Genomic DNA, 144,179 nt, shown 5'->3' with positions numbered 1-144,179 from the left:
GCAAAAAAGATAAAAACACTCAATAATATCGATGTCAGTGTTGTGTTCTCTTAACACCTCACAGACAGACTTTAATCACATGTGACTGTGACAATTGTGTCCAAAGTAGTCATGGAAAGATGACGCTCCACTCTGTTAGAACACCACTTAGGTACCGTTTCCACAACATTTCCACACCGTGTTTTGGGTTCACCGTTTCAGAAAAGCTGAAAACAATGTAATTAGCATGAATGGCCACAATTTATTTTTGTAGTCAAGCCGCATGCACTTGCATGCAGAGAACAACACACTAACAACACACAGGCTGAAATGGACAGACGATCAAGTTGGATTGTCGTTAATGGTAACTTCTAACTCTGCATTGTCATTCGCCACGTTTACATGGGCCCAAAAATCCTCCGTATAATGAGATTGTAAGAAGAAACAGATTGTGTATTTGTCATACAAACGCCTGAGTGGATCTGCTACACCTGGAGCAGATTGTATTTTGGAAAATTGATCATGGATCGCTTTGTATGCCGTCCAAGTATACACGTGTTTGATACGATTCTTTTCAGTCGGATTGAAAAAAAACACACTGTTGTCATGTAGACACTCAAAGCATAACGCAAGTTTTGATGTTTTAACGTGGAAGCACTGTGTAATCGAGGCCTTAGTTTCGAGGTAACAGCTGGAGTGACAGCAGCTGCTTCAAAAGGCTGCACCTCATTTGGTCTCCACCAAATATCCTGCTTGGTCCACAGTAACCAGTGTGAAAGCAGCACATGGTTAACTAAGGTCTGCTTCAGCAGTCTGTGAATTGTTTAAAATGTTATAGAAGGTGGATGGATGGGTTTTGGACTTCATCTCCATGTCGCCAAGTTACTAATCTGTAACTGTTTCCAACTGGATCCAGATGAAGTGTCTTCAAGAACTGTACTTCCACACCTGACTCCAAGGCAGAGTACATCCCTGGAAAGCTCCCTGTTTGAACAGACACAAACACACGCTCCACCTGCAGAAAATACCAACACACAGTCTAATCCAGGACGCCGTCTGCGGACTGAAGGCGACATGAAAGCTCCTCTCCTCGGCTTGAGCGACAGCAGAGTACAAGTCTGATTTGCATTCCTATATAAATTGCACCGAGTGCCCCTCTTCTCCCCTCCTTCATCTCTCTCCACCATCCACTCGCGTCGCTGAGACGGAACGTACGAGAAATACCATCATAGCCCCCCCACCCCCACCCTCTCCATCAACAGGTGCCGGGCGCCAGTGTGAGATTGCTGGCATTGTGAGCTCTCTGGCCTTTCATGCTCAGTTACTTAGTTGCTTGAAGGGAGGAGAGCGGGGGTGGGGAAGGGGGTGGGGGGGGGTAGAGGGCTCGGGCAATTAGTGTGTGAAATGGATATCCTCTGCTCCTCCAGCAGCCGGGCCGCTCTGCTCAAGGGTAACACAGCGTCAGTCTGTCAGCGGGGCCTCGGCGGGAGGAGACTGCCGGCCGTTGTTGGTGCTTCCCTGGCAACCATCTTGTCTGATTACATGGTGACAGGAGGAGGTGGGGGTGGAGGGGTGGGTGATGGTGATGGTGGTGGGGGTCTTTGAGGTGTCATTTCTCTCCAGTGACTCAGCACGCAGTATTTCATTCCCTGCGCTGCATTTTGAGCTTTAACTTTTCTTTAATACGGAATTAATGCAGCATTGAGGACATAAACTGGCAGCAGTGGTTATTCCAGAGATTTCTTTGAACAATATTAGTCTTTATTATGACAACTGAACTGTACACTTTCATTCAATAATATTCTTTTAGAAGTTTAGCAAACATAGTTTAAACATTCATGATTTGTTCTGGTGGAGGAACTATAAAACGTCATGTCTGTAAAATACAATTTCGTGACAATAAATACTTTTAATTGCTTTAACAAACTGTCTTTCGAAGCTGTGTCTGCGTAACAAGGATTATTTATAGGGATGCACCGATAATGATACAAGTATTGGATCCAATGCAGCACGAACTATTAAAATTCCCACAAGTATTACGTGATGTCGTGTGTCAGCAACACGACTTGCCGGTATGCAAGAGCGCACGTTTTGAGATTCTTCAATACCAATGAGAAGGAAAAAACTGCAGCAGACTGTAAACTGCAGTGACAGAGACAGAGTGGAAGTGGTTCACGGCACTGCACAGTCTCTGCATGTTGCTTGTCTGCATGAATTAGGTTCTATGACATTTAATAAGGTCTCGTATCGAGAATCCGAATGAGCAAGAGGCTGAAGGTCAGTACTCGTACTTTAAGAAAGTGGCATCGGTGCATCCCTGATTATTTACAATACTTACATCAGCAAATATCCTCATAGCGAAGTCAGCAGATCTGTTTCAGGTGAAATTATAACAAATCAAATATCTCAGCCAGCAAAACAACGATCATGAATTAAAAAAAAGTGTTGCTTTACTGCTGAACATTAAAAATAGAAAAACAAAAACAATGTTTTTGAGATTCAGAGATAGCATAAGGATGATTGATTGAATTTGTAGAATATATCTAATAATGGCTTTAAACAGGCACAGTTCATTATCAAAATTACCGATCAGGCAGTTTGTTTTAATATAAAACATTGCAAACAGATTTAAGTGCGTACAAAGAAAAGCAGCTTCAAATATAATCTTAGAAAAAGCAGAAAACATACGATCCTCCTCACAGAAAGGCATTTCGACAGACTTTGCCTGGAATGGCTTGGAAGACAATGTTGTACTTGATATTAGAAAATGTTATCGTGCAATGAAAAATCACTTTGTCTCATAGCAACAGTTCATTTTAGTCTCCAATCATGAGTAAAACATCTGTCGGCCTTTTACAAGAAAAACACTCTGCGTGCATCATGAGTTATTTGTACACAAAAGCCTAAAACAGATGGTGATCATGAGCTTCATAATCAGGTGACACAGTGTGGTCGTGGTTATAACAGTGTCATTATTCAAGATTCAAACCTGGACAAAGACTTGAGCTTGTCTTATTGATGTGCATGTGCAGATTTTTTTTTTCCTTGTTTTTCTGGTTTCTCTGCATTCCTCCGACAATCCAAAATATGTGCTTGAAGTTAATTGTTAACTCAAAATTGCCTGAAGGAGTGAAAGTGACTGTGGCGAACTGGTGATCTGCACAGAGCGCACTCTTCCCCTGACTTAAAGCTGAATATGCTGCATAATATATGTATTGATGGAAGCAAGCCGCCTGTATCCATCACTTCAGAGAGGGTGGAGGGTACAAACCCAGGGAAGGAAACTAGAAACACCCAGACTAAGAGTGATGGAACTCCCGTTCAGCCCAATGTCAACATGTGCTAACAAGTTAGACGACTCTTACAACTACAAGAAGTTAATCCCTGTTCAAAACCACCTTATTTTAGGGGATAGGATGCAAGCTAACATAAAATGTGTACGATATTAAATACATTTTCACCAATCATCCATTCACTCATTCATTGCTGAAGTGCTATTTTTCAGAAGAGTTTGTAAAAAGTGAGCATGGACGAGTGTAATGTCCGTCATTTTCCTGGGTTTAATTTTGAAGGGAGAACCTTTGAATTTTTGTATCTATGATTTATGGGCAACGCAAAAGCAGTGAACCCTGATATATATAAAAAAAATAACAATAGGCTGAATGTTATAGTTGATGTTTGATCAGTGGCGTCAGGGTTTAAATAACTTAGCAGCACACGTAACACACTGAGTGAATATGAGGATATTGTGAATACTGTAAAAGCACCTCTGCGCCTCTTTTACGTCAGACTGAGACTAAAATGTGAAGAAGACAGGTGAGAGGCCTGCAGGACACTCTGCTGTCGACCGGAGAATGGACTGGCTGCTTCAAACGTCTGTGTCCAGAGGGGGAGGGAATTCGAGACACGGTGACAGCGAGTCCTGGCTGTGTGTGGAGCTGATCCCAGTGTCTGAGTCTGTGTCTGTGACGTCCAGAGGGGACAGGCTGTGCTTGAGTTTCACCGCCTGGGAGACACTGCACTGACTGTCACTTTTCAGAGGGACGGGTACGACGTTCGTGTCCTCGGCGCTGTCCGTGATCTGCATGGAGCTCAGCTGAGCAGCCAGCTGCCAGCACTCCTGGTCTTTGGAAACCAGCGTACAGTCAAAGTACTTCAGCTGCTTGTCTATTTCTGCAGCCTGGTTGTGGAGGGACACGCCGGCGAAGAGACTGTGTTTCAGTTCGTTGCGTAGCCTCTCGAGTTCGGCGGAGTAAAATGACTCGTCGTCGTCGTCGGAGGGGGTCCAGGAGGCAGCCGCTGCTCCGTTGGGCTCTCTGCAGTCGTCTTCACCCGGAGAGAGGTCGGCCCTCCTCAGCTCAGCATCGATGTCTTGGGAGAGCTGAAGGATGAGCTCTTGGTGTCTCTGGACCTGAATCTCCAGCTGTTCCACCCCATCACTGGTGTACAGATACTCCTGGAGCTGCTGCTCTGTGTTCGCGTCCACGTCTGAGCCACACGCCTGAGCCAGAAAACTCTCGCGCTCGGCTTCCCTCTGCAGCTGCACCTCAAACCGTTCGATCTCCAAGTCCAGGTCCCTCATGCGTTGGATCTGCTCCCGGATCGCGTGGTCCTGGTTGAGGATAAGCTGCACCATGCGGTCGATCTCGTCAGAGCCAGGGAGGCTCTTGCTCTCCTTGTGAAGTTTCTCCAGCTTCCTGAAGGCCTTTTTAACCATGCGCTTCTGCTTCTCCACCGGCAGCGATTGGGGATACTGCCCTCGACCGTGCTCCCACCGCTTCGGCCTGGCCGCCTTGGCCTTCCCGGCCTTCTTGGGAGGCTGTGGCACAAAATCACTTGTTTTGACCAGAATGAATTGGATGAAGGGTCTCTGGTCGCCCCAGGCGTACCAGAGTCTCAGGATTCTGGTGAGAGGAGGCAGCGCCCTTTCAAAACCCTTCCACCGCTCAACCAGACAGAAGTCTTTGGGCTCGCCGTGCAGGAGCCGCTTGCTCTCCGGGACCGACTTGTGATCCTCCAGCAACGCCTGAATCATATCTGCACATGTTGTGTGTTTTGTGACTCCACAGACAACCTTCTCTTCTTTGCAGACGGTGACTTGAATCTCCTTTCCCACCACAGGCTCGGCATCCTTTGGCCTACAGGCAAGAAACAAAAACAAGCATTCAAATTGGGGACATGAATCAAGCATTAAAACTTTTACATCCAACACGACCTTAAGAAACTTAAAAAAAAACATTGATTTTTTTTTATATCAGACATTGGTATAGGTTTTAAAAATCAACATTTTTGGTAGTTGGAAAAGAATGACTCTCTACTTGACAGCAGTTTCTGGAAAAGAGTAAACATGTGAGCAGGACATTAAGAAAATCACAGTAAGAATTCATAAAATACTAAGATATTGCATCATACATTAGAATATTGTACAATGAATCAATGAATCAATGAATGAATAAATCAATCAACCAACCAACCTACTAAAGAAAGACAACACATATAGTATGAGGAACCACAACAAATAAAACTTATCAGAGCTTTGTGTCCATTTCATAAAATTATCTTTACTCTTCAGACTTTCACGGTTCTCAGACAGCATATGCTAAAATTTCATTGCTCCTGTTGTGTCACTGTAAGTTCGAGGTTTGGCATTAGTTTTTCTTTCAAGAACAATTTAATAAATGTTGTTGTTCTTTAACTGTCTCTGACTTTTAATATTGCGTCATGATCGAGTTGATATTTTCACGAATATAATGCCAGCCTTCCCCTTTAATCCATGAAGCCTTCATGCAGAGTGACAGAGGTGAGCAGAATGTATTGCCGCCTTCATGTGGCCCTTAAATTGGTCTTTTATTTCTCAGATGTAAACTTACTGTAACTTGAAATATGTAATCAACATGGATTCACAGGTCTGCCTAAAAGGTTTCCAGCTCCGTAAGTAGCTTGTACTTTTCATAAATGAGTCATAGAGATGTATGATTCGTCAAATGTTTAAAGTCACCTTCCATTAGTCAGCATATATGATGATAGCAGCTGAGTAACTTCCATAACATGTTCTGCTGACTCTCTTCATTGTTTTCCAACTTCATTCTTCCAGTGAATCATCTCTGACAGAAACCCGTTTATGTTATAAATCCAACACGACACAAATACACAATTGGGTTTGGTTATTTCACAGACAAGCGAGCTGACGGCATGAGTCATGAACCCAGAGGCCACCGCAAAAAAGCCTCGAATTTTCAAAGTCAAATGATTTGTTTAACATTGTTACAGTTCCAGTTCCAAAAGCTCAAACATCTGACGTCTGAAGTCCTTCCAACGTTCTTGGTAGTAAGTTTGCACGGATGAATCCCACTCTGATGGCTTCCCATTAGCTCAATGAGCAGAAAACTACATTCGCTCATTTCGTGCTCCACGGCTTGATTCTATTAGACTGTTACTCATCGTCTTACTCATCAGAGATGATCACTTAATGGTTTGGTTCTGTGCTATTTAACCCCAAGGCCCTCATTACCTTTTCGTCTGGACCGTAAAACTTGTTCAAAAATTGACCCCTGATGGGCCGACGTTCTCCATTTTTTACTTGCCTAATGGACCACCGGTAATATCCAGGACCTAATATCCAGTCATTAAATGACAGGCACCGGCAATGCAGACTGATGCAAATAAATCAGATCAAAAGATAACATTGCCAGACGTTTCAATTTGACTTCAAGATTAAGAATGATAGATTGTGATATGTTTTATCCGAAAGATAACATGTTTGCTGTGGCGTTCTGCAATTCATATGATTTATTTGGCCGATGTTTGTGCTGGAGCACAGACTGCCAACTTCTGTCTCAGCAAATCGCTCAAACTTAACCCTTTATTAGGAAAGTAACCATAGTTAGAAAACTTCGGTCAGGGGTTCTTCATATAGTTGTAACAGTTCAAGATTTTACTTCTGATCAGAAAAAGTTTCATGACATAAGAATAAATCATTTTGGCCAGAGTTACACTTCTCAAAAGGCTTTGGTCATGAAAAATGGAAAAGAAGTTTTTTAATGTCTTTACAAAGTAATCCCATGAGGTTGAAATTTCCAAGTATTTCACATGTTCCCTCCTCTGAAGACAAACAAAAGCTGATATGTAATGCTACTCCAAATGCAGATGGTGAAAAAAAAAAAAAAAAATCCTGAAACCAGAGTGTTATCCATTTATTATTGCTCCTTCAAGACTGAAGCGATGTTTTTGTGTTGAAGGTATTTTGGTCTGTGGCTTTTCAACCCAACAAGGAATGCTTTATTAATCTGTTGACAGTAGCACAGCTGAATTATGCAAGTAGAACCCTGGATAACATCAGGATCTACTGAGGGAGGTGAAGATAAAACCACTTCTGCAAAACAAAAAAAAAAAAAAAAAAAAAAAGCAAAACAAAACCCTGAATCTCTGTTTTGTAAGCATTCCACTTTAAAAACTGTATTTACAGGACAGCAAAACAAACTTAGAAATTAAAATCAGATATTTCACGTGTTAAGTCCTGCTATGGTACCGGCCAGGGATTCAAATCTGCTATCTGTTGGGTTAATCTCTCCTGCATGCAGCCTACGATCACTGATGGTCTCTGAAGGAAGGGCACCAAAGTACACATCTTAAAAAAGAAGACACAAACACCACCCCCGCGCCCTTCCCAGCCCCACGCTGACACCTGAAAATGAGATACAGCTCATACTATCCAGAGGGGAGAGCTCTCGTCTGCATTATCTCCTGGGGTTTGCAGATGTTACGCGGCGATACTGCCGTGTTTTGGTTCCCGCGCACCATGAAAACACACAAACTGCGGCATTGTATAAACTGCCGGTGAATAACGTCTCTGGAATGTGACGTGCACAATGCGAGAGGGGCTGGTTAATGGTTATTGAGACCCTTGGAAAAACGCGGGGCAGAGCAAATACCTGAGCTATGCGGAGGCCAAACAAATCCAGCACTGCCTTTAGGCATTCAAATACGACGACCAAGACGACTTTGACCTTAGTATTCCCAACAAGAACCTCTTTTCTCTCTTTCTACTGCGGCACGGGAAGTGAGACCACACACTCACACACTCTCCCAGCCACAGGGCCAACACTGTGTGTTTGTGCGGCTTTAAACAGGCAATATTTGCTAAAGCAGAATCAAGAAACCATTAACAGTGAATTTCTGAAGGTTTCCTGTGGTGTAAATGGACTTTACTGACATCGCCCATTTTTACTGCTCCAGCGGTTTCAATTAACCTTACAGGATGAGTCACATTCACATATTCACACTGACATGGCGACGGCTGCTACGAAGGGTGTTAAGACAACATGGAGGGATAAGCAAGGTTCAGGGTCTTCACGAATACAAGAATCGAACCAGAAACCTTTGACCGTGAGAAGTCACTGAGCATATTCAATGGAACTAAATGCATTCAGGGTGAGTTGTTCAAAAAAATAGTTACTATTTATAATTTAACTTACGACCAAGAAGTATCTAATGAATGAAGAGTAGGGATGCACTGATACTGACGTTTCTGAAATGCTGTTTAAGTGCACACACACTCCAACCGTAGTGAATAGTGCTTTTGCATGGACAGTAACCTCCAGGGTGTCATGACTCCCAGTCCATATTCTCCTGGAACTTGGTAGTTTATAGTAGAGTCATCCATAATAGCAATCTAACTTCATCTTTCTCGGTGAAAGTCTTTGTACTCCCATTGTTGATGTTTAGAACATCTTGTTTCCAACAAAAAATAACACAAACCCATGGCTTGGTATCCTAACTGCATTGTGTTCAGTGTAAACATGAAGTTTTTCTGAGACAAAAACATGAAAAGCGGCACTTTTTCATTTGAAACATCATGTAAAAGTTCCCTTAATATGAGTCAGTCACTTCCATCAATTTATTTCATTTATTTGATGCTGCTTTAAAGTAACTGATCATGACTTGTGATTACTAAAACCAACTGAAGATCTTTGATTCAGCCAGTTCATCCATTTGTTATATGAGTTATTTAGTGGCCAAACATGCTGAATTACATCCTTTTCAAAACATTGTGGTGTAAATGTGAAATATGTTTGAAATAAAAATGCACAGATGATGTGCTTTTTTCACTCCTACAGTTGTGTAAATGAGGCCCCAATTCACTTAAATTGTGCAAACAAAAGACAAAAAAAAAAAAAAAGTTAATCAATTAAAAGTTCTAATGATTTCACACCTGGAAGAAATGCAGATTAGGAGTCAACAGAAAGAGCATGTTTAAAAAACCAAAGACGTCAATAACTCGTGTTGTCGTTATTGCAACACTCTGCAACATCCTGGCATGTTTACAGAGTTTCTGTCATCCCACCCTGGCTACACTCACATTCTGGGCCCACATCACGTAAAGGTCTGATGATCCCAGCATGCCGTCATCACCGGGGGAAGAAATCTGAAATGGAAGCGATGTGGTGCACCTCTGTTTGACACCACATTTAAAACCTGCTTTCACGGTGGTGACTAAGCAGCTGTAAAGTCGCTCCGGCACTCGCAACTTATGAAGAGGGAGCAGGAGAACAAGTGGCTTCATTGTCGGCTTCGCAATCTGCTACAGCGCTTTGCGATGCATGGCTGGAGAGATAGCTGAAACACTAGAGTGGGGTTGAGTGTTGAGAGAAGCGCGGGATGAAATGGAAACTCTGGATTATTACAGCGTCTTTCGATCACCCTGCTGGGTAAAGACGTCCACAGCGCGAAACGCTGGAAACGCAGGTGAACAAACACACTGTAACAGACAACTGGGTATTTTGGAGCTGGTGACCGAAGCCCTCAGCTGTGCAGGAAGAGGGTAAAGCCGAGCGGGGAAACACCTGTATTTGTCCTGAGACACAATCACCATCGCTCAGGCAACATCCTGCCTGCAGAGCTCCGCAGACAGAGGGAGGAAGGGGGGGGGGGGGGGGGAAATGGATGCAACACTGGTCACTGCGGTCTGTTTTCAGCTCCACGCTAATTTCAGGAGAGTGTTAACAAATGTATGTTTCTGGAATTTCCTCTTTGGACAGTAAACAGTGATCTGGAAACTAAACTGGGAGAAAAGACATAAATATTTTGTCCATTTGGGATCATCACTCATGATAATGGGAATAAAAATAGCATCATTTGAAGGAGATTTCCACGATCCTGAAGAGGTTATCTGCATTTCCTGGTCATTGAAACGCAGCAGACGGACTCAAACTTGTGGAAATTTTCAAGTTGAGAAAAATTCTTGATGTCATGAATATAGATTTTTCAAATTATACATAATATAATCATCTAACTAAATTAATTCAAATGTAATATTTTACAAACAAGATGAAAAATATTTCATTACAAAATATGTAAATATTTTTGACAAACTGTTTTTGTGAATTATAAGCTAAAACAGAAATGTAAGTTTTACCGTTTGAATTAAATTTTTCGAAAAAACACCAAAAACACCGTAACAATAACTCCATAATATTTTCATTGTCGAGATGCAGCTGTATGTCTGAATTGTCATAAGAAGAGCCACAACACTGAAAATAGAGCACAAGTAAACACTACTAAGTCAAAGGGTCACAAATGGAAAAAAAATTGCTTTATAATTTTTCCACAAAACCAAAGAATCTCTTCCACAAATGGCTAAAATCTCAACATGACGTGAACCCTGATAAAACCTTCTGGTGAAACGTTCAAACACCTCCTCCTCCAGCTGCTGCATTACGGCTGCAGGAGAAACGCAGGTGAAAGAGGGTGGCAGCAGACGACCTCAACACTGCACGCTTGGGTGAACCCAAGAAACCGGAGCAGAGCCGCAGTGACCTCGGCTTGAACTGGGAAGCCGAGAGCGCCACTCTCATCACGTTTAAACGGCAGGAATTCTGGAGCAAGTTTGTGCCTGGGACGTTTCAGCTCAGCTGTGGTGGCACGGCTCCCTGCACTTCAAATGCTCATAATGACAGCCTTCTGGATGCAAACAGTTCCCTCTCTAGTCATAAATTTTAAAGCTACATGTTACCACAGAGGACGGCGGGCTGGCGGCATGAGCGAGTCATGGCGAGATGACGGAGGCGCGCTCCTCCATTGTCTCAACACGTTTTCTTAGATCGATGGCGATGAGATCAAACAGATTTCCAACAAGAACGAGGCTTTTAATGACATATGGCCACATATATCCTGTAGCCACTTCTGTCAACGGACAGTTCCTTCCTAAGGCATGAACACTGGGATTACTTTGGGATTAGGTGACAGAAATACAGGCGTGCTGTCATGAACCTACCAACGACATTCTGTACGAGGTATTATTACACTAGTGGTAGTTTGCATGTTCCGCTGCTCTTTCCCACTCCAGATGGAATTGGATCGTATGAGGCTCCTGAGCTAAAATGAATCTGACACCCCTGATTTAGTCGATAAAGAGGTAAAATAAAGACGATGATGACGGCCCATTTCACCTGCCCCTAGCTTTCAGTATTTCGCAATAACACTTTGAATACTGCTTCACTGAAATATTCCCAGAAAAACAAGCTGATGGTAGATCTGACCCACATCCACAGCTTTTTTTCATCTTCTGATTTCTCCATGCGATGCAAAGACTCCGATCACCATCTTTTATCTGGCAGATTGCATCAGCTGGACATCAAAGAGTCCTTACTATCTACTAAGTCATAGCTACTGATGCAGAGCGGTGGTATTACTTTGGGATCCAACATCTAAGATACTCAACTGCAACGTCTCTCTTACATAGGTGACACCACGTAGTTTAAACATGGTGGAAGAACTTGGTTGGTTTGGTTAGTGGGAGCCTATTCAAGTATTTTTTCCAGGAATCAAAGTTAGCCAGAAAGGCCTTGACGTCAGGAGGAACTGTTCATCCCGCTGCGCTCCAGTCCGCAGCTCTGAGGGATCATCCAGATGTCAACTGCAGACCTTTTTTCCACAAACACAAATGTCAGTCCTGATGTGGCACCTGAGGAAGAGTGAGAGGTCTTCCTCCTCTAAATGGATATCTATATCAAAGTTCATGGTGAGCAATCCGATCACTCAAACGGTATTTTGAAGCTGATGGATGACGTGACATTTCCGTAAAGAAAGGCTAGCTGGTAACCCAACTGAAAATGTACTTACTGACAGTCTCCAGAGACTCCCTGAAACTACTCTCTACTGGAAACAAACATGTTTTAACACATTTTCATGTGTTCATCTGTCTACTGTACTCATGTTAGCCAAATCAGGATGACTAAGGTTGAAACTTTTTCCCAGCAAACATTTGATAAATGGCAGGATTCATCCTGGACAGGTTGCCAGTCCATCACATGAAAGGAGACCATTTTCACTTAATCAGGTAAGCCAGGCCTCCAATCCGACACGACACACCGCATTACAGACTCCTGACCTTTACAATGCTGTTCCTATAGTAAATGTTAATACCAGACGATCCAATAAGCGAAATGAAGAAGCTCACATTGCCCTTTCCAGAACCGATCAAATCAGCAGTTTTCAGTCGGACCGTCACTGAACTCTAATTTATCCAATTATGTCTACAAACTCTGACCTGCTGCGTGAGCTCTTAAACATATCAAAGTTAAAATTCCCCCCAAAAAAACCGGAGTGTTTTTTTCCCCCATGAAGCCCAGAGACCGTGGAAGAAACACTCCGCCGTCCTGGACAGGAGACGCTTCCTCTCTTATCTCCGGGAGGATGAGGGATTGTCGAGGAAATAACAACACTTCGGTATCTGGATATGTTGATCTCTGATAGGCATCTGTGAGCAGAGACACAACACGCCCCTTCCCTTCGCTTCCCGTCCTCCATAAAATCACCCGCCCCCTATTACCCCCCCCGGTGCTCGGCAGGCCTGTGAATCACCGCATAAACGCAACAAAAACAAATGGCTTCTCTTGTTTCTGTCGACACAAATAGTGTCTTTTTCATTGTCCGCCGAGGCCTGCTAATTTGTATTAAGAAAGTAATTTCAGCAGGTCATTAGCCGAGCGGACCGCGCAGTAATGGTGCAATTACAGCAAAGTGCAGGAGGTCACTACAACGCTGCGGCCGCATGTGTCACTGACTCAGACATTTAATTTCCAACTCTCTGCGGCCTTCATGTTGTGTTTCTGGACAGTTTGATACAGAGGACTCCCCCTGATGGAAGAGAGTATCCAGTCGAATACTGCCCGTTGTCAAAGTTTTGACGTTGGGCTTGCGGCTCCACTTCTCGTCATCCGTTTGGCGAACGTCCAGCTCGGCGTTTCACTGCGAGTAGCAGCCAGTCTCCCTCAAATCGAGCACTTGGCATATCTGCAGATCTAAACACTTGAGATAATTATAGGTGCCGCGATGGTAATTACTACGCCAGATAGAAAAAGTGAGCCGACCACTGGGAGGAAACTTCAGTCAGACTGTTTGAAGTTATCAAAGACAATCCATCTGCGCTCCGTGTGATGTGAAAATACATCCATTCTGCTTCTGGAGACGCTGTCAAAGACGCTTCCTTTACTGTAATTTTCTATAAAAGCCTTGTTTTATATCTGAACTCAATCCAAACACATTTTCCCTAAGTGGGTGGTGAATCAGGGCTTTAATGAAGAGATTCAACCAGTGCTGGGTAAGTAATATATTACTGCTAATGGCCAGTTCAACACAAAGTAATATATTACTGCAAATAATATATTACAGTCAATGGCTGAACAACACCGGCCAATACATTACTGTCCCAACATTGGGTTTAACAATAAATAAAACTCCTACACAGACACACAATCAGTGCAAAGTTTGATAATGTTTGTTTTATTGTCCATTTTATTGTCCAATTTTTTGAGTATTTTTGTTACTGCTGTTGTCATCAACTTATTTTGGGAACTGGTGGGTATCTACAATTAATCCGGCACCATCAGACGTTATATCACTCTGCTTTGATATTTTCTTGCAGGGAAAGCCGTTCACTAAGAAATAAAGCTTATTCAACAAGACCTTTGATGCTGAGTTAAATATAATAAGTTGAGCCGAGCTGAATCAAATAAACTTAATAGGTAAACAGTTAGAAACTTAAATTTGGTAACACACATCATGAGACTGGCTGAGGGTGTTCCAGCTGGATTTTCACTGATCCTGGACTTATTTCTGCAAAGGATCGGATCATGACCCAGATACAGCAACTCTGTTTACCAAGAACAAGCATCTGCAGTCAACAAGCCGCTCCAGAAACACTGGATCGCTTGTGGAAAGGGGGAATCTAATTTCTCACCTTTTCCAAGCTGTGATTGGATCCCAGCTGCCGCCAGAGCAGCATCAAAAGGCCCCGCTCGGCACTTAGGAAAATTGCTAAAGCTAATTATGCAAGTGTTGATGACAGGGTCTCTGTCCACCTGGAGCAAGAACGCTTTCTGACTCCTGTGCCCCGAATGAGTCGTTAACACAAATGAAATCTTTTTGCAGTAAACACAGAGCTGGAGATGGTCCAGGCTGCTCCGGGCCGGGGTGTCGGGACCAGGGATGCACCCATCACACTGGTTCAAAGCACAAGCGCTAACCTCGAGCTGCATGCAGATATTGAGTACCGACTCAACTGCTCCACACTTCCTCAGCCTTCCACAGCCTCTCCGTCATAATCCTTGCCAGGTTCTATCGAGGTTAAGAGTACAAGTACTCTGTGCAGTACTGGACCTGGCAAACTATACCGGTACTGGTACCAGTGAATACCTTGGTAAGTACAGTGTGGTTTACTGGTAATGTCTACAAAGAATCTCTACATTGAGGAAAAAGTCAAGCTTTTAAAGTTAAATCCACTCTAACTCCAATAATCTTTAGTTTTCATGTCTGATTATACAGAAAACCTGTAGAACTAATAAAGCTTCTGATTCACTTGTTAGGATTCGGAATTTAAGGGAAAAGTTCAGTTATTTGTAGCCTAGATTAGAGCTGAAGTCAGTGTTAAGAGTTTAAAATGAAGCCTTGATACTGCTCCAAATCCAGATTGTTTTCATTCTAGTAGAAATGTAGAACATTTTTTCCACATTAAATCAAGTTCATATCAGGGACTAAAGAGAGAGAGAGAAAAAAACTTGAACGAATACAGGCCAGAACAGAATGCAGCTTTAAAATTCCTCTTCATGCAATACACTTTAGATAGATAGATAGATAGATAGATATGTCGAATTAAACCAAAACAAAACTGTCATCTCTCAATACACTGATAGCAAAATGTACATCATCTAAGCTTGCTGTGAGCGACCAAGCAGGAACATGAAAATTATGAATAAAATGTCTATTCTGTGGAATTGAAAATAATTGCAGAATATCCATTAAATATATAATGTATAAGTCTGAGTTTATCAGCCAGTCAATGCTTCAAAAAACAATTTAAAATGGTCGAACAAAGGTAGAAGTTCCTTCATATTGTTGGAGAAACTGGATCATTTTTTCACCACTAGATCACTATGAGGGCTTCCTGCTGGACATTTCAACCAAATGTGCAATTTGTATCCATATTATTGGAACATTACATTATAGCTATGAGCTGTTTCTCTAAAAGAGAAGGACCCAGGCCTGTTAGTGAGTCCTGTGATTTACTTTCTCAAGGATGTAATGAGTTTGAGAGAGTTTTCATGAAACTTTCATGTGAAAAATGTTTTTGCTTGAACCTCATAAACAGCTGCCTCTTCGAACTTCTGAATGTTTTTCACAATGAAAATGAGGGAAATATGTGCCATTGTTTTGTTTTAATGGGTGTGAAAATGGAGAATCTGACGCTTCTGAGGAGGGAAACACATTCAGTCCCAACTTTCCTGTGAACTATCGAACCAGGAGAAAAGATCAATGGAAATCCAAAGTGAATTTAAAATGAGGAAACATATAGACATTGAATAACCACGTTCCTGATGTAGCAGGAAAGTGACGACAACACAAAACTGCATTAAGAGATTTACGCATTTGGATAATTTGATGCGCACTGCGTTGCGCGTAATGCCCTCCCTTCCCTCTGCCACAGATCACCGCCGAGAACACACACACGCACGCACACACACACCAAAGGCTTCAAGCCATCCACTTTACCTGTTCTTCAGCCGAGCTTTCAGGAAGTTTCTTCCAAACGGAGCCATGACTCTCAGAAACTGGAGGAAAAGTGAAAAAAGACGCGGCGCACGATCCGAGACGCGTTGCGCTCCAGCGCATGGCACGACGCGGGACACCGAGAGGAGTGTTTGGAAAAGTTAAAGGGTGTCCCGGTTGAGACTTCTGTCCGCCCCCATCCAATAAATGGAGGGGAAGGGAGGGGAGGTGTTTCCCAGGAGTGCACAGGCCTTTTCTGGTGAGACTCTGCCCCCTTCTACCTGCAGGATCCTCAGAGAGAACCTCCATCAGCCAGCCTGTCTCTTGACACCTGAAATAACACTTCCAACTGTGGGCACAATTTCATACTCTTTGACCTCAAATTAGTTTTGTGTGACCAAGAAATACTAAAATGTGGCTACAAAATATTAATATGAGTCCACAAAAATTAATTTCTGTCCACATAATGTTATTCAGAGGCCACTAAATATTGATATGTGGCTGCAAATCACTAATTTGAGGCAACAAAATACTAATTTGAGGCCACAGAATATCATCTTGTGGCCAGAAGTTTGTCATTTGAGGCCACAAAGTATTAATTTGTGGCCACAGATCACTAATTTCAGTACTCAAAACTTTCACTTGTGGCCATAAATTACCAAATTATTCTAATATTTCAGATGAGGCAGAGCTGAAGTGCATTGATTCTCACACTGTGGTTCGTAGGTGAGCTCCCTCTAGTGGCAGCGGGGCATTAAGGAGCAAAGTATGCTTCATTTCCACAGTGGTCAGTGCTCTCAGCTGTGTCTCTCTGTGAGGAGTCTGCATTTCGCCCAGGTTCTCTGGTTTCCTCCCAGCTCTCAGGTTACGGCTACAGACGTGTTGGAGGCAGCTGACAATGACTGAACTGCTGTAATCCTCTCAGAGCGAACTGGCTGGATTCAGGTTCTGGATCATGGAGCAGCAGCGAAGTTAGCGTTATAGTGTAAATCCAAACCAGGACAACACTTTAATACTTTTTCAACCGATACTTTCTACAGTTTGCATTACTCGCAAGTAAATTTGGTTGATTTTATTGTCATGTTTGTTGGAAAATCCATATTTAAATGCACGTTTGATGAGAAATGGCGGTTATTCTCCATGCTCTGTAAAGAGATTCTGCAGCAACTTACTGAATAATCTTGTTTGAAAGCTGCTGCTCTGCGCACTGAGACTGTGGCCGGCAAAAACAAAAGATCAATAAATAATGATCACATTAATAGTCAACATGTCCTCAGATAACCACCAGGCATCATGTCTCATACTGTATGTTCAGGCTGGTCCTCGTGCTGGGAGGGTTTCTCGGGTGGTACACACTGTGAAGAGATTGAGATCGTACCCTGTTCCTGCACACGGGTGTCTTCTACTCTACCAGCAAAGAAGGAAAAGTTGGAGCTGAAATGTGTTTATTGTCCCAGAGAAGCTGCACTGAACAGAAACTAGATTTTTGGATTCAAATGACAAAGACGAGATTCAGATATGGGAGGAATGCGGCCTGCTTTGACTCAGCCGAAGCGCCGTTGCTTGAAGTATCTCTGCTGTCGGTTTTTACATCGTTCCGTTTAGTTTTACCCTTGAAGGAGATGAATCTCCGCTGTGGGAAAGTGAACATGACAGGGTGGCTTCATGCTTTCTTCTCTTTACTGTGAGGTTTGTTTGTCGGGAGCAGGTAGTAGTTTGTGTTTTTACTGAAAGTCAAAATGTTTCCACCTTCCAGGTTCTCCAGAATGTACCTTTATCTACCAAACCGTTGATCCAACAATACGATGGAATAAAACAGGCTGAAGGCAGTTACTCCGACTTCTGGACCCACGTTGACGCTGTTGGTTTGACAAATGTTAATTTGTTTTGCGTAAAGCAGCCAGATCTGCCCTTTCACCTCCTTTTCCCCGGAATGCCATTAAAATAAATGTTAATACGACTGAAACACTGGAATTGTTACTGAGTAAACAGATACCCAGTCAAACACTGATGGTAAAGTATCGGCTGGTAAAACATTCTTCTCAGCAACGGAAGACTTCTCCGAGGAATAAACCATCAGATTCTGAGCAAACTTCAACAAATGTTTTTTGGAAAAAACAGATATCAGAGAGTTCTGCAGAAGGTTTTACAACGACCGACTCTAAAGGAGTGAATCTGGTGGATCTTCAGCTCCTCTCTGTCAGCTCCAGGATACTTTCGGAAAGTTACTAAATATCTGAAGATAATATTGCTGCAAACCGCCGCGGACCACAGCCTCCAGCATACAGCGCTGCGCTCGCTGGTAATGAGTGTATCAGTCAGACTTTAATCATGTTTAGCCTGGTGTGTGAGCCCTGAAAGTGTCAGCAGCTCACAGTTCTGTACCAAACTGATGAGAAACATCGAGAAAACTCTGCTGGTGAAATGTCTCTGCAGCTGCTGTGTTGTACGAACATAGTTTTCCCTCCACTTGATATCTGGTACGAATGTAATTTACAGTCGAACTTTTCTCATTCTCTTTAATATTACAGGATCTCTAAACCATATACCTCCTGAGTTTGTGTCAGTTTGTACGAGTACGAGTATCCATATCGTTGCTTTCGTAATGTTCAGTCTTTTATTTTTCGTTTATTGACATAGTGCATGTGAAAGTCACCTGACCACTCTCATACCATCGCAAATGACTTAACCCTGAGCGGTCCTGAACTCACATTAGGCAGAGGGAAGATGCTCTATGGTGTGGAGGAGCTGATCCATTGCAGGTGCAGTGAATTTCTCCACCTGTAGAATGAAAAGAGGACATTTAGAGGAGAAAAATACCAGCGAGACACAAAGAGTGATTCGTGCGTCCTCCCACATCACCCGAGACAGGTCGAAAAACCTCTGATGGCGCCGCTCGAGGGTGGAAATAACCAAATCTCTCAAATCGTGACGCAAAGAAAGAAGAAGAAAAAAAAAAGAGAGATCCAGTTGTGGAGCCGGAGTGACGATGATGAGACGATGACAGAGTGACAGGAGGGAAGAGATGATGAGGATGAGGCAGACTGGGTGGATGGAGGGATGGATGGGAGCAGTGGGTGGAGATGAGGAGAGGAAGGAGGGTGGAGGGAGGAAGGAGGAGGGAGGAGGGGGAGATTCTGATTCCTCTGACATCACAGTGGCTCTTATATACCGAGGGAATGGAGCCCGCTGCTCTGCACATCCACAAGTGGGAAAAGAGGTCTGGCTGGGGTCTGCGAGAAAAAAGCAGCAGCACAGAAGAAGAAGAAGAAGACGACGACCTTTCCATCTTCCACCTGCGTCTGACCCTCAACCTTATGGACTAGACTCCTCTTCAGGCCACCTCTCCAGCCTTCCTCTTTTGTTGTTGGATTTTTTTAAAGTAGTTTCTCCTGCTCACGATGCAGCCGCAGCTGGCGTGTGTGCTTCTCCTCTGTCTCACGTACGGCGCCCTCTGCACAGGTGAGCTCCGTCCATCACTCTGATCACTCTGAAAAGCAGAAGAAGAAGAAGAAGAAAAAACTGAGCTTGATTCCAGCAACAGGTGCAGCAGTTTGTGCAGAGCTGTTTAAAAAACAAGCACTGCTTTTGATACTGGGAGTAAAAATGACGTTTTTAATTTAAAAAAAAAAATCCTTAAATTTAACAACATTGAAGGACTAAATCTGGAAACTTTCACACAGTTAAGACTATATAATTAATAATGACACTTTTCTTAAAGTTAAGACAAGCGCGTCTAACTTTAACTAGTCAACTTTTTACTTAACTCATGTTGGTTCCCTATATTACACTTATTAAGCTCTATTTAATAACTGTGGCTTTTTAAACATTTGAAAGAAAAGTAATAGTTTTTTCGTTACGCTGTTTCTAAACCATGCTGCAGAAAACTCCTTGAAAAATGAAAGTTTGTGCTAATTCAGCCTCACCTTTCTCACCTTTATTGTTAATGTGACATGATTTGCCTCACTGATGTACCGGCTCAGGACGCAGCTTTGTGTTCTAATTGTTGATACACTGAAATAATCAATAATGTCATTCGGCCAGTTTGGACCCACTGTTGACCCATTTTTGGCCCACGTGCCATATGTTTGACACATTTTATTAAAGGATTTTAAATATTTTTATTAAAAGCTGAGTTACTCTGTCCCTTTTACCGGCTGTTAAAAACACTTTTTTTCCTCAACTGACTGATGTAAAGAAGCCTGATTTTCAAACTCAGGAGTTTTTCTAATTGGAAGAAGTAAATTCAGCTTGATTTAATATCTTCCACCAATACTGTTTCTCACCACTTCCATTAAGATTCAGGTTTCCAAAATAAGTTTGTCATGCAGACATATTAATTGTCTATTTTCAATGAGATTCTGAAAATGTAATTGGCCTGATTTTGTGTTGATTTACACTGTGAAGACTTTGAAGGTGAAATTTAAGCAGATGCGTTTGACACAACATTAAAATAAGATCCATAAGTACCAATGAGACTTTTGAAGGATTGCTTGGTTCACATTAAATGATCTAATACACATTTATACATGAAAACAATGAAAAACAGCCATGACATGCTGGGAAACCTTAACCATGGATTCATTAAATACAGTTTTACATGCAAATAAATAAAAATGAGACATTAACACACCATGTTTTCCGTATTGTCTCTGCAGAGTGAGATGTAAAACGGATGAAAAGTCTCTCTAAGTCGAGCACGAAGCACATTGATTTTTTTCTTTCATTGTGCATTCAATCAGCCTCCAAACAGGCTTTAAAAATCCCGATCTTTGTGGAATTAAGTGGGCTTCAGGGTCAGTTTTACATCTGACGACTGAACTAATGAGTAAAGAGGCTGAATCATGAAGTATTGAAGACGTGCGTAGTGGGGATGGAGTGTGAGGTCTGGAATGAGTGAAGGGTTGTAGAATCGGACCGAGCGGGGATTCGCTGCCTTCAGCAGGATCGGTGAGCCACTGAATAATAGAAACCTGTGAACTCACTCGTCTGTGAGGAGGGATTTCATCGTTATTGATGATTATAAAGAGGCACTGATGTTACTGGATCACTTTGTATGACTTTAAAGGTTGATAAGTTTCCCTCCCTCCCAGCTGTGGGGGGGGTTGCTGCTTCATGTGGTATTTTCTCTGAGGATGAAGGTGCTAATGCTGCTTCCTCCTGACAGATGTTGACCAGGAGCAGCGAGCGCTGGAAGAGGAGCTACTCAGCAGCCTCTTCACCTCCAAGGTAGGCCGGGTCTGTTTGCACCTGGACCATCAGAGGTTCCTGCGACCCCGGGCAGTCAGCTCGTGACCCCCGTCCAGGTGGTCTTCCATCACACCCAAATCTCGAGCCTCCCCACTCTATCACACACTCAGTAGATTAATTCAGCTCTGAAAGCCATCCGTCAGAGGCAGAGCGTCCGGTCGAAGCCTTTTTTACATTTTTATCACATTTGACTCGACTCCGCCGAAGCTGGGAAAGTGGAAAAACCACCAGGCAGACACCTAATGGGATTCAGATGGACCTGACAGCGTCTTCCCACCTCGCTCTCACCCCGTTTCTCCCTCCTTGCCCGCCCCGATAAATAACCGCGGGAGACGTGACGGTGACAAATCAGCCATGTGATTCATGGCTGCGCTGCTCAGAGGTTGCTCAGGGGTGATGATTGTAATAATAACTTAGCGGATGACTGATAGATAGAGTGCTCCAGAGGCTGGAAAAGTGCAGCGTTGTAGGAGACACTCTATCTGAACAATGCACACAAGCTTTTTTTCCCCCCCGTCTTTTCTGTTTGGTGACAACTAAATTGACTGACCGACTGGGTTCTCTTTATCTGATTAGATGGAGGACGTAGATCTCCCGCCCCCGTGGCTCTCCTTTCTCCGCTCAGCGTGATTACATTACAGCGCTGGCAGGGTTCATCTGTTAGTCTGGACACTTTGGCACAACATCAGCCGCCTGCATGTAGAATACACACAATCAAAACACTCTGGAACGACTGTCACACCAGGTACAGGGAGCTTCTGTGGCGAAATGTTTGTTGGTGCAGAGCTTTAGAATGAGGTGGAATTATATCTAAACTCTGTAATTTATCTTCACACCACGAATGTAATGATTTAAACATTGTTGCTGTTATTTACATTTAACATTAGTGTGAAAACAAAACAAGCAAAGTTTGCATAATTTGCTTAAGAAAAATCTGATAATAACCCATTCATTGGATTTAAGTGTGTAGGAGCAGTTACATAAAAAAAGCTAATTGAACACACACACACACACAAACACACACACACACACACACACACACACACACACACACACACACACACACACCAAATGCATGAAATGACATTCAATCACATAAGGTTTCATTTTTGAATCATAGTGTTTTAAAAACTTTGCCCCATATTAATATTATGGTTTGTGCTTCATTGAATATCGGAAATCAAATTTGTGAAAGTTTTATTGTTATTACTAATAACTGACTTTATACACACGTAAGCACATAATGCTCAGTCTGGAGGTCGAAATGTAGGTTTTTGGACTGTGGGGACTCTAGAGGACCCAAATGACGCACAGGAAGAACATGCAAATGCCTCATTTCCATGTTCACAAAAATCACTGAAATCTTCTGAGACAAGAAAGATGAATCCAAATGAACTGCCATGTACCTGCAAACACAACAAAAAATATTTAGATAAAAATAAATAACCTCAACTTTTAGGATGATAGCTAGAAACGATTTCAATACCAGTTATTGATGCAATGCAAATTTACAGGGTCTTGAACGAAAGTTCTCTATTGGAGTTGTGATCCACTGGCAACAAAGAGCAAAAGTCTTTTTTCTGCAAATTACGTGCTATAAATGAAGTCGATCGTAATATTAAATCAGTAAATTAAACCAACCCAAAAAAACCCCAAAAGGGTAGGCTACCTTCCACCAATTTACATGTATCAGTGATTTTTGACAAAAAAATGAAAGGCAGAAGAAATGCTGGGAGGAGGCCTTCTGTAAAGATCTACGCTTAAAGTATATTATTTTCACAACACCATCACCTTCCTTTACTGTCACTCATCTCATGATCCAGTCTAATCTGCTTCAACTACGTCCAGTTTGGTTCAAAATTATTCCAGATTTTAATTGAATACTTCATCTGGATTCTTGCAGAGCTAAAATGCCTAAATCCAAAGATGAGATGAGATGAGAAACGTTTGTTGACCATGTAGATGTCCACACTGAGACTGGCTGCACCACATCTGAAGCTTTTCAGAGTAATAAATAATATAGACTCAGTGTCACCTCAGGGTGTTTCAGCACTAGAGGCAACGATTTCTCAAACTTTCTGGAATAAAAACTTTCCATCTCCTTCCATGACCACAGTAAATAGTTGTTCTGCACATGCTCAGTAGATGGACAGTACCAAGAATGTTTCCCTCCAGAGAGACATGACTCGCAGTCCAGATTCTCCTGAGCTTGGTAGCTTTAGAGAGGAACCTTTAATAACAATTCAACTTCCTCGTCTGTCCATACAAATGTCTCACCTACTCGCCATTGTTAATGTTTATAGTGTGTTCTCTGCACACTGGTGTGTGTGGTTTCATTACATAAAGTAAACAACAGCACCAACTCCAGGCCTGGCATGTTAATTACAGCGTTTTCAATGTTTCAGTTTCTGCTGTTGCCTGTTCAACTTTGTTGAAAAGAAAATGTAAAAAAACGCGTTTTCATTTGAAACATCATGTACAGAGAACAACAGAGTTTGTGTAAAATGCCCTTATTTGTCGTTTTATAACATAAATGACAGCCTTTGTGTGTGTGGAAGGTATTGCTCTTCGATTTGGGTTGTTATTGCAGTGAATATGGGGCAGTTTTTCTTCTGGAATGCTGAATGTTTTTTTTTTTTTTTTCACAGTGTGGAAGATTCTAATGAATCTCCTCCATGTTGGTAATTAAACCCACACCTGTCCGCCTCTCGCTCCGTTCATTTCAAAGTGAATTAAAACCCATAACGTCTCCGACGTGCCATCGATTTCCAAATGTCGTGTCTGATCCCCAGAGTGCTGTTGTTCTCCACGTCGCCATAACTTTTATTAGGCGTTTCTCTCTCTGCAAACAAACAGGAAACCGGCTTTGCTTTCAGTCTTCTTTTCTTTTTACGGCATTAGAGGCGAGCGCGCTCCTCGGCCGCTCGTAAACGGCGGCGGCTGAAGCGAGCCTCGCCGGGGCCTCGGGGCTGTTTGCAATAACCTCACAGGTGAGGATTTACTCCCCGCTCCCCCGCCATGTGACGGTCCTCATCATTCTCGGTGACACCCAGAGGTCTTTGCGGGAAAGGTGCGAAACATCGGCGGCTCCCGCCCCTCCCCCCACCCAGCCCCTGCAGGGGCACTTCGCCAACTCCAGGCACTCAAACTAGATTACAGCGCATGGCTGTGGCGGTAGATGAGGTTAGAAGTGGCTGGACGGCTCTTCGGGTGTCTGAATGCTCATATGCAGAGAGAAAGCACATTGCTTACCTGCTGTCAGGAACAGAGCGTCTTCTCCACACTGAACCGTTCAGGTCACATGTACGGCTTATTCAGTACCTCCTCGTGGTAGGGTTTCCCCGTTAAGATAACTGAAAGTTATTTCAGCGGTCGAAACAACCAGTGATTTGATAATGAGCTGCACGGTTCTATCTCTACATCTTTGTGTTTTCATTCCTGTTTGTGTTCACATTTACGTTACGGTGACTTGAGATTCCTGTGGGGAAAAAGATCAAGTCCCCATGCAACAGCTTCACTTAAAGCAACTCTGCATCAAATGAATGTAAAGAGGAAGAAAATGCAACCTAGCGCTATTTTTTTTTTTTTTTTTTTTTTTGGTTCAAAAATGAAAGGTCAGTTATAATTGTCAGAACAGGACGGCCATGCTGGGAATTTTATTTGACTGATATTGTAGGAATACACCAACATCAGGTATTGGATCCGGTAGTGTGTAGAGCTCTTGTTCTTAGAAAAAGCTCCCTGATACCCAGTGAGTATCTCAGGCGTCAGTAACTCAGGAAAGAGAGGAGCGACATGCGGTTTAGAGGTTCTTCGACATTAGTGACAAAAGTTGGACAGACAGTAAATTATGTTCTGATAAATCATGTAAGGATTGAGAGAGACCATTTTGCACGACATCAGTAATGCGATTAGCAGAGATATTTGGACCAGCAGAGTTAGCCTGATGTTGTTCATTAGCTCAACGCCTGGATCAGGAAGATGCTACATGCTACAAGCTACACAGTTTCAGGGCTCACGCACCAGTGATTTAACATGCTAGAACCAACACTCTCTCTCCAATTAATAGCAGTTTGACAGAATTATAAACCAGTCTTTCTGGTTTTATTTGACCTGTGCAAATGTAATTGCAAATTTTCAAAACCGGCAAAAATTGTGGCCCTCACCAGGATCTCTGGGGTCCTTTTCTAAGAAGCTCCACTGTCACGGTGCGAGGAGGAAGGACTCACGTGCAATCAGCCAGGCAGAGTTGAGCTTGTTTATTAGCAGGTACGCAGGGAAACAGGAACGCAGGGCAAGCTGAGCTGAGATGCAGGCAGGGACAGAAGCACGCGGACAAACCAACAACGCACCGACAAAGACAAGTGAGGGAAGCAGACTTAGATAGGGTAGACACAGGTGAGGCACATTAGGACACTAACGAGGTAGGAGACCAGGCAGAAGAACATGAGGGACAGACAAGCAGGTGAGACAGGGTATGCAAAAAAAAAAAAGGAAAACAGTACCAAAACCGGCCCAGAGTGCCTCCATATCGCTGGAGGGGCACAGGGCGTGACATCCACAGCTTCAACAGATAAATCAACCCCAAAAGTCTATATGTGAGGAATCATTTGTTTCCTCTAAGCTCCACATCAAACAGAACATTCAATCCATGTGTGTGTCTCTTTCTCTCATTCCTGTCCTTGCAGATGAAGCACAATAAGCAGAGTGCCCCCTACTGGCGTGTGTCGCTGGCCAACCTGTGCAGGATGGTGAGCGGCCTGAGGCAGGAGGTGTGGAATGGCGAGGAGGAGGCGGAGGAGGAGGCGGAGGGCGAGCTGACGGAGGGAGGCCTCCAGCTGCTGGGGGAGCTGTACAGCCTGCAACACATCTGCAGAGCGCTGCAGAGCAGGGAGGAGAGGGTGAGCACTCACTCACACACACACACACACACACACACACAAAGGTCATGACTTGCACTCATCCTTTAAAAATATATTATCGGTGCATCCTCAGAAATCAGAAATCAAATCCTAAAAACATCTGGGCTGATGTGAAGCACTCATCCCACTCCGCCTCCTCTCTCCTGCTGACAGCTACTCCAAGACTCTCTAGAATATTCGGAGGAGAGCAACGACTCGCCGCTGAAACGGAAATCGCCGTACATCCTGAAGAGGCAGGCGGGCCACAGCACCAAGTCCCGGAGGCCGTACATCCTGAAGAGGAGCGCAGTGTACTGACGGCCCGGCGGGGGGCGCTGTCAGGGGCTCGCACCGTGTACTTCCTGTGATGACGTGATCGTGTCTCTCCTCTGTCTCCTCGTGGCTACACATGGTTTCTCCTTCTCTCCTCACCCTGTTGATTTTATTTTGATTTATTTTGATTGTACGTCCGGCATCGAGTCCTGTGGTTATTCCTCTCCTGGAAAGAAAATCCCGAGCATCAAGCGAGCGGCGCATCCCTGAAAAATACAAAAAACAACAATCTGTGTTTATTTACTCGATTTTCCTCATTGCACAATAACTATTTGATTTCAGGGTGTGATTAAAAGATTCACGATACAAAACTGGTGAGATGTCATGATTTTTTTTTTAGGCCAACTCATATAGTACAGAGAACCAAGTTGCAGGTCATCACAATCACAAAGACGTAAAACACAGATTCACAGTGTTGGTGGATTTAAATCACACAACAGACTTCGCACAACAATTTCACCAAGGAAAAATGTAAAACTTTTGTTTGGGCGTCCGTTTTCATGACAACACTGCTCAGAGAAACCGAAGACAAAGAAGACATCCCTTTTCGAAAGAGATCCATGGAGGCGGATGGACACAAGTTTTTGGAAATGTTCCAACTATGTCTTCGTGTCATCAGGTGAAGACACAACTTTATGGAAACAGAGTATTTGTTCATATATGCTCATTTTGAAGGAGCCCTTGTCTACTGCAATGAAATAAAAAGAAAACAGAACAATGACCCACTTTTAATAAATCATGTCTTATTACCAAGACTAAAATGTTTTTTTTTTTTTTTTCCACTTTGTAAATGAGGTGCATGTGTGGATGTTTCCGCAGGGCGCTGAGGCCCGTCAAGCCCTCGCAGATAAAACAGACCTTTAATGCAGCAAATGAGCGTCTTGGCCTTAATAAATGGCACTTTCATCTCCGAATCAAAGAGCCGGGCCTGCTTTGAAACTGGGTTCTTAACCCCGACAGGCGAGGAGTGCGGATGAAGAGCAGCTTTTAAACGTCATTTTGCTTCGCTCATTCGCCACTCAGTGCTGCGGTCAGTTTTTCCGTTTTGATGAAAAAAATGAAAGCATTTCCCTCGGTGCACACTGGAACGTGTCTAATTAAAACAATACATCCTCTCTGATTGTATGATTGTGTGTTCATGGCCCCCTGAAGCTCGCTCGTCTGATGAGCCGATCGGCGCCGAAGGATTAGCCACAAATAACCTCCTTTGTTCTCCTCATAAAGCTTCAGTTACGCTCGAGAACAAAATGTGAAAAGTGCAATTTCAGGCATGAAAAGTGCATTTGGAGTCATTCTGAATTCACTGTGATTACAACCAATAATCCTGAGAGCCACTGGCTTTAATGCTATTTCATAACGACAGAGAGGCTGAAAACTGATCCAGAACTAAAATACCAACACAGCTACCGCTAAGAAAACCTACATCTTCTGTTTTTACACAAACTGGTGATAATAAAGTAATAAAACATGCAGTTTTTAGTTCATATTTCAGAACTGGAATTTTTATTGCTCTGTTTCATTGTTTTAAGTATTTCAAATGTTTTCACGGCTCCTCGATCATGTTTTGGGTCCTCGACATTGTGCCAAGTAAAATGAACTGGAAATGCCTCCTGAAAACCTTTAAAATCATTTTAAGTAAAAGGAGTCAGTGCAGTGGTTAGCACTCTAACCTCACAGTGAGAATGTTGTGGGTTCAACACCTGCAGGGGCCTTTCTGTGTGGAATGTCAGCTAATATAAATGGTGTCAATTGTACAGGTTTTAGGAGAGATCTTTCAATAACAAAGGTAGCAACGAGGGCCTAAGGAGGATCCTCTAAACTCTCAGGCAAACGCTCCGTGACGCCTCACCTACAAATGCATCAAACCGTCCCCGTGTTGCAGAGAAGGTCAAACTTTACATTCATAAAGGTCGGGAAAAATATCATATAGGCAGCGGACATTATTATTCCTGTCATGCCGGTGCACGTGCCCGTCACCAGCAGCGGATGGCGGTGTTGTTTCAGAAGTCCTGATTTACAGTGTGAGGGACTGTAAAGCGTCACAGGCGGAGGAACAGGTCAATGTCCGCAGGAATCAATCCACAGGATGTTTCCACTGGTACAGACTTTCACCAGTGTGTTTGTTTTTAAGAGAGTTTGTACACGCTTTACACACGCTGTGACAATCATGAAAATACTTTACTTCATATGTTTTTGTTCATAATTCATCCAAACTGCACATGTGATGGGATTTATGTACCTTTCCAAGAGATGTTTAACAGCATTTTTCCTTAATGAGGATCTCTCCTCTACACAAACCTGAGAGTCACAAATCAGACTCACATGCTTGTTTTTGGAATGTTTCTTGAGAAATTCAGTGAGGCCTCCAAATTGAGATGGGGAACGTCATGTGGTGAGACGTGACTGTTTTCCATCATCCTTTCATTTGGATTCAAGTTTCCTCTCTTCGTATCGTGACTAATGTTATGAAATCTTTTTGTTGATATTGTTTCTTTGTACTCAATAATAGGGAAGGAATGGGGCTGTAATTGTTTATGGATTACTTATGGATTATGATGCTGCACATGGTGCGCATTCAGACTCAGCACCAGCAGGTGGCAGTATATAACAGATGTAATCCAGACGAGAGGAAGGAGGCAGCAAAATAACAGCACGTCCTCCAAGAACAACCTTTCTTCATCGCTCACAACTCTCTCATAACAGTTTGTCTTTATCGGATTCAATCAGAGCGTAGACTGAGTAAATTATTAGTCTGAATAGAGCGACTCCACGGTTTTCTGCAGGTTCAGTTGAATCTCATTCTTTAGTGCACTCACACTGTAACACAGGCTGTTTGAGATTACTCACCGTGTCAATGAGAACTCCAGCCGCTTTGTTTTTAGACCGGTCCCAGTGCGTTGAGCTGCGTGAGAGTGGCAGCAGGCACAGGGACACGAGGAAGGATCACCTGAACACAGCTAGTTGACTGAATGAATCATACTGGAGGACTCGGATGAAGCGAACACTGACTGTTGTCATGCAACACAAACAGCTCGGTGTGGCGAAGTGCAGGAGGATGGCTGCTTTGAGCCGATGCTAGAAAAGGTGTCACTTGATTAACTGTTTTTCGTGCTGTACGTGGAATACCAATGACTTGGCTGATTTAAATTCTCAACAAATCGCTGAATTTACCCATAAATCATTGGTTAATAGCTCCAGCACGTTAAAGCGTGCCGGCCAAACACAGTTCTGGATTCACAACAAGCAATTTATCATTATCTCAACATCTGAACGAATCTGTCAGTTTTTGCAGATTTCCAGGCCGCCTCAGCAGATGTCTATCAGCGCAACAACTCCCGCGACCCTGAAAAAGTTCAGGCTTAGCACGCCTCCCACATCCACGGGACAAATTACACACTGCGTGAATTAATTCAACTCCATTAAAAAGCTCCATCGACATCTGCCGCCGCAGCGCGGCTCGGGCCCCGCTTGTCTTGGCCTTTCTCCAGCCGGACGCCTCTTCAATTTAACTCCAATTTGGAGTCGGTGGATGTTGGCTGACAGTTTGAAGCTTTCTCAGTGGGATGCTGATGAGCGTCTTCGCTCCCGCTAAAGAAAAGGAAAGTCATTCTCTCATCTGGACAGCATTGCAAATTGCGTGAAAAGCTGCCCCGATCAAGATAATGGTTTGTGAAGGAATGAGATTAGCTCCCTTTGTGAGGAATCAGATTGTGTGGATGGGACAGTGGCATAACAAGCGCGACCTTGTTGCAGGGGCCAGCTGAGAAAGTAATTAGACCTCACATATGGGCGGCATTACTGAAGCGTTTCAGCGGCGGCAGAGCAGGGAAAGCCACGTCGGAGCGGTTTATTGTCACAGGTGGGACTGTCAATGTCATTTAAAAAAAAAAGAAAAGAAAGAAAGAAGAATTACTGCTTGCTGTTAAGGTGCAAAAATAAATTGAATATTTTCAGTTGTTGCATGACACGCATGACTAAAAACTTTCATTTCATTCAAGCTTTGCTGTAGCGACTGGCTGTTTCTATAACCAGGGAAGCAAAACAGCCAATTGGGCAACAGCTGGCCATCATATCATAAAGCAGCCAATCAGCCACTGTTTACTCTGAAACCACAGATTCTGGCTGAGCTCTCCAGGTGGATGCATCGGTGCACAGGGAATGAAATCATCCTATTGAAATAGTTTCCTACAGGCGCGACATACAGAAGGTGAACATGTTCTGAAAACCCAAGACGAAGACATCCGACACCTGCGAAAACACACAGAGAACACTTGGAGATGACAAAGTAGCTTCACAAACCAAACATTTGTTCAATACATTCTTTTTCTGTGTGAAGTCAACATTTTCTTTGATGTAAACATGAAAGATTTTGACGTATGCTTGGAATCGGCGTCAAGGTCTTGAATTTGCAATTGAAACCATTTTTCAGTTTTTCTGTATTTAATTAAGGGGAAAGAAGCACTTTATAATATTGCTTCAAAAAACCGATCATACTTGGTTTTGGTGGTTTGCAAAAATGCCTTTCAGGAGTATCAAACATGTTTTACTTCAGGGGCCACTAAAAGGCCAATTCCATCTTGAATGAGCCAGACTGGTCAAACAGTGTCATGATCACCTTTATCTTTAAACTTCAAAGTTTGCTTATGTATGTATATATACTTATGTTCTGTATATATTGTCATGTTTTTTTTTTTTTTGTTCTTAATTTTATTTTTTTTGTAATTGATTTCTGAGGATAAGGGGCAGATATAATAAGACTTGTCTTCTTTCTGCTCCCTTTCATTCTTGGTTGGCGACTGTATTTCATATGGAACCTTTTTATTTTACAACTGAATGAAATAAAAACAAACAAACAAACAAACAAACAAAGCTTTTATTTGTCATGGCACAAAGTACAAATGACGAAAATGTTATTTTCACAAAACCCTCAAAAATTATGACAGTAAAATACTTCAGAAAAACACTACAATTCCAACATCAAGCGAAATTTAACAATACTGCCTGGTGTAAAATACAGTGAAATGTCCATAAAACCTCTCCTGTAGTTGTTGGATTACACACTTTGATTAGATTTTTACAAACTCAGCCTCACAGCATGACTTTGCTAGCTTTCATCGCAGCATCACTGATGTCCTATTCAATGAAATGTTTTTTGGGGAAATTTTTTTACAGTTTTCTTGGTGGTTGGTTCACTGTGAACATCGGCTTAAACATCACTAGAAATGAATAAATGAGGAAAAACAGTAATCATGCCAGGTAGCACAGGACACCAGAAAGCGACTGGTTTGGAACCCAAAGCTCTCTGATAAGTATGGATCCGACTGCAGAGGGTCAGACGTGTCAGGAAGACCGGTCGGAGGAAACAGCCAGATGAACCGGACGGGCTGGCACTGACAGCCGGGACGGTGTCCGGGACGACAGCTTCTCCCCTGCGTCTGTCTTGGCTCTTCCCCGTGAGTACGTGACCCCTCGCTCCCTCTCGGCATGCTGACTGCTGTTTTCTTCACCCTGATTGTGTCCAACCGTATCTTCTTTCCTTCCTTCACGTCTATAGGCGCTGCGATCCATATTGTTTGTACAGATCTGCTCGTTCAGCAAGTTTTCTAAATTTACATCTGTGGTGCTTCAGACCGCGATGAGCCTGCCCATATCTGGAACTGAGAATTATACTGTTTTACTGTCTATCTGCTACCATGGCCTGCATGTGGGGGACTATTCCCCACCATTCTGAGTTTTATGCAGAATCCAAAGTTAAGAATGTAAACTTTCAAGCAGTAAGTTATCAGTATGTTTTTTACATCCAGTTTCTATTTATAAGCAGAGATGCTCCAATACCATGTTTTTAAAGGGCAAGCACAAGTATGAGTGCAAACAAGTACAGACACAAAGCTTAATGAATTGTACGGACTTCCACCAAGAAATCATTCCTATTTAGAAATGTTTTAAGCTGAAGAAAAATGTGATTTTTGCCTCTTCTGCACGGTGAAAAATGTAAACTTTTGTTAAATTAAGTCTTAATGAATGGTACTTTACACACGTATGTAGGGAAGATCCAATAAAAATCCCTCTTCTCACTCAGACTGCATTAACACATTTCAGAAAAGTTTAGTGTTTATATGACGTTCTGTCTGTTCCAACAGCAACAGCACAGGCGCCAACCTCCGCTCATAAATCATGAAGATAATGCGGAAGTGCAAAAAAGCTGTAATTCCAGAGAAATTCCAGCAGGGGGCGATGATGCTGGTTTCAAAAAGAGCCTCGGTCTCATTGGAACCCATTCAAAAATGCTGATTTTCAGAGTGCAAATAAACATATAAAGCGCCCGGTTTCAGAACATATTTTGGTCTGTATCACTAGTTTCTATAACCGTGTTGACTTCACCAGACTCTGATTTTCACATAAATCATCTGTTGATTTTATATTATGAGTTAAAGTTTTGCATAAATCGCCCTATCACAGCGCCTCCTCTGTCCACGTGATGCAGTCACGTGATGGGCTGGACCAATCACATTTACATCCAGTTTCAAATATTCAATGTGGAGACGTCCTGCTGGACTCGCTTGCAGTCTTCAGAACGGCGGTTGAGAACTCTATGGGTGACGTCACGAAAGGCCTGTCCATTTATTTACTGTCTATGCAACAGCAGAAACATCGCTGGTGCTGTTGGTTGTTGCGCACTAGCAGCTCACCAGGCATTTCCACAAAAAAAATCTAGTTTTTGGTAGTCTACACAACGAGCGTTTTCAGAAAGCTCCATCTTGGAAGCTGTTTTCAAAAAGTCGCATTTTCAGTGACTCCGATCACCGCTGTCGTATAAACGTACACCTAAAACACAGCCAAAGTTTAGCATTTTCATTTGAAATCATTTAGATGTAAATGGGCCTTCAGTTTATTAAAAAAAACAGGGATTGTTTTAGATGTTTTGAAAAGTGTGATAACTAGAGAATGCAAATGAGCTGCAGAGATGATGCAAAAGTGCCTCAAACACCGTAACACTTAAAACAACAATCTAAACTGTTACTGGTAACAGCTGCACAATCAGAGGAAATCCTGTCTGAGCAGCAGCGACCTGATTTAGAGGATCAGGCTGCAAAAAGACAGTCTCAATACTTTCTTCTCAATACTTTCACCACGTTTCCATCTTCATCAAGAAAACTCAACCCTGCTGACTTGGGTCAGAAACTGCTGGTACGGCTTTACAAGCCGTTTCAACAGAGCAGATTTAGTTGGAATACACTCTTTAAGCATTCAGGCATTTAGTCATTAGAGCTTAATTGCAAGTAATTACACAATATATGCGATAAACAAATACTCCTACAATTCAGCATCATTTTTATTTCAGCTAAACTCGCTTCAATATTTTGTTAATCAATTTAAGAACAGCATAATGAAAATAATGGAAGAATCTCAACAGTCAGCAGGACACAGAAAGAAAGATAAACTGAAACCTTGTTTACGCAATGTTTCAAATGGAATCGGATCGTTTTTCAGAAAACGTTGGTGTTTACATGGCAACATTCTGAAAATGATGAAATGGCAGAAACAGTTAAAAGAATGTGGTTACACCATACCAATAGACATTGGGAGTACAAAGACGTCTGTATGGACAGATGATGAATTAGATACTATAAGGGTGCCTCTTAACCAAAAGACTACCAGTTTGGATGGAGAGTCATGACAGCCTGGAGGACGCCATATTGTCCTTCTCCATATGCAGAAGAACCACTCACCTTGGGCCTGGCGTGCGTGCGTCGCAGCAGTGCTTTCACCGATTCACTTTGTTCCTTCTTGGTTGCAGATGTGACGGCTTGCGAGACAATTCCTCGACCTTTAGTCAGGCGAGGTCCTTTCAACACGGACGCAACAGACACAGCTAATGGAAGCGATGATGAAACAGATGAGAGCAGATTGCTTGAGTTCAGTTTAAACAAAAAGAAAAAATGACTGAAGTGTGGATATGAGCAAAAGGTCCAAGGAAGGATTTACATATCATCGAAGGAAATTCAAGTCTTTGTCATCCCCTCACTGCTAAACATAAAGCAAACACATGAGCTAACATTAAGGTTATTTCTAGTAATATAATTAGACAGACATTTGTCCACATTGGAAGTTTAAAGTATGGGTAAGTATGTCTAGAAATTCATTTATCTCCCAAATGTGGTGAAATGATAACTTTGCACTTTCTTTTTTCAGAGATTTAACAACTGGTAGAATGTGATTTAAATCAGATTAATTGGCCTGATTGATTTCAAAGAAACAAATAAGGTGTATGTTTTGTTTTTTTTCAGTTAAGTCTAATCACTAATAAAAACCAGTGGATCAGATAGTCTCAGTGTTTGAAAACATTCACATTTCATAATCCGGTAAATTCTAGAGCATACAGATTACACTCTAGAGTGTTTTATAGATTACAGTAAAACCTCACAAAAAAACAAAACAAAACAAAACACAGCATATTTAATGAAACACTTCAATATTACGAGTACAAATTAATGTCTGCTGTGTAGTGGCCGGGACAGCAGAGGAGTTAAAGTGTTCCTGTTTATCTCTGAGTGAGGCTCTTCTGGACTGCCGATCGTCACAGAGGCAGTGAACAGAACGCACCATATTTCCCATCACACCTCCACAAGACGTTCTCCTCGCCAGGCTTATTGTATTGATTGTAAACATGGGAGCTGATGTGTTTGCGTGTCGCTCTCCGCGGATCTCGTCTTAATTGTCAGAGAAACTGGAAGCAGCCTCCAGATGACAGACAGGATTCGTTATTAGGTGTCAGTGAAACCGAACAAAGCTCCGCCGTGGCGCTTCTGGCAGCGCTCGGTCACGTCACATCCACATCCGTCTGGAATTGTTGAAGCACGCGTTTACACGAACGCCCGTGCACACACACGATTGAGCTCCCCTGCTTGTACACACACAAGCCATGGCTTTTGCGGTGAGGACTATAATGAAAGATGGGTCCGACTCTGTGGCAGGCCCCAACATTACATGCGGGCATCATGAGATGAGCGTCAGTAATTGTTCAGAGTGCTGGAGGGACGGCCGCTCGCTGCAGACTGTGTCACTTTGCTCGCCTGTGATAATTAAAATGACTCAAACCCCCCCCCCCCCGCTTCCAGTCGTACTGGTGGCATGGCGGCGACGGCGGCAGAGCTGTTATTGCTTGTCCTTCAGCTGAAAGGGATCGTGTTGGCCGGCGAGTTGAGGGCTTTTGTTCTTCAAGCTGAAAAATCTGGTGTCCAGCCCGGGCATTTTTCAGCAATGCGCCCTGGGAAATGAGTTATCTTAGTGGCGCATGCGACAAACCCTGACATTAATCTTTAATTAAGGCCTTTACAATTTGGGGCGACAGGCCTGAGAGTACGAGCTTTACTGTAGGGGATAGATATGAGCGGTGGGCAGTCGGGAGGGCCGGGCAGCGTATTATATCCTTGTGCTGAGCTCGTTTTGTCTCATCAAAGTCAAGCCTCTGTTGATCTGCCAAGACACTGCCTGGCTTTTTTTCAGCTGTTTGGCTCAACACAGGGCAAGCTGTCAGGTGAGCTTAGCATTGAGAAAGTTCTGCTTTTGTCTTTTGGAGAAAATTAAAAAGTAGTTTTGAATGGAATCGCTGTGAAATGTGCTGTGTGGGAGATTCACTTTCTCTGTGATTTTCTGTAAAGAAATGTGGAAATCAGTGGCTTGTATGACTTGTAGGACTAAAGGTAATGCTTAAGGTTTTCTTTCTGTGTAAATAAAAAGGATAAAGTTTCCATCCAAACACAAATCCACATGAAGAAATGTGTTTTTCTCCACAGCAACCCACCAAAAACACTGTTTTGTTTAATCAGGCCTGTGGTGGTACTGTAAACAGTTAATGAGACAGGAAGAGGAAGTTCACACTTTCTAATCTTGGATGCCTAAATAAATAAGGCACAAGTTGTCAATGTGTTTTTCTTCATCATATTTAACCTTTAAAATGAGGCAAACAATGCTTCTAAAGTTTCATGTATACAGTGGTTTTGAATAACGCATAAAACTGTATCTCTTGACATGAAATTTCAATTACAATTCAGAAAGGTAAACATTTCATTGCATTTTTAGCTGTTTTTGTATCTGATTTTAGTGGTTTCATTCTTCTTTTCAAATATTTTTCAGACAATTTTAACGTTCTAGAATAGAATAGAAAAGATGTATTAATTTCAGAGGAAGATTTCTTGAAGCATTGCTTCACACGGAATGAACAGAAAGTAAGTTGAATGTGAAATAAGACAGGATAAAAATTAATGTACAACGACTAACATAACTTATAGATTAACATAAAAACAGAAAGAATGGATTTAATGAAAACGCAGCAAAGAGGAAGGAGGGGCATTTTAGAAATTTTAACATTTTAGTTTTATTTCAAAACAGGCTTTGCCTGTTTTATTTCCCCCCCTTTCTTAAATTCTAGTCATTTTTATTTATTTTCTTTTTCATATTTCTTTTGATCTAAGCCATTTTCCCATTTTAGTAATTGTGCCTTTTTTCAGTCTTCCTTATTCGAGTCATTTTGGTGTATGAATAAAATAAAAGCAGGATACAGTGTTTATTTTGGTATAATTTTGTGAAAGCTTCAGGGAGCCACAGAGAAATTCCAAAGAGCCACAGGTGGCTCCAGAGCTGCAGACTGTAGACTTAATGTACACATCCGTCTAGCTTGATTTATGTGTTTGATTATATTTGTGTGGTTGTGCAGCAGCTGCTTTTTGGTTGTTTGGGATGAGCCTGGATCTGTGTGGTGACTAACTGTGTGTGCCTGATGTGTTGATATGATGGATCATGCAAAAGCACACTGAGGCTGTTCCAGCAAGTCCGTTTCCACTTCCCTCATGTGAAAAATCTGAGGATTGTTTAAAGTGTGTTTGTTGTTTGTGTGTTTACAACAAAAACGAGTGAAAAACGAAAAATTTTGTTGCATTTTGAGTCCATGCTGCTACTACTACTCTCTACTCTACTCCACCTCACCAAGTCCTTTCTGCTGCCTGCACAGGGCACGGCAATGTCCAGTTAAGACAATCAATTAAGCATCATCATTTAGCCAAATTTGTTCAAAAAAAGTTGAACTTTGTGGGATGTGTTCACACCTCTGGCTCAAATTCAAACATAAAATTTTGGCAGAACCTCCTCCTTCCAGAAGCTTCTTCCTGTTTGGGAGGCCTCACAGTTCAAGTTTCAGGTCTGTATCTGCTGTAGAGGTCAAATGAGAGCTAAAGAGCAACAGAGGTCAGAGGTCACAACAGGCTTTATGTCTCAGCCAGGCCTTAGATGGTTAATTGACCCTTTGGAGCTCAACTCAAGGACTGTGTGGCACTAGGGCTGTGTTCGAAACCGCATACTGTCTACTACATCCTTGCATACTCATACTATCCATCCTGCATCCTGCTTACTCAGTCCATCAAACAGTATGCAAAGCGTTTACACTACAGCATACTACATAATAACCCACAATGCATTGCACTTCTTCCATGAGCAGAAATCGATCTGCTAAAGCTGATTTCACTTTAGCTCTAAACTCGTCAAATGTACAACTTCATCGAGATTTTTTTTAAATTAGGCGACAAAGTGGTGGTTTAGAGCACGAGTGTGTCGTTTATTTGTCCGAATATCAGCCGTTTATGATTTTGTTCGGACGAATTCGGCGAAATTCAAGCCAGCCGCAGTGAGCAATGCACTTCCGGTTATTTTCACCAAAATAAACCACCCCTTTCCCTTTCTCATGCAAAAAACCTCAGTGATAAATCTGTGCTTTTACTTTGAAAACAAGAAGGCAACCTTTCAGCAATATATGTCGCTTAACATCGCCGTTTGGACCGGTGTCCCGTTAACGGACCACTTATTATGCCAATTATGACGCTTTACCGACGGAGAGTTTTTTCGACTCTTCAACAAAGATCGGCTCGCCGTCTTTGGTACATCATGGTCGCTTTCAGCATGGACTTGTTCTCAGATGTAAGGTTTTTGTTTTTTTTTTTTTTTACTATTTTTAATCATTGTCAATCCAATCAGAAATCTCGTAACATAACATACCTACGAGCACAAACAATGGAGGGAAGATTATATCTAGAACCATACTCAGCTTGCTAAATGTACATCATGAAGAAACAGTCATTGTGAACTGAATAAAGTTTATTCAAATGTCTGTCGCGTTGCATCTTGGGCAATTTCAGTATGAGTAGTGAACACACGATGTATACTCAACATTTCTGGCGAATGCAGTATGCATCCGGGAACTTCTCGCATACTCAAAATCGCATACTGCCAGTGTAAACACACTGCATACTCAATAAGTTAGTATGAGTAGTAGGTAAGTATGCGGTTTCGAACACAGCCTATGTCTTCTTCCAAGCCTCAGTACAACAGAACCACAGACAGACCCACAAGGAACCGACAGGGACAAGTGAGGGAAGCAGGCTTAAATAGGGTAGACACAGGTGTGGCACATTAGGGCGATAACGAGGCAGGAGACCAGGCAGGAGAGCATGAGGAGCAGACAGAAACAGGTGGGACAGGGCATGCACAACCACAAAATGGCCCCGAGCGCCCCCATCTGGCCGCAGAGGTCCAGGGTATGACAAAGAAGAGTATTTTTGTCTCTGGAGAAGCACTGTACAGAGTTTTTTCCATTCTGTAGATTCTTGGTTTTTGTTTTGTTTTTGTGGTTCATATCGTGGCTTCTGATCTGTTTCAGAAACTGTTTCAAAGACTTGGTTCTGTTTTGAAAATCAAACTGAAGTCACTCAATGCAGAGAATTGTATTTGTGGTTAAATGTAACTATTAAGAGGCACTCCCTCCGCTAAAAAAACAAACAAAAAAAAAAAAAAATTCTGTCAATGTGTGACATGATCTACATGGTCAATAGGGGGCACTTAATTTTAAAACGTACCCCATGATCATAATTTGAGGCATGAATTAACAACCACTGTGTCTTTTGACTTGTGTCGGACTTGTTGGTGATTGTTTCCACTGAAAATGCAACTTTTTGAAAACAGTGGTACGCTGCTGCTATAGTTGAAATTCACCCAGAATTCATCCAATTCATCCTCTGTCCATTTTAATGCCAGATTGTTAAGGTTTGACCAAAGAATTTCTCTGTGGTCTGGTTTTTTCACGTGAAGGTTTTTCTTCCTCTGTCTGCTGAAACAGCCCTGTGATAAACCGGCTGGTGAAGCCAGCACGCCACCGGAGCTTTTCTTGTATTGTGACAGCTGCCGCCTGTGTGATGTTCCACAAAAAGTCCCCCAGACACAACCTGTTTCATTTCTGGCAAGAAGACTCACATGAAAAAAGACAAGTCTCCCATGAAACGAAATGGGACTTGCGTAATTGTTTTGATTACTTCTTTCCCCTCGCTCCCAGTTGGACGCGAGCTTTACCAAGCCGAAAGTGAAGGGTTTTAGAGGGAAGAGGAGACTGAGGAGAAGTAGCAGCACATCTCCCTGCGGCAAGATTTATTTGCTGGCAACAATGAGAGACAGATGGGAGGGTGGTGGTGGTGGAGGGAGCTGGAGAGGGAGGTGGGGACGGGGGAAGTGGGGGTCACACCTTTGTGAGGCAAAGCAATTGGGAGCGATTAAACTCTCGTTCGCCGTAGGGACTATCCACTCGGCGGCAGAAGCTGGCTCCAGCGGCGCTTCCAGCACGGCGCCTTTTATCTCCACTCCTCAAGAAGACCCTGTAAATGCCATGGGAGTTGTTAAAGGGAGGCACACAGTGTTCTGCTGGGCTGGTTCATGCTTAATGTTCAACATCATGACGGCAAATGAAAAGAATTTCTAAGGTTGTCTGCACCGCTGCAATGGATCATCTGCGCAGTCGGAGTAAGGCTTAACCCGTGTAATTAAACTGGTGACCTGCACAGTTACACCTCGTTCCCTTTCTTCTATTTTTTTAATCATGCGCCGCTGCTAAAGCCTCAGTTCTACCAAAACGACCTTCAAAGACTATGTTGGCGTTACTTCAACTCTCGATGTTTGACATCAAACATCTCACATATTGGATTCTGTTATAGCAGCTAGCTTAACGGGGTACCATGCTAACATTGTGGCATGCTAGCTCATCAGCAGGTTCAATCTAAAAGACCATTGTTTGGGTTCAAATCATTAATTTTCAAAACATTTCACCATACTGTGTTAGATACTTTATTGTAAATTATTCTTTTGCCTACTCCAGACTTTATTGAATGAATGAAACCACAAACAGCATGCTATGAACATTACCAAAGGACAAAGACATTCATATGAAGTTGAATTGTTGTTTCAAGTGACTCTCAACTCTAAAACCAAGTCCAGCCGAATCTGGACTGGATGTTAATATTGTCCATCTACTCACACATTTTGAAAAGAAGAATTATACATAAATGTTCTTTAGCTTTAGTTTCACATCAAGTTGACCGATGAATACTATAAAGATACGTATTCCACTTGACAGAACACAGTCCCGTCAAACCATTCACAGGATTTGAATTTCTGTTTTCAGACAAAAAAACCCGAAGGTCAGTATTTGAAGCTGGTGAACTTTAATGGGCACTGCAATGGAAAAAAAAATCTTTAAAATGCTGGAATGGAGTTTAAACGAAGCCTCACGTCAAATGGTTTAAAGTCATGTTGACCCACGCCACCTGTTTACTTGTTTAGATGTTTACTGTGCTGCTCCGTCACGCCTGGAGCTCCACCCCTGTTGTTTATTGCTGATAGTTTTGTGAGGCTGTGCTTTGTTTTCTTCTTCTTTCTACTGGAGAATGAGCTCATTTTGGCCCCGTGTGGACTCCACTTCACAAAGCTCCGCTTTGCCACCATCTGCTAACAAACCATGATTGAGTGCTTGATGTGCTTTCATCTTCGCCCCCGGCCATTCTCATCAGGGTTTTTTGGCAGATAGGGATACATCCCCGTTTTCCTTTCCCATCATGAAGTTGCTTCGACGCCTGTGCTGGCTCAGGCTTGCTGGTATCCGGTGTAACTGGCTCCTCATCAACCCGAGAGCACCTGAACACCGAGCGTCCCCTTCCATCACCGGCAGGCAGACAATCGCATGGTCGCTCGCCAGGCTGTCACGACCCATTCATCATGCACGCCGGGCTTCATGTTTACCTGCCCTCAGCTATGCCTCAACTCCGACACTTTCACATCCTCGTGCTTCCTCCGCTTGCTTGTTTGTCAGTCTTTACAGCTTCCTCAACATGTCTTTCATGTCTCCACCAGTATTTCAGTCGAACTGCTCCTCCTCCTCACCCTTGTGCACCTTTCCCGTGTGGGCCTGCGATCGCTCGCAACACACAAAATGGACTCAATCAGAAGCTATTGACAATCTTTGATGTTGCACCAGTGTGTGCTTGACAACATATTGCTCCTGCACCTTGAGAGAAGAAGCAGCCAAGAAGGAGAAGAGGAAGAAGAAGAAAAAAAATGATACAGGCCGTGTCCTTTGTTCTCTTGATTTGCTGCACAAGCTGCTGCAGCTTAATAGGCGGGCAGCAGATGTGGGATGGAATTAAAAAATCTTTCCACAGAGGCGGATTCCCAGAGACACAGGAGCAAGGCAGATCAAAAGGCAAATGTTGAAATCCTCTCAGCTATATCAGCCTGCTATCACGTGGTCTTTCTTTCTCTCTTTTTTTTACCCCCTCCTCTCGTGCAGGTACGTGCCGGCAGCGCCATAGCAACCGAGGCAATTGATTGGCCGACTTCCCCCGCTGTGCACAGCGCGGGCCTTGTTATGTGGGATATTGGTTTTTTTACCTGCCTCTCTGGTCCCCTTCACGGTGAGCGTCAGCTGTGGTCTCTCAGGTGTCGGGATCGTCGTATGCGCTCACCCAGCGTTTGGTTCTGGATGACTTTGAAGGAGCTGACTCACGTTTTCATCGGTACTACGAAGGTCGCACTCTCACAAACACATGCCATCATTTAATAACTGACAGATCCCTAATGTCCGTAATTTAATTTAGTGACTCAACATTGTTCCTCTGCACCTTCGCTGACACCCAGATTTCACTTTCTGAGGAGACGCTTGCATAACATCACACTTGGAATTATTCGTCATTACTTAAACATCAAATTGTCAGTGGAAATTAGCATAACACTGTGAATTCCCACTCTGCTCAATTAACAGATTATGCGCTTCTCTATGGGTTGAAAGAATTCCCAAACTCGCTCAGCTTCACAAAACCTTTGAAACCAAGGAGGCATGTTACAGCTTAAAAGGCATCGTTCATTATTCCTTTTATTCAAAGTCTATATTTCTGTCAGTCCATCTCCTGTTTGAGGATCTTGCCATTGTATTCCCACTGAATTATCGAGAGGATAAAACTGATAAAACACACATTCCAGCTTAGGTTGATTTGTTTTTGATAATTTTCCATCTTTTTCAAGGGCCTCTGGTGGAATCAGTGTATGTGCAGGTATATGAAGCTGTTTTATCCGTTAAATGAGGATCGCTGGGACTAACATAAGCATAGTTCATATTGCCCAACGTGATCCCAAGTGAGTGAGAAAAGTAAAAGAAGAGCACAACAAGGCATAAAAACTACCACAGAGTTTCTATGATAGAACCAAAACCAAGAAAAACCAAAGCATACAGGTCAGATAACTTCACCACAAACAGAAGATGCATATGAGTGTGTGTGTTTGTGTTTGTCCCTCTGTGTGTGTCCTTTGATTTATCCTCACCATATTATGCTGGGATTGGTTTCAGCATTTCACAACCCTGAACTGGATTCAGAGCTACAGATGGAACAAAGTCTAGTGTGAACCAGCTCAACTTTCTCTCACACAAGAGGCAAATCTGAAGTAATCTGGTACAGTGACTCTGTATGGTTAGTGCTGGCAGAGGCATGGCGTGTTTTTACCGACTCAGAGTATCAGTGATTCAGTATTGCTTGCAATCAGCTTCGACTGCGGGGCCTTGCCTGTTTTGACTTGAGTGGACAAATTGGGATCAACGCTTACTATATCTGGAAAATTACAGTTCTGGCCTTTGAAAATTTTGCCACACCATCCCGACTTGATTTGACTCTCCGATGAGCTGGTTTTTGGACCACAGGCCTCTAAACTGACTCTCCTGACACACAGTATTCTGATTTGAAATGCAAAAAACATTTCAGTCCTGGCACATGGAAGATGTAGGTCTTTGCACTGGTTTTGTCAAACCCTAACACTCCCCGTATGTCCACATGCACTGGCCTTCAGAATGAACCAACACACCACATGAATGTGCATGAACTGCTGTATCAATGCTGCTGTCTCCTCTGAAACCGTTTTTTTTTTTTGCTCTCGAGGAAAACGTGTGACCCCTCCTGACAAACACACACAAAGAGCAAGAAGCTTTAAACAGTACAGTATCCCCCCCAAGCATAATTCCCACACCTTCATTAATCATGCAGTTTGCAAAAAGAGCAGAAAGCATATGAATATTGGAATGAATAATGTATGCTTTTTGCTGTTGGCTACTGTGAGATCTGAGTCAAACAGGCTTGCTCTAGCTGCAAGTTTAAAAGAGCTTAAAATGTCAGTTAGTTATCCACCACCATTTTTTTTTAATTTATGTTTCCATGTGCATTATTATATGGTAATACAATATGGTTTTAAGTAATAAAATGTCATACACTTTTATTTGATTTCAGTTTTATGCAATATGCGATATTTATTCTAGCATATTGCAATAAATTGTGGCATATTGCAGTGGTTAAACTATGGCCCCCAGGATCATTTATAATTTGCATATAATGACAAAGGTCTCACAAAAAAAAAACTGGATTGTATAAAACTTGGATTTGTGAGTCTTAACAGTAAATTACACTCAACAAGATGAGACTGATTATGGAAGAGCTTTGCTGCTGAGCAGAAATAGCAGAATTAAAGAAATGCAGATAACTTCAGTGATACTCTCAGTGGTGAGTGGCATTTTAATGCTTTATGTATGTGTCAACCACTGGAAAGATTTGAATCTAAATGTTCATTCTTGGTGTTGTTGAGCTCTACAGTATAGTACATATCTGAAGATACAATACAAAGCTGTTGAGAGAATGAAGAATTAAGCTATCTGGATTCATTTTTCAATAAAAATAACACATTCATAATTGTGTGTGTGTGTGTGTGTGTGTGTGTGTGTGTGTGTGTGTGTGTGTGTGTGTGCATTGATGCCAATCCCAGTACCTGGTGCTGGGGCCAATGCATCACAGAGGATGAAGATAAAGGAAATGTTGTAACAACACAAAAATGTTATATTTTATTGCTAAATATGGATTAAGGCGATATGAAAATGGAATACACTCAGACTCGGAATCTCTGGTTACACCATGTTCTGATTGAAAATGCATCTTCAAGCTGCATTATTTCCCATTTCTTTCCCAGGTGGAGGGTTTTCCAAAAGTTCCACATTGGAAGCCGTTTTTAAGCAGTGTTAAATCAGTCACACTGAGCTCCATTTTTGGGTAAACAGACAATGTGAAATGTGAAAACGGTCCAGAAAATATGATACATTTCTTTACTAATAAAACTAATCAATTTTTTTTTTTTTATAAACACCAAAACGTGTACATGTATATGTGTTCATGCATGGACAGGACCATATTATTGAGTCTGCAAGGCCAAAAAAATGAATCAAGGCTGGACACAGAGAAAGACCAAAGATCTGGCATTCATTCCTTTAATCTAATCCCATTTCCAATACATTATATACATTACAACATTTGAAATGATACGTGTAAAAAAATATATGTCATCTTACAATACAGTACCAATTGGAGAACGATGGAAAGTAAAAGAGACACAGGAACGACATCTCGACACACACTCGCTCCACTGGACGATATACACGACTCCGAACCCGTTGTAAGGTAGTATCGGTAAGGGCTTCTACGTACAAACTTGGTATCGTTTTATTAGCCGAAGCTGGACAATAATTCAAGAGATCCCTACGTACAAAAAGCTGAGTTGTTTCATCCATCAGAAATTTTTATTTATTTTTTTGGCGTTTTTATCATGTTTTATTTTTCATGCACTTTGTACATGCTCCACTTGGAAGACGGCTCACATTTCAAATGGCCCACACATCATATTCACATTCAACACTTTGCTCGGGGCGTGGGGGGATTTGGCCCTTTCACACTCAATATATTTGAACTGACTTGGGATCGGTACCTGCCTCCACTCCCTCCCTTCTTGCAGGGGCTTGTCGATGCAGTTAGTGTTTGATTCTTGACAGCTACAAGTACTCGACGAGAGGAAACAACGGTTTTTCTAAGGTACTAAATGTATTACAGATCCCGCGTACACTTTTCACCCAAGGCCGTGTATGGATTGAGGTTTCCAAACATGCTCGCCAACAGCAGGAGAATGCTGCGCGCAGCAGATTGCCGACATCCAGTTGAGGAATTTATGCAGCTTTTGTTGTTATCCCCAAGATGTAAATCTGTCCATAAATCTGCAGTGTGCAGCTAGTTTTGGCTGTAATCTTACCTCAATTAAAGATCAGACGGCTATTTCTCCTCCGGAAATATCAACCTTTCACGAAACGCTTTGCTGGACTTGGACGCGAGGCTTATCAAAGCTGTGCATTATGCTTACTCAACATTTAATTGCCCCGCGGTGACTTTGTGTGCTGAACGCTCGTAAGCAGGTAACGCTGGGCTGAATCGGCGCCAGAGAAGACCACAAGCCGCGCCATTGTACATTGTGTTTTCCGAGCGTCATCCATTCTGACGACGCCCCCCTCTCCGAGGAGCTGATCCGTGCAGGTCATGGAATCATTCACTGCAATGAATAGTGGCATTCTGGGGGAAATGCTGAGGAAAAACAATAAGCCACACAGCGAGGCGGTGGGCATTCTAATTTGATTTCAGAAAGCACGTGGGGGATTTGCTGTGGAAGGATTTCGAGGCGCTGGAACGAGCCAATCTGCGAAAGGTCTCGATCTGTAACACTGAACAAGACCTGGAGGGAAAACAGGAGAACAGGTGGCTGTATTGCAGAAGAACGCTTCGCCAAACTGTCGCCGCATGCTCAATGTCAGTCTACTTCCACCAAAGTCAGTAGTATGTAAACATTTACCTCTTTATTGCATTGTTGAGTCCGTCTTTGACGACTATTTTGGCGTCGTTACCAATCAGATATTGAATATTGCTAGCTCATGGACGCTGATTGATCTAGGTGTGTAAGACGTCAATAAAACAAAATGCATTGAAGCTTTTAAACGTTGAAACTAACAGTTTGACAATGTTTCCAACTTGATGCCAGCAACAATTATTAAAACTCTGGGATAAATGCAACGAAAGACCATTGGATGTGAACCAGTTTAATGGATAGCTGAAAGGACAATTTCTGCCTTTCTGAAGTAAAAACAGAGACAGGGTTCAACAATCCTTGGACTCTGCCTGCAAACAGTTCAAAAACAAAACAAAAACAACAAACATAAAACCTACCAATTCACCTATTTCATAGGATATTAGAATATTATTACGTGATGTGGAGACTTGAAGAAGGGAAAGATGCCAAGGTCCAATCGATGAAATGCTTTTGCAAATCTTGGATGCAGACGTCTGTGGTATGTGTGGCCTGCGCAGCTGTCAGTAATGCTCCCTGAATGCTCTCACGATATCTGTTCAGGATGCTTTGTTTCAACTGAGAGAAGTAATGACAACCACATTCTGTTGAAACAACCTGAACCAGCCATCCCTGCGTTTGGTTCAGGACGCTTTTGGAAGGCGAAAGAAGTAAAAGCTTCACCTACTGTGGTTATTCAAAGCACAATTGTCAAAAAAAGAAGAAAAAAAACACACACACATAGAGCAGGCCTGGAAACTGCTCGTTCTTTTATTCTGAAGGCTTCTGCGTCAGTGTGTCGATGGGAGTGGATATTACATATCAGAGATCAGAAGGTTGGTCCGCAGTGTTTCCTAGAGGCAACAACGGGAGCTGCAGGGACGACAGGGAGAGAAGGTCGCACAGAAACGTGAACCAGCATTGTTTTCTCTGTTTGTTGAAGTGTTTTTACCAAGTGAAACATCCAGTTTTCGCAGACGCCGAATTCTTCCCGGGGCTTGTTAAAGGAGAAATGAGGCACCGCAGTGCTCAGATCCCATCTCAACATTCTTGAGGGCATCAAGTCTGGTTTTATATGTTGAAACTGTAATATTTTCATTCATTTGTGCGAGCTGAGTCAACCGCACAGCATTACATTTTGCTCTTGGTTACATTTTACACACATTTTCTTCATACGGCGTGGTAGATGAAAGCGGAAAAAGCTCCAAATTGCGCAGCGTGTCACGATCATGATGAGTCAACGAATCGGATCCTAATTCCTACAAATGTTGGATCTTTAACAACGCAGAGCAAGGTGGGGAATGTGAAAAACACCTTCAGAGGCAAAAGCCGAGCAGATTCCAACCCCCGAAGCAGTGACAGACACGTCGGAGGCGAGACGAGCAAAAGATCAGAGAGAGGCAGCCATGTAAGGAGCAGAAACACTGAGGCTGTGAGCGCGCAACATCGGGGTGGGGAAAGAACGAATTGAGATCCTATAGCTCCGGGGAAGATGTTGTTTTGCTGGTGTAGAGAGTGAGGCAAACACAGACCAATTTACTGGGAGTAAAATTGTGCCGGGGAAAAAAAAAAAAAAAAAAACCAAGGAGAGAGAGGGAGAGACGTAAGAGCAGACCTGGCCCATTCTTCACTGTGCAATCTAATCTGGGCTCTTGGAGAAGATGGGCGAAAACAAACATTGTTCTCCTAGCAGCAGCCCTGACAGAACATACAGTGCTGGTTAAAGGACTCGGTCCGGCTGCACGGAACCCAGCACCCCGTTAAACCCAGGAGGGGGAACAAAAAACAGGTCAAAATTTCCCACGTGGCATGAGGAATATTCAAGGCAGCAATGATAACAGGTTCTATGTAAAACTCAGGCTCCGATAACACGACGTTTTAGTTCTCAACACTGAACCCTGGATCTGTTGGTTCAGATCCTGAAGTACTGAGGTACTCGTGTCCAAAGTGGAGAATAAATGAGGCCTTTGTAGGGTTTTAAGGAAAAAATAATGAAGTTCCATGTGAGAAACCCTCGGGGCTGTAACATGTGCAGGTCATGAAAAATTACTGAGTGTCTTCAATTGGGCTGCATTTTCAAGGAGGACATTCAAAAATTACATCATACTGGAAAACGGGTAACCTTCTGGCTCATCCATAAATTACTAGTTGGAACAAAACTGCAGTTAATCAGCAGTCCTTTGTTACCAAACTGAGATTCAGGTTCATTATTCACTCGGAGCACCTTGCTGAGAAGCTTTCAAAAACATTCAGGGGTATTTATGACTTTCATCATCCGCTGATGACTTGTGCGGTCACTGCTGAGCCGGAAATGAAGGTCAGTGAAGGTCTTCTCATGTCATGGATCAGTGAAATGAAGGCAGAATAATGCTTCAATGAGCTTGATATTCAAGAAAGCATTGGGTGATTTTCATTTCCATACGATTTAATACCACAATTAAGAGTGTGAAGCAGAAGCCTTGACCTTCTTATTTGTGAATCTCATTGTTAATTGCTTTGTTAATGCGGATGAATCCTGTCATAGCAGTGTTTAGTCGGACTGAACACTGAAAGATTCTGGATGCCACAATACTAGTTGACATCATTCCACCTGAACCCCAAGAGTAACTGTTGTTTTCTGTTTTCTATTAAATATTCAGCAGCATCACCAGAGGTGGATTTGGGTAGAATAACAGTAATGTTTTAGGAGTCTGATGTAGTTCAATATAAAAAAAAATAGTTATAGATTAGTTTTTGCTTGCTTGAAAATGTGTAAACATTAGGATTACTACTGTAACATCACATCACCAGAAGGTTTAAATGTCTCAGTTCCATATCAGTCTGGTTCTCACATTTCCTTGGCCTAAACTCTGGAAGTCTATGAACAAATCATTTAAATTGCTTTGCTCTCCTCTTTGGCCCCTTTTACGGATAAATTACTGAACTATCCCACTGATTCTGCATCGATATGTTTTGACTATTTTCATCATTATTGATGAGAAGAATTTCATATAATCTTATCAGGATCTTTTTCTCTCCTGCACATTCAGGTTTTATTTCTTGTTATTCAGTATTATATTTTCATTTTGTTAAAATAAGGAAAAAGAAATCAACTTTTGGCTAATTTCTATTTTTTGGTTGTGACTTGGGGTTTCTGTAAAGAAAATATGCTAGTTAAGAGTGGCCTTTATTTACACAAAAAATAAATTCTTGACCAGTTAAATTGCTTTCATAGCTGAAAAAGAATGCTGTAATGCTAAGGTGTAAAAATCTAAGATGCGTTAACATCAAACTACAACACAAACACCTGAACTCACCTCAACATGGCATCAAAAGCATGGTAAACTCCTAAATCTTCAAAAATACTGCGAAAGTACTTGTTGACTTGAGTTTGTGTGTTGCCATTAAAACTCCTGAACTGCAGCTGTGATGGGAATGTTGGACTAACATCAAACTACAGAACTGAAGTCTGAACTCATGTTAGCAGAGAAATGAATACAAAGTAATGAGGAGAGTGACCGAAGGCCTGAAGTGAGATTGTCAGGGTTGAAATCTTTGTTTCCTTTGTGATACAATCCAAGCATCCAACCAGAAACCAATAAAGACTGTGGTTTGATGAAGGACAAAAATACTTAGGCTCCATTTACACAACGTATGAAGTGAAAATGGATCAATTTTGCGTTTTCGCTTCAGTTCTGAGAACAATGTTTGCTTACATGGCAATGGCAGAAACGCTTAAAACGATGTAGTTATCATATTTGAGCAAAAGATGACGCTCTAAAGATTAACAATGTCGAGTAAATGGACATTATTATGTTTTGTGTTTCACTTGAAATCGTTGCAGTGTAAGCAGGCCCTTTTATTTGGGTTTTAAGGAGTCGTTACAGCGGCACTCCATGGGAACATGAAATAATCCTGACTTAAAATAGCTTAAAAAAAACAAAGACTGAATGATCACCCAGCCACATGTTATCTGTAACTATCTGAGGATGGATGGGAAAACTCTTGCTGGCGAATGTTGATGGCTACTCTGAGGTCCGTTAAACAGTCCTGGAGAATGACTGTGGAGATGCAACACCAAAGTTACAACTTGCAGGTATAAAAAACTATAGATCAATTTGGCAATCAAAATGAGTATCAACAAATACATACAAAATGAATAAATAAACCTGGAAATACATACATTACTAAACAATATTAAAAAGATTTGCCTCTACGACGTACTAAGAGTCTGTCTGTGAGTGTGTGTGTGTGTGTGTGTGTGTGTGTGTGTGTGTGTGTGTGTGTGTGTGTGTGTGTGTAGTCCTCATTGGCTTGGTGGTTGTGTAGTCCATAAACTTATACTTCGAATAATAATCCATTCCTTCTGGCTGGCTGTCACCACAATACGTACACACTCAATGTCAAAGGCAATCTTGTGGTCGACGTCTTGAACCTCAATGTTGCCATTTTTAAACTCCCCCAGTGTGATATAGGAGGAGCACTGCTTCCCCTTCTTAGTGCCGACTAACTTTTCACCGACTTCCAGGGCTCCGTGATGCAGGATGTCATTCTGCCGGTCATCAGAGCCAGTAGCAATCTTAATTTTACTAATTTTGGTGGATTTGTTAAAGACTATGACAAAAAAGTCTCCGGTTGAAGGAGGTTTGCCCCAGAAGTATTCGTCCACTGAGCTATAGGCCTTGGTGGCGTCATAGTTTTCAAAGACGTTGATGTTGGTGTAAAGACTGGCAGGAGGGTTGTCGGGAATGTCTATGGAGTCTTCCTCAAAGTCGTCGTCCTTCAGCTTGTTCTCCGCTCCTTTGTAGGAAGAGTAGTAGCCCATGTGCTGGAACAGCGAGGGCTTGAAGCGGATCACGTCCTTCTGGGCCAGCAAGCCCCTGAAGTGGATGAGGAGCCAGTCGCAGGGCATTTCCTGGTAGAACATGAGCAGGAAATGAGCAAGGCGCGGCAGGTCTCTGGAGTGGTACAGCTTCCCGATGTACCCCAGCTTGGAGAACTCCAGCATCACCCAGTAGGAGCCTTCCCTGGAGGTGATCACCTTCTTCAGCGCCGTCAGAAAGTTCCTGGAGCAGCGCACGTCGTCCTCCAGCATCATGTAGAAGTGGGACAGGTTCGTGCAGAAGTTGAGCAGGAAAGCGTAGTCCACGTTCTGCTTGGAGCGGAATCGGACGCGGTCCTCCGGGTCGTTGTAGTTTCTCTTCAGTCCGTCCAGAGAGGGGTAGTACTCCTCCGGGGCCTGGATGACCAGGAGGCGTCCGGCTATGATGTGATGAGCAAACTTCCGGGTGATGTCCTGAACTAGATTCTCACACCAGACCAGGTCAAAGTCTGCCAGGTGGACCACAACCACGATCTCCTTCAACTCCTCATAGCTGGACTGATCGAAGATGGACTTGATCGTTTCCAGAAGGTAGTTTCCTCTTTTCCTTTTGACTGATGACAGTCCGATGGTGAGATACTCTGTGGAAAACACAGAAGATTCAACTTTTGAGAAAGAACAGTTTTAGTTCAGAATGAAAGATTTTATGAGTTCCACAAGGAGAAGTGGAACAACATGTGAACACTGAATTGTACTTTTCATTTTTTTGACTGAGAAAAGACCTCAAGCACCTGTGACACCTACCATGTTTTTACAGGAACTGTCAATTGCCTGTTGCACGCAGGGCCATTTTTTCTTTCCACTGTAAACGCCGCTTTGAGTTATAACTATTTCTTTGTGCCAACAATAACCTCTCAGATACAATACCAACAACAACAATCGCAAAATCTAAGAAGAAAGAGAAGGAGCAGTGGGTTTTGGTTCAAGTGTTTGGCTTTGTTGTTGGACATACAGGTAAAGAACTGTGAGTCATATTTAAGTCACAGTGTGTGTCTCAAATAAAGTGTTTTCTTGACCAATTTCTTAACTTTCCTGTCAAGTCATTCTATCAACCACTTCTGGTTTTTTATATTTATTCATGCTGTTTCTATTCATTGTGGCCTTGGAATTTTTCTTTTTGTAAATGGATTTTACTTTTGCAGCTCTTGAGCAATCCCTAGAGCTTTTTACACTGTTGATCACATTCACCCTTTCACAAGCGCAATTACACACCAACAGCTGCCATGCAAGGTCAGTTCATCCATTAAGAACAGAATGGGGGCTCAGTGTCTTGCTCAAGGACACCTCAGCATGTCGACAGGGGGAAATGAAGTAGAATCAAACCTGCAATCTTCTAAATGAGGAGATTGCCAACCTTTTCCGTGTGTGTTGCTGTTTTTATATTTATGTTGTTGCTTTTGTATATGTGTTATGGATTTTTGGTTTTAGCAATTGTATTGTTGACTTCTGATTTTTTTTTAAGTATTTGTGTTGTTATCTTTGTATTTTTGTTGTTTTTGTGTCCGACTTTTACATTGGTGTTGTTGCTTTGACAACTGTTGACCCATTCAGTGCTTTTATATTTCTTTTATGGTTTTTGTAGTTGTGTTACATTATTTTGATATAGTAACTTCTGCATGTGTTTTTTCCTCTGTATTTATCTCATACATTTTGCAATGTTGTGACTTTTGTATTTGTGTTTCCTTTATTATAATTAGGGGATGCTGAGATTCACAGGGAGATCTTCTTGAGTTTAAGGAAAGGGTGTCAAACACAAGACATGGTTTTGTGAAAATAACACATTTTCATCATGTCTACTCTGCACCACAACAAATAAAAACTTTAAAGTTTAAATTTTAAGGTTTTTATGGCTCTATATTACTGATCTGGCCCACTCTAGTTGAAGTCAGTCTCTGAACTAAAATGTGTATAACTCCACTGGTATAAGCGGCATTAGGTTTTATTCAATTCTAAAAATAAGTGAGTCTGCATTTCTCTATTTTATATCATAAAGATTGAGTGTTTGTGAGCAGACAGGTTACCACTGTGTCTTCCCGGGCGCAGCAGCTTGCTATACCATCGCTTCCAGTACGTGTTGTTAAGGTTAAGAACAAATAGGCTGGGTTAAATGCATAGGAGCAATTTCCCTAAGGAGATCAATAAAACATGCTTCCTGTTCTTGTTCTTTCTAATATTTGTACAAAACACTTTATGGCTGTGGGCTCTTTGATCATACACTATTCCTCTGATCTTGATGCAGAGTTGCTGTGAAATCATCAACACAAAGCAGCTGTTTGATCAGTGGCTAAATATAGATGAAACTGATACTTATGGCAAAAAAAGAGAAATTCATTTCAGATCAAACTATACCAAAGACTGCTTTCATGCTGCAAAGTCCTCTTTACAGTAAAAACAAAACAAAAAAAAAAAAAACTAATCTTTGAAATGTTATGTTTCCTACAGTTACAGTTTAATTTAGGAGAACTGTGTGAGTCAGAATTGTATTGATCTCTCTGTCTTAAATAAACGTCGTCATGTAAACGGGGCCTACAGATGGTATTTCAGCAAATGTTGAGGTAGTTTAAAAGATATTTATTGGAAATGTTTAAGATGAAGAACTTTTTTGAAGGTTTGTGGCTTGGAAAATACTTCCGTTTCTTGTGCTGAAAAAGTCTTTTCAGGGGAAATGGAAAAAAAAGCTTTAGTGAACAGGTTGTAAAATATGGGAGAGGAGTCGTGCACAGTGTTTTATGTTGAGGTAAAGAAGATCTGTGGAGCAGTTTGACTTTATTGCTGTGCTCTAAATCTCCACGTCACAGACTTTAACTTCTTATTCTCAGCTCACGTTCACGAAAGTAATTCACTGCAAAATGGCTCAAGCTGAAGGAAAAATACTCAAGGCAAACGTCTGAAAGACGAAGAGTGAACTCACTCTTGCGGTTCAGCGGGGTTCCGGCCAGATAGCGGTACGTGACGTTGATGGTTCCCGAGAAATTGCTGAGATCCCTGAAGGTGTGAACGTATCGTTCTGAGCTCGGAGGGTGGACAGACGTTTCCCTCAGCTGCCTTTTATCCCCTTCCTGTAACATGTAAATCACATCATGAAAAACAGGAGAACAACTCACTGGAAAATAATAGAGAACAGATGAGAAATTTGTCTGCAAAACGCTTGTTTTCCACTGTGAAAACTCCATTCTGAGGCAAGCCGTGCTTTTGTTTTTGAACTTGTCTTCACCATCCTGTACAAACTTGACTCAGTATGTGTTCTGATGTGAACCCTTGATGTTTGGAAGACGAAAGGAATCCTAAAACCTCTCCAGGCGGTTTGCACAGCTGAGCAGATGGACTTATGAAGAGCGGCAATGAGCTGAAAACGCGAGCTGCCTCTTAATAATTTAAATAACAAACACAGATAATGTACTGTGATCGCCAGGTTTTGATGGCATCATGAATAAAGAATAAATCATCTGGAAGAATTCAGCACGGGTCCATAATATAAAAAATTTAAACAAATTCCCTTTAAAAACAAGTAATTTTAAAAACGAACAATAGGGAAGGAGTGAACAATACTTTTAGATCAAGTTGCTATTTTATTTAATGGAACATTTGTTAATTAGACTTCAAGAGTAATCACAAATATTAAGTGTGTGCTAATTTAGGCATCACTTTGGAGAAAAAAAAAAAAACTTAAAAGAATGATTTACTAACCAGCACATAGCCATCTTCGATGTAGAGGTTCAGGAAGAGGAGGAAGGTGATGAGGAAGCCGAGGAAGGGGATGGTGGAGCGTTTCCTCAGACACCTCATCTTGTCCAGGGATTTCCACACCAGCCTCATGCTGCACTCGCTCTGGCCGGAATCTGCACCAGACAAAGCAGAAAAGGAGAAACCTGTGATATTCCGCTCCTTCTGTAAACGGTTTTCCTTCAGATCTATCATGAACAATTTGTTGTAGCCCAAGGGCTTCTTGAGGGGCTTAATAGATCCAACATAGTGTGTAAATGTGTTTTACACCAACAAAAAGTATCTCCTGAGGCTCAATTCAAGGGCAACAATACGACTTTACGCTGATGACACCATCATTTATTCACCTGTTTCCCTAGAAAATCGGTCAGTGGAAAAGCTTCAACTCCACTGCTAAATTTTAAACTGAATTTAAGTCCTGAAAAATAATCATGATCATTTCAAAAGCTTAAAAAAAGAAGGCTGATGAGATTAAAAGAAGACGAATTGCAAGTGTAAAAAGTTGAAATTGTGACAGAAAATGGACAAATACAAATTTAAACATGATCAACATGAGACAAAAATAAAGGCAAAATAAAAGCAAGATGTAACAAAAATGAATATACAATATGGAATACACAAGACAGGAACTGAAGATGTGAGGAAAAAATAAAGAAGATGGAAAACAGCCATAATGAGACAAAAAAAAAAAAGCCAGAAAAACATCGTCAAAGGGATCTAAAATGAATGAAACAGAGAAACATTGTGCAAGTTTGTTTCGTGTCTGGCTGTCTTTCACTCATAAGATAATTTTACATATCTGTGCCCCTGGGGCCCCTTCTCTTTTTTGTTCCTTTCCCTCTGTTGTTCATTAAGTGTTCATTCTTGCATCACAATTTACTAAAAAAGACTCCTAATGTGGAGAAAAAGAGACCATATGTGAGGGAAAAAAAACTGAACTGAACATGAAGGACGATGAACAAAATGACGTGGAAAAATGTGAATTTATTTACTGCTTGAGATGATTGCGGAGCCCAGGACCGCCAATGGGTTCAAGAATCTACGTTTCAATCTGTTCTCACACGGTCCTGGTCAGAGAAGTGGTGCTATGGCTCGCTCTTATCCTCACTGTTTGAGAAAAGGTGACTATTTCTTCTTTGGAGATTACAGGCCAGCAGCCACTCGAGAGGAGAAGTCAATTCAATTTTCATTTCAGCTCACTTTATTTCAGAATCGTGGTTGATAAAAGAAAAAAATGATCGAAGAGACAAAAAGGCAAAAAAGATGAGAAAGTTTGAAAAAAAAAATAGACACAGCCGAGCATAAAATGGATTTTTCACACGTGGTGCCAATATACTCTGCTGCGACCGGCGTGGTGAATAATGCAGCACCAAGAGAACTGTTACTGTAGTGCCACTTCTTTTGCCAGGAACATGTCACCAGTTAATTACTCTTATGGAACCCAGAATCATTCAGCGTTATCCACCGCTGAAGCTTTTCACTGCATCGCTTAACTTCTGTTTACCAGAAAAGGTCTCTTTGTGTTTTTCAGTTGTTAGTTAAGTTCATCTCAGTTGTTCTATTTCTTGTCATTATCCAAATAACATCCAGAATATGATTTGCTTTTTTGAAATGCTATTATTGTGCAATAAATAGTTCTTCTGCTCTGTATGAACAGATGCAAAAATACAACAATACGGGCCTCCTAAGTGTCCAGACTGATTTTAATTCTTTTAAATCATATTTAAAAACAAAAAAAAGACGAGATGATGTTTGTACAGGAAACCTGCAGCAGCTCTTCTGAATTACCTAGGTTTAAATGAAACAGGTAACTTCAGGCCAAAGTTCGAGATCCAACATTGCAAAAATTGTTGTTACAATATAAACCAATGGGGCAATGGAGATCTTACTAACCCCTTAAAATATATCTGACCAGATCGTTCCTTTTCTGTCTAAAACAGGAAAACAGGATAAAATGATGTAAAGAACACTACAGAAAAGCACCAACAGAAACATGAAGGCACTGTTAACAAGAAAAACATTTATTCTTATGAAAACACACATTTCTCCTGCAGTTCTTGCAAAAACTAATTTTGTTCAATTATAAGTTGAGATATTTAGTTAAGTCACTTGAGTATTTTAAATACACAACAGGACTAAATTATGCTGAAAATATTAATTTTTTTATTAAAACACTGCGTTTATTGAGACAAAATAAAAAAATACAAACCAGAAGGTCAACAAAAGTTATATAAAGGCACACCAGAAGCAAATACAAAACCTCTAAAGCCACTCAATCTCAAATATAATGTGAAAAATGGAAGGAAACTCCGTCATTCAATTATAAAAAACTTCAAACCACGTATCACAGGTCGGCGGGACAATGTCTTCATTGTGGGTGTGCTCACAATCCCAGTCTGGTGGGAGGTTTCACCTACAGTCCATTACTGGAAGATCAGCCGAGCATGTGTCTGTCTGAGTATCGTGCGGGGAAGCTGTGGCATCTGGGGCTACGACTGACCTATAGATCGCAGCTACACCTGCCTCTAGTGACTGGAAGAGCAGTGAACAGTGATGGAAAGGCAGGAGCGACTGCGCTTGTAAAAGCTATTGACTTTTCGAGGAGATGCATGAGCGCCATGAACACTATGGAGGAATCAGCCACTTATACGGGGTGTAAAGTGTAAATTATATGCATACTGACCCATCCAGCTGAAGACGCAACCGCTGAAGAAAATAATAGAAAAGTCTGAGGTCTGCTCAGAGAGACGATCAATGTGTGTCTAGATCCTCAGATTAAATCTTTTGTTTGCACTATGGACAGACGCTTTTTTGAGAATTTGCTTATTGTTGGAGTGTTTTTGGTTGATTTTGATGACTGTACCATGAAAATGGAAACAACTACTCCATCTGATATTGTTCTCATTTGGTGGATATGAGTCCACCTCAGGAGGCATCCTATTGTCAACTGACCTGCACTGCTTAGATCAAGGCAGGGAAAGTAAATCTAATTATGTATCATTCAAAAAAGAAAAAAAAAAAGTCAGAAAACTGATCCTGAATTAGTGATCATCATTTGTGATCATTAGTCATCACTGTAAGTTCAATATATCTATAACTCACATGTCATACTCCTCATAAAAAAAGAAATATTCAAGAAGTCAAGAGTCTATTGCAGCTCTGTTTAGAATGTTTCATCTATTAATACCTGACAGACATCATTAAAAATAAATAAACAAAACCTTCCTGACACACTTCACAACCTAACAAGGAAACCAGAAAACTTCCATCTCTGACTTTATCGTAGCTCCGAACATCAGCTTTCTATCTAATTCTCTGTGCCCAGACTTTAGGACTCTTGACAAATCAGCTGAATTACTTCCCTCTTTAAGGCTCAGTTCTCTCCAGTTCAAACAGTTTCCCACTGATTCTCTGTTGACATGTTGTGACTGTTTTTATTAACCTCTTTGTCAGTTTTCTCTGCTTGTTGGTTCTTTCATCCTTTGTTATTTTTTCATTTCCATTATGGCAATATCTATTAATGAGGAGGAATTCATATAAGCATCATTTATTTCCTTTATTTCCCACAGTTTGGTTTCATCTCAGCGAAATTATGCATTATGTTCCATTATTGTGCAAATAAATAAAGAAAAGGTGACGACACACCATTATTCGTACACAGTCATAATCTAACTCCATCCATATTCTTGGAGAATATCGCCTGGGAGGGTGCCTGTGATCAGTTTTTATCGACGGCCTCTCGCTGATGTGATGTTGTGAGATTCTGAATAAATCGTTGGATTTAGATCTGTTGAATAGTTGCAGTTCCTCCATCCCCAGCAGAGATAAAACAGAAAAAAAAAAAGGCAAATCAAACTGCGACTGACAGCTAAACTCGCATGTAAGAGGAGACGCTTATGAGCAGTAAAAGTTCCAAAACACACAACACACACAAACACACACACACACACACACACAGTTTGAAGGTAAAACGGAAAGTAGACAAAACATTGCCGCTGACCGAGGAGAGGAGGACAGAAAAGCAGTAACAGCTTACAGTGGTGAAAATGGTGTTGATCTTTTCTTTGCCAGCAATTAGGCATCAGCATGTGCTTTTGTTCCAGTGCTGCAAAACCCCCCGAGACGGCTAATAGAATACAAACTACCTCTAAGCTCAGTTCAATGACCGCACACGCATCGATCACTCGCACCGAGAGTCAAATTCTCCGGGGTATTCAGCCAGTCAATACCTCTTTGTGCACACTTGAAAACCGAATTTAACATATCCATCCGCTGCAATGTGTTTTGTGCAATTTTTCAACTCGGCTTGGCAGAATCTAGATAGCAATTAGAGGCAATTATGATGTTTAGGGCCATTTTTCTGCTCGCATAATATCATAAAACAAATAAGCAGATATAGCTGCAGTGTAAGAACAAATGTTGTGAAACAGCAAATAGAGTTTAATAAAGATGAAAAACAATTCCACTAAGGGAGAAATACTCCTATAGTTGTTTTCAACCTGTTTTCTTCATACCTTCATATGACGACGAGCCATACCTGAATGGATTAATATGATTTAAATAAAAAAAAATAAACGAATCAAATTAGTCAACACAATGAACAAAATTAGGACCATGAAGAACAGTGTGGTTTTATGCTTGATCAACTAAGCAAGCAATGTGCAACAATCTCATTATTATATGAGCAACATGATTTATGATAAATACAAACACTTACACAGATGACATTGTTATATTAGGGCATGAAATTTTGGTGCTCTTTGATGCTCTTGAAGTTTTTCCTCCCTCGGGAGAAGCAGCTTAGGGTGGTGGCTTTCATTGGACATGCAGCATAATCTTCTGCAGTTCAGTCCATCTTATTTATATGTGACACAGGCACCCTAGCGACCCTCAAAATGCTGCTGAAGTTTTTGCGTTCTCACTTGGAATGGCCCCTCATGACCTGAGGGGTAATGTTGTTCCTTTCACCCTCGATGCATGATAGTTGGTAAAGTGACTCAAAACACCCTGAGAGAGAAAATAGATTTCATGTCAGGAACCCAGGTCGAAGACTCAGAGGTGGTTTATTCTCACTGTACAGATAAACATGGTTCAGTACCTGGAAGGTCACTGCAGCGGGCAGAGGAAGGAACAAGGGCGATCCAGGCTGTACTCAAAAGACAGCAAAGGGCTGAAGCCCAGATGGGGTGAACTAAGGGACATATCAAAGGCAAAATAATGGTGGAAGGGGCAGCCTCGTTGATGCAGGCATTATAGATGACCTGTGAGAGATATTTTCCATATTCTTGAGATTGAACTCAAAGTTCATACCTTGAACTCTCTGTCTGGAACAGTGGTTGATGAAAAACTAACACTGTGAACATCTGTACTCGAACAGAGTAAATACATCTGTATGGGCGGACGATGGCGGAGGGTGGGAGGCCATGTTGGAACAGTGACTCACTCCTTTTCGAAATTCTGTATTCATCTGTGTGATGCTGAAGCCTGATGTGGTGGAGAGAGGACGACACCCTATCTGGTCCGATCCCTGACATGGTTTACATCTGGTTTAATTCTAAAGTTAATGACAAGATGTTGTGCAAACATGTTAGTCGACTTGGTATCGATTTAAATGGAAAGAAATTACTTTTTATATCTAATACTGGAATGGAATTAGATTACACACTACACAGAATACTGTGCCTAGACAGTTTCTCCTTCCTGCGATTTAAACGGTTCGATAGAAGAGGTGATATGTTGATCAGAACAAGGCCAGATCACTTCCATCATTTGTGGAAAATGTATCCAAAAAGCAACCTGAAAATGTAATAGGTTTCCATCAGCTCTGTCGCTATAATAGAAGAATCAATACTGGTGAAGCAAACATTTATGGTTCCTTGCATTTTCAGGTTGAAGACTCAAAGCGAGTGTTTCTCTCACGATATCTGTTCTTTTGAACCATCTTCTCAGGCTGCTTGCCAGCTTCTGCAGTCGGGACAGAATGTCAGAGCCGCTGTGATTATCATGTGCCGATAAGCGCTAAGGAGGTCTGACACACACTCTCATCTGCTCTCCGCTGTGCATGGCTCTAACTGGAACAGAATGCATTGCGTCGTCTGCGCCGCATGTGATTCACGTCTCGGGTGAATTTGCAGAGGCGAGGAATCAGTCGGACCGCTGAGGAGGAAACCTGAGTCCTCCTGACACCGGGGCGCAGGTACGACGCCCTCTGTGCCGCCACTTCTTCTTTGGTGGGAGCTCAGCAGTCGGCTCCTTCTCTTCTCTCCGAGACGCCGGAAAAGAACAATCAAACTAAATGAAATTCTTCGCGTGCTCTCGGGAGAGCGCTCCAATTAGACAACGTGTGCGTTTCGTGTTGGGGAAGAGTTGATCCCTCAGATTGGAGACTTGAGCGTCTATCTCGACAATGCAAGACAAAGTGAGGCGCCTCTCCCATTTCAATAATTCAGTACGAGCTCAGAGCAGGAAGAGGAGGATGAGATGCTCGCTCTGCCACGGGCACAGCTGGGAAACACGCTTCTGCTAGCCTAGTTTTAACTGTGACTGAGAAGCATAGCAGAACACAACATTACAGTGCTGCTTTCCCCCGGATAATCTTGGAACATGCTAGAAGTACAGTACATGTAGATGTACGGATGGATGGCACGAGCGCGCAGTGAGCCTCCAATAACCAGAGGGCAGCATGTACGCGTTCACTCTTGTGGCATGAATCCAGAGCGGGAGTGCAGCAGTGAAATGGACTAAGTGTGTTTTAATGGGTGTGTCATCCTGGCAGTCACACAGTCCCTCAGATGTACCCGGCACCATTTCAGGACAGCACACTTCCAGCAGGCTGGGGCTGTTAAATATCCATTATGCACTGTGTGTGTATGCCCCCATGTGTGCGTGTGTGTGTGTGTGTGTGTGAACTGGACCAAATAAATAACAACACTGCCTCTCTGCTCGCGTTTGCCCAGCAGCACTCTACTGCACTTAACTGGTATGAAGTGTCTTTCCCCAACTCTCTTTGAAAAGCGTGCACTCGCTAAGAGGTTAAATCCTGTTAGATTGACATAAAGCGGCTCCGTGGCAACAAAACTGCGACCAACACAAAGTGTTCTCGCTGTAAAAACCCCACTAATTCAATTACATTTTTACCGTCTTGGCAAAAATGTGAAATGTTTTTCGAAAGTGTCTTCTTAAGGTTTTGTTTGATCAGAACCAGTGTTGTGAATATCACAGTCCCTAGTATTTTAGTCAAAATTTAAGCATTAGAATGTCTCTTTCTTTTCGGCTCTCTGCCTCTTTGATCGCTTTCGCATTAAAAAGAACTCAAAAGCTGAAATCTCCAGTTCGAGCCAACAGTCACAATTTCACTAAACTGGCATTTAGAAGACCAGCCACATCCTGGAATCTCTTTTTACTGTTCATTAATAGCTTTTTTTTTTTCCATCAGTAGAAGAGCTATCTATCGCGTTCACCAACATCGCGCTGACCCAGTGTTGGCAGCTCACCTATCGTGTCGAAGCAACACTACAACAGAAATACTATTAAGCATAGCGCTAATATCACGTTTCAAAATATCTAGTCCCTAGTTTCACTGGTCATCACAGCATTTTTTAAAATCCAAATGCCAAATAAAATAATTACCACAACCGATTAAAATGTCATTGCATGCAAAAAAAAATCTTTCGGCATCAAGGTGCTTCAGTCGCTCCTTGAATGAGATAAGAATGAAATACTGGCCAGCCAGACAGGCTCCAAGAAATCCTCAAAGGGAACTATCACCTGGTTGTATCACAGCAGCGCCTTGGGGTTTAAAAATGGCTCTCAGCTGGAAATCTTCTGCCCATCAATCCTTGACGTCACGGCAAGCCGAGGGTTGTTATGTGCCTGTGCAGGAGGACGAGCTCCTGGGGGAGCGGGCACAACCAACGAGGGGAGCTGAAGGATTGTGCAAGGTTCTCCACACACTCTCCAAATGAGCAAAATGTACATTTCTGTGACAAGCAAAGAAAAACTGCACACAGAGAGGATTTGGACTTTGGATTTCATTATACGAGGCTTGAATCTTGAAACCAAAACACGTTATTAAAAAATGGTTGAAGTTATTTACACCTGACTCGAAGCGTTGACTTGAATGACTGTCCAGATTCACGTTAGTGTAATTGACTGTAAGGTGCTTGTAGCGTCGATGCCGAGGCCGTGTGGAGTAGGGATGATTACAATTCATATTTGAACCGATACAGTACCTGTGAATCGGTAATGGTACTCAACGGTACCAATTTTTGATACTTTTGTCTGTGTTTAGGTGGTAATTGGCTTCTGACGAGTCACTAACGGATGCTAGCATGCTAACAGTGCCGAATGCAGGAGTTGTAGTGGAAGATCAGAATCTGATGAAAATGCTGCACTCCTCAGTCGTGAGAAAAATCTTGTGCTTAACCAGGAGCTTCCTGGAATTAGACGTTTCCCTGCCACAGTGAGTAATCTGCACCACATTTTGAAAAGTTTAGCCGTGCTTTAAACTGCTTTCTATCAGCCATGCTGCTCTGCTGATTGAACGCTTGGCCACTGACGTCATTGCACTCCTGTGCATGCAATGCTGCATTCAGGTCCAGTGTGGAAAATTGCCTACTCTTCCACTCCCTCACAGTCGCAAGGACTGTTTGATTTTACATGAATCTGTACTTGGTAGTACCGACAGAATTCGGTTGTTACGTAGAAAAGCACCAAATTCTTTACCCATCCCTAGTGTGGAGGTGGTTCACGGAAACACATAATCTTTGCATGCTGTTTACGTATAGATTTAGGCTTTTTTTTTTGCATTGAATAAGTATTTGTTTCTCTACTTGGTATTGCTGTTATACAAGAGTTATCAGTGTCTTCTCAAGCCAGATTCAGGGTTTCTTGTAGTACAGTGAAGAGCATTCAGACGCTCAAAGAGTAGACCTAAGAATTACTGGAAAACGTAAAGCCTCCAGGTCACAGGCTGGGCGTCCTGGACCCCCATGCTCAGCGCTTGTCAAAAGTAGGTTTGCATACGTCAAAGAAAACCGCCATAAGATGGTTTTTACATTCTAGAGCAGACCTGGGAAACTGCTGATCGCCTCGGTGTTGGAGGCTGCTGTTTTCATGTGCGAGTGGGCGTATTTGGTTTCACTGTAGAGTTTTAGCAAGTCGAGACTGGAGAGGGGTTTGCCGCCTAAGGGTGCTTTCACACCTACTAGTCCGCTAGAGTGGTTCGGTTCGGACATAAATTATTCATAAATGTTGCAGCTGTCAACTGGTTCGGTTCGCATTCACACCACTTGTTTTTGCAGATGAACTATCCACTATGACCCTCCTGCCCCTTGGTGGCGCTGTTCACATAATAATGTGTTTTGGGTGGCGGAAGTGAACCCTGATTGGCCAGCATGTGTGACGTGATGTGCTGCGCGGCTTGCTACGGAAGCCTCCGGCGACCAAAAAGCCTTCTCCACAACAGAGCGGACAAGACCGAGGCTGGTCAACTTTCACACCAGCAGCGGACCGCGCCGAGACCGCACCGAGACCACCTCCTCGAGGAGGTCTCGGTGCGGTTCTTTGTCCCGGACCAAAACTAACTGGTCTGCTTTCACACCAGCGCGTACGAACCGAACCTGCCGGAGTTGGGGACGCTAGTCCGCTTCAAGCGGACCAGATGCTGTAGGTGTGAAAGCACCCTAAGAGGCAATCTGGGGGAATTCAAAGAAAGAAAAAAAGGTTGGGAAGCCATCAGTCTGGAATACAACAATAGTTATTTTGAGGCTGTCGCACACCTAATATTTCCAGGTATGTATTTCCACGTGGTATTAACATTCAAGCCATTTTGTGACAGATTCATGTCTCTCAAAATGACCTGATTCGACCATAGTAGCCAACCGATGGATGGCCTCGTGTTTCTGCCATGTTATCTCATGAGTGTCTGTACTTAACACCCACATTCGCCAACTCTGCTGGTTGGTGGAGGCGAACAACCACAAGAGGGTTACTGCAGTTGGCCAGTCTTTTAAACAATAAAAATACAAATGCCAACTGCTTTGACATTCACTCCAAAACAAAATCACAGTGAAGTAACAGATGCATACAGGATATCTTCAGCACTGATATTAATAAAACTGATACCAGTATGGCATTCAGTAAGTACTCATGTTGGTACTGGGTATTGACAAGTAGCTAAAGGTTCCTTCTTGTACTTTTCCTTCACAAAAGTGGTTTCAGTACATTTCAAGCAATAATCTCAAAGTTTTATATACAACCATACATAGAAGGCTTATGTCAACTGGCTAGCTTATTAGTGATGATTGCGGCATAGGAAAGAAGCTTGGGTGACTGTGTGAGTGTGTTCTATTCTTGACTCCATTAGTCTGAAATAAGTGCTGTAGATGCTGAGGAGACTTTATGGTTCCTGATTCAAATGAGGCCTTTCTGCTTGCAGTTTTCATGCTTGCTCTGTGCTTGAGGGAGTTTTACCTCAAAAACAAAGAGAATCTGTGTGTGTGTGTGCGATTGTGTGTATCTGTTGTTAGACAAGCAGCCTGTCCAAGCTGTAACATGCCCTTCGCACGGAGTCAGCTGGGACAGACTCCAGCTCCTGCTGAACCTTCCTCGGATAAAGCCGGAGAGATCAGCGCATGGACGGATGGCAAAGTGCAATCACAGGATATGACAGAGTTTTTACTATATTTTGCAAGCAAACTGCTATGTTTTTGTTTTTTTCCTTGTGTTCCAGGCAGAAACTACCTTGGCAGACTGTCTGAATTCATCCTCAATGTCCTCCATGTTTGGCCGTGCGTACCAGATGACTGATCCAGGAATTGTCTTCTTTTCCCCTGCTACGCTCGCTTCCTCTCACGCTGAAAATCTGACGGAGGCAGGCTTCAAATGAAAAACAAGGAGCTCCCCTGTGCGGGGAAAGCAATTACGTGGTCTGGCCTGATGTGCAACCTAATGCCAAGGACTCTATATGACACACACACACACACACACACACACAAACTAAACAAAACAATACTCCCTCTCCATTTGTAAAAGCTCGATGGCTGCAGAGTGACAGCAGTCCTCCTGCCTGCCAATGATACCACTTTCTTTCACTTGAGTGCTTTGAAAGGAAAGCGCGGCGCTGGAGTAAATGGAAAAAGGTATGGGATTGAGTGGAGCGGCGAATGACACGCAGCAAACATGAGTCGAGCACAACAGTAATTTCACATCCCATCTTCCAGAGGTTGTTCTTCTTAAAGCCATTTCCCACTAAAGTGAAACGGCGGAGAGCCTCCAATGCCACAAGAATCCAGCCCAGAGCGACACCTGCTAACAGGAATACACAGAATAAGGGGGAAAAAAAAAGAGAAGGGGATATATTGCTTTTTAAACAAAAATGTTTGTGTACAGTGTGAGTTTAATGAAAGCTTTCATCCGAGCGCCGGCAGGAAGCTGAGGAAAAGGCAGAATAATGAAGATTAGATTTGAAAATAAAATGCTTCCCTCCTTAGGGACGACTCAGGTATGCGCACCACTGCCGAGTACCTCCGCCTGTTATTCAGAAATCAAAATAACCTCTTAACAAACACTTTTCTTGCCAGCTTGAATCAGCTCTCGACTTTCGATTTAGGCCGCTTTTTTTCTTCTTCTACAGCCGTCTTTCTATAATAGGAAAAACTAAATGGGAAACTCATTGTGAATAAGAAAAAGGGGGAAAGATTAATAAAATGGGCAGTGGAAAGCAATTCTCCCACATTTCATCTTGTTATCTGTTTTACATTATTTCCCCCGGGTACCCTGCACCTTGCAGATATACAGCTCTGTACAAATAATCAATTAAGCCTCCAGATTTGCAGGGATTCAGCAGTTGCTTTGTGTCAGGCCTTCAGCCACTTCCAATGGATTTTTCTTCTTGATAAAAAGCTGAGAGTAACACGAGGTTTTCTTTGATTTAAAAAAAGAGGCGGTCCAGGAGAGGATAATAAATCCCTTTATTATGAAATGACAGTTTTGTTAACAATTGAAATTGGTCAAACGGTTTACCAATTACTACATTCTTACAGCATACTGCATAAAAGAGGCTTTCATCTGCAGAGAGTCGGTGACCCATCCATGGCCCCTCACAGAAACACACAAATGATCTTAATTATTGGGAGACCATTGGGAGTCCACAATGAGGGTGTTATCGGCACGCCATGTGGTGAATTAAAGTCTGAAAGCTGTCGCTGAGAAATCTACCATGTAATCCCGACGTACATGAGTGACGCCAACACACTACTGAGTATTGGATGTGCCGTCTTCAGAGCCATTCTTCAGTTTTATAGTCAAAGCAAGAGCTTGAAGGTCTTGGAACATAAACTGATCAGCCAAGGCGTTATGAACACCAGGTTCCCAATGTGATAGCATGAGATCCTAGACTTCCTTAGTTGATCGCAATGGATCATTTAAGGAGAACTTTCATTGTGTTTTTTGAGTCTGTGCTTGAAGCCAATTTTTTTAGAAACAGCTCCCAATGGGGAAGTTTTCAAAAATGCTCCAACACTCCTACATAGTGTCATGACTTCTAGTCAGTATTCTATTTACGGCTGGGAATCACTGGGAATAACAGTCCAACTTGGTTGCTCGTCCATGCAAATGTCTGTCTGTGTATGTGTGCACGGATACATGAAAACAAAAACAAACAATGGATTAGCGAGGCCGTGTTAGTCCTGGGAGTTAATTCATGACCTTGTTACAGGTTCACTGCTTTTTCTTTCCCTGCAGCTATAATTTGAGAGATTCTCTGACCTAGTTCTCTAACTATCACCATTTCCTCATTTTTCAGCTTCAAACACATCAACTTTAAAGACAAAATGATCAATATCTTATGGCACAGTGGTGTACTGGTTGAATCTGGGTTGAGCAGTTTCTTCCTGTGCATACATGGCCTGTCACCAGTCTTTGCTATGGGCCAAGTGCCCGGGCCGATCAGTGAAGGCTGTGGGCGTGTCGGCTGGACAGTCAGGGTCACTGCAGGGTCTCCTTCGGCCACAAGAACAGCGAATTCAACTGTAATCTGGAACATGACGCAACTTACTTTTACTACTGCGGCCAGTATCGGACCAGACATCCAACGCTGGAATCTGTATTGGTACATCCCTAATTAAAATACCGATAAAGCCAAACTAATCACAAAAATGAACCAATAAAAAAAACACAAGTGTGACACAAACAAGATTAGTAATAGTCAATTCTACCCTCAGGCTCTCGGGAGGTGATCCACAGGCTTGTTCAGGTGTTTTTTTTCATAACAACAGCCACCGAAGCCGACCCTGTGCTAGTGTTTAGTGACCTGTTAGCTCCACTAAAGTACCTTCTGAGGGAATTCATCACAACATTTCGAGGCGACAGCAGTGGTTTTCATTTCACTTGAAAAATAATTATCCCTGTTGCTTTTTAAACTGCTGATGGCACAGTGGAGCCAGACGTGGCATGCTGTATCTGTTCTGTGGCTGCTGCTGCAAACTCCAGAGTAACCAGGCTGCTATTGCACAAAGATCCAAACAGATGTAGCACCCCCCCACCCCCAACCCCCCCACCCGCCCGCCTCCCATCCTCTTCCTGCGCTGGGCCTGTCACCGCTGTCAGCAGCTCCAGCTCACTCACTCTAATGGGAGGAAGAGGAGGAGGAAGAGGAGGAGGTGTTGTGAAGGCAGACGGGAGTATATGTGTGTGTGTGTGTGTGTGTGTGTGTGTGTGTGTGTGTGTGTGTGTGTGTGTGTGGTGAATGTGAAGCTTTCCCCACGGACATACTGTCCAAGTGTGCCACCCTCCACCCTCCACCAGCACGGCAGACTGCCACCGCTAGCACTGCTGCCACCCTCGTGGGAGAAAGGAGCAGTCCAGTGACAACGGCACTCCCAGCTGTTCTCCCACAAGGAACCAATGTGCGACAAGCCTCGGAGCATCAAAGAGCGACTCCAACGCTCTCAGCCACTCAGACTGTCAAACGCTCTGATACCACAAGATTTCAACGGCAAAAACAAAAAACCTTTCCTTTTTCTTTTTTCTCTTTTATTCTTGTGTCCTTGTCTTTATAAGCCCAAACAATGCTAAGACAGTGCCTTGTTCTACTTCCAGGAATCGCTGGAGACACATAACAAAGCTTTTCAATTCATCAGCGCCTGGCACAGGTGGCGCGAGCTACTGGAATATTTTCCTCATGAAATATTGAGCAACCGGTTGATGCGAGCTTCAGAGCAATCAGGCACCAAAACACTCGGAACAAACAGCTCTGGCTCTCTGTCCGCCGCAGTACAACCGTGTAAGATCACTCAGCCTGGTGGGTAATTGAAATGTGATTGTAAAGAGGTTCCTCAGATCGGTCTATATTTATTCTCCTCCCATCCAGCCTCCGTTTGATTTACTTGGCTGGAGAGGAGAAGACCTTGTACTTTCTTTTTTTCAGAGCTATGAATGGACCCGTGCCCATCTCTGGACTGTCCACACTTTAACTTCATCAGTATTATTTATGAAAGGGAGACTGCATTTATCATGAAACACAAACTGAGTGCCATCAGAGGAGATAATGCGCCGACGAGGTGGCGGCGCATCCAAAGACTGCTCCGACACCGAGAAGCTCTCGGCACCGCTGCAGCCACGCACTTTGATGTGAAGAGTTACGGACACGCTCCAAGGGAAACATCCAGGACGGACGAGCTGAGGCAGCAGACCACATTAAGAGCCTGGTCTTTAAGACCTACTGCTGAACTTTATGCTGCTGGGAAACTGATACTGTTTCCATTTGGGAAGGTCCCCAATTCCCAGTTTGCACAGAGCATTGGATCTATGCATGCCGTTTGCAGTGATTAGTTTTCAGCACAGGTGCGAGCAGATTGCAAAGAATGACCAGGTTTAAGAGTTTATGTGACGTTCACTTTTTCGAATTTAGTGACGTTTCTTCAAACAAGGTGTACATTTACATCTCCAGGATCAGTGGAGACATATTTATTGCATGCAGCAGATAATGGACATGATGAAGAAAAGTTCTGCCCACACAGCACCAACTAGTGGCCTGGCATGCAAACTTCATTGTACACAGATGGATGAATGTACAGTCTTGGCTAATAATTTTGTTTTCTTGGGCATAAACACATCAAAACGATAAGCATAAGCTCAACTTGCTGAATGTTGCTGTCTTTCATGATCATTTAGAAAGTACATCATTCAATGTTTTTCAGAGCATTGATCAAACTTCAATAATTTTGATCACCATTCATACAGCAACAATACTTTGCATTTCTGAATAGTTTATGCAGATGTGAAAACCAACTTGAGATGATCTTAATATCTGAAAGAACCACGTTTTGTGTAGCTTTTGTCTCTAAAGTTTATTAGAATTAACCAGACCACTTGTCTCGTGACCATACAACAATATAATTCCAACATGCTGGTGTGCAGAACAATCCTCTACATGTGAACCAAACACTTGCTCCCTGCACAGCAAAGCCACCACGCAGCAAAGGAACAATTATGTTAGAATGAAATGCTGAAGAAAATTTGCTCTGGGTTTGCTGCCGCCTTGAGCGGCTGTACATTGAAGCCCTTAGAGTCTCGTCTCCATGTTGAAAATTAGGGTTAGGTGGATTTATAAAAAGCTTTCCGCCAATCCAGCTGTGCTGGGCTTAATGAGGACTGAAGAGGTGTGAGAAATGATTCCAGCGAGCCTCTCCCAGGCCCTTCTAAGCAGTTAGCACTTTGACCCAGATTAGCAGACTGCCAGAGGTGCACTTGGGATGGGTGGCGACGGAGGACTGAGATACCGCCTGCTCATTTCCACCAGAAAACATGCGTAAGCCCTCGAAAGCCCCAGTGCAGGCAGATGCAGATGGTCTCCATTTCTTTCCCATCCCTTGTGTGATGTTGTAAAGATGTGGTCTGGGATATGAATTATTCCATACATCGGAGACACAAGATGATTACTATTTGAATATTGTGAAGTACCATCAAGGGCAGAGATTTAATTAAGTCTTTCTTACATCACGATCGGCTAATGGACTGTGCGTCTCCTCGTCTCGAACAGACTCCTCTCCCCCATGGCAACCGGCCTGCATTTCACGTCATGTGTGATAAACATATGCCGCTGCTTCCCCAAGGACATTTTCTACATTAAAAACATGGACCCATGTCACTGTTGTTACAATATAAGAATTGTGGACAGTGGCTAAGGGCAAGACAGAAACATTGGAAAACAACAAAGGGAATAATGGCCGGTGAAGAAAAGGCCGGGAAGAATTTCCATCTCCCTCGTTTTCTATCATTCTCTCTCTCTGCTTTCATTTGGGAGGCAGAAAAAAGGAAGACCAGAGCCTTGGCTCGGCCTTAAAAGCACTTAAAAAGCCAAGGTCACCTCCTGGTCAAATCTGTGAAATGAGAAAATGGCTGAGGGGGCAGGGGGCCAGTGGCAGATAACATGAGAATGCACTATCTCTCCCCTACACATTTAGAGTAGGGAGGACGGCGGGGGCACTGGCAGACTTTTCAAAAGGCTCCACGCCGAAGTAGGAAGTGGAGACACAATGCCATGCCCCAGATTCACCCAGAATGACAGTGTGGACGCTGAAGTGCTCTTAGGGAATGAGGTTTTCGGTAGGTCCGAGCCCATCGAGAGCTGCTGCAACTAAACTCGTGCATTTAATCACTCAGGTACATTTAAAGCTGCAGCCTCCCGAATCAATTTTGTTGTAGCACATTTGCTGGCATCCGTTTTGAAATTGCATCCTAAAACTGTGAGGAAACCCTGTCAGCCCAGTAACATACAGTCAATACCCGCTACTGTATCCCTGAGCTGCAAATTAGAGCAGTAAAAGCTGAATTGATGCCGTCGAGTGAGAGCGTTTGAAGGCGGACCATTGATGCCGAATTATTTCTTGACACTGGGGGCTCATAGATTTCTCTTTCCTGTGATATATGCATGCTAAATTACATCTATTTAAATAAAGGGCTTGCAGCTGTGACTCATAAAACGTGCCTATAACCTATAAGCTCTGTTTGCGCACAGCGATAGGATCGCCTGGGGTCCCACTGTGATTTGTGATAAGCAGATGGACGTCTGTACTTCAAGGAACATGTAGCTTAGCCAATTCAAACACTCATGAACCCACAGAAGTAATGGAAGACTGCATCATATATGACATGTGTTGGCGGGGAGGTTTCTCTGTCAGTGGATCTAATATGTCAACTAAGAGAAATCTGGATTGCAGAATGAACCAAACATAATCAAGATCTGTTTCTCAAGGGGTCTTGGGTTTTTTTCTTTTTACCACCTCCTCTGCTTGCTCATGTGGAAATGTTGGGGTTTTTTTTCTCTATAAAAGTATCTTGAAATGACTGTGGTGTATTTGGTGCTCTGGAAATAAAACTGAAGTGAACTGAATAGATGTGTGGAGTGTGTGTGTGTGTGTGTGTGTGTGTGCAAACTTAATTTTAACTATTGAACTCTTCCCAAGCAAATTCCAATTGGTCTCCAGTCTCCACATGTCCAAGTAACGAACTGCTCGCCGAATATAATGCAGAGTGAGAGTGAAGCAGCCGACCACCTGCTGTGATCAACCAGCGATTGAAGCTGAGCCGTCGGTATTTTATTTTAAACGAAGCTCGACCTATCTTTGTGTCTCATCATGAGCTTTTTCTCCCTTTTCAGAGAATCTCTCTGGTGACATTTGTTTTTGGGACATTTCTGCCAGGCCTGACTTGCGGAACACATGAGAAATATTCACGACCGAGTGAAGCGTGGGAGTGAGGCGTGGGCGGCAAGGTTTCACAGAAATACCAAGAGTAAAAAAAAAATTAAAAACATCTAATTTTATTGTTTTTCAGTGGCCTGGAATGAAGTAATGCACGGCTCAGTAACACGTGAAGATGTGTACTGTAGAGAGCCGGCCAGCGGTCGGGTTGTAGCCGGCTCTACTTTAGCACCTTGTCGCTGAGTTGGATGAAGGAGTGGAGAAGACCGAACAAGATTAACCGTTGAAAACTGGGTGCCAATACCATCTTTTTATACTACTTTTCCACATTTTACTAGTTATAGAAAACTTTCAGCTTAAAGATCTCTTGCTAATTAAACCCATTAGCTATCCCCCAGTTATTGATTTATGCCAATTACTTTTCCAAACTTTAATTTAAACCCCTTTCAGATATGTTGCTGCTATCATCAAATCCACACATGTTCCATAAAATGGCGAAGTGTCTGTCTCAACATCGGAAATCTTGAGAATGAAAACATGAACTACAATTGCATATTCTGACTTTATTTCCATTCAAACCTTTGATGGAAATGAGGCTGTATTCATCTAACATTAATCACATCTGAAACCGTTTAGTGATGATAATCACATTTTAATCTGTGAGCCAGTCAACAGTTTTCAGTTTAGATCGTGGAGGAAGAAGCCAGGCTCCATTCCTGAGCTCAGGAGTGTTTATTGTTCGAATCAGGAAATCTCTAATCTTTAAAGGTTTACACTTCAAAAGCGAGCTTCACAATCCCACAGATCACTCATCTTTTCCTCCTGACAGCGGGAGAACGAGAAACAAGCAGAAATTGAGAGGAGCGGCACGATACCTCAGCGGAGAATCCCATGTTTCCTCTCGGCCTCGCCGATCAAGAATAACAGAGTTGTTCTGGAGGCGGCTCTCGGCTGATCTATTGACTACCTATCCCAGAGCTAGACTGATGGGAGCAGATCCTATATCCCTGCATCCTCTGAATTCTCTCTTGTCTGCATCATGAATATTTGATGAGGGATGTGTGGGACGGCCAATCACTAAAAGACATTTATCTCCAATACCCCTGACTGGGCAGCGTGCGCCGAGCTTCTCCTCTGGTAATCAAAAACAAACCTTTCATGGATGAAAAGGAGCCTTTCAACAGAATCATTGATACCACTGTAATGTATGTGTGGAAGATTAGCTTGGGTGCACACTGGGAATGCATTAGGATTCAAACTTGACTCAAACATCAGACATTGCCGGGTTTTAAATATTCCTCCACAAACACACGAGTGGCCTATATATTTTGTTTTTGTGTACATGCAGCTCGCGCTGTGGTGTCGGGCCTCCCGCGACTTTTCTGAAAGCACTCGGTATACATTAATTAGCTATTCTGGGACTTGCGCCTGTACTTATTCAACCCTAACGACCCTGTTTGTACCGGAGCAACAATGCAGAGTGTTCAGCAAACGCCTGCGGTCACAGCGCAGACCTCCACATCTCCATCATCTGCGCCGGCATTTCATAACCTGCCTCATGCAAAACGCTGTGGCATTTGAGAAAGAGCTCACAGGTCCTCGAAAAAGCTGATTCCAATCCTGGATCTGTTTAATGATGCTGCAAAAGAGCATCTTTCTCACCTCAGCGCCAGATAATGGCTACTTAATCTAATTACACTGCATAACTATCAAAAGTTCCCTCAAAAATACAATTTTCGTCAAAGCACAGCAATGTTTAGCAACTCATGCCATTGGTTACTGTTACCTCAGTGAATTTACTGTTAATTTTCAATTAAATGACCATCAGCAATATTCATTAAAAGTTGGAAATGCCATGGAAAATTGGATGATTTGTATTAGCAAGCTATGGCAGAAATGATATTGTTCTGTCTCCTCATGCTGCAGAAATGTACACTTCTTTGCAAACTGCCATGAGTTTAAACATTTTTTTCAAGGACAAAACCAACTCCTAAAATCAAAAGATTAAAGTTTAGCTAAAAAGAAGCTTCACTTTAACATCACCAATGCTTTTTCCATCTTGTTATTTGAACTAGTACTTTTTTCAATTAGTTCTTTTTTTATAAATACATAATCTTTCATTTATAATGTCTGAGTTAGACACTAACTGACTTCAGGATGAAAAAAAAAACACGCCGATCTTTTCCTTGGATCTTTCTAGAAGAACCTGTTTGGCTGATATGTGTCAGCTGAGTTTGAGGCGACAGCCGCCGTTTCTGTCTGCAATAATCTGGCTGAAGCAAATGAAGCGCTGAACCAACTGTAACACAATTACACTTTAATTAAAGAGTGCTTTGCTGTTCAGCGACATTCATGGTCGGGGCTAAACGCTGATCCATCTGAGGAGACTCCTTCAGGTCCGGAACATTCAAGAAAGCCTCAAACATTCAATTATTATTCATTATTTTACACATTTATGTTACATATTATGCATACTGTGGATTTAAAGTGGTGTTTTCAGGACAATGCAAAACTAGTGGAAAACAGACAAGATTAATTGCCATGTATTACTGTATTAATTGCAATTTGGAGGGGTGGTGGGCCGGACTGGAGCCTCTTGCGGCCCGGTTTTGACCCACAGGCCTTATGTTTGACACCCCTGACAGAGTGAATGGGATATCGTTATATCCATTCGTCGAGGATACGGATTTACAGACGCTCCCAATCATGGCTGTAAAAGGAAACGTTTTACTATTTTAAGTGTTATCATTCTCGGCTTTATTACATTCAGAATGACCGAAATTATGACATTATTGGCAGTTATCCTGTGATTGGTTGCTACATCACGTCTGACATTTTTAAGATGTGTCGCTACCATCGAACTTAGTGAGATGTTTTACACATCCTCACAGTCTGTTCGGAAATTGGTTTTGCATTGTTTTTTTAAAAAGAAAATACATTCGGTATTTCACAATTGTCTTGCATTTTTGAAGATCCTTTTGGCCTTTTTCCAGTAGTCATGACAAATCTCTCCTGAACTCTGCAGAGGTTAATGAACGATCCAGCGTCTCACAGCTGGGTGACACTGTCTCTTGTTGTTGGGCGTGAAGCCAAAGGGACTCAGGTTTCCTTTGAATAGCAGTTGTCTGCAATTACTCTGGAGGAGGATCTGCGGCTGTCAGTTTGAGATGCTGACAAAGGATGCCCTTTGCCTTTGAAGTACATCATCTTGCCTCAGGTGAAAGAGTCCATAACTTGGCAAGAGGAAAAACTTTTTGTTTGGTTTTCAGCCTCGGGCAGGCTTTCAATCCAAGTGGGCTCGTCAGATGTTGAAACATACACATTACACATACAAAACAGTCAGAAAGGAAAAGAAAAGAAAAGAAAAAAAGGGGATGAAACATCGTTGCTCTTTTCATAAAAGTACAACTGCAGCACTCTATCAGGAGAGTATTCTGCACATTTCCTCCTACCTTTTGAAATAGCAAATCAGAATCCACTAAAAGCTCGTCTTTCTGCATTATTAATGCCTGCAGAGTGAAAGAAGTCGGCGAGAATATGCCCTGAATCCAAATGCTCACCTGGCAACATGGGAAACAAAAACACATCTGCCGCTATGGGCTTTTCGGTCTGTAAATAAAGCAGCCGTCCGCATGCTCGCTGTAATCCTGACGAGCTGAAATCAACTTAGGCCGAGTACAAATTAATTTCTGCGGCTTAAACACATCGTCTGCGCTGAAGGTGAGAGCGGTGTTTTCAGCACAAATGTATTCCGCAGACACAGCCGTTCTCTTTCACCTCCAGAGCACAGGCTCCCGCCGTTTATTATTCAGCGTAAGTCGGCACACCAGCCCGGCTCCACCTTTGGCTCATTTCCGAACAATTTTCAAGCTTCCTGTAAAATGAATATGCATTGCCTTTGCAGTGAATCCATTTGCAAGACAGAATGATAATGAGGAGAAAGTGCTTTCAAAAAACCCAATTAATCTCATGTAAAACGGCTGCTCAATGCCTCTAATGAGATGCCATTTTAATAAGCGGGTGTGTTGTACAACAAAGCCATTTGGTAAACATTATTGTTTATTTGTTTGATGACATGCAGACAATGGAACAGATTGGATTTCCAATGTCATCAATGCTTGATGTGACATAAATGTGCCATTTAAGTTGCGATGTGCAGCAAGCAAAGTCACTCATGTAGAAATTCAAAATGCAATCAAAAACTTTTGTTTTTTTTTTTCCTGGAACATAAGGCGGACGTGTCGTGGCCAGACGTCACTGAGAGCAAACAGAAGCAATGACACTGGAGGTCACTGGTATGGTGGAATATAGATTTAAAAATTCATCTACCCATCTTCTATAACTTTTTTCTTCAGCAGGACCTGATCGCATCTAAATGTTTTCAATAAAACCGTTTGAACTGGTGAATACATTTCCTCTTCACACTATTAATCATATTCACTCCAGTAGAGGCAGCTGCTCGCTCCATCCATTGGGAGCAATTTGTGGTTCAGAGTCTTGCTTAAGGGCACTTTGACATGTGGTCTCGGGGAGATAGGGAATTGAACCTGTAACATTCTAATGGTGAGACGACCACTCTACCCCCTAAAGCCACAGCTGCTCCACAGCTCCTTACAGGTTTTTACAGACAGCATCAAATCAACCGGTTCCTCTCCGCCCCATCTCCCTGTGCATTTAAGAACAGATAAAAAAAATAAAAAAAACAGCAACTTTTAAATCCCATCTGGGCACAAATCCAAGCTACATTACCGAGATGCTGACTCCATATGAGCACGTGAGACAGGAACTTGCTGGACGTCCCAAAGTCAAAGTCTGCCAATCTGAGTGTGGAACTCAGGCTGGCTGATTCTGTACCTTCCTTTAAAAACACACTTTGCTTTTTTGTTGATGGCGTCTTGTAAATCCTTGCTTTTAAATTTCCTCTGACCCACCCTGATAATCCCATTAGAAATCTAATTTTGTTTCTCATTTCTTCTCAGTCAAAACACTTTGTAAAAAGCCTTTAAAAAAAAAACCGGGATGCTCTATAAATACAGGGAATGATGAGTTGATGATGAAAGTGGAGAAAAGAGAGGCTACATAATAACCAGGTTAACCCTTGAAGAGGCAAGTCACTAGATTACTTTCAGCTACTATAAAATTTCTGAGAGACCAACTACTGAAAGCAAAAACAATGGTCAAATGTTTTTAAAAGGACAGGTAGAACCGTCGACAGTACACACACTTCCAACAGCCTTGAAGGCTCCAGTAAACGTCGGTCTCTCCAGTACTCACAGGGCAGGGTGGAGCGTCTCCATTCCCAATGTCTGCAGACTGTAGACCAGGGGTATGCAACTAAAATTCACAGAGGTCCGGTCAGGGATATTTTGTTAAAGCAAAGGTCGGGAACATCATAATGTCTAACTGAATTAGTGTGATATATGCTGATGTAACCTCGTAGTTCTATGAGCGTCTGCATGTCATCAATAGCTGACTATCAAATCAAATTAATTCATGCACTCCTTGACAACCTCCCCTCACTAAATGTTTTTTTGTGGTGCCCCAAAATCCAAGCAACTCTGAGGGAACATTCATTTGCACGTTGCTGGGCAGTGAGTGACTGTCAGGATCCTGGTGGGCTGATCGTACTGGGCTCCAGGCCCACCGACAGGGGGGGTCTGTTGTCCCGGGCCCAGGGTTGGGGGTGCCCAGAATTAAAGGCAGGGGGGCCCATCCAGCACCCGACTCACGGATCCCGACGCAGCATGCAGGCACCGTGCCACTCCGTGCCTCCCCAACCCATAGGCTGGTCCATGCTTCACATGTACGCGTTTCCGCGTCCGCCTTGGAGTGTCCGCGCACCACCGATGCGCACGCGCTTTCTCCCATATTTCTCCCATACTACATTTTGTGCTCAGCTGTGCGCAACGTTCAATGCAGGAACGCTGATCCACGCATCCTCGAGAAGCTTTTCCGGCACTAGAGACTGTTTATCTGCTCCTTTATTACAGATTATTTAGAGAAAATTAAGCACATACTTTGTCAGTACATTATCATTAAGTATTAAATTTATTTAGCTTTTTTTTTTCCTGTTTCTGAATCGCGGGGCGGGGGCTGCGCTGGAGCGATTGGTTACTTTCAGTTCTGTCTGCAGACCTTCTCCTCCCTCCAGACAGGGTCTGCTCTCTCTTTCCACGAGTTTTTCACTCTTTCGAGGCTGGTCCATGCTTCACATGTACGCGTTTCCGCGTCCGCTTTGGAAGGTCCGCGCACCACCGATGCGGACGCGCTTTCTCCCATGCTACATTTTGAGCTCAGTTGTGCGCCTCCCATGCAGGCGCAGTGATCCACGCAGCCTCGAGAAGCTTTTCCGGCACTACAGACAGTTTATCTGCTCCTTTATTACGGATTATTTAGAGAAAATTAAGCACATACATTGTCAGTACATAATCATTAAGTATTAAAGTTTATTTAGCCTTTTTTTCCTGTTTCTGAATCACGGGGGCGGCGCCAGAGCGATTCACTTCTGTCTGCGGACCTTCTCCTCCCTCCAGACAGTCTGCTCTCTCTTTCCACGAGTTTTTCACTCTTTCGGTGTCTTTAAGTGGAGCATTCAGGCTGTAGCTCCGTCTACTTTCACTTTTACCGTCATGTTTGGTTTGCTGTATGCAGGCACCGTGCCGCACCGCTTTGCGCGCCGCCGCACCGATCCGCGCGTCGCACGCCCTACTGCCGCACGCCGTACTGCCGCACGCCGCGCTCCGCTCCGCTCAATATAAGTCCGGGTCCGTATTGGATGGCGTCTGGGTCCGGATCCGGACCGCGGTCCGCCAGTTAGTGACCCCTGCTGTAGACCGAGGGACCGAGCTCACCGTGTGCCGCCACATGCTCCAGCTTGCAGTTTGAGTGTATCAGCCACACTTTGTTCATGTGTAGCATGAAGCATGGCTGGAGTGTGAGCCCTGAAACCCTTTAGCATGTAGCATGTAGCACAGCTTGAAGTCCTTCTGGATCCACTAAGCAGGTAAATTAATGAGCAACTTCATTCTATCTCTGCTGGTCCAAATGTCTTTGCTGATTAAGTCTCTGGTGTTGTACAAACCATCTTTCACCTCCTCTTGATATTTTAGCAGAATGTAATTTTTGTCGTTTTGCTGAGATTCGAGAATCTCCAAAGCGCTGACACCTGATTTTGCTGTCGCTACATCCCTGATGAGTACAACAGAACATCAATTCTGAACATCTACTGACTGTAAATAGATTTTCAACTAAACTAGCCACTACAATAATATTTTTTAGCATCAGACGTGGGCATTTGATGCTGAATTTGGTGTCAGAACTGTAAGAACTCCTGGCTTAGGTTTAATAACAGGGGAAACTTTTAAAGCTCAGCTTTAAGCTGCTAACCTGTAAAGAAATGAATAAAACAAAGCATGACAATGATTCAGAATGACTTTTCTCATCTTTTTGACATGAACTAAGCCAACAAGAGGATTTTTTTTGGTCAGTTTTTTAACAATCTGCTGACAACAAATCAAAACTTGGCTTACATTTTCCAAACTGGATATACTGTTGTTCCACATCATGCCATTTTTTTGGGAATTCAAGTTGCAAACCAGACATGCAGTTGGCTGTTTTTAGTCACACTCTCCTGCGCCTTGTTTACGGCGGTTAGAAAATAACCTTGAACGATAAATAAGTGTATGCAATGAATATTGTAAAAGCTCACAAGGAAATCAAGTTTGCCTACGTGGGAGGAAGCAGCTCTAAAAGTGACACAAATTGAGATGGGAAATATTTATGGGTGCCTCATAAACAAGAGCTCAGAGGCAGCAGCACAGCCTAATTCCTTTTTTATTGCACCATGAAACACACCTATCAGGCGCCGCTGCCTGGACACATCAAGACGGGGAAACACAACACGGCCGGGCTAAAGAGTCGAGCCGTGTCAGAGAGGAGTGAAAACTGTTGAGAGATGGATCAAATTTGAGGGGTAATCGGTAGCTTGTAAACAACACCGCTTTCAGAAGGAAACAAATCTACTTGTTATCGACTCAAAGCCCTGCCGACTGCATCTCGGAAAGCGTTTACTTATTCATCAAGGTGTCGACGGCCAGCTCCTTTCTCAAACTCCGGTCCCAGCAGTTATCCTTTTTCCTGCTGTCCGACAAGGGAGGGGGGCCGACCCGATTAAATATGCATGGCGACCAGTGAGTTGAGCTTAAAGTTCTCCAAGCTTTGCGCTTTCCTGGTCAAATATTCATGAGCTCCACTGTGGTCTTTATGTGCATTTGTGGAGAAGGTGGTCCCATCCTCACCTGCTACTCAGGAGAAAGAAACAGAAGGATGAGGTGGGCGGGTTGGCGGTTTAAACAAGTGTGGAAACAGGAACGGAGAGGTTGGGGTGGGGTCTCAAATTATCTTAGAAAGGAGTGGCAAAGATGGCATCGGGTATTACTGGGTGGTTAGGCCTCTCATGTTGTGATATCTGACCCTCGACAGATTACTTGGTATTCAGAGATGCTCACCAAATGAGAGATAATAAGAGTGCAGCAAGCAAACTGTGCATGAAAATGAACACATGGAGATGAGCCAAAACGACTGCCTGCTCTCACTGAGTATTCATGAACGATGAAGTCAAACACATTAGGGGAATGTGGAATGGTTTGGACTGATCAAATCTTATAGCAGCAGGTGGATACGCTCGGGCTGCACTCATATCGATACCAGTGTCAGTTTTCAGTTCCGATAGGGCATAGCGAACTCCTACTCGTACAAGTAAAAGCTCCTGAATACAACATGGCCAGTGTTACATGACGTCTCCTGTCATTACCACTGCAACAAAACATCATCGGTAGAGTAAAACTAGCGTCTCTCATGATGGTCTAATCCCAGCTCACATTCCCTCAATACTGCCAAAATATCAAGAGAAGGCTAAAGTTGATACTCGTCCTTCAAAAAGTGGTATTGGTGTTTCCCTAAGAGAAACCTCAAACCAATACATGGAAGATGTGATTATTCTTTGTGATTATTTTTTCTTTCTTTTCTTTCTCCATGTCTCAATGCTGCATTAATTTGCTGATCATTGTTCCAACATTGGTCAAGGTCCCTGCAGACAGACTCCTCTGGTGGCTTCACATCAAGGGATTCTGGATTCGATAAGGTCGGAAATACTTCAAAATATAAACAATAGTTTTCTGATTCACATTCACTCTGAAACGTTAGAAAGTTGACCAAACTCCACACACAAAAGCTGCTCAGCTTTTGACCCCAACAAACATGGATGAGGAACCAAAAAAGAAAGAAGGTCCTAACAGAATGGCTATGATTGAAAATGACAATCTAATCCATTCAGCCTGAATAGAACAAACAGCTGCAACAGCAACAACTTGCTGCGATTACACAGTCCCCGTACTTGTCCGCCAGGTATTCTTCAAGCATTTCTTGCTGTAATGGAACCATATTGAGGTAAAGCAAACCAAGACCCTTTTCAAGCGGACCAGAGTTCAATCGTTTGATCCCCATCAGTGCTCAGACGAGTTTTCACAACCAATAAAACCTTGAGTTTTGAGAAAGTGAACTTTGACCAGCTCACAAAGACAGTGCTAAATAATTTCTATTTTCTTCTCCGCAGGCAGACTTTTTCTAAACTTTTTTGACATTTGTTGATGTTGTACATTTTTTTGTACAGCAACACACTGGTCAAACCACACATCCACCACTACTCCAAGTCCAAAATAAATAAAAAAATCCAACCAGAAAACATGAAATATAGCACTTATTTGGCTTCTTGATGTAGCCTGAGACTAAATCAAGCTGCCAGCTCCTGCTCAAGGCCACCAGTGCCCAAGTTCTCTGCATCTGACCTACCATAGATGGGTCAGAGCGATGAGCTGCCAAGACAGTGATCAGGAAGCTTGTGAGACGAGGGACGGTTCTCTGGGTTCCACAGCAACAATCACATCCCAAATCCGCTTCTCTGAACCTCATGGTCACCTAAAACTCTAGTGTATGTACTGTATGAATGTCCAGCTTTTGCCTGCTGTTAACTGGAAAAGACTCCAGGCTTTGCAATCTTGAGTTGGAACAAACAGGTACAGAAAATGGATGGATGGCAGAAAAAGGAAAAAAAAAACATTTATTCATCCATCCACATACAGGATTTTCCTCGTCTTACTATAATCGAGGCATCTTCTCCTTCCATTTTCATTCTGACTCTGGCAGTCACAGAAACAGTAATTTATTCTTGGTCCTCTGCCATCATTGTGATGTATTTATATTTGGTTTTAAGCAAGTCAAAGCATCCCAGTCCAGCTAATAAGCCATCAAAGAGAGTCTAAAAATATCCCTTAAGCCTCTTCTTCTCGCTGCATTCATGTCTCTAAAAGAAATGTGACAAATGGCAGTCAAATCTCACTGTAACAGGCTTTAAGTGGCTTTGACTCCGACACCGTGTGTCAACCCGCCATGATATCGCTGTACTCGCCCGCCGTCACTTTTCCTTTTCAGCCGTTGTCTTTAGCGGCCCATTGTCGCTGGATTCGAGCATCTATAAAACACACCATTTTTAACAAGTACGCTGACACGAAATGAGTTTGGCGTGTCATTGAGCGTCCTTTCACATTCTCTCCCCCTGCAGCGGTGTTGAGGCGCTCATTTTCTCACCTTGTTTTATTCTGGGCTGAGACCGCGAAAGAGATGCATGGGCGATTATTGCCTTGTGTTCAGGAGAAGTGACAATGGGCGCTGAGCCATGGACCATGCTTGGGCTTTCATTTGAGTCTCACTGGCCGTGAAATACACCTCAAAATGAACACAGCGCATGACAGCACAGTTCAGCCCATGGCTCGTGCGGAAGACTTGAGATAAGAAGCACAACGACCGAACAACGAGATCCAAAAACAAATCTGAGTGTAAATTTAAAGAATGACTCGATACTGTTGGCAGTAATTGTAACAGAGCACTAAACAGTGTTCTTTACAGTTTGAAGCCGACCTGTCAGAGATTAAATGAGGCTTTACCTTAGTTTTCTAAGAGCCATTTTCATTATTATGCCCCACTTATCAAACTGGGACAGAATATTCCCCTCTCACAACGTACGGTCACCACTCCCGTGAAATCATAAAGCAGAAAATCACCATCCATCTGACACTTTTCACTGGGGGAATTGTGGCAATAACTCCTCACTGGGCTGGCATTTGGAAGTTGGACGTTTGCGCCTCGGGGACAAGGACAGTCGCTGTGTGTCGAGAGTGGAGAGGGAGCAGAGAACACGTTTTTTTCCCTGCTGTACGGAGGATAAGAAGTCCCAGCTGCCGCAGGAATGGCCCTGGTGGGCGCAGGCGTTGGGTGAAACCCTCACATTTCACCGTACATGGCGAACAGCAGGGGGTTTCAGAATAGAAGACAATGATATGCATTGGTGGGCTCTTTGAGAAGAGAAATGTAACACGCCATATGGGAGCCGGAGCATGCAAAACACCGAGGCGTTGCTTTGGACACAGTTGTCTGATAGCGCTGATAGCTTTCATTCCCGAGTCCGACAGCGTCAAAGCAGAGGATTTCACTGAATACCTCAATTCTGGGTTTGGCTTTGCAGCGACGGGCTGCACAAAATGACAAAATACGACGTGTCCGCCGGATCGTTTTTCAAATAAATCTCAAATCTCTTCTCAACAATACCGATGTAAAGCTCCGAATTTCCACAGCTTTTAAATTTACTGCTTACTCGTATTTATTTTCCCTTCAGCCCCTTTATTCGAATTGGTCTTCCAGCCGGTTTGATGGTTTAGTCGGTGAGTGAAAAACGGCTTGAAATAAACCACACCATAAAAACCTGGCAGCCGGGTGACAACAGAAACGGGCGCAAGATTAAAGCAGCAGACCCGGACCTGTAAACACAAGTGTGTGACCAGGTTCAATTGCTTTCCATTTCAATTGATTGCAGTATAATGAAAATACAGCGTGTGTCACGGTTTCTATTTCCAATTATTAACTGCAATAATATGGCTGGACGGGAGACTGATCGATGAGACAGTGAAGGCTGAAATGCAATATGACACCATTATCTATACGTATTATTAGAAACAGATGTTGAGATTGTAATAGTCAATACTAAGCTTGTGTTTATTAGAAATAAGGCAGAAAGTAATTACTTTCACAACTACTCATATTTGCTGATTTCTCGTTTATGCGTCTATGATTGGTTGACACTCGTCCTCACAGTGAGATGGTGTACAGTTCTGGATCACTATTCTTGATTTTCGTGTTATTCTTGTGCAAGCATTGGTGTTCTTCTGGTTCTCTGGCTTCCACATCCAAATATGTATGTATTAAGTTATTTTATGCCTTTTTTTGTTTTAACCCAGTGGTTAACTGGTGACAACTTCAGGGTACATTCTGCCTTTCATTGTTTGCATGGACTGACTCTACATGAAAACAAATTCACAATGATCACTTCATCTTAGAAAACAAATGATATAAATGAGCATTGGGACACTGCAGTGCGTCTACCAGATGCACGCCCTCTGGTTTGATTTGTCGAACACATTTTAAACTCACTAAACAGTTGATCCATCTATCTATCTATCTATCTATCTATCTATCTATCTATCTATCTATCTATCTCAATAAACAAGAAAAATTTTCTTCCTGAAATCTATGCTTTGAAAAAACATTTGTTTTAGTTTTATATACATATAGTAGGAAAGTAAGACGCTTCAGTAGGTAAGATATATTTGTGTGTGTGTGTGTGTGTGTGTGTGTGTGTGTGTGTGTGTGTGTGTGTGTGTGTGTGTGTGTGTGTGTGTGTGTGTGTGTGTGTGTGTGTGTGATGGACAGGTTATCTCGACCTGTTGCTCATTGTCATGCAGAATAGCCTCCAGCAATTCTTTCTTGGACAAAGCGGGAATCGAAGATGGACGGACCGTTAAATTGGTCAAACACCATCATTTCACTTGTCATTCAAACAAAGCGGGAGACAAGGGCACTGTTAATTACAGAAGCCAAAAATACGTCTGGTCACATGAATGTTCGTACCTGACGGAAGCCGAAGTGAGAATCCGAGGAGAATATCCTAAAACCGCAGTTTCTACAACGTCTCTCTCCTCCGTCATGATATTTTACAGAAGCACTAACAACCCACTCAACCCAACCTTTGCGATATTAATAGCGACAATCCCGTAAATGTCATTCCACAGTTTGGTAGCAGAATTGTTTCGTCTGGTCCCACTTGACATCTGATGTAATTCATTCTTTTGTATTATGAGTCCCCTCCCTCTCCCCTCAGACATTAAATCAGATTAACATTTGAGCTCTGGGGAAGCTAAACCAATGGACATTGATCCACTTAACCCCCTCGTCCGCAGGTCTCTTCCTCTCAAAGCTCTCGTTCCAGTAAATTATCAAGAACCTCGTCTCTTGAAGCCAATGAGTCGGTCCTCAAAAGAGAGATTAGCCCATGTTCATCAGAACTGCGGCTCATGGACAAGAAAAACAGCACGAGTGTTTTCCTTTGGTGATGTGTGGAAATTATAGTCGTGTCAACAGAAAGGCAGACTGTTCAATTAGACAGTGGGCTCCCTTCAGCAAACGAGCAGCCGCAACAATGATCCAATCAGGCGGAGCGCTGGCTGGTTAATATGTCCCGTCACGTCTGAGCCCCTTTATCTCCGGGTAATGCCACTCAACGCCAGAGGGGCCTCGCAGCCAAGCGCTTCCAATTGATTTAGAGAGCATCAAAAACCAACATTACCTTTGACGAAAGGAAGCAGGTTGATGCACTCAGTGGTGGAGAAGTGGCTTTCATCCAGCCTGCTTAGTTTAAACTGGAGGCACCGCTTGGAGACATGAGCTGCTGACATTTAACAAAGACAACAATGTGACCTCCAGGGCTACCATTCACAGTGGAAAGGTCAAAGTGCCGTACTCGCTCTCTCAAGCTCGGAGGACTACGGATAGTGACTGTCAAGGCTGTTTGTAACGTCGTTGATTATCATTATGTAATTAAACCCTTTGTTCAGCCACCGTGGTATAGACTCAGCACTGGGGCATGCAAACATTCAGATTAAAGGTCATAGACCATGAGGCAAGATTGCAGATGCCTTGCGGCCCACTCACTCTACGACTGCAGCTATTGTCGCTTTTACACTGACCAGGTGGCATTTCTGTTCCACTTTCTGATGCCATGTTTACTAAGAGGCCATTACATTGCTGGAAAACAGAAATGTCGGTACAATGAACTCTAACCTTGGCTCTGTCATCCATGAATAAAACCCTGCAGCGCTATCGCGATGACGGAGTCGCCATCTCCCACTCATCGGACGCGCTGTCTGTTGAGCCAGTGTCCCAGCATTGACTGCCGGGTTGTAATTCTCCCCAGAGATTGAAGCTGACAATCTTCGGCTTGCCAGGCACAAAATCCTGTTTATCTGTCAAGACGAAGCGGCTGTAGCCCACCATTCTCTCCCAGCTCTGCCTGTAAGCTCTCTGGGTAGACAGAGTCTTAGACAACATGAAGACAGAAAGACAGGCCCGATAGTACAAAAAAAAAACCTGACTGTGCCATCTGACGCCCAGAAGTTTGGCCACTTGTGGCTCACCTCAGGAATGCAAAAAGTCAAACTCACACTCAGACTAGATTTGACTCTTAAACCCATTTCCTTGAAAAAAAAAAGTGTCTGACGTGAGCACTGACTTATCTTTCCCTCTAAAAAGTGAAGTACTCGTAACTTTCTAGACATCGTGCTCATAAACTTTCAAGGGTCTCTTCACTTTTCATTGCTAAAAGTTGCCAATTGATTTCACATTATCTGACCCCTGGTCGTGCTGAAAGGCAGAAAAAAAATTAAAATTAGAGCAGCGATGAAAGGCCTTGAGACTACTTCAGAGATCAGTGTTTCTGGTGGAGTGGCTTACACGCAGCTTGTTCCTGTAAGAGGGACTCAAGACAGAGGGATTACAGAGCGGCAAACATGGCCGAAGAGGACAAATGTGTAACTCGGCGAGCGATGGCAGCTGTGGCTGCCTCGTGAGCCAAGGTGCCAACGGAGAGTGAGAGGGGAGTGTTGATGGGACTTGCTGGGTGGAAAAGGAGTGATGTGAAGCTAAGGTCGGGCAGATGGTGGCTGATAATGAGGGTGTCGAGGTGCTGGAGAGGAAAAAGGGGGAAGCCGTGCTGTTCTCAGGCGAGTGCTCGGCGCTGAGTTCAGAACCAGACAGGCCGAGAAAAAAAAAAAAAGAGAGAAAGAAAGCGTGTGGGAGGTAGAGGGAGGAATGCTGAATATGCCCTGTGATGAGGGTGAGCCCGGTAGCTCTGCACAACCTTTGTAACCAGCACGCCCATCTTCCCATGATGCCTACACTCAGGAATCAAAACTTGTGAATCTTCATAATTCCACATTTTTAATGCAGACGACCTGACTTCACATTTAAACTTGTTCACTGAAGAATGTATTTAGAAATTCAAATTTGATGAAACTCAAGAAAATTAAATACAAATGGAAGTTTTCCAGAATGTCTTCACTACTTTTAACATAAAAAGCTTTGAAATGCTGCTGCTGGCTGCTGCTATTGAACACCAAGGACCACAGCAATGAATTTTCTGTTCAAAAGTCAAAAAAGTTCATTTTTGCAAAGTTGTCAATACGAGGTGTCTGAAACTGAACTAAGTCTTTATATTTTGTTCTCAGTAGTGCACATATATTCCTTAATAAGTACTTAGTGAGGTATTAGCTAAAAAGTTGAAGTTAAAGTTAACTGGGTATATAAAATAAGCAGATACAATAACGTTCATATGGTTCCGATACATTCCTACGGACAGACGGCAGACAATGAATCTGGATCGCTATAATGGGTGACTCCAAAGAACAGAATCACCAAGTTCCAGGAGAAAAGTTCAATTTCCAGATGTTCAAAACACTGTTATGTGAACAGACACCCAAAATTCAAGTGCTGCAAATGTTTCGTGTTTTCGCTTGAAAATGTCTAAACGTGAAACTAAAATAGAATATTGGCAGGGCTCATACTGAAGTTTTTCTACAGCACATATAGTCTGTTGTTCACCAAACCTTATCGTTTATTTTTAATGACTGCATTTATTATACCAAAATCGTAAAACAGGTGTTTTGCCTAATTTTAACAGCTCAAACAGAACAAGTCTTCCAGTTTCTATTAATCAGTGGTTGGATTAGTTGTTTTCTGTTATCTTTGGATAACCAACATAGTACAAAGTTGTTTTTATCTCTGTAGTTTCCGATGGAAATCTCCATGTCCTTTGGGTAAATTCTTCTGGAAATTTCTCCCGTTGCCTTGACCTTGCTGTCAAAAGCGTGAGCGAACACTGATGCATAATTAATAAGAAATAAATGAGCCCATGCTAATAAAGCTGCAAGACATGTGACAGAGTTTATGTTCTTGGGTCTGGCTGCTGAACAACATCGTCTTCAATGCCCACGTGTACCCTGCTCCATAATTTGGTTTGGAAAGTACAAACGAAATATGTTATCTCTGACAGCAGGCCAGTGGTAAGAACAGCAAAGACGGAGAGAGATAGAGATGACAATGAGAGGGACATTAGTAGACAAGGGCCTGAGATGGTTGCAACATTTCCTTGTAAAAATAATCAGCGTGCAGTCCGCCGAAGCAGAGTACGCTACACCACTATTATCTAATCAGTGCACATCTAAAGCCCCTCTGGATCGCAGCCTGAAAATGGGAGAAAAAAGGAAGTCAGAAAATCAAATAACGTAATGAAAGGATTCTTCTAATCCGGCTTAGATGTCATAATTTGTGTTGGCAGGAAAATGTGTGCCTTCACTGCGTCACATTAACATTCTGATAGGATTTAATATTGGCGTTGACAGTGCTCTGTGCTAATTCTTTAGAAAATAAAGACGTGAATCATAAGTTCGTTTTTTGTTGAACAAACATTCTGATTAGCCTCCACATTTGTGAAAACTGAAATTTGTGCTTTAATCAGGTCCCCCATCCCCCCCCTCCCACCCCGCTTTCTGCCTCATTTGCTCGTGATGACAGTTGTCAAGCTCTGCTGGTTTTTTCATTAACGGCTCACATTGTCACCAAAGTGTTGGCGATACACCGGAAATGAGCGCTCATATCAATATTCCAGATGACATCTCCAGCACAATGCATCTCAAGTAGCCGCCGACTCCGCTGACACCCGAAACCCTGGGGGGGGAGGTATTGATGGACCCGCATTTTCATTATTGATCTACAAGCTAAATCATGAGAGAGTCTGAAGGGAGGGGGGGCAAAGCCAGCCCGATCAAAAGACCGTGATGACATTTGATATTTTCACCATTTGAGGCATTTCATGATTCGATCTGTGATCTCATTGGAAAAATCCACATTTTGCAATAAAAAAAAGTCATTACTAGACTCAACAGATCGGCGCCTGATTTGGCTTTCCTTGAGGTTATTGTAAGGGAGCGTTAAGAAGATTTTTGATCTTCATTTATGACACTGCATCTGATATCCAGGAGAACTCCTGGGGCTTCTGAGTCAATACCAGTATCAGTTGAAAACCTTTCATTAAGGTAGGTATAACACTTCAGTGGCTACCTTATTTTCTCCTTTATCTTGGAGGCTGGAAGGAGGAAATAAAGCACGAGCGAAAGCCTGGGCTCCATACGGGATAAAATCTATTCTCTATTATTGCACTGCCATTGCTTGAGGGCCGTCAAGCTAAAGGTAATGGCATTGCTGGTGATAAATTTATGGCTGAGCTGCTCCATGTTCCATGAGGGATATAACGGGCTGGGAATTGTCCAGATTGTCGGAGTCACAACTAAAATGACGAATGACCCTCCGGTGACAAATCAACAACGTCATTTACAGTGTCGTTGGAATGAGTAAGTGTGCTGTAATGGCAGTCAGCGCATCATATTTCCACAACGCCGCGAATGGCGAGCTGTCAAACTTCCGGAACAACCGTGAGGACGAGAACGCATGGCAGATTTGATTGGGGTGAATTGGAGAGAGTTGCCTTGGAAAACCGATGAGCGCGATACGATGGGCATTTGGGAGATGTGAGGCCTTGCCGTGAGCTCCACGCGGGTCGCACCAGGACCTCAGCCTGTGTCGAACTGAACAGTCCAATTCACCCCTCTTCATCCATTTGTTGCCTCTTTCCCGCCAAACCCTGACGGTGAGTCGGTTCCGTGCCAATTAATCAATACCCACAGCTGAAGCAAGCTGGCAGGATTTCAGCACAGCTAAGCTAATAGGGTACTAAAATGGCTCCACATTTCCATCTTTTATAGGGCATAAGACCGTCTATTAAAACAGGACATGGCTCCTCGAGGACCTAACTTTTGTCATCACGCACTAAATAATAATTGGTTTACCAAAGGTTAATTGCTCAATAGATACTAGGCCATTGGAATTTAATTGTGCTGTTAAATGCCTCGGTTGTAGCCCATGCTTTTGTAATAGCTCATTTGGCTTGGAATGAATGGAAAGAAAAAAAAAAACAGTTTGGATCCCAGATGACTCCTAAAGTTGCTAACTGTTGCGAAGGAGTGCGCTCAGATCTGACAGCGAGTGCATCAGCGGCGGACTCTCTAAATAATAATATCTTCAAGCAGAAAACTCTCAGAGCACTAACTATCTTTCATTTACTAATTAAGCACTTTTTTCTTGATTTGTTTTCGGCCCCTCCAGCCTTCAGTCTCGTCCTAGCGCCGGTAGATATACACAAGTCAGCAAGATGGGCCGCACATGGGAGCTGCCTCTCCCTCAGCAGATAATGGGAACATTAAAATGCCAATCTGGGATTTTGTGAATCCATCAGTTATGCATATTAATTCTTATGCTCCTCAAGACTACGGCTGGTAAGGTAAATGGAAAATATGTGCTCCGCAATCAATTTTTTCCACAAATGAAAATCATATAATGTACATCTATTATATCTGTGGTTCTAGAGTGTTTGTAAATGAAAACGAAATAACTGTAGGTTCAGTGAAACATAAAGGCTTTTTCCTTTTAAAGTGTCCTTGATTCATGCATCAGCAGGTCACCAGTTCTCTCTCAGGATGAAAAATACTCGTCTTCGCCCTCATTATCCCACTGTTTGCTTTAATTAGATTAACAATTGGGTCTTTAACATTGAACCGTGCACACCAGCAGATTAAAGAAAAAAACAAAAAAAAATGAAAAAAGCTTGAAGAAAGGCCGATGCATATTTAGAAGCATTTGCCATTTGAAAAATATGTTTTCAAGTGCTGGCACAACACCAAGGGAACCATTTCAAGGTACGCCCAGTCAAGAAGACAACATAATGGAAGCTTTATAAATTATGAGGAAAGCATCCACTGCTGCTATCAGCTGGTTTCAAAGTGGCTGAGGCAGAGCTGTATCAAATGAACCTGGAGCAGACGTCTCATTGCTGTTTATCAAGCGTCCCCCTGGCAGGTCTGCTGGAATGGGGGAATGGCAGACTATCAAGTCAACTAAAACATAATTACTTTGTTTATGCACTTCCCTGTGCCCGGCCTCTGAGGGCAGATGTGACCCAATTATGACAAGTGACAGACGGCCAACTTTTCTTTGCTGGCATGATCCGCACCGGCCTCGCCGGCTCAAAGTCACACTTCCAAGCAGCTGTATTTTTATTTGTATGAACCCATATTGGGAAACATCGTTTTAAGATTTTTGCAACTGTTAATCTGGGCTATACTATACAAATGATCACCATGGAAAATGACTCTATTAAGACCATTCAAACAATTATCATATCTCTAATCAATTCTGATTGACTGATTTTTAAGTACCAGATCAGATTTTCCCTTCTAAGGTTTATCTACACCAACAACATAACAGAATCCAGTCAGTAGATTGTACACATGACTGGACATTCAGCACCCAGCAGCCCCCCAGTAGTGAACATGGATTTGCTGGATTTGCTGAAGTTGTTCAAACTTGAGTTTTTCTTCAAACTGAGGCTCCATTTACTTGACAACTTTTCAAGTGAGGAAGCATGGCTTTTCAGGTGAAAAGGCATCAGTTTTTTTTTTTTTTTTATTTTCGTTTCAGAGAAATCAAGCCTTTATAGCAACATTCTGAAAATGATGTATGTTTACACAGAAAGGGTAAAAAATTCTTGAAATGACGTAGTTAGCATGCCAGACCAGGAGTTGGCACTGTTGGTTGTTTTTGCAATGAAACTACACACACAATGCACACAGAGAACAATATGTTATAATCATCAACAATGCTGATACAGGTGACTATCAACTGCAAAGGTTATTAGAAAACAACTATAAAACTTACATAAAATGTTGATTTCTCTTCAGACGCAATAACTAGCAAAGAAAACTCAAGCATATTTATTCTTAGGTTGCAAAACACATACGTGACAAACACACAGCTGATTCAGTAATCTGTTGTTGAACCAATCAGTAGATGACTGAGTAGAAAGGGGCCATGAATCTCTTCAGCAATAATTCTGTGAGCTTTTCTGACTACAAGAGTTTTCACATACTCTTTGGTTGTGAGAATAACTAATATTGACTGATGCTGCTTTTCGGATGAGCAGCACTAAAAAAGACGCCGAAGAGTAGATTAAATTAGTCCCTTCTCAAAGCATGAAAAAGTTAACTCATTACAGTTTTCTGCCCTTCTTTCTCTTCAATTAGAATTTCCAGTTCAAACAGTGATTCCTTCCATGATGTGTCAGGTGTGTTTAAAGTGTGGACTGCCAGGAGCTGTGAGCGTAATTTTCTTTATTTGGCTGTAAGTGACACATGTCATGATTTTCCTTTGTGCTTTGTGCTGTACAGCTGCTGGTGTTTCAATGATAAAAGCTATTTCCTCAGCGGTATCAGCACAGTCTGACACACAGAAGCAATAAGAAAGTGCAGTTCTTTGAGCCGTACCTCTCTGTGCCTTTCTGAGTCAGACGTTCTTAAAGTGTAGACACCCTGCCTGCCCCGGAGGGCACCAGCGAACCCTAGAAAGGGTGGAGCCATATCAAAACTAAACAAGAAAATACAACTAGAATCATTTGGTCAGCTGACCTCAGGCAAGTTTGGGGCAAGATGCATTAGTTTTTTTTTGTTTTTTTTTTTCAAATCTACTGTGAGAGAAGAGACAGGCATCTGTCTGTGGCCATCCTCCATGCCTCCAAAGAGATGTGGAAATTACTTAACATCTACATGTTGTTATTGATTGATTGATTGATTTGGCAATAATATTTCAATATAACATGAAGCTCTTAAGCTGAGCCTGATGTTCCAGTATCATGATGTGTGATAAACAGAAGTAGCAACAGACAAAATGTGTTAAAATCTTGTTCATTGCTGAAAATCCCAAACAAAAATCCCAAACAAAAATCCCCAAAACCAGTGGCAGATGGCCAATAGAGGGTGATAGGGTGGCAACCCTCCAACTGTTCTTGATTTTTATTTGAAAATTAAAATGAAATAACAATAATCATACATTTAAGTTTTATTATGCTTAATTGAATTAAAATTTGCAACAATATTACATATAAAAAATATTCATAAATCATCATTTTCATAGAAAAAAGCTCTGCTGAGCTGCCTGGTTCAATTAGTTTTCTGTCCCATCAGTGCAGCAGACAGCCAAACACTGACAAGAGACTCAACTCATGGAAATGGGAATTTATCAAATCAACATCCTGGATTCTGATGTAAGTGTGTAAGTGTATATTAAAAGCTTGGGTATTGTATAAGAATACCCCAAGCTTTTAATATACACTTACACTCAATGTATAACTACTATTTCACAGAGCACTGGCTCCGTCCTCAGTTCCAGTCTGACAGTACGACTCAACACCAGATCCCAGACATGGTACCTGTGTGGCATTTAAGGCAAATGTAAAAATAACCACATGGAACTAAACAAACGTCTGGACCTTTGCACATACATACCATCTTAACTATATAGTCTTATAAATGTGAGCTTGAACCTCAATCTTACTTGTGAAGTGTCTGTGCGTTTTATTGTACGCATGAATGTATGGCATTTATTTTGATTGAGAATGGACCCCTGGAGGAATATTTTCTATACCAAAATGATTAATCAGGATCCATAAATAAATTAAGAATGATTTCAATATTAGTGCAACTTCCTGTCATCACCACTGCAGCTGTCATTGATTATCATTGACTCTTCTTGTTACTTGACCACTATGTTGATTTAGAGAGCATGCAGCTAATCAGGTTTACGCCATTCTAAGTGCATTTACGTATCTGTTAAGCATCTCTCAGACAAGGCATAATGCTGGCAAAAATTACAATAATGACAAGATAAACATCCTAAAAGCATTGAAGGTACAGTAATTTAAGGAGAACACATAGGTTTACCTTTCGAGAACCTTACACTGAGCACTGAACCAAGCCAGGACTTCGGTGTAGATACCCTCCTACATGCTGTTGGAGCAAAATAACCCCCCCTCCAGTGTCCCACGTGTGTGATTGGGGGCCCCTGGTGAAATCAGATTAAACATCAACTTCCCGCTGTTTTTGTTGTGAGAAATCCCGCTGCTAAAAGTCTGACAAGAAAGTCTCATGGAAAAAATTGCCGCCGCTGCCACCGCTGCCACGCCAGCAAGGCTGCCAGCCCGGACATGTGACCTCTCAGCGCCGGCCGAGCAGCAACAAGTGCTTTCCATCTCCTCCGACTGCTCAGCCTGTCAATCTGCCTATTCAAGGGTTCCCCTTTCCCCAGGAAAAGCTCATTTTCCCTTCCCCTCGGCCCAGTCACTCAGTGTCACTTCAGTTTAGACTTCACAGGCTCCCCTGCTGCCTTGCACTAAAGCTCCTGCGGAGGGAGCTCTGTCTGCTGGTGTGGACCTGCTGTCCAATTAACACTGCAGGGGATGGGGGATTCAATTAAAAAGAAACATAAAAACAACTCCGACTTTCCGCTGGGTAGACGACCCTTGTGCTTTACACCCGGCGAGATGTTTTAAACGTACATGGAACAGCATCCCCAAGAAGCTCTGAGCAAATATGTATCCCCAATCAGTCATGTGGGCAGATTTCCAAAGCTGTGTTGATTGGATAGATTTTTTTCCCCTAACAGTTTTAAAAGCTCAAAAGCCAGATGTCTTCTGGTGAGCTGCTGTTTACCAGAATCCCATCAGGCCCGTGGTCTGCCAACATCACAGAGGGGTTGAATCCTAATACGGCCTGAAGTTTCTCTCGCTTCCACTCTGCCGCAGATTGCGAGGCCTTAGTGAGAGGCCGCTTCTGCTGCAGGAATTTCCTGAAAGGCTGCTCCGGATTACAAATTCACAAGAGCCTTCACACCTGCAGCATGGCAAAGCCCCTATTTCCCTCTGCAGGCCGAGCCTAATTCTGCCCTCTGTGTCGAGATCATGCTCATGGCTGTTTGTTTGGAGCTTTTGTTTCTTATCATCCAGTTGCTTGGCCATGTGACCACGGTTAATGTGAAAACAAATTCAGAGTTACTGGGAGTCTGCCTCTTCAAAATCATTTGAAATAAACAGCACAGGACAACACAATATGTTGTCACTGACCTGTTTTTACCAAACTTTGAATTTAAGACTTTCTAAAGTCTGATTTCTTCTTTTAGACCACTATTTGTTGGGTAAAAAGGGTCGTATCCAAAAACATCTCTTGAAATCACTGATTGGTATTTTCTTTTACTTTATCCAGAAGTATTGCTTGGTTGAATATAAATCCTCATTGTCTGACCGTCAGTTACAAAGTTGGGTTGGTTTTGTGTTTTCCCCTGAGTGCTGTTGCATCCCAGCTGCCCTTCTCTTAAAAGCTCCTAGCTAGTGTGTTGACATACTTATTTTTTTGGACCTTCACATCAGTTGTCAGGTTACCGGTGTAAGAGCGTGTTATTGCAGCAGAGAAATTGCCTGAGGCTCCAAATTAAAACAGGATCACGGGCCAGCTTTCCCCAGGGCTTCTTGTCAATTTTTTTTGATGTAACGAGTATGTTTCAGGTGAGGGGGAAAGATATGCAGACATATCTCAAGTTGGAATGAGAAATGATGGTGTTTGGAGTCTCACCGCGTCATTAAATCGGCTGCAGATACTTTAATTGACCTTGTACAAATAGCACTGCAGTTCTGATTAGTATTTCTTATCCCAGATTGGAGTTTAGATTCATGGATGAAGACACTAAAGGCGAGAGGTAATGCAATGTAATTTTGCTGTTATCATCAGAAAAAGGGAATGGATTGTGATGTTTTCTGTGTCTTGTAGCTCTTGAAAACCATTTAAAAAGAGAATGATAAAAAGTTACTTGTATATGCAGAGAAACACTCCTGGGATGCTCTGACTTTCCGAGGTTCACCGACAGCCCGGCTGCATCAAAGAAGTTCCATTTTGTCCTCTGGCTCCCATGTACTGACACAAACACAAATATTTGCTATTACTCCACCATATATGTACGATGAAAGGCTATGTGACACCTAAGGGAGCGGCATTGCCACAGAAAGAGACAGCCAAGCTAGCCCTAAAAAGGCCAGATGTGCCTGCTATCAAATGGCAGAATGTAGCTATCAACCCCATAATCACAAAATTGTCCTCAACAAAGGCAGCCGGTGCTTTTTTGTCATTTCCTGTAGGTTATGAGTAGCCGAGTAGAAAATTGCCTGGCGCGGGCTCACGGTTGCGTACCTGCTTCCGAAGCGCCTCTGCCCCGATTATTTTGTTTGCTGAAGCCCATTTGGGGGCTTCTGACTCACCGGGTTTCATCACATTTTCTGGATGGCAGCTTTTATCACAATAGCACTAATCAGTCCTATTTCCTGGGGCTACAGTAATGTGACACTAAAGAGACCTGACATGACAAGTGGGGAAACTCCAAATGAATGTGATCTATCCTTCAGTTCCAAGTGGGACTCTGAATAAAAATGAGAAAATACCATTAAAATTAACAGATGGCATTTTTCCAATTACCAAAAAACAAAAACAAAAACAGAAACAAAAAAAAAAACAACTTTTGTTTGCATATCATTGAAATTCAAATTGTTGGTAATAGCTGATAATCAGGTGGTAGAGTGGTTGTCTCTCAGTCAGAAGACTGCATATTCAATTCCCCATCTCCCCATGCCTGCATGTTGAAGTTTCCTTGAGCAAGACACTGAACTTAAAATTGCTCCCAATGGATGGACTGAGCGCCTTGCATGGCAGAAAACTCCACTGATGTGTGAATGCGTGCGTGAATGTGTGAATGTGCCTCACAGTGCACAGCCCTTTGGGGGATGCTCAAGTGGTGGAAAAGTACTACGCAAGTGAAAACCATTTTACCATTCAACTGGGTAGTAATGACCACTTTGATCTGAAGTTGTCCAAAAGTACAAATTCATCAAACCTCAAATGTGTGTTAAAGGGAACAAGTTGCCATTGAAAGTGAAGCCGTTCGAAAGTCACTGTGTGAAACTCAAACCTGCAAAATAATTAATTACCAAAATGTTTCTTTCAAATAACTTGCGATCTAAGATCTAATTTGTGCCGGCTCGCATTAGTAGTTCACAGAATAGACTGCTTAAGCTGAAGCTCAAAAATACTATATGTGCCTCGCTCACAGACCTGGCTCTGTGGGGGGCTGGCACTGTCATCTTGGAGGACAATTTGGTTATGGACTGTGGAGATGAGGGAACATTGCTGGTTGTTAAATTCCCATCTCTCTGTGTTCAGATGTGTGAATTGCTACTGACTGACAGCATCTGAGGTATCAGAAGCTGAAAGACAGTCGATCGCAACAGCAAATGAAAGTTTCTCGAAATTTTGGTTCATCCAAAACACATTCACGTCAATTAGAAATGTGTGACCATTTTTGAGAGGAATACTCTTTGGAAGATTTACAGTCTAGAAGCACTTTTACAACAAAAAATGCATGCAAAGTCTAAACCAGCTTGTCCCAGTAATTGTAAGAATAATTTTTTTCATCTATAGGCTTACTTTTTTTAGGTTCTCAAAGAGCCCTAAAGCCCAGTTTTTATTTACTTGTGGTGTAGAGGCAAAGCCAGGTTACTTAACTGATATGCAGAGAATGACTAGAACACCTTGCTCATTAATTAACATCCAAAACTCAAAGTGGACACTAAACTCATGCTCATCGTTCTGAAACATGCAGACGCGTACCCACTTCAGCGGTCCCAGTTCGAGAAGAAACACCTAAGAAAAGAAAGGTTCCTCTATATAGAGATCTCTTTTCAACTACCTTGTGTCACCTAATACACTACGACTCATAAATAAATAAATGAACATTCCGAGCCGACATGTTGGCTTTTTTTTTTTTTTTTTTTTTGTTAGACATGGTGGCTCAAAAGAGAGACATTGTGGTTGAGTTATGATGACTTTATAGCATATTAAATGAGACGCATTCCATTGTGTCTGGTCAACCCAGTGCTCGAAGTCATCCCACTTCTGATCCATGGGTGTAATCTGAATCATTAGGGTAACTTAGCTATTTTCAGCAGGGATATTTTCTCAGACAGACAAATGAAGAGCAGACTCTCTGCACCCAGCAGGTGAGTAATCCAGTGACTTCTGTCAGAGGACAACGTTCCCTTAACTAGAAAAACGGAACAATGGGCACTCAGTCTGTCCCCAATGCTTTGTCTGGAGAATACCAAGTGCAACGCTTTGCTGGAGAGAGGCCAGATAATAAAGCTCAGTCAGGATCAGTGAAGCCGGCCTCCATCGACTCAACCCCCATTGTCGGATGCCTCGCTCCCTGGGAGTCGCTGTGCGCTATCAGCGATCATCAAAGGCACTGTCAGGAAAGTGTGGAACCGGGCCTTCCACGGGCTGTCCGAGACACCAGACACATTCAAATGAGACAGGCTTATTAATTCTTCAAAAGCCACATGGCTTCCTTTTCCCCAAGACTCATTTTGGTACATTTAAGGATGATAAAAGCTCAGCCAGGGAGCTCTCCCGCCTCTTCCTGCTGCCTCTCTTTTTCTTTCGCACACATACATCATGCATAATGCAGGCACATGCATTCGGTTGATCTGGAGAAGATGTTACTTCCTTTAAAATAGCTGTCATGTTTCAAAGTCTTTTGTTGGAATGAAAATAAGGACATTTCAGGGACAAAAAAAAAAAAAAAACCCAGTTGAAAGGGCATTCATGGAGAAATGTGCACTTTGCTACATATCGTTTAGTTTTCCCTCTGCTTTCAGCACCGTCGTGCTGCTTTAATTGCTTTCATCATAAATCCCATCGACCAGTTCTACGAGGGTGGAGGGAGAATGCTTCCAATGCCAAGGCTGCAAGTACCTTGCATAGCAGTGTAAGAGTGAACATGCAATCTGCCTTGACACTGCAGAAATAGTGTATATGTTAGCGTGTGTATTTATTACTCCCAAAGCATCAAAACAAAACTTTACTTAGAGTTTTTCACTGGCATGCGGAGAAGGCAAAGTCATTATTTCAGTAAAAATGAGGCAGCCCATTTCTCCCCCACTAATCAGACGAGTTTCACTGAAAAGAAAAAGAAATCTCAGACAATGCAAGCTGTTTTAACAGGAGGAAACAGAAGAGGACAAAGCCTTAAAATTCATTACAGCTTCACTCTTCTTTTTTTCTCAAGCACTTCTACTATATTGCTACGCATCGGATTATATGCGGAACATCAAAAGCTTTAATTATCCTAATTACTCCAACAATTGCAAGCGGGAAGGCTCCTTGAATCCAGAGGAAAGCGTGAGTGTTTTCATTGGCAAAACCAGTCGTTAAAATGCACATAATTTGAATGTTATATGAGAGCTTTAATTGGTGAATTCATGGTTATCAAGGGGGCCTTCTTCATTACAATTCAAGAGGCTCCTTCATGGTGGCCATATTTCCACATAATGAATGGAGTGCTTTTTCCTCCCCCAGTGCAATAACTGATTGTCTCGAGTGGCGGCTCGCCCCCACTCTACCTACATGCTCACGACTACCACAACTTTATTTAGTACACCACTTCTGTCCAATTGCAATCCTGATACGATACGATACGATACGATACGATACGATACCATCTACCTGGCATGGTTCACTAAAATCCATCAACTGTAATCCAACACCTCAACTGCACCACCGGGGAAGTCAGTCGCTTCCTTTTACAAAAACGACCTTGATTCTAAAGACAAACCACACAGGACCAAGAGGAGCTTACTCTCTCAGAGCTGAAGGTATTATTTCCCTCATTAGCGATTCGCTTAAATTCACAGCATAAGACATAGCAAAATAATTGCTCCCTTTCTGTCTCATACAGAAACTGTGCAGCTCTTTTTTTTTCTCTTTTAAAAACAGACCTGGCTGGCTCGCCAATTAAATACTAACACTTTCCTTTGCAGCACAGCAGAAAGAAAATAGTGTGTGAGCTTTTGACTTGTGTTTTGAAGAAACACAGCTCCAACACGTGCTGCTTTCACTTGGATTCCTTCTTAAGTGGACATGAAAAATACCCGTGAATTCTTCCCTGCTAAGCTGAACACAGCACTGACACAAACACCAGGACATCTTGATTGAAAAGGGCTGCTGAAATCACTTCCCACAAATAAAAATAAACATGCTTTTGCTCTAAGTGTTGGGAGTAATTGCCAATTACACGATGAAGGCTGCCAGAAAATCTCATTGGAAAGCCTGGAACCATGCAAAACAACAACAACAACAACAACAACAACAACAAAAGTGTAATACTCGGCTGAAAAGCCTCTCATATTAAACGATTGTGGTATCTCTGACCCCAGAAAGCATTGGATATGAGGATGTAACCATCTCTAGATGATGCTAAAGAGATCACTGGAAAAAAAAAAGCAAACAAATAAAAACACCATCAAAGGTTTGTAGATGATTACGGCAATGGAATCAGTAATCTGATTACAAATAGAGCGGAAGATAAAGAAACATCTAGATATGAAGGTGCAGATCACCACCAACTGCATAGTTGCTCCACCCTCATATTTTTCTCTAAGGCAATCAAACCTCTTGTTCGGTTTGTGTATTGAGTAGCTGCAGAAACGGAGTAATTGAACATCAATGACAAACCTCTATTAAAATGAGAAAATACACAATTTAAATCAGTCCATGAGCAACAGCACAGAAGAAAGGTGGTGTAAAGTAGTATATTCTCACACAGGGTTTTCCATGTCGATGAACTGTTCACATAATCTTTTTAACTTTGGATACTATTAGACTCTGTGTTATGATATGCCCATAAGTCGGTCTTGCTTCAATCTGTTTTGAAAAGCTAAAATTACAATTATCAATTGTTGGACATGTACAAATTGCAAATGATGTGAAGATGATTTCCAAAACATTTTTTCAACTAGGACTCCAATTTACATAGATTTTCATGTTCATAGGATAATTGATAGAGATGCATATCCTTTCAATCACTGTAAAGATATAAAAGCAAACTTCAAGGATAAATTCTGCATGAGGAAAGCTGACATTGTCTTTGTATTCCCATGCATGGGAATGTAACCACCGGCATTAAAAAGGTCTGTGGACATGGGACAGCCTTGGTGCCATGGCCTCTTGTCTCAGGAGTGTGTTGGATAATGTGATGGGGCTCAACCTAAGGTGCACTGGATCTCTCCACAGGTGCAAATGACACCGGCACAGGTCGACTCTTTCGGGCACAAAGCCCAGTTGACTTGTTCAGTGAAGCCAGCGGTGACTGCCAGGGGGTTAGAGGTTAGCGTAAGCCGCTCTGGGCCGCCACGGCCCACTGGCTCTGAACAGCAGGGTCAGCAGTGAGGGCTGGAGGAACCTTCTGCCAGGTAAAAGCACTCTAACAGAGGCACACCAACAACACAAACACCAGATAAGGAAGAAAAACAAAGTAGGAAAACCCTTCAGTGAGAGAATATGCCTGGAAAATCTGGGATTTATCCCAGTCGTACAGCTTTAAGATACAAGCAAAGGCACAGCAGATCAGGACCAATAGCACAATGAGTTGATCTGACTGAGATCTCCTTAAAACCCCTTGCCAGAAGTGAAGAAAGAGAAAACACTTAGGGCAGACTGATAGTCACATGTTGTTTTCCAAACAACTACTTAAAAAATCGGAAAATGATTATCTCCAACATGGAGTGGTTCAGGTGCAGGCCCGGTGCGGTCACAAAATGCATTAAAAAAAATCCTCTGAAAGGAAAAGTATAAATATACCTAGAAGAGTGTTCTTTCCTTGATTATGTCCAACATGAAGAGGAAAACAACATTTCAAACAGTTCCTTTAAGGACTGCTGTATTTGGAAAGGATAGGAAAAAAAATGCTTTATTTTTTGTTTAGTTGGTTTTATTATATCCATTTTCAAATCCAGTTTTTATTGTATATAGAGAGGATTTTCCACCTCAGTCTCTTCACAGTTAAATGTCATCCGTGCGACATCAGTAATGTGCATGTCATTTTCATATCTGAGAAGCGACTGGGGGGGGGGGGAAACAAACAAACAAAAAAAAAAAACAGCATCGTAAAATCTAGACCAAACACATTTGCTAACATATTAATGAAGCCCAACTGCCACTGGAGACAGTGCAACCGTATAGATTCATCACTTCAGCCCCGAGCATGTTAACAGCCGTGTCAGTTTTTTCGACGGAGTCCCTCAAGGCTGCCGGCACAAAAGATACTTCAGTGTGACGAGCGGCGGAGTCGGGGGTGGAGGCCTCCTCCCTCAATGCCACCTCTGCGCATGAAAAGATAATTGTCTCCTCCTTACCCGGAGAGATGGGTGTATTTCTATGACCTATACTAGGTACTCCTTTCCCTCTCTTGCGCAGCTCGAGATGTCACAGTGGTTTGCCATAATTACTTTTGCTGATAGAGGTGAGAGAGGACATTTGCATCAGATGAGGCGCCGAGTGGTTGGGTCTCCCCCGCTCACCATATGCAGCTTTTAATGTCACTGTAATCTCTAAAGGTTAGCACTGGCAGCCTCGCTGTATATCTCCACAACTAGCTGAATCAGTGCTTCGGGAATAGGTTTGACATTGAGTTCGGGTAAACGTGAAAACACACCAGTGCATTCGCAAACACACAAAAAGTGCTGGAGGAGGGGGATGTGGTGTGTCTTCATTTTGCTCAAACTTCTGAAGTAATACTGATGCAATAACATTTGAGAGCACGATTGGCAAGGTCAGGCTGTGATTTCAGACCCGCTCCTCCAGAGCTCTTTATAAAGATAAAGACATAGAACAGGTACTGCTCTTGGTGCTAAAAGAGATCTTCACTGTTAACTATCTGCTGCTGTCGACTGTTTTCACCTGCAGATATCTCAACCTCCTCATTTCAGTTTTCTGCACAACTCTAATTCTTTTTATTATTTTGCCAATTTGTGCATGCACGTAGCATGAAATATGACATAATCTAACTCTAATTACTGCCTCTCAGCTCTGCCATCCATCACTTCTTAAAGTAAATTCTCCCCAGACACCTTAAATTGGTTGAATTAAGACTTGTGGAAAACAATAAGCACCGTCACCAATAATGATATATCACAAATATATCAAATATATAAATAATATCAGATATAGATCTAGTATCTCCAGATCCAGATACTGAAGATTTATTCAGAATATGTGATGAATTTTTAACTGCAGCTCAACATGCCTGAAAAAACTTTCTTCAAGATCTTTCTTGAGAGAACGCATGAACAGGATGGATGAATGTCAACAGCTTTCACAGATACCAATGAATTATATTATCTGAAGACGTTGAAAGTATATTATATTGCTCTATGTACATAAACCCTTATACTGTCAACAACAATGAAATTAAGTAAAAAAAATAACAATAAGAGGCCGAGTGGAAATCCTGAAGTGGAACAGAAGCATAAAGTTGCATGAACGAAAACTCTGAAAGCCCAGCCCAATACCTGAGTTCACTGGTATAATAAGGCTCAAAAGAGGAAGGCTGAACAAAATAAAGACTTGTCTTTTGACTACTACGGGTAATTTTCAAGAGGGTGGGAGAGCCATTCTTTCCCCACAATTGAAGCCCCTCTCTACGGAAAATGGCAGTGGAAAACGGAGGGCACTTATCAGGAGGTCAGAAGGTTTTGAAATTCTTTAGAGCTGTTAAATGGACGCCTGCTGTTCAGGTATTGATTATCGGAGTTGCTGCGATGAAAGGATGCACTGGTGCTAGCATATCTACTATCATCATAGCTCCTTCATTGGAGACGAAGGATGTGTGACTTTTCCATCAAACGTCCGTGCCCTCACTAATCAGCACCAAGAAAGAAAAAACTGTTCTGCACCAGTCCGCCACGTAATTAATTAATCTAATTAACATGTTAAAGTGACAGCCCTATTCCTAATATTTTTGTTTGTTGGACAAATTAATTAGTCTAAAGCAACACCCCTTTCACCCTAACCCTGAACTCCACCTTTGAAGCATCGGTTTTTGTCAGTGGCTGCCTGTGTTCAACCTCATTCAACAGTCCAAAAATAGGTGTTTCTTTGGTGACCGTACATTCCGTATGATCAGGGGTCTGCCACATGTGGCACTTTAGTCCATCTGTAGCGGTTCCATGAAGCCTTCACAGCATGATACATGAATAAACATTGAACTTATTTTTAAATCATTAAATGATTTGTCACTCTTGGTTAAACAGGGATTCAAAAAAGATGCAAATAAAATTGGGAAAATAGCTAAAACCACAAGAAATGGGGTGAAAAAATGATAGAATAGCTTAAAAATCTGAAAAGTCTCCAACTTCTAACATAAGAACATTGAATATAGTAGAAAAAAACATAGAAAACTGTTTAAAAAGAGATAAAATGGCTAAAATTTCCAAATTGTAAACAAAAAAGCTCAAAAACAGGAACAAAATGGTTAACATCCGAAACAAAAATACAGTAGGTTAAATGTACTAAAAGGTTCTATTCTGAACTCTAGTTAAAATGTCATGAATTCATAAGATATATTTTTTGTTCATGCATTAAAATCAAGCATGAAACTTCCTGAGCTGCATTCGCCTCATTTTAATGGTTAAACGTGCTTTATGGCTCCAGACCAACTTGACTTGATGGAAAGTCACTAAAATGGCTGTTTTGGTCTAAAAGGTTGCAGAACCCTGCTCATGATGTTAACATACATCTGTGATTTGACTCTGATGGACGAGCAAACTAAAGCCGGATAAAGTGGGACAGATGATGGATGAATGGATGACTTGGGTCTGTGGTGGGAACAAAGCCCGGCAGAGTGTTTTGACTTTACTTTTCGACAAAAGAAAAGATTGAAGCCATCTTTGAGAGTGCATGGCTTTATTTGAAGCACAGCTTTGAAACAATTTCATACACAGCTGGCAATCTTGAACATGATAGTCAGATATAATCAAACTAAAAAAACATAATTGGTGCTGGCTCCTCTGATTTCAAACTGACAAGTGTGTGTGTGTGTGTGTGTGTGTGTGTGTGTGTGTGTGTGTGTGTGTGTGTGTGTGTGTGTGTGTGTGTGTGGTGTTGGAGTGTTAGACACACAAGTAACCAGGGGATAGGGCATTATGCTGGTATTTAAAGTGGGAAGAAAGAAAAGCACTCACAAGCCTCTAAAGGCTGCAATTTAGATATGTCCTTGAATCCACTTAACAGTTGTACAATGATGCTGCAGAGGTGTGCGATCCAGAAAGCCTGCTTCTCTCTCTGCCTTTGTGCCATGCTTTTTGTTTTCTGTTTTTTTTTTTTATTCCACCCCATCTCCCACTCCGAGCTAGCGATTCTGCCTTCACGAGTCTCTAAATCCCACACCTCTTGTCTGTTCATCACACACTCTCTATTCTCATTGTTCCTTTTCGTGGGGTATTTGGGGGGGGTTTCTGTTTTGTTTGTGGGATTCTGGTGACATTTGGAAAGTGCCAGATTTTTGCCCTGAGACAATATGCGCATGCCCACACCTCTTCGTCCCCATAAAAAAAAAAAACCCACGCATACACACACACACACACACACACACACACGCATTCAATGCAGATACTTGCCCGGAGCCAGGGCCCTGTGCGCTCCTCTACCTCGGAGAAGCAGGAGCTTGGCATAGAGAGGAGGCTCCGGTAGGTTCAGTGCGCCGCCTGCCAATGGTGCTCTTTTGATCTGCAGCCAGCTGATGACAGATCTACATTAAGCTCGTGGTCTTTTTGCTGTTCGCTCCTCTCCTCTACTGTCCTGACACCGGGGCGGCGAGTAGCTGGAAGTCCAGTGAAACGGGTGGGAATCCATGCTCCCGAGGGGCAGACTCCTCTCGCAGCCAAACCGAGAGATACGGGATGCTGAGTGGGCTTCCAGCTTGCAGAACAACACCATGTGGGTGTGCGCCAAAGATAGTGCCATACCAACAATCCAGGGGGAACTTCACAGTTCTCTGGTATTGTTCCTCCAAGAAAAATCCACAGACCAGTTTCAATTTTTGTTTTAGTTGACTGTTTTTCAAGGAAAAGTAACCTAATAAACACCACTCACGACTAGTACTGCTTTACAGCATTTCAGGATGAACCTAAATGCACTATGACCTTTTCAGATGAACTTAAAGTGACCTCTAAACCTTTAAATGCACGTGTCCAACTGCTCACTGTTTCAGTGGTTTTTGCACAACTTCGAACAGCAAAGGAGCTTCGTGATAAAAATTCACCCGAGCGCGTGTGTGATGCTGATTTTCAAAGACAACAAGGCAGCAATCGTTACAAAAACGTGAGTTTTGCTCATCCGTGATGGATTTCAGCCTGTGTGGATGTTGAGAGTCGATGGCCTGTCTAGACAGAAGCCCTTGAGTCTGACTGACTTACAGCAGAAACCTGAAGCTCGAGGACCTGACTGCCAACAATATGTCATAAAACTCTATTAACTGAGAGGGAAAAAAAAAAAATCAACACATTGCAGTAGCTTTCAAGAGTAGATTTTAATTTAACTGGAAAATGATTTTTTTTTTTCTTCTTCTCGGGATTTGGAAGCAATTTGGTTTTCAGTGATTAGGCTGCACAAAGCTGCCAAACCGCAGCACATATTGTCTGCCTACGTCAGGCATTCCCCCGGTACAGTTCAAAATTAATTAGAAAATGAAAAACTGGGGGGTGGAGGGGTGGAGAGCACGTTCTGGTGGGTTATTAAAACATGTAGAAATGCCTTGTATTTCAGGATGCACTACAATGAAGGGAGACGTCAAAGGCATGTCATTTCAAGGCTGGAAACAAGTTTCTATGTTTAAAAGAAAAAATATAAAACACCAACGGTCAAAAAACAGCAGTTTGGTTTCGATGCCTTTCAGTTTCCGTCAAGCTCAAGTACATTTCAAGTGGTTTCACTCCAAACAGTGGATTGAAATCAATAGAATTAGCACAAACTGCTGTCCTTTCAAAGTTCATTATAAGGTGGGACACGTTGCACCCTTTCTGCTGTCAGCTTTCTTGTGTGATATTGATGAAGTGATGGCATTTTACAGCTTACATTTTGTATTTTGACAATTCTAAAGGTCAGACCTCAAAAAGTAATTGACTTGCAAACGATGCCACTACAGAAGACAGCATGAGCCCGCTTTCCTTTTAGAGCAGTGATCTGTTGTCAAAATATATGTTGTAATGTAATGTAAAATATCACATATACTCTGTGATGGTTTCTTTCGGAAAAAAAGTTTTTTATAACAATAACAAAACTCATCATGCTGAGAAAAGGTCTCCCGCTGACGGCCATATATTTCCTGCTTGTGCGCTTCCCGAGAAGCTCTTCAGCCCATCTGCCATATTTTGCTGTTTCTCATAAATAATCCACACACGGCGGATCTGGACGAACCCAAACACGTTTGCTAGTTGGTCAATCAAGTGCCAGAGACACACCTGACACACCTGGTGTGATTTACAATGCACTGTCGTTGAACCATGAACCGTGTTCAACGACCCCAACATCATGGCGTACTTGTAAAATTAGTGAGACCCGACGGAAAAGGCCGCGCTCTGCCAGAGAGTCACAGCGACGGTGAACAGCTGCTGATGAACCCAGAGTGACGGCCGGCGACGGCAAAACAACAACAACGACCAGCTGTTGTTTCCAAAGGGGTTTATGTGCTTATTAACACTCCACCCAGCAGGATCGGCTCGTCTTGGCTTCGTTCGGCACGGCGGGCGACTCAGAGCGAGGTGAGACCCGGCGCCGGAATGTGAACGCATCTCTTCATCCACTGTCATTTCCAATCAGCCCCTCCTTTGTCTGCCTCTATAGGTGTCCTGATTGACAGTATTATTGTGAAGCTCAAGGCGGAGGGGGCTGAAGAGTAAAAAAAACAAGCACATATTGTTGGTTCGGAGCTGTATTTCCAGTCCTCCGGGAAGCTCTTCTGTGTGTGCGATAAATCGGCAATCACTCCGTCACATCACCATCGGAACGGTCACCGCCGAGCTGCTGCAGGGAGGTCACGACCTGTCATTAATGTCACGCTCTTAAAGATAATTTCCCTCAGTTCTGTGGGGAAGCAGAACGGTCTGCACACACCCTGTGTTCTCATTGTGTAAACATTCTCAAATCTGCGCTGATGTGGCCGTTTAATGAGGCTTTTCTTCCTCAGCCGCGCCGCCTCGGCCTCCCCCGACAGACGGCGGAACGGGAGAGGGAGAGAGGCGGCGGAAACGAGATACACAAATGGAAAAGTAAACAGTGGCTTCAGAGGAACAATGGCCGTGATGCATTTGCTGACGCTCATCACACGGCCGCTGCATCTGGAACGCAGCAGACATTATCGCGGCGTCTGTCGCGCAACACCTCAAAAATGTCAACTGGAAAAGCTCACATGCCTTTTTTTTTTTCCTTTTACTCTTACGCAGCCTCAGAATTCAACAGGCGAGCAAATGTCAAGCGCAAAGTGTGGAAATGACTAATCTGACCTCAGTCTACTCGTACCGTTTCCTCCACCGCGCTTTAACAAGTGCGTGGATTTTCTCTTTTTTCTATCTGGGTGATTTTCTTCTGTGTTAATTTTAAAGCTGAAATCCTAAGCTGATTGCGGCCCCACTGGGGTTTATTTACACTCCCGCCGTCAGTTTTTTTTGGTTTTCGGGCTGTGACGTGGTTTCGTCTCCCGTCCCGCGCCACGCCGCGTCCTTTGAAACTCCGCTCCTGTCAGCCGGCCCTCATCTGAAATCCGAGCACGCGCTCCGAACCACGCTGGAAGAAACAGCTGTTCGCATGAATGTTTAATGCACGCCCACATCGGCGTGCCATTTCAACAGAGGAAAACGTGGCGGATCCAATTCACAATCACAAACTGCCGCGGTTCACGCCGCTGCAGGTCCCGGCCGTTTGGGGATGTCAGACGTCTCATCGGGGGGATTGCAGCTCTTTAAAAATGTTACAGGTTAGGAAAACAAACGCCGCCGTGGCAGTGATGCTAACTAATTGCTGCAGGAGAGAATTTCCAGGTGCAGAAAACAGGATGAAGTAGAGAAACTGGATTCAGTGAGATATTTGTTTGCCAACAGAAACAGTTTACATCAGGGCTGTATTTGAATTCTGAAGCATAAGGAGATTTCTCTGCTGACACAGGCCAAAATTCATGGCATCTACCATCTTATAAGGTCACCTGATATATATGAATATATAACATATAGCAGTGTTCAATGAATATTCTCCAAAAAAAAAAAAAAAAAAAACAGTGCCAGCTGCCAGAAGGCATAGAAATATATAAGCAGATCATAGAAATAGAGAATTAGACTGATGTTACATATAGGATGTCATGAATTAGCATGGCCACCATCTTGGATGAGGACTCACATCACCTCCAGTGAGTTATGTCCATTGAAGCAAAAGCTCATTCCAGAATTAAATAATTATCGCTCAATCAAATTTCAACACCTCTTGATTTGTTTCTAATAATAATAACAAATTTCATATTTACCTATAATATATCAGAGTAATTCCAAAGAAAATAAGACACAAAATTTGTAACAGTTGTAGTGCAACTATCTAAAGTTGGCCATTTTAACACAGGATTTAAACAAAAGTGAAGAAATCTTGTCATTTTTTTCCTTTTTTATCCACTGAAATGATTAAAAAAAACCTTCCTCTGTCAGCGCGGTTCAATACTGCAGCCACACACAGGCTGAGAGCCAAAAATGATCTGAGAAGAAGCCAGATATTAAGGACACCATCATCTTCCCTGGACGGAGGTGAAGTGAATAAACGTCTGGTGGGCTGATTCAGCCTCTTCTGTCGGGTTCAGATCAAAATCTGAAAATCTGATTGATTCAAATCAAGCATGATGTGTCCAAAGAAGAGCAGAAGAGCCAGCCTGTGTTTGGTACACAGTTCAAAAGCCAGCATCCGTAATGGCACGAGGGCGCATTAGTGCACATGGCAGGGGCGCCGTGCACATCTGCCGTCATTAATACTGGCCAGTGTTTACAGGGTTTGGAGCAACATATGCTTCCATCTTTCAGGGAAGGTCTCGTCTTTCAGGAAGATGAAGCCAAAGCGAGTCCAGTCCTGCGAGCGTGCCAACTGCACGGCCTGCAGAAACCGAGTCCAGGTGGTGAAGTGACCTGCCTGCTGTGCACGTCTGTCACAAAACATCTGACACTATGAAACCAAAAAAAAAAAAACCAGAAGAGGAGAGACATGGCACTAAAATTAATCATTAAAATCCATGTGGAAATATTCTGGACTCTATCAATGTCTGTTTCTTTATCAAATACTTCTATGAACTTGACAAGTTACAACTCGTGGAAGGAAGTAACAAACACCAATAATGACTCTATTTATACCAGTATCGAGTCTCGAGTCTGATTCTACCGCCGTACTTGTGAACGAGCCGCGATTCAATTCAGTCAGTATTAAATTATGTCAAGCATTTGCAACGTTGATCGCAGGTTTGTAAGAGAGCATGAGGGACGGAAACGACGTGGAGATTCTTCAATATTAATGAGAGGAACAAACACAAGGCAGGCTGTAAATTATATACCATCAAAATACCAAGAGAAAGTAACTAGTCAGAAAGTAATCCCACTACTAATTAAATCCTGCTGCTGTCCAGTAAACTATCTCGTAAACTCGATAACGTCTTGAAATCTGACCTGAGAGTGAAACATGAGAGTGATCCCGCCAAGCAATGGCTACAAGAATAACAAAAGCTGCTGACAGATTGACAAAAAATACGTTAAAAAAAGAAACATGCCCACACATTCATGATCTGTGATCTGACATACAGGCTCAATCACTGAATGATTTGTTTTTCGACCGAGCTTTACAGAGAAACATTAGTAAGCAAACGTAACATGATATTATAACGTCCAGGCCGCATAATGAGATGACGCTAGATTATTAATTCATTAAGTCGCCCCCTTGGTGAAGGAAGGAGTGGCATTAGCGCTCACTTATTGCTTTTTCCTGACTTGTAAACACTGAAACATGATATTGGTGGCGATCAATGGGATAACGGAGAGGCTTCCCATCGCATGCTGCGGCCATCAATTGATTTCAACTGAGCACGAACTAATAATAATCACACTGTTCCACATTTAGCAGCCTCACCCAAACAACAAGTGTTTTCTTACGCCCTCCAATATCTTTCACGTGATATATCAAGGAAGAAAAAAATACTGTGAGTGAAATAAATACCGAGGGTTTGGACACATCGCCGCCGTGCCCACGAGCAACGTCGCTGTCAATACCGCTGCGGGTTTACAATTATTGTGCTTGGCGACTGGTGTCTGCATCACACAAGTGTGAAATGCAATAACAGCAGCAAAGTGCAACTGTTGGCGGTCAATATTTCCCCTCCCTGATAAAGCCTGTGGGCAGCAGCGCTGCTCCGTCTGGCCAACACAAACACAGCTCTGCTGATTCAATCTGTCACACTGGCTGAACATGGAGCCAAAAATCAAAAAGCTGGGAGAAAAAACAAACAAAACACATCGAGATTTATATATTTAGGAGTCCTTGTCTCAACGGTCTGCATCATCACAGTTCAAATTAGAAAAAAAAACCCAAAACATTTTTGCCGTTGTTTGTTCTGTTTGTTGTTTTGTTTGTTTGGTCGTGAGAGCACAGCCTTAGGGTGGGGTCATGAAACAACGATGCAAACTGTGAGACAACTTTTCCTTAATCACCATCTGAAATAATCAATAGACTTGTGGATTGATTGCATTCGTCCATGCTTTGACAGACAACACAACGAGCTGAGCTGAACCAGTCATGAGTCTGGAGCACAGCCAGGCCAAGTCAGCAACGCAACGGAGTGGCAGAGTCCCGGCGCTCGTTTTGAAATATTTGGACTGCTGCAGCCGAGCAGTACTGAGACCACCGGTCTGGGACAGAACGGGACCGGCGGCCGCCCAAGCAGATGGACGCCGCTAATAAGAAAAGAAAAGGAGTGTTCACGTAAAAGAAAGGAAGGAAGACAGTTTTTCGTTGTCTGAAACGGCTGTGTACATGTCTTAGAAATTAACCTTCTATCTCTTCAATCACATCTACAAAAGTAACAGGAAACATTTAAAATGGACAAAAACCCTTTCATACTGTGATCTATATCTACACCCACTGAAAAATTATGTCATTTGTGAAAAAATTTATGGTGATAAGAAATTTTCCCAAATCGCCCAGCCCTGTTTGATAGTCTTAATAAGTGTGGGAGATTGTAAATGTTTAGTACGGTGCTGGGGGGGTACATATCTAAACTATGATATATCGACATTTTCCTAAAATATATTATTGAAAAACATGCTTGATATTTAAAGAGCTTTTTTCATTGAAACATTCGTTTTAAGTGTTGATGCATCTCTTTTCACCTTTCTAGTGGATTTAATGCTACAAACATGTCCACTGACATGACAACGGTGCTGTGAAGCACTAGAAATAGAACTTTATAGAAACATTCTTAATCTATCTCCATGGAAACATGGAAAAATGTAACTTATCCGACGCACTGCGATTGCGCATGTGAACCATGGCAATAGTAAACAGTTTTCTGCGCTGCTGAATGACACCCAAATGAATGTCACACAACTGTTTGAAAAGTTGGGAATCGAATCCAAGGAATGGAAACGCTGGGAACCGATTCTCAACAAGAACCGGATTTAAATTTCCATCCTAACATGCATGTGTGTGTGTGGTTTCATTACAAAAACAAATAAAAGCACCAAGTCGTGGCCTAGCATGCTAACTGTTTGAACACGAAACATTTCTGAAACAAAAATAGAAAAACTATGCATTCTCTCGTAAAATGCTGCGTATAAGCAGTTGCCACTTTGGTTTAATAATTAAAGTAGCTGACGTATTCAGCAGTGGGTCTCTTAAATTTTTCAGCACAGTTTGTTTAGTGGCTTTGAAATGATGTCTTTTCAAAGATCAGGGCCACACACACACACACACACACACACACACACACACACTTAGCTTGTGAGTTATTTAAAAAAAACCCCACCATAAACGGTGAGTAAGGAGAAAAATTTACCTGCAAATGTAATTTTTTCATATCATTTTTGTGTCCTTGACTCAGTTATTCAGTCTCCAGAATCCATCCACTATTAGTTTCTTGATTATAAAAAAAATACAAAAACAAAAAAATCAGCATTGCATCTTTAAAGCACCATGAAACATTTTTCTCACAGTTGTTCCACTGAGCCGGATTTTACTGTGAAATATGTCTAACTATGACAGTGTTAGCAGTGTACCGATACCGATACCGATACCAGTATCATAAAAAAAAAAAATAAATAAATAAATAAAAATCAAGATGCCGTCATGCGAGTGGCAGTCTGTTGCAGCAGCTCCAAATAACGGACTTTCAAATCGTTCAACTAAAGGTCAGTACTCATCTTTGAACTTATGATGAAGGATTTTTACTGGAAACATCTTGAAATGTCAGAAATCAAATGTTCCACGATCCAGAGGTAAAGTCCCCCTCTTTAACGACCTGTGCTCAGTTTGACTGGATTTCCTTCTAGAAAATCACTCTGCAGGAAAACACTTGAAATAAAATGGAAAAGCAAACTGACTGTGCGTTCAGAGCCAGTCTGAGGAGGTAGAGAGGTTCCCCCTCCAGTATCATCATGGCGGAATGTGACTGAACGGTAATGTGTTGTGAGGCTGTTAAAGAAGCTGTGAAAACGAGACCCACACGTGAAGACCATTAACCGTCCACAGCGCCAAAGCAGGAGAAGATTACCTTTTAAAAATCAGATGGAAGCGGGCAGGTCGGCCTGAACGGGACTCATGAACGCGTCTGCTTCGGCTGGATCTGCGGGAAACAGAAGAACCCAGAATTTCACAAAGGTCAGAGATGATGGGAAAATAGAACGCTTTCCTTCTTTTGACACACTGAATTACTTGGCACACAAAGAGCGGTAGACCATCGGAATCGGGAAACGTGAAAGGTAAAACAGTGCATTAGATCAGGGATTACATTAGCATATATCACTGCTACACGGAAGAAAAAAATCAATATCGCTTTATATAACATCTTCCATATTAGAATCAACCACTGTTCAAGTTAATGTTTAAATATAACATATTTTTTGATATTATGCTATTAGAAATGTGGAATTTATGGGATTTTTTTTTCATTCTTAAAAAAAATGAAGTGTAAACTTTGACTGCAAATTCCTTAAGCTGTCAGGAAATACAAGTCAAAGCACAGTTCTTATCAAAATATTCACAGAAAGTTACAAAAAGTAAAAAAAAAAAGCTGTTTTTGTTTCTTAACACAGTTGTTCAAATTTATTTGAAGACTAAGTATATTTGTCAGACAATAAAGAGAATCACATGACAAAAGGTCAAACAAATGTAGATATAAAGCAGGAATTGTCCGTTAATGAACAAACTTGTTGAAATTATTGCCGAAATTACTAACATATTTAACAGAGGTGGAAAAAAAAACAGATAATTGTAACATTTTGGTAACACTTTGAGATTATGATATAAGATCAGTAGTGCATCATTGGTTAACAATTACAAGGATATTGTTCACACAACAACGCTTCCAAGTGGAAATGCTAAATGTCTTGTAGTTTTCATATTGGGCCACTAGTGGATGCTGTTGTTAGGTTACAGTCGTGCACTAAAGGTGGCTAATATTTTTGGTTGTAGTCCAGTTAGATCTCTTCTAGGCGGCAGACTCTTCTCTGATCACTGATTTCCCAAAAAAATTACAGTGAAGCCAGAGGCCAGCAGACGCTCTTTTGAAGCATAAACCTTCAGGAGGTACGGAACAGCTGATTAGAGCACCAGACCAGTATATCCAAATATACCAAATTCTGTTAAAAGCCTCTAAAAATCCCCTTCAATACCTCACCATCACACGTCACTTGCACCATTTGACCCAGTGAGTGTATCAATAAGTGGACCTGCCAGCACTCACGACAAGAGAAAACTGTGATAAACACAAGATGAACAAGGTTTAGAACAGCTGCACGGCCTGTCGTGCTGGATTCCCAAAGCGGACGCAGACTCTGCTTACTTTCTGAAGATGAGTCTTGGGATCCGCCCACTCCTGAAGCGAGCCGCCGCTCTGCGAGGGACGTCCAGGACTGTCACCGTCTCTTTCTGTCTCCGCGCTAATACGCTGACGGCGGTGATGGGAAAGGCGCGGCGTGGCAGCGCTCGCACACTGAGGCAGGGTAATTGGCTGGAGATGATGGGCCATAAACATACATCACAGGGGCGCTGGAGCGCCACGCAGACAGCTAACTAAGGCTCTTTTTTTTTTTTTTCCTACCGCGTGGCTCTTGTTTGTCACACACACCTCGCTGTCTTCCTTTCCCTCGATACTCACGCTCTCTGAACACGCGAGGGGCCGGCCTCACATTATTACAGCGGTGAGAGCGAGCGAAGGGGAAAAAAAAAAAAAAAAAAAACTGCCATTCCCTTCAATCCATCATCATAAACTCATGTCAGCACGCTGTATATCCAGCGAGGGAACCTTTCCACTCATTTCTTGGCATCATCACCAGAAGATGCTCTTTTCGTGCCATTATCATCGTCTACTGATTTATAATGAACGGCGCCCGCCGAAAATGCGTCACGGCCATAACGGATGGGGTGCCCTCTGTCTCGCCATCACTACCACAGCCCGCTGGTGGATAATAGGCTATCGGTTCCTGCGGTGCTATCACCGCACCACAGACTTTTCCCTCTATTACCATAACACTCCTGTCATAATAAGCAGGGAGAGCCTTCCAGTCATGACCGCAGCTCTCCGAGAGGAGGTCAGTCGTGTCAGGCTGTTTGCTCGCACGCTGGTAATTGGGAGAAATAAGGCCGGGACTAGGAAGTGCAGTCGGCGCTCCCCTTTTTCTCTTCTCGGCAGTCTCTCTGTAAGAGGTGGCATTGTTACTGTGATTCAGCACCGCTGTCGGACTGACAAGCTAAAAAAAAAACCCAGAGGAAAAGAGAAGAAAAGCAGGGAAATGATAGCAGATATGGGGAAATGTGCCAGATAATTCGACTGGCAAAACTGATTCAGAGGAAATGGATAAAATCCGTGTGAGAACTCCAGTGGAGAAATGTTCAGGTTTATTGCGGATTCTTCAAAGATCAATTGTTTGATTCTTCACAGCTCTGTCCAGATTAAAATCAGGGAAATTCAATCAACCAACCACCAAACACTGAGTGTCCTGAGGTAAGTTACCAAGCCAGAGCGACTCTCGATGGAGTATGAGCCCTCTGCATGGCAGCTGCTGTCAGTGGTGGGACTGTGATTGGTCACCTCTCAATCAGAAGGTTGCAGGTTCACTTCCCCATCTCCCATTGTCCACATGTCAAAGTATCTTTGAGCAAGACTCTAAAACCCAAGATCTCACATGTCAGCCACCTCCATGAGAGTGGGCGAATGTCATGTCTATTTATTTAGCAGTTCCTTTTGCACAAAAACGGCAGAAAAAAATGGCACAAAAACTGCATTTTCATGTTGGGCCACTAGTGGGTGCTGTTTGTTTGCGCAAGAATTTGTATGGCCAAACAGCCAACTTGGATGGCAATGCTGGGCAATATCAAGTATTTAACTACCAACTCGAAGGAAAATATGGGCTCTGGAGGCTGATGTTGTTATTGTCCATCTACTCATACAAAAGAACTATTTACTACGGCAGTGAAGCAAAGTATATTCAGTAAGTTTGTGCACTGATGTCTGCTGTTTGAGGGAGAGGTTTATGATTGCTCCCATCATGATTTTTAAAGGGTTTATACTGTGATAGAAATATTAAGATGAGTAAAATACCTCAAATCAAAATAATATCCATCAGAGGATGAGATGAAAATGATGAAATTGCCTTGAAAATGACAAGTAGGGTCTTTTTTCCTGAAGTTAACAATGTGTAGCTCTCTTTGCTATTGAAGTGTTGTTGAGTGAAGCTCCTGAAAACTCTATCAGACCTTCAGAAGAAAGGTTGTGGATACCTTTCAGTCTGGCAAGTGATTTTAAATTCATTTCAAGTTGCCACAAATCTGATCCGTATGACTGCGTATGTCAACAGGTTTTATAGAAATGGAACTTTCATTTTTTGTAACAAAAAGTCATTTTAATGTGGCATTTGCTGGATTATGTCACTTTGATTCGTAGGCCCTGTTTCGGGAAGAATCAAATGTTATCCAACATTTTTCTCTGAGGGTACTTACTTTCACACATGACAGTATTTCCTCAGATACAGTGTGGCCTAATCTACATTCTGTAATGCCGTGACATGGGATGAGGATTTCATCTATAAAATCCACTTCATTCATCTAATCCTCTTCTGTTTCTGGGTCTTCCAGATTTAGTTTGACAGCTCTTGCATGAATTCCTTTCCCCCTCCGTCCTTTTTCTGGAGACAAGTGGCAACCTAAAGACCCCCCTTTCACTGTCAGACAGACTGTAACTTCAAGGGGGGACGAGTAAAAGTGATGGCACTGAGCTCGGGGAGACAGGAAGGAGGTGTGTGTGAGTGTGTGGAGGGGGGGGGATGGGGAGGTCCGGGCGATGCGCTCATTATTCAGAGAGACACTCGAGGCCACAGGAAATGGCACACTTCATTTTTCTTGTCAAAACTTCAGGCCGACTTAATGGCGTGTTCACAGCACGCGGCGAGACAAAGGGATGACGCGGGCTGGGGGCCGAGACGTGGAAGGAGTGCCGATGACGACGGAAGGCCTCACCGCCACAGCGGCACGCCTACCCTACGTTTCCCTTTCGACGGCGGACCACCTGAGCCGCCGCGGCTGCCCTGAGTGATGCGCCGGCAAATATATACCTGCAGTGTTTCGGGAGGGTTGGCAGACAGGAAGTGCAGTAGAGGCCAGCTTTTGAAGAACAAAGTGAAATATGGTCTCAATTATACTGTGACTATGGAGAGGCACAGATGTTCCCATTGTCCCTCCCATTCCACATCCTCCTGAACCTTCCCTCATTATCGCCTTCATTACCGGTGCCATCGATATGGCGGGCGGGTGCCAAAAAAGCCTCCATGTATCCACAACTCATCATCCAAACACCACATTAATCATCCAGCTACCTATTACGCCATGGTACCTTCCATCGATTTTAGGAATAGTGACACCATTTATTTCCGATTTCATTTATGTGCGGGAACGGTCCTGTAAGGACGTCATGCAGGGCAAAGCCCCCCTGCTCCATTTACCCACCGGACCGGAACCACGCTGCGACGGAACGGCCGATGGACCGGGGGCTTCTGGTGTCGAGAGAGACGTCTCGTTCTGTCGCCTTCCAATCTCCAGGCAAGGCGCCGGGCTCGCGGTGTCAGACAGCCTCTTTTGTTCAACTCCTAATTGGGGTAATTTATTGTCCTAACAGGCAGAGCAGCTGTGGCTTTACAGCGTAGCACCAATTAAATCCAGATGCCGGAATGAAAAGATGGGAGCCGAACGTGACTGGGAGACCAATCACTAATATTAATTTGAATCTTTGTGAGACGAATGTGACAAGCTGAGATGAGAGATGCTTTCACAGCGATGGGGAGAATGTGGCTGGGGAATGGTGGAAATGGCCAGACCAGACGTCACGCGTCGGCCTTCATAATGGATGCAATTATCTGCCAGATTAAACCAAAATCTGCTATGACTCCTGAACACCCGACACCAATGCATGAAAAAAAAAAAAAAAAACACTGTCAGACTCTTGAAATCTTGTTCTAGTTTCAGAGAAAATAAAGTATTATACTGCCTCAGAAGAGAGAGAGAGAAAAAAACTGTCTGACAGTGGGATGAGGTGAATATGAGCACATAATCTAGGGAATATGGTGAGCGGCTGAGAAAAATCGGGTCGCAGAGAAGATTTCTCCAGGGCAGGGCTCACCCCGCCATACTGTGCTTGGCCTCGCCTGGCTCTCCTGTCCGGGCTCTTTAGACGAGGAGCCCCGGGGACAGACACAAATGTGAGTAACGCCGAGGATGGAGGCAGCCTGAGGTCAGCACCTCCGAGCTGCAGCTTACGCCGAGAGCCCGGCTGCACCGCAGCTCCTCTGGCTGAAACACTCAGCGAGCAGGAAGGAGAAACGAAGACTCCGGCATCCTGGCAAGGCTTCCCGTTTTGCATTCATTCATCTTCTCCATGAAGTTTTAATGAAGTGTTTATCTGCCCGGCCACTATTTACTCCAAATGGAGAGTGTGACAGCTTTAACATCCTAAATGATTATATATTATTGTCATTTTTCCCTCCCCTGCTGTCCTGAATCAACTGCAGGTGTCTATTTTATTTTAATTCACTTAAGTGCCGTTAATGAGTCATGGGGAATACTAAATGAGTGCGACTGAGGCTGTTGCTGCAGCTTTAAGGGAGAAAACACAGGACTGAGATTTGCATGAACTGAAGCACCACTTGGTTGGTCCTCAGCATCCATCAAGCAGCACAGTCAAGGTAGTCATTTATCTTTCACCCACATGGTAGCTACGTGAAAAAGTCAAGGAAACCCAAGGAACATTGATTAAGAAAAAAAAAAAAATTCTTAACATTTTAGAGTCACCCTGATGCAGATAAGAGGTCCCTAAACCGGACCGCTCATTATACATGGGCGATCTTACTTATTGAGTCGAGGCATTCAATCTACTCATAGTTCCCTCCAGTAAATTTGAGCTTTATCTTTGTACTGTCAACCATTTATTTATATGCATTATGTTGTAATAGGAGTTGAAAAAAGACTCGGCTGTGTTTGGATAGCAATAAACTGAAAAAAAAAAACAACGATCATGTGATCTACTCTGAAAAAATATTTACGTCTGACTGTTAGTTTTCTTTGCTAATGCAGTGCCAGGTCCCATAATTCATAGCTCTGAAGTCTCCAAGTGGTGTATTTTCAAAACTACTCAGATGCCTCAGACTGACTCTGCTAGTAGACTCAGCTCCTCAAGCAGAGAGCAGTGGCAGTGTTGTGAAACTCAAAAACAGCCCAACGTCTTCTCTCAGTGCTTACAGCGAGCTTTAAGAACTGCTGGTGTCACAATTCATGTTCCCACAATCAGGAAGTATCTGTTATCAGCAATAATCTGTTAACGACAATTATTAGAGACACTCAATGTATGTCCAGCACAGCTACAGTTTTTTTAAGGTGTACTTCCTTTTGCATTTCACAATGCATGTGAGACTAAAAGAATCCCTTTGATGGGATGAGATAGACAAATTGGATTATGAGAATTGAGAACCCCTGGAGTGAACATGTGAGAGCATTAATGGCTGTATACAGAGGGACACGCAGTACAGACCATGGCTGCATGATATCAAGGGAACACGTCAACTGAATGGTGAGCATTGCAATGATGATACGGTTTGCAATAAATACAATGCAGCAAATGTCTGTAAATTTCAGTACATTTCTTTGAGAAACACTGTTCAACTTTTTTATTATATACTTATCAGCATAAATGTACATGCCGAAAAAATACTGACTGCAAATAAGGTGTGCATTGGAAACTCTGAAAGCTGTTTTCATTCACTTCTGATGTGAATAAGGGGTTAAAATGCAAGAAAACTTCACTGTCTTGAATTATAAAGACTAAAACTGCATTTCCCCTTAAAAATGAGCTAATCTGATGTAATCCACAGATGCACTGTGTCTGAGTAAGAACAGAAGTGCAGTGATTGCTTGTTTTGGTCAGACTTTAAAATTTACAGTTTCTTCAAATAATCTGAGTCTGACTGAGAAAACAACTGTTAAAGAATTCCCTACTTTCACACACCTGCAATAATAATGTGTACACGGTAGTGTTTGTTCAAGAGAAAAAGGCATCACAGAGAGCTTTAATTAAAAACATTAACTTAAAAAATGTAATTTCTCGTGTGTCGTCCAACTGAAGCTGTTGGACGAGACACGAGGTTTCAATCCACACTGACTAGTTTTGATTTGAGGCAAACAAAATTGACCAGCTAATTAATTCACACAGGATAATTTGAAGAACTGCATTTGCAAGAGACTGAAAAATGTCCAATTTCCAAAAGCAAGCTGAGAAAACTGGATGACATGCACTTCAAACACACACTGTGAACTCCAGTTCAACAAATCAAGCTTCTACTTTAATAATTAGAGTTAATGAGATTAAGATGTGATTAAGTCAATCCATATTGGCAAATAATAATAATAATAATAATCAAGTGTGCAATAAGAAAATCAGTTACTTCCATTCTTCAGGTTCTGATAACATTTGAGATTTACTTTCTTTCACTGAATCAAAATCTTTCTCTTCTAAAATAAAAGTTAGACGGCGCTGAATCTGAACACCACTGAAGGAGCTTCTCCCGTTAGAACTGCCCACGGCACAAATCCCAATGTTTTCCCCAACCGAAGACAAATAAATACCTGTTTGCTGCAGCTGTGACAACAGCGGGTGAACCGTCTCGTCGCCGTATCGCCCCACCTTCCTCCCGCTCGCTCGTTCCGACAGACCTGAACTCTGCGAGCGGCGAGCCGCGAGCGGTCCGACTGCGTGGCGGGAAACCTCGGCTCTCAGCGAGGATAAAGAGCTCTGACCCAATTAGCCGTCTTTGTTAAATAAAATTCCACTGGCCCTCATTTAAACCACCACGCGCCCCCCTCCCCTCCCCAGCTTGTGTTTTTACAGTACAAAGTGATTACAGATTTAATTAGCTGAGGACCTTGCTTGAGGGAGACTCCTAAATCCATATTGATATTTCTGCAGAGTTTAGAACTGGAGGCCTTGGCTCTGCGGTGATGACTTACGAGGGGCGTCCGCAGGAAGAATATAATGAAAGTATGATTTGCAACTTCTCACCCGTGCATGTTTACTTTTTCCCCCGGGGGCTAATCATTAGCCTGCAAAGTGATGCGTAGAGTTATGGAGGGAGCGAGGGCTGATCAATGCCGGCTGCCAGGTGGACTCACGGATGCAGACGGGTCTCCTACTTGTTTGTTTCTTTACGTGTCAAGAGGCTCTGTTACATACAAGCTAGAGTGCATGACTCCTCACCGGAATTCACTACCAGTGAAAACAGACCCAATCAAAACAAGGCTGGAGCGGAGACCCGGGCATTCAACAATCAAATGTACAGGGGATTCAAGATAAACACACTGGAGACCTATTTACATGGTGTTTTTAGGTGAAAATGCAAAACTTTCATTGCATTTTGGGGTGTGTTTCCATGACAATGGTGCTTGGTGCAAATGAAAACGCAACTTTTTGAAATGGGTTTTTGAAAACACTGGGGATCCGTCTCCGTACAGATGATGGAAACGCTGCTACTGTGCATGCATATCAAGGGCCGGAGTAAATAGTCTGTCTGCACAGTTAGACGGACCATAACAACGTTTTCCTCAAACAAAATTGCAAAAAACAAAGATGCATTTTCACTTAAAATGTGCAAATGTGCCTTGTCTGAATATATTCGGAAACCACTTTTGGTTGTGACATGAAGAAATCACACTGATCTCACATTTGTCCTTTCGTGTGAATGTAATGATTTACTGAGCTAAAGTCTCAACAATACTTCTGATTACACAAGAGCGGGCAATTGTCAGCTGTGAACTTGCAGTTTGAAACTGACATTTTTTGGGAAAACAAGCAGAACAAACTTGACATTCACTTGAGCTTTGAAGTCCCGTGAATGCTGATTACATTTGTCAATCAGCAGAAAAATAATACAAAAATATTTCCAAATCTCTTCACTAAACACTTTAAAAAAACCTCAGATTCTTGCTTTTCTTCCCCCTCTTGCTTCAGTGTAACATTCGTATTGATCGTGGAAAACAAGACATTTTAAGGTGCACATGAGGCTTTTGGAAACAAATGTTTTATTGTGACATTTTAAAGGCAGAGGAACTAATCAATTCACCAAGAAAATACTAAAGCGATTGATGAAAACAAGCATTGTTCACAGCCCTTAGTCTTATCTTTTTAATTATGAGGGTCAGTTGTCTAAATATTGATTCTAAAAGGCTGCATGAAGATAGCTCTACTTTAGCAACAAATGAGGTTGAAAGCTGGAAATGTCAATGCTCTGGCCTCAGGGAAACACCAACTATATATTTTTTTTCTTGAGGTATTATTTTGCCCCAGTTTTAGAAATCAATGAGAAGAAGCTTGAAGGCATTTTTTAAATGTGTGTGTGTGTGTGTGTGTGTGTGTGTGTGTGTGTGTGTGTGTGTGTGTGAGTTTCGAATCACACTGCAGCAACGCCATGCAACAAATTGTTAATAAGAAAGCGGGAACACTGCCTCTCTCCAGATGCTGGTATTTGTGCGTCTATTTTGTCATCACTTTCTCTAATTAAAGCTGCGATCCAGCTGGGTGCCGTCTGGCTGGGTTTGCTGAGGGAAGCCTAAAGCAGAGAGAAGTCAGGTACGGCACGTGACGCCCATCCCCATCGATTCCACATCCAGCATCACTATTATCATGGCAGGGTGGGGCAAATCTTGCTCGGCACAGCCAAGAAGAGCCTGTTTTAGCATCTGAATGGTGATAAACGCTCAAATTACATCCTTTTTCTTTAAAGGCTGGCGTGTTCCTGCGGATGTGCCGGGTTTTCCCAGAATGCCCCTTTCTCTCAGGTATGACACGTACGGGCGGCTTTCTTTTCATCACCGCCGTACTCAGCATACAGTAAGGCAAAGAGAGGCTGCGAGTTAAAGCGCCAGAGCCACAGAGGAAATGAAAATGAGGGTGGAGAGTATGGAGGTGTCAGAGCGGCTCGTCAAGCTCTCAGCGCGCACCATGAATATTTCAGCACTGACACACAGCAGTCTCCCAACCCAGCCTGCACCCCCGGAGACAAACAGAGATCGAAAGAAAGGAGACAAATAGATTCTGTAGATAGAGTAGATAGCTAGCTGGGGAGATCGACAGATATCCCTCTCCCTCCGCCCCCCCCACCCTTCCCTCCTCTCCACATGTATACCTGTCTGAGGCTTCATCTCACAGCCCTAAATTTCAGCAGGCAGGGCTGACAGGTGGAGTTCTCCATAGCTGACAGCGCTGCCTCCCAGCGCCAACGGGGGCTGTGTCAGAGCTCACCCTCATCACACAAAGCAGGTAACGCCCCGGACGGGCCGGCACACTCTTCCCTACACACACACACACACACACACACACACACACACACACACACACTTTGCTTTCAAGCACACAACACACCCACTCATGCAGATTACATGCGCCTTATGCATGCATGGAGGAAAATGTGATGCAAAGGGTGTGTAACAGATACGGGGGAAATGCCTTTTTGGTGCAACGTTAAATAAATCAAGGCGACGACAGCCGTGGTAGCAGGGAGTCGACGTTTAGCCACAGCCAAACCTGAAGGTACATGTTGACGTCAGCAGTGACAGAGCTGACAAACTGAGGCTCGCCAACTCATTTATCATACAGGCGACGTGCTAGCTGCTTAGCAAGGGAGACAAAGAGCAGCTGAGGCTGCTGGGATTGCCACCACATCCTGCAGCTCACCTTCATCTGTATCTAAAACTACAGAAATCAGCCATAAGGTAAAAAGAGTGACGTGAAGCTTAATCTGCAAAAGCTATGAGAAGTTACTGATCGATGTCAAACAATGGAAAGATATTAATGCACCCGGGTACAGTGATAAACTTAACCAAAACCCAGCGCTGATACTGAACGCAATCACAGAAGCTAAGACTGAACCAACGCTGTCGGGGGATAATCAGTATAACTCTGAATAGGAAGGGTCGTTACCCATACAACTCTTAACTCGAATCATAACTCAAACCAAACCCCAAGGTTAATACTGAACCCATTAAAATGTCAACAGTGCTTTGAAAATGAACGCCTCTCACCACTGAATCATGCAATCTAATGTAAGAATGGTTATTTATTCAAGCAAAAAAGCTTCATGCTAAATTTCTCCAGTTTGTGGTGAATTTGATCCACGAGTATTGTCAGAGTACAACGGTTCAGACATTGTTGGAGGAATTCAATTTTCCCCTTGGGAAACTTTATTAAATCAGTTTTTAAGATATATTGAAGTTATCTATATTTTTCCAGAGATGTCCTCTTCACCTCCAACTTGACATTGTCTACTGTTTTATTAATTTATTTTGTTTTCCCAATGCAGAGTCAACACGTGTTATGATTTAAAGTTCGGCACGTAACGCTGATCAATACAAACAAACAGCAGCAAACGAGCCGGGGTTGAGACGGGCAGCGAGGGGCGGCGGGCCAGAGGAACACTAAAGAACGGTAAATCAGAGCAGGAGCACTTACTTCCACTGCGTATCCTATGGGCCATTATTGGTGGGTGAGCTCACACATCAAAGTGGCAGGGGTCTTCCAGGCTAAAAAGGAATAAGAAACAAAGGACCATTAAATCACAGCCGGAGACCCCCGCTAGGAGCAACACGCACACTTAAACACTGCGGTGGAAGGACTGCGAGGAGAGTTTAGGAGCCACGGAGAAAGGCGGAGGGAGGGAGAGGGAACGCGACATTGATTTTCCCCTCTCTGAAGTGCCAGTTCATCATTCTGTGAGACACACTCTATCGATCCCCCGCCTTTGGTTTGTTTGTAATTTTGGGGGCTCAAAACTGTTCACAAAGATAGATCCTCTTATGTGCCACTTGCCTCTAAGATGAAGAATGGAGGGATCAAAGGATGTGTGGAGATGACCTCATTTTGCAAGGTGCGCCGCACTCGCTTGGTTTTTGTGGCCCAGCTTGAAAAGGGATCTTGGGGGAAGACGAATGCTCACCCACCCTGAGCATCTCTGTCTCTCTCTTTATCCCACAACATTATCTTATAAATGCTACACATCAGATCTGATCTGTTTCATTTGAAGGTAACTGTATATGAGTTTTTTTGGGAGGGAAAAAAAAAAATTAATGATTTGAGTGGAAGTGAATTTCTCTAACATCACATCCAGTAACTTCCTGAACGTGGAAGTTCATCCTTCAACAAATTACCTCCCGCTGTCATGAGGCGGCAGAGCCAATGTGTTAGGATGCCAAATGCAGTTTTAGCTCAAAACCTCTAATGCCTCTCAAAAAGCTCTTGGCTCATGTTGGAAAAACAGTCAAATAATTTATGTTTTTTTTCAAGCTGATTCTGTGCGGTACAACGAGAAGGCTGTCGGTGAGTGAGCATCTCAGATAGCATGCAATCATGATAGAATCAGAACATTTTCTTGGAATTGCAATCAGGGAAACGAGTCCAGAAACAATTAGAGGCGGAGTGAAATCTTGACTGAGAGCACTGTGAAGAGCCACTCACTCTAACAAAACTTCACGACTGTAGAGCTTCAACCCAAAGACTGAAATGAGCAATTCTGATCCTGTGGACCGGATATTAGGCTGTCCAATCTGAGCCCAAGAGAAGAACTTGTTTGGGTTGTTGTGTTACAGGTCATGGTCACTCGCAAGTAACCACATGTGACTCCAACCCTCACAATGACTGTAATTAAAACGCAACCCAATACCAATAACACAGTCTCTAATCCAGTGTCACATCGTGAACTGGTGAAGTTACTCTGTTAAGAGGCCAAATAACCTCCAAGACAAATGGCCATGTCAAACCGACCTTGTGGGTTTGCATGTCGATTCAATTTTGTAACTTTTATTTCTTCTTTTTTTTTTTTTTTTTTTTTTTTTACAATGCCCTAAACAAAACCCTAGAAGTAACAATACAGGTATTTACTTTACTCAACTTAATTAGTTCTAAGATTTGTTTTTACGCTGTAATGTGTGGTTGGATCTGTAAAGTCAAAAGAAAGCAAGTAAGCAGTGAATTTTCACTTCGGCAGTGCTTTGGTAAAGCGGCGGCTTCGCTGCAGCCTGTTTAACGCTGTGACCTCCATAGCTTCTAGGAAAAGAAAGAGAAAAAAAAATCTCCTTCAGAGACAACCACCCACATTCCGCCTCTCTGTATCATCTTATCTACCTTGACTCCTCCACATTTTCAGAGTAACGGAAAAACTATCACCTTGGAATACCTCTCCAGATAGCGAGGCTTTGAGAACACTTGAAAGTTACTGTCTCTAGGAAAACATCCTTTAACCTGGACAAGACGCAACAAAACAAGCTGAAACTCTCCCACACACTGTCCAAAGCAGCAGGATTGAGCTCAGTGTCACAGAAAAACTACAATCCACTCATATTCATCTTTAGATCATTCTTTTTTTTGAACAGTTGTGCTTTGTTAACATTGTATAACACTATGATTTTGCCTTATCTCATGTACTGTGTTGAAGTGTGGGGTACGACATGTAAAACTTATTTACAGACAATTGTCATTCTACAAAAAAGGGCTATAAGGATAATAACAAATAGTCACTATCGAGAGCCGTCTAACCCATTATTTATTAAACTGAAAGTTTTGAAATTTCCCGATATTGTTGATTTAAGCATCCTAAAAATAATGTATAAGGCAAAGTGGAATCTATTGCCTGTAAACCTTCAGAATATATTTGAAATAAGAACCAGTATATACAATCTTAAAGGAATAGACGTGTTCAAAAAACCCAGATTCAGAACCAAAATCAAAGAAAGAAACACTGTGGTAAAAGGAGTGAACTTATGGAATGCTCTGAAACAGGAAATCAAAGAGTGTAAAACAATTATGACATTTAAGAAACATAAAAAATTCCACACTGGAAAAATATGAAAATGAAAACTAAGTTGTTGCAGGTGAAAACATTTTTTTTGATTTAATGAATATGAGTTTTTGAGTATTGTTAATTTGTATTTGTTCAAATACTGTATGTAAAGGGGCAGATATAATAAGATTGTTCTTCTTTCTGCTCCTTTTCTTTTGTTTGTTTGGTGTCTAGATTGATGACATTGATGTATTTTCATCTTTTTTGTTTTTTTGTCTTTGTGTTGTTTTAAACGAAAGAAACAAATAAACTAAACTAAACTAAACTAAACTAAACTAAACTAAACTAAACTAAACTAAACTAAACTAAACTAAACTAAACTAAACTAAACTTAATCAAAACATGTCACAATACCAGTGGGGGGTTTTTTCCAAGCAGTTCCAAATTAAGAACAGAAGGGAGGAAGACAAACTTCACAGAGCTGCTCATGAAATCTGAAGGTACAGAGGACTTGAGCTCAAACCTTCACGGTGGCAGCAGCGTCAAGGTTCATTTTATACTCCACTTACTCTACAATTCTGTGATTTCATATATACAGGTTGACTTTGGTGAATCAGCGCATTTATTCAAAAACTGTATAATTAATGACTGTCAACACCAACAAAAACCAAATGCTTTATTATGCTCCAATGATGCGAAATAAACTTCTTTTAGAAAATGAAATGAAATGTAAAAACTTGTAACAAAATAAAAGCTCTCTTAGACTCTTTACAAATATTAAGTAATGTTCAAAATATGAACTCTTCTGTAAGAAAATCCAGGTTCAACAATATATTTCTTAATAACTGTAATAAGAAGAATAGAAGAGTCTCACCAAAATACTAACCTAACAAACAAAAACTTTTAAATTTTAATTGTTTTCTCCATCCTGCTTTTCTTCTACATTCTATTTTTCATCTCAGTATGTCGGACATTTTTTTTGCAGCTCATCTGAGAAGGTGCTCTTCCGTGCTCCGCTGTCTGAACAGCCCCGTCTGCTCCGCTCCATCTGTGTGTGTGTGTGTGTGTGTGTGTGTGTGTGTGTGTGTGTGTGTGTGTGTGTGTGTGCGTGCGCATATCGGCTCACAAGCCAGCCTCTCGGTTATTATGTCGCGCAACAAAGTATTATCATTATATAGTGTGCAAAGTGCTGGTCAATTTATGCTCATGTGCCATGAGAAACAGTGAACCCCGGACATTTCCTTGAATTTAAAAAACCCGCCCGGACGCCCCGGACAGGACGTAAAAAGTGGACATGTCTGGGGAAAAGAGGACGCTTGGTCACCCTACTTTTATCGAAGATCCACTCTTATCTGTGGACACATTGAGTTGTTATAAGTGATTGATTCATTAAAAAAATGCCCTGAATGAGATATAGGAGAGGTTAAAAGCTAATGGAACAGCTAAAAATAATAGAACTATGAATGTTTCTACAAGTCATTTAGTTCAGTTTATTCTTTTGTTCACATTTTTTTTTTAAAGTAAAAATTGGGGATGCATGAAACTTCTTTTTTAAAGGACAAGTTAACTAATAAATGCCATCAATTCACTGCCCTGTGCATATTGCAGACTGAGGGACGGCGTTTGCTGTGTGCAGCCACACACTCCAGGTAGCTGCTAATGAGTAATCAGTCACACTGAGTTCATCTGTAGCATGTAGCATGCAGCATGACTCCGAGTAAAATCCTTTTGGATCCACTGAGCAGTTAATCATCCTGGTGATTACGTTTTTGGTGTTGTACGAACTGTCTTTTGTCTCCGCCTCGCATTTTGGGAGAACATAATTTAGCCTGGCTCACTTTTGTCGTTCTTATAATATCAAAGAATTACCAAACTACGGACAATGCTCGTGTTCTCTTACGTACCTGTGGGCGGCGTATCTGGCACATGATGCCATGCAATACTAGCTGCATTGTATCAGGGATCTTTTATAAGCATGTGTACTATGTGCAGTAATAGATACAATACACTATGCTGGTAAGTGTGCATCTCTAGTAAAAAAATCCCAACATATCACCTTCAAATACAAGATAATCTACTTCAAAAGGGGTAAATGTAGTATGATGGGTTGTATTTAGTATTTAGCTATGCTAAATTATTTTAGAATATGTTTTACTTTTGGCTATAATTACTAAAATATCTTCTCCTGCAGTCTATATCATGTTAATCTGCAGCATATTTTATGCTCCTGCTGATTTACACTCCTGCTTTTTTAAAATACCAAATTCTTTTCTTGTATGTTTGCTGTGTGCATTATCGAATGCATGAGGTCCTATTTAAAACCCTCCACAGTTGTCTACTGCCATACATCTCTAATCTCCTCACAAATACCACGGCAGCCGATTTTCATCCTGATCCGTGCACATTCAACAAGACATGGGTGACTAATCAATCATGGTTTATGATGATTGGCTGCAGCATACGCCTGCAGATTCTTGGGATTTAGCAGCACATGCTTGAGAGCTACTGTTTGAACAGAAGAAAAACAGATCCATCTGCTCGCTCCCGTTGAACAATATTTCGATTACTCTGCCTTGGGTTTGTTATCTAGATTCAGCATGTGTCCTGAGTCGGGGCTAACGCAACCTCCATGCTAAAGCCGTGCTCTCTGAAAAGCCTTTTAAGTCTCCAGAAAGTCACCACCAATGGGCTCACCGAAAAATTACACTAACTTGCCCACACAATTATTGTCTGTCAGACATAAAGGATTAGTGTCAGTCGCGTGAACCTTGGAGATGTCATGTGGATACTGAGGTGAACGCTGCTGACAGTTTCACTGTAATGAACCTTCATCTTCACAGTAACCAGCGGCGGAATGACTGACAGTCTCCACGCTGTGGGTGGAGGTCATCCGCGTGAGCCGAGTGCCGCATTCTCCAGATGCTCTCGCCATATTTGCTGCCGGGAGGGTGCCTCCTCATTGCCTTACTCCCCAGGTTTTTAAAATGTCATTTATGTCTAATGGCCGCGCTCATTAGCTGCATCTGAAAAACACACTCTGGTCATTACCGGGAACATTTGCAGTCAGGCTCCATGCCGAATACTCTTGTTTGAGTCATCCGTCATAGCCCCGCTCCTTGGCAGTTGGCACAACAAATGACGCAAAGAGCAAATCTTCTAATTATCTGCAACTATCTTTATCTGTTTACATTGTATGCGAGTTGTGTTTTGACAAGGTGGCTTTATCAGTGTAGCGAGAAAGCCGATCTGAAACAACATCCATCATGCCGAGGCTGCCAAGGCCACTTGGGGGACTGCACAGCCAGCAGTGCGCTAAGAATTGCACTTTACCTTGGCATGATCCCCTTGTGTACGGACGAAGTGGGAGAAGGGAGAAGTCGTGCATCAGTGGCACCGCGACGGAGACAATAGCACTCAACTCTCTTTCATTATTTACTTGTACCACTGTCGGATTACGGACAAATGCTACAGAAAGACTCTTGTATGCTGGGGGAAAAACACTTAAAAAAACATCCTGTAAAAGTCAAGAAGATCAAAAGTTCATTCAGCGACGGTGACTTCTACTTTCGTCATTGTCAGGTCAACTTGTAACTGAGACATGTCCTGCTGTTTGCACCCTAATAGCTGCTTGGGAATCGCAGTGCCACACTTGAGGCTTTTATTGTTGTTGTTTTCTTGATTTTAGAATCTGCATATTCTTTAAGAGGCACAATGCGTGGGTGTGCAACAACCTGTCCAAGTAAGAAATAGAGAAAGAGAGGGAGAGAAGAAAAGTGGGTGGGGGAGTATGCAGGCTATCCTTTGTCAACTGCTCAGTGCCATTTAATGGCCTGTAAACCCCTTTGCTGGTGAAAGAACAGGCAATTAGCATACTGAGTGGATTACAAGATTGCTCTGACTCCTGGATTAATGTGTGCACTTAATCTTCTCTTTGCTAAGCGATTCTTGGATATACAGCTATTCAAAGGGAACAAATTTTTCCACCTTCCAAAACAAAATGTGAAAAAGCATTCCTTCAACACTGTTAAAGTCCAGTTATTATGTGTGTGGTATTGCCACACTGACCAAAATTGTATTCTGGCAAAGTACAGGTGTAAAATCTAAGTGCTCCCAAATGCTCTTTGTTACGGTCCACGAGCCTCCACGAAGCCCGTAAGTTCCCAATATGTGTTCATCTAAGGTCAGCTAACCTTGCCTGAAGTAAAGGCCCCATTTAGCATCATAAAAATGACTTTTTATTAAATAAAAGACTTAATAACGAGCAATGAGATATGACTTTCCTTTGCCCACAAGAGTCATATAATAATTAGTGATCAGTTGCCGTGCTGAGGCCCTCGTCTGTAAGGTAATCCGAGCACGTCCTGGTGGCTCACTGTCTCTAAACAACAATGTCAAATTTCCATTGCTTTTAAAATTTGACAATTGGTTTGTGTTAAGACTAGTTTTCTTATCTAGATTCACGACAGAAAGGCATGTTAGACCTGCTCCGAATGCCAACTTCAGAGCACAAAGTGAGAAGATGTACAGAGCAGCTTGGATGTTTTAAAGGAGCATACATGTTTAGAATTTTGTAATGTATTTATCATGAAGGATGTAACAATACCACTTTCTTAAACAGTAATTACAATAAGTAACCTTTAGCTACTTGCTGTTACTGAGTACTCATACAAGTATTTAATACATTCAATAAAGGCTAATCCATACTCCAAAGTGTTGAGGCTGTGTGTTGCCTTGAACCACCTCCACACCACCTCTCCATCGATGCTACACACACCTCCAATAGCCTTATAGCCTACAGTACACACCGAGCAATGAGTACCATCAGTACTGTGCTCTGCGTACTATAGACTGAGGGATCAATTTTCTGTGTGCCGCCATTTGGTCCGGCTGGTTAATGAGTGAATCAGTAATACTTCAATGATGTCTAGCATGCAGCATTGCTGGTGTGTAAACAGATACAAAAACATTTTCAGAAAACTAAACATGATCAGTCACAAGTATTCATTCACACACACACACACGAAACGTGGCCCCTCACCATGAGACATTAAAGTGTTGTTTGGTCTTTTTGCCCAAATCCAGGAAGCACTGAGCCATATCTGTGGCACTGCACCACATGGGAAAAAGGCTGCCTGTAACTTGGTGAACTTTGTAAAAAGTATTTTGCCAGGCTTGACTCTGCTTTGTTCCAAACACCAGAACAATATGGTCCTAAATGAAGCTTGGTAAAGCAAAGCAGCTCACCATGTTAAATGTGTAAAAACAACAACAACAAGCAAAACAACAAGCTCAGAGAAGATGGTTAAAATACATAAGATTCCGTTTCATCTCTTCGACGTCTTTGCGCCCCTCAAGAGCTGGTTTGCTTGTTTGGTGCTCACTGGGTTCAAAAAACAACCTTCACACACCAGCAAACGTACACAGCTGTCCTTTTAAGATTTGTTCTACCTGAACCCAGCACTGCCAAGGGTATTGTTCTCGCACGGCCTGGGGATAAATGCCAGTTTTTAATCCTGAATGTCAGCATGTCTGACTGTCGCAGTCAACCTTCAAATTGCTAGTTGTAGAGATTATCTTTGATCTTTCCGTTTGCAGCAAGAATCTCAGAAACTGCGTCAGCTGTAACTGAAACATTAACACTTTAGGGAGACTGAACTGGAAAGGTGGAAAATGTCAACAAGAAAGCTTTATTAAAAAAATAAAAGAAATACAGTGGTTATCGCTCTCCTTCAGAGTGAGCATCTGTCCACTCTATGGTCCATTCATTTGAATGGGAGTGTGTGTGGTCTGTCCTGTGATGGACTGGTGACCTGTCCAGAATGCATCCTGCCTTCGCCCACAGTCAGCTGGCATCACGTGCAGCGCCCCGGATCACTGAGTTATAGAAACCAATACAGAAGATGACTGGATGGATGGAAAGTGAATGCAGTCGGTGTATTCCCAGCGAGACACGAGGCAGCATGAAAGGCAGAACAAAGCGCCGTTATGAACCCGACTGCCAGTGGAATTCATGGGCAACTCTACAATCAACCACACCATTCAACTGAACCAATTCAAGCCAAGGTGGACTACAATGGCACAAAGTAGGGCAGGCTTTATTGTCATTGTACAGCTGTGTACAACATATCGCGAATGTTTCATGCAGCAATGGAGTATTGTTGAACTGTACACAAAAAATAATGGAAGTAATTAAATCCTGTGTTCTGTGTCCTTGAACATCAAAATAAAACATCTGCAGCATCTCTAACAGAGCTGTGCCACACAGCATGCCACATCCTTGATTGCTATCCTCTGACTGCCTGCACTCTATATGATAAACACTCCATATTTCCACCTTTCCAACTCAGGCTTCATCTGTTATCTCTACCATCACTCCTGAATCTCTATTCGTCCTATTCCTCCACTTTGATACGATCTTTAATCCAAGGCTGCCCCACCTCACCCCCTGAATCTTTTAGCGGGAATGTCAGCCCCAAAATGAAAACAGCTGATAGCTGCACGAATATTGCTCAGTGCCGAGGCGGGGAGTCTTAAAATGGCAACCGCAGCTTTGCGGAGGCCGCGCTCAGGACGGCAGACACAAATACAAATAGTGCACATGCTGTGGACGATGAAATAGTGTCAAAACCAGATATGAATTCGCTCAGGTATTTGCAGAGAACACTTCCGAGTGCTGACACTTACTTGGAATATCTTGCAAGATGGTACCCATATGCCAGGGAGCCATCCTGTTCAAAAGTCCTTTTTTCTGTTATTCTTTTTTTTTTTTTTTTTTTAAGAAGCTGAGGACAGTGTGTTTGCCTCCCAGAATTTGTGTGAAACAGGGCTCAGGAGCAAAAACAGAATGTTTCCTTTTCCTCTAAATATCAACACAGATTACCATCTCCGCAGCAATCCTCTATCCTCACAGATAAAAGGCGTTCGGGATGTGCTTCTTCTTCTTAAAAAAAAAAAAAAAAAAAAAACCCTAAAGTGCTGATTCACTGCATTGTATCAAAAGGGAGCAGATGGTTTGACGTATACTTTGGCTGTCCACTGAGATGAGTACTCAATGTTCCAACGGCTGGAATGGAGCGCCTCGGCGGCGCGGGGCTCTTCGCCTCGTATCGAGCCTGCCTTCTGACTCATCGCTCTACAAAGTTGTGGAAACGAAGCAAGTACAGCAAGCAGAAGGAGAAGAAAAGCCTGGATCCCTGGATGCATTAAGAATGCGTTTTCTCCGTGGAAATCAATAATGTCTCATTGCCTTGAAGATCGCCAGGAACGCCATCGCTTTCGATTTATTCATTCATTCCTCTCAATGAGCGCACTGCGGTGATCTACTGTTTTCCATCCCATCAGCCCTGCTTTCTCCCTCCTGGTCCATCTCCTGGGAGGTTCCTTTAACTTGTTAAGATCTCTTCTCAGCCTCTGGACTTGTCTGAGAATAAGTGAACGGAGAGAGCCCTGAAGTCTGCGACCCTTTGCAGGACTGCATCTCCTGCAATGAGTTTAGACGCATTTATTTTTTCTTCATCAGGTCTTGATTTGATCTGCTGCACTTGCATGATTACTTTCTCCGTGCGCACAATTCCGAGTCCTGATTCATAAAAAATCCCAGCTGAGATGAGAAATCATTTCAACTTTCCCCGAAAACCTGCCTGTGTTTCCCTCCAAGGTGCCCTGTGACTCAGCAGGGCTGAAAGCAGGGCCTGCTGCACGGTACAGCACCTGATCAAATCTATTGGCTCTCCTTAATGATCAACATTAGCCGCGGACATGGGGGCACAGAAGCTCTCCAGCAGCTGCCACCAGCACCAGGTTGCCTTTCCAAAAAGCGAATTGAGGACATGAAACATACTCAGACATCACAGACGGATACGAACCTCCAGCTGTGGGACAAACAGTCCAAGAAAACTACAGATTGCAGGAGTAACCTCAGGGAGTAAACGGCTTGTTAGTAGACATCATGTCAGGCATCGATTTCAGTAATATTTCCATCTTAATGTCCAATATACGTATGTGACTATTTTTTTTTAGATCAGAGCAACAGATTGACTGATCGAGTTCAAATATTTTTGGAGGGGGGGTCGAAAAATGTTCTCAGCAAACGAAGGCAACAGGAGGCAAGAGACAAAGTAGCACAATAAAGCACCTGCAATGCTACAAAAATCTATTGCAAACAGATAAGGAACAGCCTATTTTCTTTTTCAGTGTTACAGGGTACAGCTTTGAAGGATTGATGAATCTTCTTGATTAGTATTTTAGTTGATATCTGATGGTCCCTGGTCACAACTGTATTTACTTTTATTATTTCAGCAGAAGCCAAAATAAAAGAAAAAAGCTTTGCTCCGACACATTTTTAACATGAGCTTCAAACTTCTGCCAAAAACAGTGATACTGAAAAACTGCTATGTATCGAACGAAGGTGGACAAAAAAAACAAAGACTGATTGATTTTCTATTTTTCAGTGAATACTTATCCAAGTTAAAAAACCTCCAACACCGCGAACAGCAAAAGGTTTGAGTAAATGTTTTCATCAAAATCTGATGCTGATTGCACCTGATCTAAAACCTTGTTCCTACAACTTGCCTGGATTTCCAGAACGTGACAGAACGCAGAGCGGCCGCCTGTGTGCAGGGAGCGTGCGAGCGCCATGCACACTTGAATCGCTTCTGCTGAGCGTAACAATAAAACACAGCTGAATGTGAAAGCCGGACTCAGCAACTTTAGTGCTGGCTCCGCGAACAAAGGGGTCAGAGCTTACAGTAATTTTAGTTCTCCCCGCGTCAATATACGACGCTTCACTGGGGGCAATGAGAACCTGTCCAGAGTTATAACAGGGATGTGTTTGTACGTGCGCGTCGGACACCCCACTGACCCCTCCGACAATGCGGCGCGCGGAATAGCGAGCGCCGTTAACGGCTCAATTCGACTCTGTCTCACACACACGCACACGCACACACACACAAAAAAAAGAAAGCAGTGAAGTCAGCTCCGGTTTATTACAGCTAATGTACCATCTGCTTCCCAGGGCGACTCCTCATTAAATATGGAGGAGATAAATAACATATCTCACGTCTGCAGCGCTGAACTTTAATGTGACCGGCGCTGGCCGGCGAGGGGACCGAGACGGGCCTGACAGCTTTCTTTTTACAGCAGACAGCCTGTGCGGCACGGTGAAAAATGTGAGCAGAGGTTCTTTAAAAGATTGCTGCTCCAGTCAGACTTGACAGATATTTTGCATCTGAAGACATCCCAGGGAGCTTGTCACATTTATGCTCCGAGCCCAGATTGAATCAATTCAAGTTTCACTCGCACCCGCAAATCAATACGTCCTCTTGAGCATGATGATTTACTTTCTGATTTTTTACAAAGGTGCACTCCGAGAGCTTGTAAAATCGTATCATAGCAGACAGCTTTACAATGATTAAAAAAACATCATACAGAGAAAACAAATCTCGCACTGTTCGACACCAGTGTTTCCCCTCCTGAGGTCCAGGCGAGGAAACTGGAGATTTAGCATAAAACAACAGTTTCAAAAATCAGATTCAGCTCTGAAAAAGTCCCTTCTTACTGATGCAGTGCTTTTTGATCACAACTACTGCAACAACAATTAAAACAAATTTATTAGGGATGCAGCAATACCAATTGACAAGTGCAAGTTCATTATTTTCTGATACCAGATACGAGTACGAGCCTAATTCATGCTACATAAACATATACGACTCTGTGATTAATCTGACTGAAAACCTTAATTGTTTGACAGCAATGGTTTACAGTCATTCCTCTTCAGTGCAAATGGAGCCCCAGAAAGCAACCAAAGTTTTCAGTTTTAACTTGAACACATTGTAAATGGGGCCCTTTAGAGTGTCTGACCGCCTGTCTGGACGTGTTCTGTATGCTTGTCAGACTGGACAAGTTCACCAGAGACCAGAGGAGGTCCGCAGCCTTCATTAGAATCCCACTACGAGGAGGCTGCATGAGCCGCTGCTGTATATTACCGGACGCTTGTTTTCGGAGAATGGGACAATAGGGAAGCAGAGACTTTGTCAGCAGACTTCATTTATGCTGTGTCTTCTTCATAAAACGGTCCATATAGTCCCTCAGAAAGGTTGGAAACTCCTAATTCAGGGAGCTTCAATCGCCACCTTTATAAACTCGCCGGTAATGCAAAGTAATCTCCTCTGTTTATCTATTCCTCCAGACAATTAAATTCTCCATTACTGTCACCGTGTATTACAAGGACATGCATGGGTGTGTGGGTGTGTGGGTGTGTAGATGTGCGAGTGCAAAAATAAACAGCTACTCCCTCCATGTTGCTTACTGCCTGGATGTGGTAGGGGGTGGGGAGTTATCAGCATCTGCTAACCATACTGTACCGCGGATATATATTTACCTTAAGATAAGCAGTGGGATCGCTTTGTCATCGTTTAATGTTTCAAATATTGTAAGGGAAAAAACGCAGCTGCAGTTAATCATAATTCTCAACACCGGCGCATTCCATTCAAAATGAACGGATTAATAATTTAGCAAGAACTGCCAGGGAAAGCGCGTTAGCTTTTAAATATATGCCGGACTGCAGTGTTCTGGTACTTCTGAAAGTCAATAAACATGTTTTAAGTTCGATCCCTCAGCACAGCCGCAGTGGAGCTGAGGAAGTGGTCTTTCATCTCGCTTTAAAGGGCTTTGCAGGTGGTTTACTGGCTGCATTTGTACCTTAAACTTTGTTTGCCCAACTCCCTCATTTCCATTTCTACTGGATTTATTTGGAATTATGCTGAGTTTACACAAAATCACAGGCGTTGATGCAACACGGCTTGTTATCCCGCCACGGGAACAAAAGGTTTGAACACAGTCGAGACAGTTTACTTTGTTCAGGCACATAAAAGCTGTGGGGAACAAGTTGTATCCCCAAGCTGTCACATCAACTGGCGGAGCATCCCAGGAGCTCCTTTAGAGCATGATGTGAGGAATGATGCTGCAAGATTTCAGCATCCGCGTAACATACGAACACAGAATGACAGCATTGTCGAGAGCAGCCCAAAATAAAAGGTTTTTCATTCATCTGTCTATCAGAAGGAGGAACTGTAAGTCTTATCTCACACTGAATAGAATGTTGCATGCTTAGTTGCACCATATTAATCCAAACTCTATGCCATGGTAGAAATGTAATTTTTTAAAGTTCTGTATCATATGAAAAATATTGTGAAAAAACGATTAAATTCATTCAATTAAGAAATGGATTGTAAGGGATCTTGTCCTACAAGATGGATTTATAACACAACATGAGTGAAACAACAAGACAACACTGACAGTTCATTTTAGGATCTGGAAACTGGAAACAACTGTTGCTCTGAGCAAGACATGTTTATCATCATCCTCACTGCTTCCAGCATGAAACAATCATCAGCTGCTCCAATCACACAAGACATAACTCAATGGTTTCCACGGCTTCAGATCTGGTTCACTTCATCTCAAAAAATCAACTTTTCTGAGCAAACGATAGTGCTGCTTGTTTCATAACCTCAATGATTAGAGATCTGTGGACAATAGAATAACTTCAAGTGAAAATGCGATCCTTTTCTTTTGTTTTGGGTGTCCATTTATACAACAGTGTTTGGAGCCACTGAAAACAAGCTTTTAGCTCCAAAGGTGGAGCTTTCTGAAAATGCTTGGGTGTGTTAAAAGGGTTTTTCTTCCTTTCTACTATCTCCTTTGCTTGCTCATGTAGAATTGTTGGATGTTTTTTTTTTTTTTTTTTCTTTTCTATGAAAGTGCCTTGAATTGACTGTGTTGTATTTGGTACAAGAGAAAACAATTTGAATTGAACTGAAATTAAATCAACCGCATCTCTCCATTCTCTACACCCACTTTGTCTGAATCACCGGGAACTGAAGTGCAAACCAGTTAACAATGGGAATAGAGCAATGCTAGAACAAATACAATTCCCAGGGTTAAATTCCCATGGAGTAATTTATTTTCAAAACTACAGCTCCCAATTAGGAAGGTCTGGATAAACCACGATTCATTACAATATCAGTGCCTTTCAGCCAAGTCAGAAAGTCCTCACGATATTTGCTGCTGTTTGCTTAAAAGTTTGCAAAAAAAAAAAATTCCAGCAATCTTTAGGCAATTAAAGTAAAGATGAAGAAAGGAGCGAAATGTCCTATTGTATTAGCTGGAGGGATTGACATGCCTCAGCAGAAAATGGAGAGAAAAGTCTTGCACATCGAGCCTTGTCAGTCTATGACAGGAGCGCTGTGCTGAATTTTTAAACCACATTCAGTACAGTATGAGCTCCACGCTGCCTCCTGAAATCTCATTAAGGAGTGATGAGACGGAGTTATCTAATTTGATTCCACTTCTTTTGTAATGCTGGCAAATTGTCACATGCATGCAAATGGAGACTTTAAGTATTCAACTCCTCGTGGTCCGTCTCTGAATTTTTTTCACGTGGGAAGGAGTCCAAATGTTTCTTTTCGCACTTTTCTGAAAGGCTACTGCAGTCTTTCTTTTCATTTTGGTCTTCAGTGGACACATCGATGGACACATGGAGTGCAGCCTCCAGGTGAAAACACCATGGGCTACATTTGGGGGCTGGAGGTGGGGAAAAAAAATCCATTGGGTGCCATTGAAAGTGCTCACAGCCAGGCTGTAGCAGCCAGCTTCTGGCACTCCATGACAAAGGCGGCAACACATTAGCCTACCCATGCTTCACCAGTATCGCTCAATATCGTCTTTTGTTCATGTGATTATTTTTCAACAATGCAGTTGCTGAATTTTCCGGTTTCGCTTGAGCAAAGAAATCTTTGGTGAGATGACCTGTCAGCCTGGCACGTCTTCGCAGTCCGAACTGCTGTATGTAGGGAATCCATGTGTTCTTATGACTACATAATACAAATAAAGTCCAATTCATAGTTAAAAACTATAACTGAAGTCGTTTGTGAGTTTTGCAGTTTGATCTATGTTCAATTTGCAAAAATGGAAGATTCACAGAACACAAGACCCAATCAAGTGGTTCGCATTGAGGGAACTGTCACAAGGTCAATAAGAGATACAAACGGAGCATTTGTGGTGAATTCACCAAATATGCCACTCTGGCTGCGGGTTGCTGAAGCCAATCCCAGCTAACGAAGGGTGAGAAACCCATCACAGGGCAAACACAGAGAGACAGACAACCACTCCCACCCAGGAGCACAAATGAATCTCACATGCAACTTATTGGACCGTGGGCAGAAACCAGATGCTTTATTTCTCCTAAGTCAAACCAGTAGTGTTCAATCAAAACAGTTTAGCCTTTCTTTAAGGGGATTTGCATGTCAACCTTGTTCTACATTGTCAAACAGAGACTACAATGGGGAATGTGTGAAGATGCATGGTTAAACATGCTGTTCATTCTACATTGAGAAGGAATCATCTCGTCAGCATGGATTCAGCATGGAGTAATACCTCTTATCAGGACATTCTGGCCTCACTTATAGGTAATTAATTATCTGCTAAATACAATTATATAGCCAATTCCAGACAAAAGCAGGGCCCTCTTGGGTATCCTGCTAAATGTATAGCCGTACTTTCAAACTCGACTGATTAATGATTTCACAAAAACACATGAATCTAAATAGTTGGTTCCTTTAGTAAAGCAAACCATTCTTTTTTTCTAATACAATGCAATTTTAGTGTTATAGTGATTTATGATCTGAGAAGTCATGTGTTTCTATCCTCCAGCTTAGTGGTGACTTTCAAGCGCGCTGTGCAACCGTGACGCCCTCTTGGCCCCCCAGCAGCTCCAGAACCGGGTGACCCTAATTACAGTGTAGGCTTTACTGCCAGACCATCGCACTGGAAGCCCGCCACAGCTTTGGAGACACTGGCATCGTAGCTGTTCCCAATGTAAAGCAATTTAACGCTTGACTGCTCAAAGAACAAAATATATGCAGCACAAGAAATCCCTTAGATAAATTAGGGTGGCCAGTGGACTCGGCGAGAGCTTTAGCAGAAGCCTGAAGAGCCACCTGTCACCTCAGAGGTGACATGAAACCCCGACGTGGCAGGGAGCAGTCGAATTCTGTCATCAAGCAGCAGGCACGGAGTTCCCCACAGTGGGGGACTGCTGGGAGACGAGTGGTGCACCTGCAGTTCACTGGTGTGTTTGAATAGCAGAGATATCGACAAAGAGTGGAGCCCAAGTGAGGAATCGCTCACGACAGTGAAGCTCCAACATAATGAACCGCCCTCATTCTAAGACTGCTCAATTCTGCCTGTAGCTTTTTCTAAAGTGAAACTACTCAAAGCCCAATCACCAGATGAATGTCATTTTTGCTTAAATAATAAGAATTTTTCCCAAAATAACCAAAAAGAGAGAGAGAGAGAGAGAGAGATGTAAAGCAGAATAAATAATATTAACAACAAACTTCAAATAAACCTACATGTATAGTCATGGGCTTGTCATTGGAAATGTTTGTCACCAATGCTGCACCTTCCTCAGGCAGGGTCAGACTGGGATAAACACTCAGGATGGAAATTAACCTTCAAGCCTGACAAGTCTAATTACAGATACCGGCAGGTAGCTAATTAGTAGGTGAGGTAATGAGAGGTCATGTGGGTCATGACCAGCAGAATAAGACCTCAGATACAAGCAACTGAAATTAGTTTTGTCCGCAGGGTAGAAGGTGCTACACTTTGTGATAAAAGAGTGGTATTACCATAGAATAGAACACAATAGAATGGAATAGAAGCACTTTATTAATCCCTGAGTCAAGTTCTTTCAAGTCTAGTATTCAGCCATCTGACAGAGACTGAAAGTGGAAATGCTACTGCTCTGATAAGGACGCCTCCTGGTCTCTTTACCAGGAACATCCTAGTGGGAGGAGGCCCAGGACCCACCGAGAGAACATATCTCTGGTTTGATCTGGGTCTTGGGTCCAGCCAGAAGATTTACAGCAGACAGATATGTCTGGGTGTCCTTGCTCTCCAGGCTTCTGCTACAAACACAGCTGGACGGATAGTCTTTGAATACTTTTAGCATGTGGAGTATAAATTAGGCTTGATTCTATTTAATAAGTACTCATATTGGTGCTCGGTATCGGCAAGTAGCTAAAGTGAGTACTCGTCCTTTAAAATCCTGGGAGGAAATTGCTGTTTGCATGAAAACATTTCATTTCCGATAACTGTATAGGGTTTTAGAGAGACAGTATTTACTCCCTCATTCTACCTAATATGGGGGATTTGATGGATGGACAGTGTTTGGTCAAACCAGTGAGCATGAACAGCTGCCACGCAAACAGTGAGCAAATCAACTTGGGCTGCAAACAAAATAAGTGAAATAGAGAGTGAAACGGTGCTGTTAAAGTCCAAATATTTTCAAACTGTTCTCCATCAAGGTCAGATTTAACTCATCACTTAAAAAAAAAAAAAACAAAATCAAAAACAAAACTAGTGGTCAT

The 144,179-nt window shown here is 42.5% G+C and overlaps 3 protein-coding genes across 5 annotated transcripts; 1 reads left to right on the top strand and 2 right to left on the bottom strand.

Annotated features, from left to right (window-relative positions):
- Nucleotides 1-1,727: 1,727 nt before the first annotated feature.
- On the bottom strand, nucleotides 1,728-16,188 carry rassf9 (Ras association domain family member 9). Its single transcript, XM_030097056.1, has 2 exons — nucleotides 16,027-16,188; nucleotides 1,728-5,117 (listed from the first exon to the last, which is right to left on the bottom strand). The coding sequence occupies exons 1-2, from the start codon at nucleotides 16,071-16,073 to the stop codon at nucleotides 3,848-3,850; spliced, it is 1,317 nt and encodes a 438-aa protein (XP_029952916.1). The 5' UTR covers nucleotides 16,074-16,188; the 3' UTR covers nucleotides 1,728-3,847.
- nts (neurotensin) lies at nucleotides 8,674-26,721 on the top strand. Of its 2 annotated transcripts, XM_030097058.1 has the most exons (5): nucleotides 8,674-8,680; nucleotides 19,410-19,485; nucleotides 21,191-21,252; nucleotides 25,962-26,174; nucleotides 26,349-26,721. In XM_030097058.1, exons 2-5 carry the CDS (start codon nucleotides 19,425-19,427, stop codon nucleotides 26,490-26,492), a joined length of 480 nt encoding a protein of 159 aa, XP_029952918.1. In that variant the 5' UTR covers nucleotides 8,674-8,680; nucleotides 19,410-19,424; the 3' UTR covers nucleotides 26,493-26,721. The 2 variants fall into 2 exon arrangements, with proteins under 2 accessions (XP_029952918.1, XP_029952917.1); XM_030097057.1 differs by lacking the exon at nucleotides 8,674-8,680 and having other exon boundaries at nucleotides 19,252-19,485.
- A 23,827-nt stretch (nucleotides 26,722-50,548) lies between these two features.
- On the bottom strand, nucleotides 50,549-126,504 carry mgat4c (mgat4 family member C). Of its 2 annotated transcripts, XM_030096575.1 has the most exons (5): nucleotides 126,432-126,504; nucleotides 114,945-115,016; nucleotides 55,114-55,265; nucleotides 54,338-54,485; nucleotides 50,549-52,007 (listed from the first exon to the last, which is right to left on the bottom strand). In XM_030096575.1, exons 3-5 carry the CDS (start codon nucleotides 55,240-55,242, stop codon nucleotides 50,851-50,853), a joined length of 1,434 nt encoding a protein of 477 aa, XP_029952435.1. In that variant the 5' UTR covers nucleotides 55,243-55,265; nucleotides 114,945-115,016; nucleotides 126,432-126,504; the 3' UTR covers nucleotides 50,549-50,850. The 2 variants fall into 2 exon arrangements, with proteins under 2 accessions (XP_029952435.1, XP_029952436.1); XM_030096576.1 differs by lacking the exons at nucleotides 114,945-115,016; nucleotides 126,432-126,504 and adding an exon at nucleotides 73,730-73,754.
- Between the last annotated feature and the right edge of the window lie 17,675 nt (nucleotides 126,505-144,179).

The sequence above is a fragment of the Salarias fasciatus genome, chromosome 7 (assembly GCF_902148845.1).
Source record: "Salarias fasciatus chromosome 7, fSalaFa1.1, whole genome shotgun sequence".
Classification (NCBI taxonomy): Eukaryota; Metazoa; Chordata; class Actinopteri; order Blenniiformes; family Blenniidae; genus Salarias; species Salarias fasciatus.
Note: the sequence above shows the minus strand (reverse complement) of the source record. Positions and strands in the feature narration are given on the sequence as shown.

Excerpts from the sequence above, each read along its gene's own strand:
- rassf9 (XM_030097056.1), bottom strand. The coding sequence starts at position 16,073 with ATGGCTCCGTTTGGAAGAAACTTCCTGAAAGCTCGGCTGAAGAACAG. Across the intron at positions 5,118-16,026 it reads AAAGCTCGGCTGAAGAACAG|GCCAAAGGATGCCGAGCCTG; the intron begins GTAAAGTGGATG and ends TCTTGCCTGTAG.
- nts (XM_030097058.1), top strand. The coding sequence starts at position 19,425 with ATGCAGCCGCAGCTGGCGTGTGTGCTTCTCCTCTGTCTCACGTACGGC. Across the intron at positions 21,253-25,961 it reads GCAGCCTCTTCACCTCCAAG|ATGAAGCACAATAAGCAGAG; the intron begins GTAGGCCGGGTC and ends CTGTCCTTGCAG. Across the intron at positions 26,175-26,348 it reads TGCAGAGCAGGGAGGAGAGG|CTACTCCAAGACTCTCTAGA; the intron begins GTGAGCACTCAC and ends TCCTGCTGACAG.
- mgat4c (XM_030096575.1), bottom strand. The coding sequence starts at position 55,242 with ATGAGGCTGGTGTGGAAATCCCTGGACAAGATGAGGTGTCTGAGGAAA. Across the intron at positions 54,486-55,113 it reads TCGAAGATGGCTATGTGCTG|GAAGGGGATAAAAGGCAGCT; the intron begins GTTAGTAAATCA and ends TACATGTTACAG. Across the intron at positions 52,008-54,337 it reads AACCCCGCTGAACCGCAAGA|AGTATCTCACCATCGGACTG; the intron begins GTGAGTTCACTC and ends TGTTTTCCACAG.